The sequence below is a fragment of the Aulonocara sp. 'chitande type north' Nkhata Bay genome, linkage group LG17 (genome assembly GCF_057382095.1).
Source record: "Aulonocara sp. 'chitande type north' Nkhata Bay isolate Kocher_YH1m ecotype deep benthic linkage group LG17, A_spYH_male_GT1.1, whole genome shotgun sequence".
NCBI classification, from domain to species: domain Eukaryota; kingdom Metazoa; phylum Chordata; class Actinopteri; order Cichliformes; family Cichlidae; genus Aulonocara; species Aulonocara sp. 'chitande type north' Nkhata Bay.
This window is the reverse complement of record NC_141360.1, coordinates 19,870,346-19,972,516: the sequence shown is the minus strand read 5'-3', so window position 1 is coordinate 19,972,516 and position 102,171 is coordinate 19,870,346. Positions and strand designations below refer to the sequence as shown.

Genomic DNA, 102,171 nt, shown 5'->3' with positions numbered 1-102,171 from the left:
CTGTAACAACGCCAGAAGAAGAAGAAGACTGGAAGTAGTTTGAACGCGAGTGCAAATAACTAAACTGAACACATCAAGTACAAGTATCAGGATTACTGTAAGGTGACAGTAATTTGAATGTTGTGTATTAAGCAAGACTGAATTTAAATGACAAACACAAACTCATGAAACTCCAGCATCTCCTTTTGATTCAGTAAAAAGACTAGATGTTACAATCATTGATACTTTCAAAATGCCACAAAGGTCATAACCAACCAAATCCAGTGTGTGTGTGTGTTTGTCATGAGGCTATATTCTCCCTCTGTCTGCTGGCAAAGTGTTTACTTCTTCTTCTGCAGAACAAAGACGGTAGTGTGCGCGGTCAGCCCACCGCTGCTCTTTGCAGCTGCACACAGACACAGTGATGGTGAGGAAGATGGTGCTGATGGTGATAAAGGAGTACAGTACTGATCGGCTCACAAGGACCAGTAAACTAAAACTGCAAGCAGTGACAGCTGTAACCCAACAAGAGAAAGGGCATAATTTTTATGATTTAGTCTTTATAAACATTCACTTTTTTGTGGTGTTTTGGAGTCTATTCAGAGTTGAGGATGCTGAAAACACAAAATTTAGAATTTTTTTAAGACAGAATCAAACAGCAGATTAAGATGAATTTGAATCTTTACCAAACCTCTTTGAGTGAAAAAGATTGACTCTGAAACAACACTGCAAGAACAACAACCTTCATGTTGTGTGTGTGTGTGTGTGTGTGTGTGTGTGTGGTCCTCCGTTAACATTTTCATCCCGTTACAAAACTTCCCTTCAAACCGCCTTTGCGCTTGAAACGGTCATCCCGAGGAAGATGAGGAGGACAAGGAGGATGAAGGAGACAATGCCACATTTTCAGCATTTTTCATGCTTCACACAGACGCAATCTGTCAGCAGCAGCACAAAGATTTATTCTTCACTGAACCGTGTTAGAGAGACAGGAAGAAACTGTGATAATCTGCAGTCTGCCGTCTCTTAGTGGTAAGAGTCAGAAAGTGCAACAACATCGAAATTAAAAGAAAAAATATTTTATTATCATTCAAAAGGTTTAACGCAGACTGTATGTTTTTATAATGCTATTAAATTACAACAATCTAATTTATAGGCTAATATCCATCACAAGAAATTCATAAAACTGCAACCTGTAATCTATTTTAAGCAAATAAAATATGAGAAATTAACAAATATTCCCCCAAAATATTATGAATAAACAGAATCATTTAATTAATAACTAATGTTAAATATAAAATGAGGTTTAATTCCATATCAAACCATTATTTGTATAAAACATGTAAAAAGAGGTACAGTGAGCAGGTTCGAGCCCCAGTAAGTTTCCATCCCTTCACTGGGAGCGACACGCTTCATGTGCATCATTATTTATTCACTCAGACGGCTCAGTAAAACATATATATATATATATATATATATATATATATATATATATATATATATATATATATATATATATATATACTTATTTATTTAATCATGACATATATTATTTAAGTACAGTAATTACTACATAATTATTGCGTTTGGCCAATCAGCAATGTTCCGCTCCTCTTCGCTGACCAATCAGAGAGCAGACGCACTGACGGCTCGAGTCATTGGCGCTTTACCTACAGCTCACTGTCCAGAACCGGGACAGAACCAGCGGCGTGTGTTCATCTTAACTCGACTTTTCAAACGTACCGGATGGAGCTGGACCTGTGAGCACCTGCCTCGCGACAAAGCGGCGGTTGAAATCTCAGAGGCGTTACCGGCGGCTCCACGGAGCGGTCCCGTCATGGCCCACAGCGGCTCCGGGTCGCTGCTGTGCCGGCGGAACGCGCGGCTGGACTCGTTCCTGCAGCGGAAGCTGGAGCGGAGGGTGTACGAACGGATCCGGGCTTACGAGCCGTGCGTGGTGCTGTCCGAGTCCATCAACAAGGTGTACATGCACGTGGTGCTCAGCGACGAGTGCGTGTACCTCACCGAGTACTCGCCACGCACTCTCACGGCAGCCGTTAGCTTCAGGCGCGTGCGTTACATCGAGCTGGTGAGTTTGAACAGAAAAAGTGATTTAAAAAAGTATTTATTTTTGTTTCTACTGCATTAATCCCGCCCTAATTAACCGACACAAAATCCAAAAGCTGATTTTATTAAACGAAAAAACAAACAAAAAATCTGAACATGACCTGTTATAACCTGATTTTAATAAAGTAAGATACGATATTTTGAAAAAAAATTAGTATTTTGCCGATAGATATTTGTTATTATTGGAGAAAATAAGTGTAAATACTGTGAAGACCTAAGACGTCGGGTTTTTTCAATAAATGATAAAAAAATATATGTATTTTTAATATTGATATAAAATCAACAGAAAAACCTTCTACCATATTTATTGGATTTTCTATTAAATTGGCGTTTAAGGTAAGTTATTTTTAAGGTAAATAAAAGTAAACTTTTAAAAGAAACAGTACAGAGTTAAAGCACTCATTTCCAGTATTTTTATCTTAAATGATGACGTGACTGTTTTAATGTCTGTCATGGATATTGTTGTGCAGACCAAATATTTATCAATGAATCGAGAAAATAGGCATACTGTGAAGTGTTCATGTCTCGTTTGTTCAGTAAAGGCTCGAAAACTTTAATAGTTAAATCCTAACATTGCATTTGGAAGCTGTGTTGTAATGAGTCTACAGGATGTGTTCAGAAGGGATTTGTGTCAAAACTGCAACGTGTATCACATCAGGTGAAAGAGGACAAGACAAGGCCTACATTTTGAAGTGGCTGTAGAAGAAAATATCTGTATTTCTTTTACAAATATTCACCAGATCTCCAATGGTTGATTCTGCTCATCCAAGTGATTTCTTCAGTCGACTGAAGAAGTCACTTGGATGAGTGACGAAACGTTTCTCCCACTGAAAACGCTACATCCAGATGAACAGAATCAACCTTTGGAGATTAATTTACCTGGATGATTGAGAATGCATCAAGACGAAATAATCTCCAGACTGACATCACAGAGTGGATGTTGAGTCAAGGAAAATCTCAGTTATCTTTGAAACCTAAACTGTGAACAAACCAGAGAAGACAGCAAAACAAAGCCCAAAGGGTTGTGACCTGTTTGCACTTTGGTTGATATTCCTGCAGTGAAGTTCGGCTGAGAGCTAGGGCTGAAGAAGCATCACACACATTTAAATGGCTCTGGCCTTTCGTCTAGCTTTTTTCTGACCAGAGCCGTAAAGATGAGAATTTACAGTCAGACTTTAAATCTAAACTTGATATTGACGTTTAACTCTTCACGCTTAGGTTTAAAACCAAGCTCCAGATTTTTAAAGAACATTTAGAGATAAATATGGATGAAGTTTGCAGTTTATAATTAGGACCCCATAGATTTCTATTATTTTTGACTTGTGACATCTTTAAAGCTGAACCCAATGAGGTAATTAGTGGATCTTTAGAGCTAGTTCTATTAGCAGAATATGTTAAAGCTCAATTTTTTCTGTCTAATTTGACAGTAAACTGAATAAGTTTAGGTTTTTGGAGACTTAACTGACATAACCTTGAGTGACAGCCAAACCACGACTAAAGCACGTTAGATTACATGCATGTCACATGATGCGTTCACTGACTAACCGGCTTCTGCTGATTAATCCCTGTTAAACTCTTCAGATTACACACGAGTTAGTTCGATTTATAGGTTTCACTTCTCACCTTTACTGCTGATGGCGAGAACAAGAGCGTAACACCTGCTCTGGTTTGCATATTTCATGTCTGCTCATACTGAGCTGCACTGAGCCTCAGAGCACCTGAGTTGCAGGAAGCCTGGAAACCAATCACGGAGCAGGACTCAGGTATGATTAACAGCTGTCAGTAATGTTGGTATGTACTTATTGTTAGGGCTGCCCATGTGACCGTTTCAAGTACTTCATGTATATCAACCTGCCAAAGAGCAGCACAGACAAACCGTTAATGAGGAAGCTGTTATCCTCAGATTTTAATTAAACTTTAAAAGCTTAAAATAGTTCCAATGCCACATAATACAGAGCTGCAATACATGCAGCAAAAGTCACGCCGAGCCTCTAACTTCATCTCGTTATGTCAGAGGTTTAACTCGGCCCTAACAGAGTTAATCCCATCTGCATTAACTCTAAGATTACCACCTGATGACCTGTGCTGGCCTCTCCACGGTCTCAGCACCACCCTTTAGCCACTTTGTGGAGGATCTTCAGAGCACTGGGAGCTCATGGAAACTTACTGGGACTCGAACCTGCTCACTGTAACAAACAGAAATCAGGTCTTTTGTAACGCGATCTTTGGCAAACGCAAAATTAAAGCCTCTCAGAAGATGAGACGTGCTTTATTCAAGTTCCCGTGACAAAGCAGTCGCCAACATATTCAATGCAACATTGAAAAAGCAGTTAAATAAATTAGAGTCACTCAATAAAATAAAATCTGACAAAATACAATCCAGAAGTTTTTGATTTCTTTGTATTTTATAGATGTTTCTGCTGTTTTTTTAAGTGCTCTTTAGCAATACTTCTCCAGGCTTTCAAAGTAACTATGATCCAAGCATAAAAAAGGATCTTAACTCAGATGAACCAGTGTTGTCTCCACACATAACAGAATATTAGCAAAGAACCAGTTTACTATTTTATGACAACAGCAGTGTGTCATAAAAAACACAATCATTCTTTCTGTCATTAAGTTGCCAAAGATGACACAGTTTCACAGGCACAAAATAATATTTTTACAACAACAACATTATTCACAAAGATCTGTTAGCTGAAAACTTAGATTTAAAATCTATCTTTAGCAGATGATCAATATCCATGAAAAATATGGGAGGAGGACCTTCAGCTGATCAGCTGCTGATCACTGAAGCCTCATCAGAAAAGGTCTCAGTGGAAGAGCGGCTGTCAAGAAGCTGTTCTTAAGGAAGGGAAACAGAGAAAAGGTTGATTATTAAAATGACACAAGAACGACTGAAAATTGTTGAACCAGATCTGAGGGAGAGATGAGATGTTGTCAGGAGGGAAAAACACACAGTAGAGTGATATCAGTCATGGATCGGACCCCCCAGTGCCCGGACCTCAAGATTACTGAAGTAGTGTGGAATTATCCTACATCCTTTTATTACACACAGGATCAAAATCAGTCTACAGCAGATGATCAATATCCATGAAAGATGTGAGAATACCCACTATAAGTGCACAGTATATATGTTCAAAGGTTGTATATGGCACAAAATATAAACATTATCTTTATTTAATCTTGTTATTCTGTAAATATCCGATTTTATTTTAAGGGCTGAAACTCATGATAATGTATAGATTCATCTTTTTATTAATAGTTTGATTAATAGTTTCTACAAAACCAAAATTTGCTTGAAAAATAGTCAATCATTAGAATCGATGCGCTAATGTCAGTTTTCTGTCGACTCGTTTCTGCACCGCTTGGTTTTGTCTTATTTCTGATTCTGCTCCCTCATATTGTCACATTTTATAATCTTTACAGCATTGTCTTTTTTTACAGGTGAACGACATCCCAGATTTCCTCAGTGGGAAGCATCAGGAACACTGCCAACACATACGGATCGTCTACGTCACCAAAAAACCTGCAGCGAAGCAACGCAATTGGTTAAAGAGAGCCAAGAAAGAGGGCCTTCCTCCTGCAGCCCCGTCCTCTCGCCGAAACAGCCACTGTCCTGAAATAACAAGCACATTACAAGGTAACTGAGACAGTTTATGTAATTTGATGATGCTACGCAATGATATCAGACTGAAGTTTATGCTTTTTGTAAGACGAGTCAGAGACATGTGGAATGGTCTCTTCAGAGATTTGATCCTTTGGAAAGACACCAGTGAGGTTTATGTGTCGTCTTGTTTCTTTATCTGTAACTCTAGCCATCCTGTGTTTCCATTTCCTCCACAGGATTTTCCACAGAGAGGTGAGTAAAACACAGACACACTTCAGAAGCATGTTTTATTTGAGGATACTCACACATAAAGGCTTTTAAGTCCTCCCTGCAAACACATTACGTAATGCCAGTGTTGAATTTGGTTATAATCATTTTAGAAGCTGCAGAGTGTGCAGGAGTGAGGCAGACAGTGAAAGTTTATGTGTGGGATACTTCAACACTGTAATGTGGTTGCCTGTTGTGAACTTGTTAACAGCTGAGCCACTTTACCTGAGTATGTAATGACCACCCCAGTGTCTCAGGTAGCTCATGACTTATTTACTCCAGGGACTAGTTTACCTGCTGCTCATTAACATGTTCACAGAGTGACTCCAGTGTTGCTCCTCAATATCACACCTGCAGTGCTTCATCCACACACCAGGCAGCAGGTAACATCCACCTGGCACTGCTGGTCCATCATTTATCCTTTTTCAGCAGAATGTGCCCACTGATGATTGAAATGTAGAGATGTGTTTTCCAAACACGTTTTTATAAATTCCCACAGCAAGAGGACCTGCTGGTTCGCTGCTGGACAGTTTGCATTTTTACTTGGTTGCATGCGGGGCTCCGATCCTCCTTGAGTTCTTCTGTGAATGAGGCAGGAGATGGAGGGAGGAAGGAACAGATTTACTGTCATTGAACTGTTGCCTGGTAACGACGAAGCGCTGTAAAACAGACGCAAACAGCATAAAATGTAAAAGCTGTCTCACGCTAATGTTCCCTGCTGCTCAGCTGTGCTCACCCCCGGTAGGTCATTAAACGTACACACTTTTCTTTCACTGCCACTCCCAAACCTTAGACTGCTTGTAAAGTTGAACCTAAGGATGAGCTGACAGCGTGAAGTCTCAGGAGCACGACTATCATGACTGTGTGAATCTACCTGAGAGCTCTTTCTGTTTTTAAGCTGCAACATTTGTGCAGAAAAACAATAAAGAAGTTCTGAAAAGCAAAGCATATTTTAGAGGCTTATTTGGCTCTAGTGTGACGTTAATTTACTACATGAACCTTGTGTTGTGTTCAGGTAGACTTCAAACTAGCAACCGAGACCATTAGCTGATCAGGAAAGTGTTTTTAATTGTTTTGTGCAGCTGGAATACGACATGAAACTCACACAGTTGATGATGCAGACACTTCACAGAAACCTGATGTCTGCGCTGTTTCTTCTCTCCAGCAGCCAATGGAGGAAGGAGGAGCTCCCCCCAGTGTTAAAGCACACCCGCTCAGCCTCGTGCCCGAACCCAGAGACTCTCGGCCTCACGATAGTCCCGCAGCCTCCCCCCTTTTACTCCCCCTTAGTCTCACCTGCCTCATCGCCATTGCTCTCAGAGAAAAGCCTGAAGACCCTCGAGAGTGGTCAGGTATAAACGTGCGGCTGTTCCGATGAAGATCTACTCAAATTCAATTTGAAGTAACTTAGACAAGGGTCACACGTCTCTGTAAATTTGGTCGAGCTCTGTTGTGTGTGCTGTTACAGTTACAAAGGAGGATCGGTTCGGTCCTGTCACGTCTGCTGAGACGAGGCTGCGTGGACAGCGAGGAGGAGTGGGAGGCGGAGCTCCACCTGTACGCCGTCTCAGAGAAGTCCAGACTTTACCTCCACCTGCAGAGCTTGTGGAACAGCTTCAGTATTGTGAGTGAAGACTGTCTATGAATAGTATTTAACACATTGACTGTTAGCTTTAGAAATGTTGTGGTTATTTATATGAAAGTGGAGCTTAAAGGTGCCCTGTGGATTTTTGGAGTAGATAAGTAAATGTCACAGTGTGCAGGTTATACAGAGCGTGTCCTGTGTAATGATATGGACTTTAAATGCAGTCACAGAAAACAGGGATTAACTTTTGTATGTAACAAAAGGCAAGCTGTTTGTTACATACACACAGACACAGAAAGGTAATGAGGGAAGTGGAGATAGCTGGGAGAACAAAACACAGCTCAGCTAAATCACAGAGGATGAGACAAAAGAAGCAAAACTGAAAGCAAACACAAGGAACAACTATCAAAATGAAGCAGGAAGTGAGGCACAACTGAAAGGGGGGCGAGAAAGATAAAAGGACAGAATGGGAGCACTAAAGGGAACTAATCACCCTAAAGTAATCTGTAACTACACTGAGAACTAGTTTAGTTATAACGATAAAGAACTAATACCAAGAACCAGAAGATCAGAAAGGCTCATAAACACAAAGAAAATACAAAATAAGAAAAAACAGGAAGTATAAAATGAAAAAGTATAAAAGTATAAAACATGTGTCTGATGGTGTACTCGCTCAGATTTCTGAGGTGTGTGTGTGTGTGTGTGTGTTCAGAGGTCCACCCTTTTGTTAGATCCGCTCTACAGAAGGAGGAACTGCGTTTCATTGTCTGCTGCTGCCATCAGGTAATAAACTGTTCTGTGCAGACTGCAGACACACAACTTCCTGCTTGTCCAGTCAGAATAAAGGTCACAGGTCAGTTTGTTACTGTGGAAACAGAAATCATTCACTCATCGACTACACTGGACATAGCCACTGTGACGGCACCCACTGGTTTTGGACTCCACTCTACTGATTAGTGCTGTGGATACTCTCTGAGACTGAAGCCGAGGCGTCCTGGAGTAGCTGTAGATTACAGTATGGTAGCTCCCCACAAAGCTCCAGCTCAGTGACTGCAGTTAGCTGAGGTGAAGCCTATCAGACAGCTGGCAGCTACAGCCGCCTGCATCAGCCACGCATAATCATGCAGAAGTTCACATTCAGGAGAACTGCACCTCTTTTGCATCAGCTCCAGATGTTTCACTGCACATTTAATATTTGCAAACACGTACATTTGTTTAGTTTACATTTGAGTGGAGCTTAAATAATGAGACCATGAAATATTTTTAATGAACTGAAATATTATTTTATCTTGGCTGTGCTGAGCTGTAGCGCTCATATTCCAATATAAAGATTTATATAAAAACATTTCCAGAGATTTCGACCTGCTCTGAGAAACCTCATCTGAGCCCTGAAGGTTCATCACAGCGGACTGTGACGAGTTTAGGCTCATTTAAACTTGTTATTGCTAACAGGCTCAAACGTCGGTATTAATGTTGATGTTATATTTAAGCTGGGAGCGGACGGCTCACCTGTTTGGCCAGCTGAGCTCCGAGCTCCTGCAGGACGGGAGCAGCGTGGAGAGTATGTACCTGCTGCTGCAGGAGCTGAGGACCGCCGCGCACCGCAGCGTTACCCTGCGCCGGCTCTTCTGGAGGGTAAAGTTTATAAAACCTGCTCGGCACTGTGTGTTTGACGTACAGAACGTGCCTGTGAGTTGCAGTGAATGACTCATTTTCTGTTTTCCAGTCCAGTGAGGTGTGTACTTTCCTGCTCTGCACTCTGGAGGGATGTCTTCACGGCCGCCAGAGCCTCGGTGGACTCTACACAGCAGATCAGCTCCTGTAAGCCCCTTAGCAGGTGTTCATAGCTCCACAGAGGCGAGATTTCAGATTCATTAAGGTGTTTCTTTGACTGTATTCAGCGTGGCGATTACAGAGATGATGTGCATTATTTCACAGCTGTTTCCAGAAAGTGGGTTTTGTGAAAACTTCAGATTTTTGAAGCCTGAGATGAGGGAAACTGAGTTTTCTTTAAACAAGCTAACTTAAACTTAGTTTGCATTAACAGCATAACACACTGTGAACCTAACCTGCTCACTGGCAGGTTTCCTCTCTCTGCCTTCTCCTGTCGAGCCTGAAGCAGTTTCACCTCCTCATTCATAAAGTAGATAATAAAGAACATGTAAAGAGCTGAAGTTTACATTATAGTCCCATTAATGTTCGCACTTATCGGTACTGAGAACAGGTCCTGTTATTGTTGCGTGCGGTTATACCAACAACAGCAGTATTCACAGGATTCAGTTTGTTCAGGAACAAATCCAGAGTGAGTGGATGAAGACCGCAATATTACCTAAAACACTGAAAGAATCTGCGACTGTGATAATATTTATAGTAACAATATAATAACTAACTGCAGGTCATATCTTCCTTGCTGTGTGTTGCTATGACGATGATGATGAGCATGTGACTGAAGCTCTGCTGTTTGTGTTTCAGACTGAGCTCTCTGATCGTTGACACGCTCGCCATCATGTTCAGAGAGACGGAGGTCGAAGCTGCCAGACTCAGCCTGCTCTCTGCCAAAAAGTAAACAGAACACAGTGTATGTTTGTTCCTTTCATTAAACAGTCCTCATTTCAGGTATGTTGAAATATCTGTTGGCAGCTCCTGTAAAGGCCTAAAAGGAGCTTAGATTGGAATAAAGAGATTTTCTATGTATCTACAAGTGAGGGATCCACATCTAAGGAAGTCAATACACTAACTGACACAGTGATGATACACAATGACACAGAGGACTACAGAACTACTCGAAGGGTTTAGGATCAAAATGAAATGAATACTGGACACATTAAGTTAAATGGGAAGAGAACACTGGCATATCACACGAGGCTGAAGTTCAGGGTTGAGTTCATAACATCCACTAAAGAAGTGGCGAGTAAACATCAGTTGTTTTTTTTAATCATATATCAGGAGTAAATCGTCCGAGTCATTGGAGGCAGTGCAGAAACCAAAGTACCTGAGGAAAAGTTAAAATGCCGAGATATGAGATTCCCCGTACTGCTGAAGTTTAGGATTTCTGCCTTTTTGAAGAGGATGTGGTTACAAAAGAAGACTGGTGTCTTTGTGAAATATTGTAAAAGAAAAATTCTTGTAAAAACTGGTATAAATCTGAATCATACAGGCTTGAACGATAGATGGATAATGATGCCAGTGTGATGGCAAAAACTGAATTCAGTCTGAGCTCCAGAGGAGTCTTTACTTATTTTTTTTTCTGTATTAAAATGAGAGAAATGTACACAGATTCATGGCTTATAGACTGATGTGTCTCCAGTGTGTTTGTGAGGTTTATCTATTAACAATAGTAAATAAAAAGTGAGAAAATAATAAATGTGATTATTCTCAGGGAGATTTTCTATCATTTCTTTGGTTGCAGCTGGAGCTGCTTTCCTTTGTTGTAGTCTGGTGAAACCCAGAGAAGAGTTATAAAGCTCATTTCCAGATGTTAGCACACCTTCCCTTTTCTGCATTAACTGTTGTTTCCCTGCAGAGGTGCTCTGGCCTCCCGAATGCTGCTTGCCTTAATATGTGACCCTCAGCCACAAACTCACAGCGGAGGATTTCTGACGTACTCAGAGGTGAGCTGCTCTCTGCTCACATCAAGTGTCTTTCATGTGCCTTCGATGCATTAAACCTTGTGCCTCTTACAGCTTCAGGCCTTACTCCCTGAGTATCTGGACACCGCCGCCTCTCTGCTCTTTGAACTGCTGCTCGTAGGCCACGTGGTGAGTTTGATAAAGCGTACAACGGGGGCGCTTCTCAGCTGTGAGTAAAATGTGTTTATGCAACACCTCAGGCTCTCCTGGGAATTACAAAAACTAAACAACTGTAACACTGATGAAGCACTAATGAATTAATACACGTCAGGTATTAAGCAGAATATTATTAATCAGAAGATTAAAGAACTGCTACTGAAGCTGATGGTCAGTAATCAATAAATACACACAACACAGAACGCTATTGCAGGTACAATGTATTTAAACAAAACCAAGGAAAAATAACAAGGAAAGAAAAGGAAAAACTTAAATAATTACTCCTGGTGCAGTGGTGCCCGGTTTAAGGTGCACAAAGACAACTAAACAGTCTTGTAGCTTAGATCAAGCAATACAGTTTCTCAAGTTCAATAATATTCCCCATAAATAACACACCACCAATTCAAAAACACTGGTCCACACTGATGAGAGAAAGTCCATGATTTTTATCTGGGTGTCCATGAGAAATGTCCAAGCGCTATTGTCCATAAACGGGGGAAATGATGTGTTAAGAATCCTGCTCCCTGCCCTTTGTTGGCTCGCCATCCTTTTTAAACCAGAAAAGGGTCACCTGGCCTGCATTAAATAAACAGGGCCAATAAGAAATCACAAGAATAATATGAAAGTGTCAGCCAGTTTAGCTTAATACATTAAGTTATTCTTATTCTTGTGTACACAGTAGACTTATCTAAAAAGTTCAACTGCTATATACAGATTGCATAGCTTTAAAACATTTGTTATTTGCTATGATATGGTCCAAGAAAGCTCTGAATATCCACATAACAAGAAACAAACACAGTTTTTGTTCAACTCTTCGTGTTTCAGACCAGCAGGTGTGTCTCTGCTGAAAACTTCCTGTCTGTCGGTTGGATCCTCAGAGTCCTGCAGCCTCATCCCCACCTGGTAAAGGTCTCATCAGATTTAACTGTGATTTCTGTCAGAATGATAAGAATTACTCAAACGCTGACCCTCTCCGTCCCCGCAGCTCTCCTTCATTGGTTACCAGGTCCAGCAGGTGGTGTTGGTTCTGACGGGCCTGCAAGTGTCGGTCCCCAGTCCCGTTCAGTCCGTCCTGCTGTTCCAGCGCCTCCACCTCCTGCTGGCCTGTCTGCAGTACAACAGCCAGCTGGCTCAGCACCTGCGCTCGCATTTCAGAGAGGAGTTCAGGTATGCTCAAGACAGCCACAACAGTCACTAAGTACATACGTGCTCACGTTAACTTCTTATTATAAAGAAGAAATGTGTAAATGCTCCAAAGTCTGACAGCTCAGATCTGTTTTGGTCCTGCAGATACTCTGTGATGCCGTCGGGCTCTGAAGTGAAGCTGCCACCTCACTATCCTATCAGCCGACCCACTCTGAGACTTGTCGAGCACATTCGAACTCTTATGCTGCTCAGGTGACTGAACACCAGCGTGCTCCTAGCCTTCACTTTACACAAAGGCATCCTCAGGGAAGGAAGCAGGATTTGGAGTCCTCGGGATGCTCGGCTTAAAGTTTCTGGATTATTATATATCACAGACATCTTACTGTTAGACAGAGAGATGGAGATATATGCTTGGCCTGTAAAGACTGTTCAAATGATGTGCACTCCTAATAACCTGAAGCGGTTCTCTGACAGTCCATCAAGTGGTGCGGCTTCGTAGCTTAGCAAAGTCGGACTGAAACATTAGACAGATTTTCGAGCGCCATGTACCACATAAAATTGTTTCGAGGTCAGTAAATACAACCAGAATTAATAAATAAGGCGCACAGGATTATAAGGGACACTGTCGATTTTCAGATTTTAAGTGCGCCGTATTTTCCAAAAAACACGGTAATAACGACGGCCCGCTAGCATGCTCTACCAAAAATAGTGCTTTGTTGTGCATCTGACAGACGAAAGCTAAACCAGTTCCACACCACTGAAGTTGCAGCATTTTTACAAACCAATTCTGGTTCATCCGTTTCATTCAACAATCCGCTTTCGCCCTCCTCATTTTCCGTTGCCGCCATGCTTTTCCCGCCATGTGCGTATGAAAACAAAGGCACTGCGCATGCGCGTTTACCCATATTCTATCGCGATATTTCATTTTCTTATCGTTGCCCAACATTATACCGGTGTTACCATGAACGGTATGATATGCATAGGATCTTTTCCTTCCATATGCATGACTGTAATAATTGCATCCAGCCATGATTTTGGCGTCTCTTGAGTTTAGTGTAGAGTTATATACTTTGCATAATATGGGGGGTTATTTATTGTTTTTAAATTTAGCATTGACTCTTTTATTTTATTTCAGCTTCTGTGATAGGTACTACTAATTTAGTTTATTCCATCATTGATATTTTAGCCAATTTAAGGGGTTTAAGGAACTCAATTTTTTTTGTTTCCGAGGTTTTTGTGCTTCCTCCTTTACAACTGTCTGTAATATTTTACATAAGTATTGAATATTTCTTTAGTTTGAGTTTCATTTCTTGATTTCTGATCTTAGGAACTGTGCTTTTCTGAGCTGAAAGGCCAATAACAGTTTTTATTAATATCTGAGACCCTCTTCTGCCTTGTATGGTAGTAGCTCATCTAATTGTTGTCTAGCTTCTTTTAGCTTTTTAAATGTATATTGTTGATGTTCTCTCTCTAGTCTTTTTACTTTGTCTTTAAATTGTCATTTGATCTTATATTCATTTTCATAACAACTGGGCTATGGTCAGAAACAATGATTGATTCAATTGTCATCTGTTTTATCCTATACATGTCGATTTTTGACATGAAAAGTCTATTGTTGGGAAATCAGTTTTACCCAGGTTCTTTTTCATTCTTCGAGCATCCAGAGATGCACTGGACTCAGTAGTTATTTCACAAAACCTTTATTCATCTTCATTTAAGCATGCATTCTTCTAGAAGGGAAGACTTGCCAGGCCGGTGTCCCTCTGCAAAATCTTCACTCCTTTGTTATTTACTGCCAGCTTTATAGAAGTGACCCCATCATAACACCCCCACGGTGTGCTGCAAACTCTTTGTCTGTGTGCACGAGCACGTGAGTGCCTGTGTGTGCGCGTACCCGTATGTCTATGTGAGTGCCCGTGAGTGAGTGTATGTGCGTACCTGTGTGTATGTGTGAGTGCACGTGAGTGTGCGTGTGGATGTGTGTGCGTAACAGTTAAAACACTATAAGATAAGATAAGATAACCTTTATTAGTCCCACACGTGGGAAATTTGTTTTGTCACAGCAGGAAGTGGACAGTGTATGTGCGTATATCTCTATGTACGTGCCTTCCTGAGGGTCATAAAAGTCCATCTCCCTTCCAAATCAAAGTTATTTAGTTACAAACTTTGAGACTCCCACCCAGTCATGCCCTGAGGAATTTCCACTCAACATTAACCTCTCCTTATCTCACTTTCACAGTTCAAACTGGGGGAGGGTCTCCTAGAAATCTACTCCTAAGTTTATGACACACTCAGGCCTTTATTACATCGAGGGCAGTGTCAGTGTCTCTACAATAATTCTACATTCTAACACATTTCTAAACTCTAAAATAGATACGCATATCTTCACTATCCTTGTGTATCTTCCATGTATTTGGGACACGAATGTAAAATTTCTGTTGTTAGGATGAAAATGACACCAGACATCCACCAGTTCCAGTTCAGTCATCATGCCTAGTACGTCATTTTGGACTGAGGTTTTATTATTACCAGTAATATGTCTAGTTTAGTCTTCAGAGTACAAATTAAAATCTCCTCCCCTGAGTATAATTCCTCCTCCTTTATCTGCCACAAAAGGTGCAATCCCTTTTAAAAAGTGCAGTCTTCATTTTGGGCATACACATTTAAATTTTTTTTCTCTTGATTGGGTTAATGATTCTGCTTACATTATAATTTACAAAATGTAAATAAGTCATAATCTCTGTACAATAATATATGCTTCCCTTATTTAAACAATAAACATATTTAACTATCTAACAATGTGTTGACAGCTCCGTGCCCCTCTTTCTCTGCAGCGCATTTTGACTTCGAGCTCCTTCAGCAGCCTCTGTTAGTGTTGCAAAGGTCTTCTCTGTGGTATCCAATTTAATTTTCACTTCTGCCAGGTACAGACATTTCGCCTGCACTTTCTTTTTATTTTAGTTGTTTTATGATTTCGTGAACCTTAGCTCTTTTCTACATTGGGAGTGTAGTCTTGATTGAAGAAGATCCGTTTATCTTGGAAGAAGACCTGTCTCTGGCTCCATGCTTGCTCTATAATCTTATCTTTTATTGCTGCATTGAGGAACGTCACTATCATTCTTGAAGTAGCTGTTTCACAAACCTGACCGTATCCTTTCCTTCACTTCCTTTTGAGATCCATACATCTCAATCTGTTTTGGAGATCCTTGCACTTTGCTGAGAGATCCATATCGCGGTGAATCAAGTATTGCAAACCGCTTTTGTGTCACATGACTTTGAGCCATACTGACACTTTTCTTTTTATGTGTCTGGTTGGCTTGAGTTGCTAGCATTGGTGTTTAAGCTAGCTGGACTCTATGGTCTCTGTTTATCTTCTCTTCTTTTCCAGGTATCTTTAAGAGTTCTTTCTCTCACGGCTTTATGTATTTTGTTGTTTTCTTTATTTAACTGCCTATTACGTACAATAGCTACTTGTTTTCTCGTTGTCTGGCGGGCAACCATGGCTTCACCTGAGGTTAATTAGTCAAACAATTACATTAAGACAATAATACACTGTCTTAAATAGAATAAAATTACTGAAAATATCAGTGAAAGTATGTATGTAGTGTATATAATAATATTTCTTAGCATTGAAAGTACTGTGTATGGATGAAAGGTGTTTTTAGGGTCTTAAAGCAACAGTTTAGACTAATGATATGGGGGGAAAACACGTACTCACTATGAGCTTACATAATCAAGCAAGGTTCATAATAAGAAATATGGTTATAAAATTATTATGGCTTCATGCCTGCATTGAAACAACAACACACTTTGAGCTTTTTTGACACAGAATCCTAGTGTTAACAAATACCTGCGTACGTGTGGACATAGCCTGACTCATCTAAGTAAAGCAGTTGCAGAATGAAACCATGGTCAGTATATCACACCAGTGATTCGACATCATGTGACTCTCACAGTTTTGCTTTAACACTCGGGCTATGGTACAAGTGAAGCTGCAGAAAACTCAAGATCTTCCTCCAGGAGTCTTCCTGAGCATCTGAATGAGCTTTAGTGTGTCCTCCCCACAGTAATATCACTGAAAAACACACAGTTACAGAGCTAACTAATAAAGCACAAAGCAGAAGATTTTAGCAACCTGGTGTGTAAACATATTTTTAAGGGACCTCAAAATTCAAACCCTTGATTTTCAGGTGTACCTAATACAGGGAGTGCAGAACTATTAGGCAAATGAGTATTTTGTCCACATCATCCTCTTCATGCATGGTTCTTACTCCAAGCTGTATAGGCTCGAAAGCCTACTACCAATTAAGCATATTAGGTGATGTGCATCTCTGTAATGAGAAGGGGTGTGGTCTAATGACATCAACACCCTATATCACGTGTGCATAATTATTAGGCAACGTCCTTTCCTTTGGCAAAATGGGTCAAAAGAAGGACTTGACAGGCTCAGAAAAGTCAAAAATAGTGAGATATCTTGCAGAGGGATGCAGCAGTCTCAAAATTGCAAAGCTTCTGAAGCGTGATCATCGAACAATCAAGCGTTTCATTCAAAATAGTCAACAGGGTCACAAGAAGCGTGTGGAAAAACCAAGGCACAAAATAACTGCCCATGAACTGAGAAAAGTCAAGCGTGCAGCTGCCAAGATGCCACTTGCCACCAGTTTGGCCATATTTCAGAGCTGCAACATCACTGGAGTGCCCAAAAGCACAAGGTGTGCAATACTCAGAGACATGGCCAAGGTAAGAAAGGCTGAAAGACGACCACCACTGAACAAGACACACAAGCTGAAACGTCAAGACTGGGCCAAGAAATATCTCAAGACTGGTTTTTCTAAGATTTTATGGACTGATGAAATGAGAGTGAGTCTTGATGGGCCAGATGGATGGGCCCGTGGCTGGATTGGTAAAGGGCAGAGAGCTCCAGTCCGACTCAGACGCCAGCAAGGTGGAGGTGGAGTACTGGTTTGGGCTGGTATCATCAAAGATGAGCTTGTGGGGCCTTTTCGGGTTGAGGATGGAGTCAAGCTCAACTCCCAGTCCTACTGCCAGTTTCTGGAAGACACCTTCTTCAAGCAGTGGTACAGGAAGAAGTCTGCATCCTTCAAGAAAAACATGATTTTCATGCAGGACAATGCTCCATCACACGCGTCCAAGTACTCCACAGCGTGGCTGGCAAGAAAGGGTATAAAAGAAGAAAAACGAATGACATGGCCACCTTGTTCACCTGATCTGAACCCCATTGAGAACCTGTGGTCCATCATCAAATGTGAGATTTACAAGGAGGGAAAACAGTACACCTCTCTGAACAGTGTCTGGGAGGCTGTGGTTGCTGCTGCACGCAATGTTGATGGTGAACAGATCAAAACACTGACAGAATCCATGGATGGCAGGCTTTTGAGTGTCCTTGCAAAGAAAGGTGGCTATATTGGTCGCTGATTTGTTTTTGAATGTCAGAAATGTATATTTGTGAATGTGGAGATGTTATATTGGTTTCACTGGTAAAAATAAATAATTGAAATGGGTATATATTTGTTTTTTGTTAAGTTGCCTAATAATTATGCACAGTAATAGTCACCTGCACACACAGATATCCCCCTAAAATAGCTAAAACTAAAAACTACTTCCAAAAACATTCAGCTTTGATATTAATGAGTTTTTTGGGTTCATTGAGAACATGGTTGTTGTTCAATAATAAAATTATTCCTCAAAAATACAACTTGCCTAATAATTCTGCACTCCCTGTATAGTGGTTACAACCAGAAATTCTTCCTGGAAGTCAGGTTGAAGTGTGTGTGAGTATGTGAGAGAGAGAAAGAAACTGACCCTTCTTTTTACTGTTTAGTATGATAAACTTCGTAGCTCTAAAATGAGGAGAGAATGGCGGCTCAATCAGGTGTCCAGCACCCGGATACGCTAATCTGCTCAGCAGGTGTTCCTTTCCACCTTCACGCAACAACCTGGCCACCTGTGGGTCAGAGGTCAACTTTAATTTTATGCTGACATCATCATTTAACAAAGTTCATATTCTGAAATTTTTATTGTTTTTGGAGTGTGAATACATCTTTTAAACCAATGCTCTTAGAACAGGGGTCTCAAACTTAAATGAGCTGTGGTCCATTGCTGGCACTGTCATCTCATTGGAGGGCCACTTTGGTGTTCAAGTAGAAAACAAACTTAAAAAAAAAAACAAAAAAACAAGAAACCACGCACAAATTTTTTATTTTTTTTAAAATTTCAAATACTGTATAACAAACCATAAATTCGAATGTGAACGAAATATTCTTCCCCCCCCCTCACTCTTAACTAACTTTCATTAAACTACCAAATAAACAAACTGGTACTCTCTCTTAATGGCCAGACACGTGGCAGCACTTCTGCTATAATTTTGTTTGTATTTAACAAAATAAAAATGCGGAAATAAGTGTACGCATTAGTTTTGGACTACTAGTGAAAATAGTTTTCTTTACAAATAACTCTCTCACTGAACTAACACAGCCAGTCCCTCAACATGTTTGGGCTCTCTACTCATATTGCCTTTATATTAAATAATGTTTTGCTTTTTAAAGAACCTTTTTTAATATTGCTTTCAACAAAAAACAAATTCTCCCTAACAAAAAAAAAAAGTAACTTCAAAGGCCAAATTGCATTATATTTCTTCATGTCAATATACGGCCTGCAAGCAGGGATGACGTGGGCCATAAGTGGACCCCAGGCCACGGGTTTGAGACCCGTGTCTTAGAGCATCACTAACCTCCTCCGCTGTCTCCACTGTAGGCCAGTTCTGATCGTCACAGCCATTAACCAGCAGCATCGGGCAGTTAATTCTCCCCACCTGTCAACAAAGCAGATTTAAAAATCCCACAGGAACTAAGAGGTCCAACTCAGGTTTGGAGAGGTCATTAGGTCTACTGGTAGTATAATGCAGTATAATACAGCACTCACTTCCACGTTGTTTGAGGGGTCAGCGATAAGATCCAGAGCAAAACTTCTCCAGCTCATATAGTTGTTCTCATCGAAATGTGCCTTGTGAAAATGCCTATGATACATATTAGTAACAATAATTTGTATTATCATTAAATTTTCATGACAAACAGTCAACAGTACGTACTTGCTTAGTATTTTAAACCCGGCCTTCAGGGTCCCAGGTGGGTGATAGTGATTGCTGCTGATGCAAACAATGCAGCGAGGCTGGAACACAATGATAAAACATTTGATGTTGCACATTGAATTAAAAGACCCAAAGACCAGCTTCCAACTTAGTTTTCAACAAAACATGGAATGTTTAAACCTCCTGGAATTGCCATTTTGACCATCTGCATTGAAGGTCTCTTTTATGTGCTTATTTTTGTCATACTGAAAAATGTAAATGTACATCTTTTTTTCTCAATTGCACAAAGTTAGCAGAACCCATATAGACACATTAATGGAAAATACTAAGCTGCACTTCAACCAAAAACTTTTCCACTCTTTTCCAACTGGGAACACAGCTGTGAACGGTCCCAGTGCAAGCTGGAGGTCATCAGGTGATGAAGCCAGAAGAACCACGTCACCTGCAAAAACCAGATGTGATCCTGACACCACTAAAAGGGAGTATGCCTGCCACTTGGTTCCACCTAGAATTTCTGTCCCATAAATTGAGACCAGAATTTGTGATAAAAGGCAGACCTGACTGACTTCAGGTCAAACTCTGAGTGAGTCCAACTTATTGTTGGAAAAAAAAAACACCAAGCTCTCATTACAGTTGGGCAAGGACTGAACAGCCTGCAACAATCAGACAGAGATCCCAACCTCCTCAGGACATCCCAGGGCATATCCTCTCTAAGTCTACGAAACATGCAGACTGGTTGCGCAAACTCCCACAGACCCTCAAATGTCTTTAAGAGGATAAAGAGCTGGTCCACCCCAGGTTGACCTCTCCACGAGTTGTGAGCGAGTCGTCCCCCTCATTATCCGCCTCTGTTTTCTCTAAAGAAGGCGAGTAGGTGTGATTGAGATGACTGTTGAAATACTCCTTCGACTCCCGGACTGGGTCTCATGCATACTGTACACAGTGTGAGTACAGCATTGCTTCCCCTACTTGAGACACCTGATGGTTTTCTGGAACTGCTTCAAGACCAGTTGAAAGTTTTCCTCCATGGCTTCTAGGGCTGCACTCTGCTTGGCCTGCCAGCACTTGTCAGCTGCAGCAAGAGTTCTGGAAGATATCCAAGCTCGATAGCACTCTGTGGTGGTGCGTGGTCTGTGGTCCATGCGGATGGATGTAAAAATAAAGATGGCTCAAAACACGGATCTGTGGTCCTGTCGTGCCTTAACCCCACCACACTGGTGCCGAAACCCAGGATGCGGCATGACAGGCCCACAACAGAGCCAGGGAAGGGAGGAGCTGTCCCAGATGATCGCTGGCACGGCGGCTATCCAGCGGGAGCAGGCGGTGGAGGTGTGTCACCAGCAGGAAGAGCTGTGGGAACAGACCGAGCGCCACCTGAAAAGATGCCCCTGGGCACCACCTTGCGCAGAGCGGTGGAGCAGTGGAGCAGCTGCTCCAGCCAGAGACGATGGAGGAGCTGCGCGGGGAGACGGAGGTCCCCGTGTTAGGGGGACCTGCACGACCTGGGGCCGAGAGCGAGACACGGGCTGATGCCGGTCCAGCCGGCAGTGAGCAGGTGCTCACGGCTGTGCCCGCACGGTCATGCCAGTTCGCCAGGTGGCCGACCGCTGGGCCAGCGTTGCCGCTATAAGTGTGGCCGGCCTCCGGACCAGCATTGCCATCACCGCAGGAGACTTGGGCGGCCTCAGCAAAAGACACTGCCCTGTCGTTGGGTTGAGGCCGATGGGGCGGGGGAAGTAGGTAGGTTCAGCTGGATGGCTCCCTGGCCTCAGTCGAGCGATGGGGTGTGTGGTGGGGCGTGGTCTGTGGTGCCTTGTGGACGCACCTGCAGATCACGCCTGCGGTGTTAAATCACGGAGAAGCAGGATTGAGAGGGTTGTTGTGGTGGTGGGACAAATGTAAAAATAAACATGGCTCAAAACACGGATCTGTGGTCCCGTCATGCCTTAATTCCACCACATACTCGTTCTCCAGCTCAATGGATTCCTTCCTCTCTGGTGTAAATCTGGTTCTGAGGAAACCACTATGACTGGTGCCAATGATTTTATGGGCAAAACTCTGTACAAATATCTTGGCAGTGACAATAAATGGAACATGGTCCACTCAGACTCTCTCAGACTCTGTATCCCCAGCCTCCCTCTGGATGTTGTTTAAGTTCTATCAGAGGTAGAAATTCAAGATCTTGAAGACTAGGGCCTTAGCTACATGCTTGCAACACACATTCAATATACAGGGAGTGCAGAATTATTAGGCAAGTTGTATTTTTGAGGAATAATTTTATTATTGAACAACAACCATGTTCTCAATGAACCCAAAAAACTCATTAATATCAAAGCTGAATGTTTTTGGAAGTAGTTTTTAGTTTTAGCTATTTTAGGGGGATATCTGTGTGTGCAGGTGACTATTACTGTGCATAATTATTAGGCAACTCAACAAAAAACAAATATATACCCATTTCAATTATTTATTTTTACCAGTGAAACCAATATAACATCTCCACATTCACAAATATACATTTCTGACATTCAAAAACAAGTCAGCGACCAATATAGCCACCTTTCTTTGCAAGGACACTCAAAAGCCTGCCATCCATGGATTCTGTCAGTGTTTTGATCTGTTCACCATCAACATTGCGTGCAGCAGCAACCACAGCCTCCCAGACACTGTTCAGAGAGGTGTACTGTTTTCCCTCCTTGTAAATCTCACATTTGATGATGGACCACAGGTTCTCAATGGGGTTCAGATCAGGTGAACAAGGTGGCCATGTCATTAGTTTTTCTTCTTTTATACCCTTTCTTGCCAGCCACGCTGTGGAGTACTTGGACGCGTGTGATGGAGCATTGTCCTGCATGAAAATCATGTTTTTCTTGAAGGATGCAGACTTCTTCCTGTACCACTGCTTGAAGAAGGTGTCTTCCAGAAACTGGCAGTAGGACTGGGAGTTGAGCTTGACTCCATCCTCAACCCGAAAAGGCCCCACAAGCTCATTTTTGATGATACCAGCCCAAACCAGTACTCCACCTCCACCTTGCTGGCGTCTGAGTCGGACTGGAGCTCTCTGCCCTTTACCAATCCAGCCACGGGCCCATCCATCTGGCCCATCAAGACTCACTCTCATTTCATCAGTCCAAAAAACCTTAGAAAAACCAGTCTTGAGATATTTCTTGGCCCAGTCTTGACGTTTCAGCTTGTGTGTCTTGTTCAGTGGTGGTCGTCTTTCAGCCTTTCTTACCTTGGCCATGTCTCTGAGTATTGCACACCTTGTGCTTTTGGGCACTCCAGTGATGTTGCAGCTCTGAAATATGGCCAAACTGGTGGCAAGTGGCATCTTGGCAGCTGCACGCTTGACTTTTCTCAGTTCATGGGCAGTTATTTTGCGCCTTGGTTTTTCCACACGCTTCTTGCGACCCTGTTGACTATTTTGAACGAAACGCTTGATTGTTCGATGATCACGCTTCAGAAGCTTTGCAATTTTGAGACTGCTGCATTCCTCTGCAAGATATCTCACTATTTTTGACTTTTCAGAGCCTGTCAAGTCCTTCTTTTGACCCATTTTGCCAAAGGAAAGGACGTTGCCTAATAATTATGCACACCTGATATAGGGTGTTGATGTTATTAGACCACACCCCTTCTCATTACAGAGATGCACATCACTTAATATGCTTAATTGGTAGTAGGCTTTCGAGCCTATACAGCTTGGAGTAAGACAACATGCATGAAGAGGATGATGTGGACAAAATACTCATTTGCCTAATAATTCTGCACTCCCTGTATGTTTGGGCAGGCCAGGTCCATCAAGCATCGTCACTTTACACCTCATCTGCCCACATAAGTGCCAAATTCACCCAGTAGGACAATGGAGTGCCAAGATGGAGCACATTCCAGCACCTTATCCACCAGTCTAAGAAAAATTGTTATTAGGTGCAAACAGCAGTCAGGACCCACTAAACCGAGTAGAAAATAGTATACCCACACCTGCATGCTGCCTCTCACCAAGGGCAACTCCATAGTGAAAGAGTCGAGACCCTCTTCAGGATGCTAAAGACGGTCTCATTTCTGACTTTTCTGGTGGTTAAGAAGTTCAGGCTCCTTTCCTAACAGAGAAGCCACGTCCTAAGTACCTACAGCCAGACTTTTCAAGTGGCGATCAGACCACCGGGGCCCTCACGCCTGACAGCCACCAAATCCACAGGACACCAAACTGTTACGAGAGACTGACAATCAGTTTCATCACTGTCAATCCACAATATCACTGCATCAAGAAGGAAGGAAATCTTACCCACCACGTTTACCTTAATAATGGTGCTGTAGGCTGTTAAGTTGAAGGCCACCATGGAGCCCAGGGAAATACCAAGAATTCCAACTCTGTCTGGTATCACTTGAGGATGGTTCCTAATAATGTTAAATGCTGTCTAATAGGAGAGTGATACTGGAAATTAATGAGATATTAAAACAAGGTTTTAATATGTATAAATTTACATTGTTTTAAAAAGTGTTACATGTCTAAAACGATAACTCAATATGAAGAATATGAATGAAATTGGAGTTAATTGAAAAAGGATCCGTTATTTTTTGCCTCATTTTATTCTATTTACTTATCTTTTCTCCTTGTTACTATGTGAAGTGGTATATTGCTGATTGTAAATTTGTTGTTTGGTTTGCGTTAGAACCGGAGATAAATGTTAGTTTGTTCCTTGATTTTTGGTGCCCACTTGTAATATAAATTGGATTGCAGATAGGGGGCAGGGTTTAAAAAGAATATTTTCTTCTTCCTGCTCCTTTTCAGGCATAGTTGCAGTGCTATACCGAGAGAAATTGTGGTTGGTTTGTCTGAAAGAACTCTGTGGAAACTGTTGAACCAAGTGTGAAATAAATGAAATGTGTTAGATATTACGGCATTGAAGAAAAATTAGATTGAAAGATTTTTTTTTTATTATTATTTTTAATGATTTCACCCAGAGTTTAATTACTAATCATGTAAAACTGGAAGTGTAAGTAAAAAAAAAAAAAAAAAAAAAAAAAAGGAAAAGTATTATTTGTCCAAAAAGACAAAACAAAAAACCCCATAAAACACATTAGTATGTAAATCGCACAAACCTCGAAGTACTTAAACTCTACATCTGCTGACAGGTGTTCAGACCTTAGGTAATCCAGCGAGAAAGAAACGTAACCACGAGATGCCAATAAGGCAGAGCGATACTCCAGCAGCCCTACACCGCCTCCCCACATGTCTAGCAGCGTAGGGAAGGGTCCAGGACCTGAGGGGAAAAAACAGAATCAAACACAGTATTTTAGTCAGTTTTTTCTACTCTTAGTTCTGTTTGTGTCACGGCTGGGGCAGCAGTCGTGTTGTGGAGTGAAAGGAGGACCCAAAATGCAGGCAGCCGACTGATGATATGAGTGAGGGTTTATTTACAGGTGACAGTGGCAGAAGAGACAACGAAGCATGAGAAAACAACTGAAGAAACCTAAACTGGGAGAACTAAATGACAAACCTGAGAGCATACAAAAGGGGTGTGGGGCAGAGAGCCGCAGAGACGGGAACGGAACACCATAGAACGCAGACGAGCCGACAATGAACACAGACCGACACCCACTAAATACACACACACACACACACACACACACACACACACACACACACACACACACACACACTAGTCATGGTGTTAGTTAGTCATATGTCCTTCAATGCACAAAATTAAACAAATATCAATTACTCCTTTCTTTTCCCTGTACAGTGTTGCCAAGATGAGTATTGTAATTCCTTATTATGACATTACAGGCTGCTGTTTTTTTTTATGGAGACAGGATTTTTCTTAAACAAAGACTTTCACCGTTGGCTTTATGCAGCCTAATTATGTCTGTTGTTACCTCCCGAAAGGCGTACAAGTCAGTCCTTGTCATGCCGAAACTGGTATAATCGACATAAATATTGATGTGATAACTTAAGCTCCTTTACACGCCACGAGCTCGGCAAGATGACCACCGAATCCTTACCTGAGGCCTTCGCGGCTGCCTGGGACCGGCCGCATGCTCCACAGCAAGCCCGTGGGCTCTTTTCCCGTATACGTGCCTCCAAAACTCAAATCCTCGGTAACTATAAGAAAATAAAAACCATTTTATTCCATTTGACTTGGTTTCATTTTTATTTCATATCTTTTTACATTACCAGTCCATCTGATTAACTCTTTCTAGTGTTTTCTTTTACTGTTTTTCATTTAGAGTTTTACTTACTTACTTTACTGATTAATACCACAGTAAAAAGTCTGTGAGCAGAGCTCACACTGACAATAATCAGTTACCATCTTAATTTCTTTCCCACCCTTTTTTAAATTAACAAAACAGGACAGCATATCTGTGCCAAGGACACAGAAGACTGACAAGAACAACACAACCTGGAAAAAAATCACTGTAACAGGAGGATATCAACATATGGGATATAAGAATGAGTGTGCTGTGTGAGTGGGTTTAACTATATTCTGCCAGTGATCAAATGGGACAAACTAAAATCTCAGAATCGCTTCCAAACCATATCACAGAAATAGGATCCGGAAGATGGCCTTTACCAAAAATCAAAAATAGCCCCCATATCCTGAGAAAGACCCTGTTTATTAGGTGGCCATCGGTAAATTAATTTTCAGTGTTGTATATAATGTAAACGAAGTCAGTAGTTTGATCATCTGCCCATAGTCCTGCCCTTCCACCTCCTGGGATTCACGAATAGGACTTGATCAAGGTCACCCAGTGACACTTGTTAAGAGACTAGCAGGTGATACTCACCTTGAAGAGACACAGACACACACATACATCAATGTTGTGTGAAGGTACAATAAATGGATTTAAATATTCCCACAGCAATGAAAGCATCATAATTTCAGCAATTATTAATACAGCTACTACTACTACTAATAATAATAATAAACTTAGTATTTTAGTAGTACTCCCTAATTATGATACATGAGCATGATATTTTGAGTAATTGAAATCAAGCAATGTAACAAGTTAGTTTATTGATTATTAAGGTCCAGATGTGGTTCGGTTTTCAGTGGTTTTTATCTAAATCAAGGCAGACAGGGAAGGAATCTTCCAGGGTGCACAAGACTGTATTTGATGTTCTGTCACGGTGAATGTGCTGTGTGAAGGCAGGCAGGAAAGGACCCAAACGCATTACTCACAGACACGGTAACTTGAACAAACAAACAAACCAAAAAAAAAACCCCACAGCTCTATTTGCTGGCAGGGGAAAAGCATACAAAACAAAACTATACTGGGAGATCGAAGTTCAGGAGGAAACACCAGGAGTGTAACACAGCAATGAGGGATGACACAACGCTGAACACTGGAGGATACTGTAGGAATGTTTAGCTGATTTAGAGTTTAGAAATGTGTTAACATAGAATCTAGAATTATTGTAGAGACACTGACACTGCCCTCAATGTAATAAAGGCCTGATTGTGTCATGAACTTAGAAGTAGATTTCTAGGAGACCCTCCCCCACTTGAACTGTGAGATTAAGACAAAAAGGAGTTAATGTTGAGTGGAAATTCCTCAGGCCATGCCTGGGTGGGAGTCTCAAAGTTTGTAACTAAATATCTTTGGTTTGGGAGGGAGATGGACTTTTATGGCCCTCAAGAAGGCACATACATAGAAATATACGCACATAGTGTTTTAACTGTCACGCACACACATCCACACGCACACTCACTCACGTGCACTCACACATACACACAAGTACGCGCATACAATCACTCACATGCACTCACATAGACATACGGGTACGCACACACACAGGCACTCACAGGCTTGTGCATACACACAGACACAGAGTTTGCAGCTTACCATGGGGTATGCAATTTATCATGGGGTCACTTCTACAAAACTGAGGGAAACGGACAAAGGGGTTGAGATCTGCAGAGGAGTTCCGGGGTCCTGTACATCTCCCTTCTAGAAGGTGTAATCAATAAGTGTAACCAATGAGTGTGGATTAATAAAAGTGTTGTAGATTGACTACTGAGTCCCCGGTGTTCTTTCTGGAGGCCTGAGGAATCTACGAACCGGGTAAAACTGTATTAAGGTAACAATACACACTATAAATACACAGACAAGAACATGAGGGAATGAGAAACAGGTGGGAACACAGCCGGGAGAAATAAGACCTAACGAGACAGAAGAAGCGAAACGAGTAGCATTGCCATAAGACATGGACCTTCAAAATAAAACAGAGAACAAGAAACAATTTACAAAGATGCAGACTAGACACTGAACCTTACCTGCACTAAACACGAGGGCACAATAACAAAACCTAAGAAGTAGGAATACAACCCGTAATGCTAAATCAAACCAAAACATAAGAACTCAAAATGCTGAGTCACAATGAGACAGAACTGTGACATGTTCTTTAAACAGCAGACAATTCAAAGAATCTAAGTCACCTATCTCCGCATTGATCATTAATGTAAACAGACAATGAGTTACACATAAATTCAGAAAGCACACTCCAAATTCAACAGTGCCTTTTTTGTATTAAAGAAAATCTAATAAAGCAGTTTTAGTGAAGTCATCAGCATCAACCAAGAAACACAAACTGCCAAAACCCCAAACTAAAACATCAGGTAAGCGTTTTAAAGCTTACTGAGGTAAAAAGAGTGAGAATCTCTTTAACCCTTGTATGGTGTTCGGGTCTGTGAGACCCGTGTTCAGTTTTTTTCAAAAGAAAAATTAAACAATTAATTATTTTTTCACGTGTAAATGTGTTGTGTCTTTCCACTCACTCCACTTGATTATAACTGATTTATTTATAACATTTTATATAAAAGAAAAACGAGAAGCACATTAATTCATAAATGTGATCTAACAAAGGTAAAGGGAAAAAATTAACCATGTTTGCTGTTCATATGTCTTGTAATTGGGATGAAGTAAACATCTGTTGAGTAATTTAACATAAAATTGTTTGATAGTGTTAATTTGGAAAGCCAAAACTCTAGCGGGTCCACCAGACCCATGAACACTGGCTGAGTAACAAAAATACGAACACCACACAAGGGTTAAGCATGATGAGCAGGACAGGAAGTTGCTCACATAGGGAGTCGAGTTCACATTCCAATAAAAACTGTCCAACACAAACATTTTTAGCTTGTTCACCCTCCAAAGACCAGCTCTGAGACAGCATCCTAAGTCAGTGGTGACCCACCTGATACGACGCCTCTGTGGTCGCTGACGTAGTGACCATATGCCTCCCAGTCGTCCTTGTCCTCAGAGTGGTGGAGGGAGTGGAGGGTTACCGGACATCCTGGAGGAAGATTCTCCACCAACACTTGAAATTTCTCATCAACCAAAGCCCGACTCGGGGTGATGGAGAGGATCGGAGGAACCGCCTGTGTCATGGCTGAGAGCAGTCTGTGGAGAGAAACCGTGACAGGTGAGTAACAGTGACAGGTCGGTCCGTCAGTGACGTTCAGGTCTAAGCTGAATTAAAAGCACAGATTTAGATGCAAACACACAGACAAAAAAGCCGTTTTATTTGGTTTTTAATCAGATGTTAATTTTATTTCTAGTTGTTTTGCATCAACTCACAATAAAGGCGTGTGTGTGTGTGTGTGTGTTATGAACAAAGTTAACTTTCTGGGATTTCTTAACATGGATAATAAGGCATGTATCGAGCCATTACACCTTGTTGTTTTGGATTATTTTAGCTTTCGTTTATAAATCATATGGCACACATTAGCAACCTTTGCTGTCATTTATACATGTATTTAAGTATTTGTGTATGTAGTAACTGTATCTCAAAAGAAGAAAGGACAACCCCTGCGTCTGTCCAGGAAAATGATTATGAATCTATAATGGTTAGTGCCATGTGAGGATGCAGCTGAAAGAAATATCTGGCTCAGGAGGCGGTCTACCACGTCAAATTGAGCTACCTGTAGCAGGCGAGTGTACACTCCTGTAGCAGTGGCCTGGTCACACTCCACATAATCCCTCTGATAAACCTCTCATTCGTATTATCTCAGTTCCTGGCAGGCAAAAATAAAAATGTCCAAACTTCAGCTGCAGCTGGTACTCAAGGTCAGCAGCCTGGCTCTGCCGCTGATGCAGTTACCCCCTTTAATAAACAGACATGAAACCACGCCTCCTTTCAGCAACTCTGATGATTTGTGATCTGGTGCTGTCTAAAAACCTCAGTGTCACTATCCTGCGTTTTGACCCAGCATTTTGAGTTTTAGTGTATTTTGATGTTTATGGTTTATGTTTAAGTCCATTAAGGTTTTCTAAGTCCATTTCTATTATGCCTAGGTTGCTGTTATAGTTCTTTGTTATTAGATTCCCCTTGTGTCTTCAACCCCTGTGTTAAGTCTTCCTCGCCCTTCATGTGTTTCATGTCTGCATGTCTTGTGTTGTCAAGTTCTTGTTGTCATGTCTGCGTCTCATTATGTTTCCTGTTTTATTTTGATGAGATCTTGTGTTTCTACGCTCAAATGTGTTTAGTTTTACTCTCCCCCTGTTCATTCATATCAGGTTTTTTCCCCCATGTGTTTCCACTTCCGCTGATCACCTCATGTGTGCATTTAGTCTGTGTGTTTCCAGTCATTCGTCGTCAGGACGTCTGCCAAGTTCACGTCATGTTTCCAGTTTTTTTCCATGTATCCATGCCTGGTCCCATGTTCAAGGTTTCTTTGTTTTTCAGTCTTAGTTCACCCAGTTTAGGTTATTGTTTAGTTTGTCTTCTTTTTTAAATAAACGGCTCGTTTGCCACACTCAAGTTTTGTTTTGTCTCTTCGTGTGTTGCTGTTGGGTCCACCTCCTCAGTCCACACAGTCAGCTTTGCAGCTAGACTGTGACACAGAGGTCTCAGCCCCTCTGTGTACATGTATTCAGGATTCAGCTCATTTGCAGAATTTTGAATTTGTGTTCATGTTTGTTTTTTATTAATTTGTAGCCAAAAAAGACACATTTTGTGGATATTTATGGGCTCAAATTGCGGTCATAAATATTTTGTACTTCAGATGCATATTTGTGAACTGTGTTTTGTGACCTTGTAAACCAAAATATCTGAAAAAGTTATGTTTGTGCATTTATAGATGAGAATTGTGTGTGTGTGTGTGTGTGTGTGTGTGTGTGTGTGTGTGTGTGTGTGTGTGTGTGTGTGTGTGTGTGTGTAGAAAGATTTGTTTGTAAAAAGTATTTATACAAGTTACAATTTTTTTTTTGTTAAGGTCTGGTTACAGATACAAAGCAAAAAACTGTGTAAAACTCTGTGCTCAGGTTTCCTGGTTGTGTGTGGATTTCAACTTACACAGCAAATCTCTGGAGTTAAATATTTTGGAGTAAGGCATAAAAGTGCACAAGAGTTACATTCCAGGAGTTTATTTTTCACCTTATACTACAGTTAGTGTTGGGGAGTACTCTCAAGCGGTGTAATATTTAGGTGTTCATTCACTGAGTGCTAAGGAGTCTAATTCAACACATTGCTGGTGTTGTTTGTCTGTCGACCGTTACCCTGTCTATCTGTGCTTGTCTCTTGGACTCCGACATGTAGGAGGTAAAAATACTTTATTTATTTTGGAATTTTCTTTGAGTGTAGTAATGTTATTTATATATATATATATATTCAGTTACATGGATGCATAAGTAAAATATAAAGTTAACTAACTAGCACTACACGTGTTTTCTGCATGTTACGCTGATTCATTGATAGCAGCTAGGCTAACATTAGTCAAAAGTTAGCTAACTAACTTATCTTACTGTATTTGAAGATACACATTTCACGTTGTCAATGAAAACGTTCATTTGTATTTCTTTTTTTTTAACACTAATGTTTCATTTAACGTTAGCTAACTACAGTAATATTATGTTTAGACTCATGGTAATGGCCGTATTTAACCAAAGAGAGGTGCAGCCTGCATTAATGAGATATCAAGGTACCATTAACATAAGTTAGTTAGTCCTGCTTCACAGATATGCACACAACCCTGTCGCCACTCGCCACACCTGAAAAGACAAGGACGCGGCAAACATGCGGTCACATTGTCTGCTAAACCTAGCCTAGCTAAATAGATTTTAAGCAGTAGCTAGTGTGGACAGGCTAGCTCAATGTTAGAAAGTGTTTATGGATTACGTTATACACAGTTCACATAAAGTTATCATAAACAGCCTCTTCTTCTTCCACATGTTATGTTTCATATTAGTAAAGGTTTTTTCCATAGGTGGCCAAGATGTTGATAAAAGTAAAACACAGAGAGACAAAGAAATATGTCAAATTGGAAGAAGTCAGCTTCACAGATTTTATGAGTGCAGGTAAGTTATACATGGTTTGTACCAAGTCATTAAAGAGGAAATGATAATGTTGTTATTAACTAAGTGATGATTTTACTTCAGTGCAGCAGAAGTTTCTCATACCAGAAAATGCAGCACTGAAAGTCACAGATGAGCAGGGTATAGAGGTGGATGAGGATGTCTTTCCTGAACTTGCAGGAGTCAAAGAGGTGTGTTTTGTCATCTATACAGCTGAAGGTAAGTAAATATATGCTCTGATAGATTTTGTGGGATTTGATTTCTACAGTTACTCTTAAATAAACCTTTTTTAATTTGTCTAATATCCTGTGGTAACAATCACAAAATGCTGCTTTCATGGCTCAACAGTAAGTTGGATTTATCACATGCATTTCAGACATCCTGGAAACAGAATCATCCAAGAAGCTGCGTGACTGCTCAGACCTAACACACTATGTGACACTCACACCTTGTGGTATGTAAATTGTATATTACCATAATAAAATACAAAATAACCATCTGTTCTCCTGGGAGAAAGTATAATTTAATCAAAGCATACAATTTACGTATGTGCCTATGTGCGTAAATGGTAGCTTTGTTGTGGTTGATTTTTGATTGTATATGCCTTATATTGTAATATTTTTGTTTGTCACCCTCAGATTTGACTGTCCTGAAGCAACATGTGGAAGAGCCCTCCTCTCCAAGTCTAACAGATACATTGTCTGTCTCAACCACCAGCAGTCAGAGCAGTGACACAAGCGATGCCGGACTTCAAATGGTTCAGCCTCTATTGGACAGCATACATGCAAGAAATGTAGATACATTACTTAATAGACTTGTATTTGACTCTTTAGTTGTCATTACTTGAAAAAGCTTAAACACGAAGATAAAACAGATTAGAGAAAAATAATTTGATATAGTATTTCATGTAGTTCATATGTATAATCCACAGATTGAAATTGTTGTTTGGGTTAAAATAGTCTCATTTTTTGTCAATTTTTTTGTTCTTTGTATCAAATGTGTTTAGACAGTGGAGCAGATTCTGACTTCCAAACCAGCAGGGGTGACTGTCATCCATGAGTATGAAAAAACTGGGAGTTTGAAAGATTCCACCAGGCGATTAATGGTGAACATCATTGTAGCTCACATGCGTGAAAAGGAAGGGTAAGAGGAATGATGTTTATTCTATTCATTTTTAAAACTGGCAAGGATCTTATCAAAAAACACTTCTGCTTTTGCAGGAGAACTGTAAGTAAAGCAACGAAGGAGTTTCATGCACTTGGAATCGTGTCACTCTTCCCATCTTTGAAGGATCCGTACTCCAAAAAGGGATATGTGAGTTTGCTCTGCAACTGTAGTGTGTAATAAGACTTGCTCTCTTTCTCTCTCTCTCTCTCTCTCTCTCTGTCTCTCTCCCTACACATATATATAAATATATATACACACTCTACAATGTATGCAATTTCTTTCTTTCTGTAGGAGCATTTCTATGACATTCAGAGCAACAAAGGTTTTCTTGAGTGGCGTATCAAGACTGTGCAACGTCAATCCAAACCCCCCACTGCATCACAGAACAGGGTGGAACTGAAAGGAGGGCCCACATCACGAAGGAAGTTTGGTTTCACTAATGACCAGCAAACAAGAGATCAATGTATGGAAGCCATGTCTCTTCTTCATCACACCACTGACCAAGATATAGTCTTCCAGAAGATGAGAGAGACATTCTACTATCGTCAGCAGATACTCCATGACCCACAAGAATCAGCAAACATTCTTCAGATGTTTCCTCGGTTTTTGGACACTAAAGGACTGGTAGGTAAACAAATGGGGATCTGAAAAATACTTGACTTAAAAAAATTGATTTTAATGGACATACTTCTCCTTTGTTAGATTTTGCAGGACTTTGCAATGATGTTTGGAGTAGAGACTGCTTCCAGGTTCCTGGAAAAATGGAACACCAGTTTTAAAGACAAGGTTGCCAGGGAAGCCAGAGACCTTAAAGAGACTTGTCTTCTGAAAAGATTGCTGAAATCTGCTTTGAACGAAGAAATGGATGATGCTGATGAGCCAGGTAGTGTCCTAAAGTAACACTTTATTAGTGTAGTAATTTTAGTTTTCATTTTTAAAAGTTATCAAAAAAGCAGCAGTGTGGATAATGTGTGTATGGATCACTTATTTTCTGCTCATACCCTCAACCAGTTTTTATATGTTAGTGAAGTTCAGTTCTGTCTCCCCTTTCCAGCATTAGTATTTAACTCCTTAACACTGTCTGCAGAGTGGGACAGCGACATGGCTTCTCTTCTTGTTCTGCTGCACCTTCTCACGCCACAACCAGCTGGAAGGAAACAGCCAAAGAAGATGAGTGTTGGAGAGGCAATAGATCATCTGGTTAAATTTCACAAGGTTTGTCAAGATAATGTGATCCAGTTCCAGATACTGTGGTTCATGGAACACTTTTTCTTAACCTAAGGGTTTATAAAGTGATGCTTTTTATTGTGTTTCAGTCTTGCCAGAGCCTTGAGGATCACCTCATGAACAATGAAGGAAACCCTCAGCCATATCTCCTGGCCACAGGGACTTCAAAAGCACAGGTTTTCAGCTTCTACATAGTCTTGGATCGAAAGCTTCTTCCATGTCAGTCAGGCACATCACTGGGTGCATTTGATGAGCTGTTCAAGTGCCACTTTGTTTTCAGTGTGAAATATGAAGACGCTCTGTCCAGCCTGTACACATTTTTGCAGACCACTGTGTACAATATTGATGTAGGCACAACAGTGGAAAGTCCAAGAGTCAAAGAGTTGCGAGCAAAGCTGTTGAATAAGTAGTAACCAGGTTATGCATTCAAAATGTTGACCTGCTTTCTCTGTGCTTTATCCTTTGCTACAGCTTTACTTTTGTTCAGACATTTAAAACTAGTTCATGGAATGTATCCTGGCAAAAATTTGAAACTAAAATGTGGTCAGATAGGATGTTGTTTACAATTCTCAAGTTATTCTGGATTTAGAAGACATCTGAATAAGATACATGCTACTGTTAGCACATGTGTTCCTCATGAGACCCCTTCTGACCATGATACCCAACAGTTTAGTAGTTCTCAGTGCTTAAATGATGAAACACCATCCACATCATCTCAGTGCCAAAATTCTGAAGCAGGCCCTTCATTCTCAAATCAGAGCAAGGACATGTCTGCCTCCATTATTGCCAGACTTTTAGGAAGTGGTGTACCAAATACTGTAGTTCTTTCTACAGTTCAGAACTTAGAGGAATTTGTGGGAGATTGGCAATCTAATATTCAGGAACAATTATTGACCCTATTACCAAATGACAGTCCCTCCAGATCAGCCATTGCAGATTTATTTAAAAATTTGGACAATCCGTTTAGTCACTTGAATTCTGAAAGCAAATGTAAAAAATATTTTAGAGATAAGTGGGAAATGGTACAGCCAGTTGAATTGCACCTAGGAGTAAGATACGATACTAGACGATGTACCAAAACTAGAACCTATGAGCAAGTCCCAGTAAATGACAAATTCATATATATTCCCATATTGAAAACACTCCAGTTCATTTTTAAGAATGAAAGTATTTGTGAGATGATGCAAATATGCACCCAGTCTGACACATATCAGGACTTCTGTGATGGAAGCTACTTCAAAAGTCATCCTTTGTTTTCAGGTAGCAAGTTTGCTATCCAAGTCCAATTGTACTATGACGAATTTGAGTGTGCAAATCCTTTAGGTTCAAAAAAGGGTATACACAAAGTTGGCTGCCTTTACTTCATCCTTAGAAATCTTCCTCCCAGTCTGAATTCGGCTTTAATGAACATTCATCTGGTATCATTATTTTATGCACAAGACGCAAAAAAAATATGGAATTGATGAAATCCTGAAGCCCCTAGTAAAGGACCTGAAAATATTAGAGACGAGTGGGATTGCTGTTCCATTTGCTAAATTTCCTGTATTTGGTACTCTGGCACAAATTACAGGTGATAACTTGGGGATGCATAGCATTCTTGGATTTTTGGAATCGTTTAGAGCTAATTATTTTTGTAGATTTTGCTTAATTGATCAGTCTTCAGCTCAATTAGTTTTCTCAGAGGACGACCCATGTTTAACTCTTAGATCACCAATTCTGAATAACCAACATTATAATAATTTGGTAGATGATCCAACATTAACATCTTCATTCGGCATAAAAAGAAAGAGCATACTTAATTCATTAAAATATTTCAATATTGCGGAAAATTATGCCGTTGACATCATGCATGATATTTTGGAAGGGGTTGGTCAATATGAAGTCAAGTTGCTATTTCAATATTTAATCGAATACTTCATCTCTAAAGATAGCTTGTTAAATAGGATATATGCTTTTAATTACGGCTATATGGAAAAGAAAAATAAACCAACGAATATTAACCTGGATCGTGCAGGGCATGGAATAGGTTTAAATGCATCACAAACACTTTGTTTGATCACAAACATACCTTTGATATTTGGTGACCTGGTACCAGAGGATGATTTGCACTGGCATTTGTTGCTTTTGTTGTTGCACATTCTAAACATAGTTTTCTCATACTCTATCACTGAAGGAATGACTGTGTATTTAAAGCACCTGATTATTGAACACCATAGACTCTTTAAGGAACTATACCCATCAAACAACTTAATTCCAAAACATCATTTCATGGTCCACTATCCAAGGTGCATTCGAAAGATTGGTCCTCTCATTCATATCTGGACCATGAGATTTGAAGCCAAACACAAATTTTTCAAAGACTGTGTTAAGAACTTTAAGAATTTGACTGTATCACTTGCAAGGAAACATCAGTTTGCATTAGCTTATCATTGGGAATGTATGAGTTTAAAAGAAGTTGAGTCTGGTCCAGTTAAAATGCGTTCACTTGAAACACAAGAATACTCAGAAATTATATCTCCATATCTTCATGTTGATTTACAGAACACTGTCAAACTCACAAACTGGGTAAAGTGTAGTGGAGTTGAATATCGTGTTGGGCTTTTTGTTTGCACAGGCACTTATGAAAACATGCCGGTTTTCAGCAAGATAACTTCAATCATTTTACATGATGGTAAAGCTGTTTTTGTTATGGTTGAGCATGAAACGTGTTTCCATTATCATTTTCATGCTTATCAGGTAAATGAAACCATTCCTAAGAAGATACTGGTCCTAGAAAGGGAGAAGTTAAGACATTTCAAAAGTTTTGATGGCCAAATGTCATATGGGTGTGATTCACAATTGTATGTCGTGTCAGACAGTTGCATTATTTAATTTGTTGGCTTAATGGAGACCTTATAGAGTCTTTTTCATGTTAACACTGCATTACAATAAGTGCTTATTCTGTAGTCTTTTTTTTTTCTTTAATTCGTTTTTTCCCCCCAATATTAGGCCTATCTGACCACACAATGTCTCAACTGTTTAGCTGCCATAATTGTTGCTGTTTTAATGTCGAATGTTACACTATTATAGTGCTGTTACACAGAATGTATGTTAGTCCATTGAATTTTGAATATGATACTGTGGCGGACCACCAGGTGGCTCCACTCACACACAAGTTGAAGGGAAGTGTGGGGGTGGAGATTTTGGCACTGACTATATGTGAAGTTCTGTCAGTTAATAAAGTTGTTGGAGTGAGACACTGAGACCTCTCCTGTCGTTGTTACATACCTCCACATTGGTGACCCCTGTAGTGAACATGCTAAGGCTCGACGACGAAGCCAGCTCTGGCCTGGAAGCATCGGCGGCCGCCGGACCTTCACCTCTGCCGATGGCTGCGTTTGCTGTGGCGCTTAAATTGCCGGATTTTTGGCTTCACGATCCTCCTTCATGGTTCATGCACGTAGAAGCTCAGTTTGCTCTTCGTGGAGTTTCAGCCGACGACACTAAATACCACCATGTGGTGGCCTCACTTGACCCGCTGTCAACCCGCCGTGTGATGACTCTCCTCCGGGATCCCCCAGCCCAGGGCAAGTACGCCGCCCTCAAGGGGCTGCTGCGGCGTTACTCCCTCTCTGATGCTGAGCGGGCCGAGAAACTCCTTTCCATCGCGGGCCTGGGCGACGGCACCGCCCTCGAGCTCATGGAGAGCATGCTGTCCTTGCTGGGCGCGGAGGACGGAGGATTTCTCTTCACCCACCTCTTTCTTCGACAGCTGCCGGCTCCAGTGCGCGCTGGCCTTGCCAACTCCCCGCTATTGGCCACGAAGGATTACCGCTCCCTTGCGGAAGAGGCGGATCGCATCCTCCTGGCTACCAGGACTTTCGGCGTCCAGACGGTTATTCAGGACCCACCAGCGTTTTCCCCCTCCCCCTCACCGATGCTCCACGGGCCCTCCGACTCGTCCACTGTGGCCGGAATCGCTGCACGGCGGCACCGCGGAAAGGGGCTTTGTTTTTATCACCAGCGTTTTGGAGCGAAGGCACGGCGCTGCCTCCCGCCTTGCAGTTTCCAGACCCAGGGAAACGGGCATGTCAGCGCTCTGTAGCAGCCGCGACCGCTGACAACAAGGAAAGGCTGCTTTTCTTAGAGGACTCACGCTCGGGGAGGCGTTTCCTGGTGGACTCCGGCTCACAGAAGAGCCTTCTTCCCCCGGCTGGCTCGGACAGGCTAGCTGAGGGTTGCGGGCCATTGCTAACAGCGGCTAATGGCTCTCCCATCAAAACCTTCGGTGAAAGGTTGGTGACTGTTTGCTTTCACGACCGTGACTTTCAGTGGAACTTTGTTGCTGCTGCTAGCTCTGTGCCTATAATAGGCGCTGATTTTCTTTGTGCTCACGGACTACTGGTTGATGTGGCTAACAGACGTTTAATTGATGCTGTGTCCTTTTCCTCATTACCCTGTTTGACTCGGGGTGCTCAGCCCGTGGTGCATGCTAACTCAGTAGATTCGGGTGACGTTTTTCAGTGTTTGCTTTCTGAGTTTCCCTCACTCACTGTCCCCACTTTCTCGAGCACGGTGACGAAGCATGGGGTAGAGCATTACATAACTACAGTAGGGCCCCCGGTGTTCGCGCGCGCGCGCCGCCTCGACCCCGCCAAACTGGCTGTCGCTAGGGAAGAATTTGCCACCATGGAGCGTCTGGGCATCGTGCAGCGTTCGAACAGTGCCTGGGCTTCTCCGTTACACGTGGTGCCTAAATCTGATGGTCGGTGGCGACCTTGTGGGGATTTCCGCCGTCTTAATAATGTCACGGAGAACGATCGTTATCCCATTCCCCACATCCAAGATTTTTCCGCCCATCTTGCGGGGACCTCGGTTTTTTCTAAGATCGATTTGGTACGGGGATATCACCAGGTTCCCGTGCGCGCGGAGGATGTCCCCAAAACCGCCGTAATTACACCTTTCGGCTTTTTCAAGTTTCTGCGCATGCCGTTTGGCCTGAAAGGTGCCGCCCAAACCTTCCAGCGGTTGATGGACTCGGTCTTGCGCGGGCTGCCCTTTGTTTTTGTATATCTTGATGATATACTGGTGGCCAGCAGCTCGAAAGAGCAGCACATGTTCCATCTGCGTCAGGTTTTTCAGCGTTTGGCGGAGCATGGACTGATTATTAATCCGTCTAAATGCCAGTTTGGGTTGCCCGTTCTCGATTTCCTTGGGCACCGTGTTTCCGCCGAGGGCGCGGTTCCGTTGCCTGACAAAGTCCGAGCTGTTTCGGAATTTCCGCGTCCCACGACTGTTAAGGCACTGCAGGAATTTTTGGGGATGGTGAATTTTTACAACCGTTTTCTCCCCAGAGCGGCACATCTGCTGAAGCCCCTTTATGGGGCGTTAAAGGGTAAAAAAGCTAATGACCCCGTTGACTGGTTTCCGGACAGCATCCAAGCGTTTTCTGATGCTAAGTCAGCGTTAGCTAATGCTGCCCTTCTGGCCCACCCATCCCCCTCAGCGCCGATTGCGTTGACCACTGATGCGTCGGACATAGCGGTGGGTGCGGTGCTGGAACAGCGAATCTCGGGTGTCTGGCAACCGCTCGCCTTTTTCAGCCGTACGCTACGTGACAGCGAACGCAATTACAGCGTTTTTGACAGGGAGCTACTGGCGCTCCACCTGGCGTCTCGTCATTTCCGGTTTTTTCTCGAGGGTCGTCACTTTACCGCATACGTGGACCACAAACCCTTGACGTTTGCCATGTCCAAGGTTTCCGATCCATGGAGTGCACGCCAGCAGCGCCAGTTGGCAGCCATTTCTGAGTTTACCACGGACATTCGGCACGTGGCTGGTAAATCCAATCATGTGGCTGACTGTTTGTCCCGTGCGCTGGTTTCTCCCGTCTTTCTCGGCATAGACTACTCCGCCATGGCTGCCGATCAGAGCGGTGACCCTGACATCCTCGCGCTTAAATCCACCCAGACGGGCCTCATACTGGAGGACAGACCCGTGCAGGACGGTGGTCCCCTCCTCGTCTGTGACGTTTCCACCGGCCGCCCTCGCCCTGTGGTTCCCGCTTCCTGGCGTCGTCAAGTTTTTGACTCGGTACATGCTCTCTCTCATCCAGGGGTCCGGGCCTCTGTTAAACTGGTCAGCTCTAAATTTGTTTGGCCAGGCCTTCGCAAATCTGTTAAGGAATGGGCGTCGGCGTGCATTCGCTGCCAGCGCGCGAAGGTTCATAAACACACCAAGGCGCCCCTGGAGCCGTTCTTCATACCCGGCAAACGTTTCGATCATGTGCATGTCGATCTGGTGGGTCCCTTGCCGCAGTCACAAGGTTTTACGCACCTTTTGACTGTTGTTGACCGGACCACCAGGTGGCCGGAGGCGGTCCCCCTGGCGTCCACTACCGCAGCAGTGGTGGCCAAGGCGTTTTTGTCGACCTGGGTCTCGCGTTTCGGCCCACCCGCGGACATTACGTCAGACAGAGGCCCCCAGTTCATTTCCGAGCTTTGGTCGGCCATGGCTGATGGACTGGGGGCTAAAGTCCACCGCACAACCGCATACAACCCGCAGGCTAATGGGATGTGTGAACGGTTCCACCGGTCGCTGAAGGCTGCCTTTCGCGCCTCCTTAAAGGATGGCAATTGGGTTGACCGCCTCCCGTGGGTTTTGCTTGGGCTGCGCTCTGCGGTTAAGGAGGATCTCGGCGCTTCCCCAGCTGAGCTAGTGTTTGGTCAGCCCCTCCGCGTGCCTGGAGAATTCTTGCCTGAAAATCCTCCTCCCTGCTTCGATCCATCGGTGCTCTCTCTCACCCCGCTTTTGCACTCGCTTCGGGTTCCTGGTCCGGTGCACCATTGCGTGCCTGACACCTTTGTTCCAAAGACTTTAGAGACTGCTAAGTTTGTTTTTGTCAGGCACGATGCCCACAGGACACCGCTGCGGCCGCTGTATGACGGCCCGTTCAGGGTTATTGAACCGGGCCAGAAACATTTTGTTTTGGATTTTGGGGGTCGAAGGGAGACTGTGTGTGTTGACAGACTTAAACCAGCACATGTTCTTCCGGACAGTGATGTAGTGCCGGCCCAGGCCCCTCGCCGTGGCAGACCTCCTGTGCTGGGGTTGACAGTCTCTGGTTTTCCCCCCAGGACTACCCCCGGACCACCAACGTTTGAGCCTCCTCCTGCCTTTCCTGCTCGCCTTCACCAGCCTCGTTCACAGGATGGACCTTCCTCTGCCTGTTCTCTCCCTCCCAGGTTCAGTCGTGCGGGTCGTTTGCTTAGACCCAGGGTCCTGGACTGAATGGAGACCTGACTGTGTGTTCTAGGGGGGGTATGTGTGGCAGACCACCAGGTGGCTCCACTCACACACAAGTTGAAGGGAAGTGTGGGGGTGGAGATTTTGGCGCTGACTATATGTGAAGTTCTGTCAGTTAATAAAGTTGTTGGAGTGAGACACTGAGACCTCTCCTGTCGTTGTTACATACCTCCACAATACTTTTGATAAATAAAATTCATACATTCATAATAATCAGTATTGTGTTTTTGTAGTAATTGTCACCCAAAACCTTTTTTCATTTGATGAGTAACACTATAAAAGAGTTAATATCAAAATGAACTCTAGTTATGAGTTACATTTTACTCTTTATGGTAGTAGAAATTTTACTCCATGAGAGTTTAGTTTTAACTCCTATAAAGAGTTGAAAAATCAACTCCCAGAAAAGAGTTACTCTAACTCTGCACTAGAGTTTATTCGATGGTCACGCATGTACACTCAAATGTAGTTAATCTGAACTCCCAGAGAGTTTATTCCAAAGACCAGAATTTGCTGTGTATGAGTACGAATTTTGACCTAATTGTGTGGATGCCCTCAAAGGCATCCACACAACTAGAAGTTAAGACATGAGGCTTGTGCCAATATATCTTCAGACACTCCTGATGCTCACAATTCAAGAATATATTTCTCACCTATTACCGTTCTGAGATGAGTTACACTTGTTTGAGGGTAGGAAATTTGTTCTTCGCTCAGATTTCATCAGATTTAAAACTCTGGAAATGAGGCACTTTTTTCTCTCATCATATCTTTTTGATGGATTTCCACAGAGCCCTGAAAATTTCCATGACTGTTTACCAAAGCCTGCTGTTTCTTACGGTGAAAGAATGATTTTGATGCTCCATAGAGATTTAGAGTTACAAAACATTGTTTGAGGGCATGTCAAGGCAGTTTTTGCTTCACCTCTACTTAGTTACAGTGTTTTACAAGTCATATATCTTTAACAATTTATATTTTATCTCTGAATTATGAAGACCTGAAGATTCCCCCCATCTCTTCTGAACAAAACGATGTCTAAATGTCCATTCTAGCCCCTACGGTTAGGAAATTATGGCCATTTGTTCGAGGGGAATCCTGAATGTCAGAAATACACTGAAGAAAACTCATACCTCTCTCTGTGTCTGTGTGTGTAAGGGCTGACTACAGCAGGTGCAGCTAATTCAACTGACCTACATATACCAAGCCCAGACTCTCAACAGCTCCTGTTCACTTTACGCTCTGTGTATGTGTGTCTGTGTATCAATATTTCTCCCATGTTAAAGTATTACTTCTCCATAATAGTATTTCTGCTAAATCAAAGTACTTCTACTACATTTTAGTACTTCTGCTCAATCATAGTATTTTTGCTAAATCATAGTATTTCCAGAAGAATTCTGGTAGCAGATCTAAGTGCTCGGACAGGAGTGTGTAACTTGAGAAGCTCATTGAGGTAGCTTGGTGCCAAGTTATTAATGGTTTTGTAGGTGAAAAGTAACATTTTAAATTGAATGCGGTATTTAATTGGAAGTCAGTGCAAGCCAGCGAGAACAGGAGTGATGGAAGAAAACTTCCTGCTATCTGTCAAAAGGCGTGCCGCCGCATTCTGGACAGTCTGCAATCTAACGAGAAGGGTGGAGGAAAGGCCAATGTAAAGAGAGTTGCAGTAGTCCAACCTGGAAGTCACGAATGCGTGAATGAGTTTTTCCAAGTCAGTGTGCGGAATATAGCGCTTAGCCTTAGAAATGAGGCGCAGCTGATTAAAACTAGACCTCACAACAGCAGACACTTGCTTGTCAAATTTAAGCGAGCTATCCAGTAGTATGCCCAAATTACTGGCATAATCAGAAGGAGAGCTAGCAAAAGGCATCAGAGCAGCGCACAGTTGGTCGCAGGGGATTTTACTATCAAACACCACGATCTCCGTTTTCTTTTCGTTCAGGACAAGAGAATTACTCTTGAACCAACCTTTAACCTCACGCATGCATTCATGAAAATAGTGAAAAGACATAGCAAGATCGTCAGTAATCTCAAAATAAATCTGTATATCATCAGCATAGCAATGAAAGGCAATATTATACTTCTCAAAAATTGCTCCAAGAGGGAGCAGATATAGCGAAAAGAGAATAGGGCCTAATACAGATCCTTGAGGCACACCACAGTGTACAGGTACCGAGGAAGATGAGAAGTTGCCCAAATTAACCGAAAAAGACCTGTCAGCAAGATAGGATTTAAACCAGTTGAGGGCAGTGCCTCTTATACCCACAGTATGCTCAAGTCTTAGTAGAAGAATGTTATGATCAACCATATATAAAGCAGAGGAAAGGTCCAATAAAACCAGGACCACAGAGCGTCCAGAGTCAGTGCTTACAAATAGGTCATTGAGAACTCTAAGCAAGGCCGTTTCAGTGCTGTGCCGTGGCTTAAAGGCAGACTGAAATTTCTCTGCAATGTTGTTCGCGTCTAAGTATGCCTGAAGCTGAGAAAGAACTAGTCGCTCCAGGATCTTGGACAGAAACGGAAGCTTAGAGATTGGTCGATAGTTCAAAAGATCATAACAATCAAGATTCTTCTTTTTCAGAATAGGCTGGACTACAGCATGCTTAAAGGCCAGTGGGACAGATCCAGAGAGTAGAGAAAAATTCATTAAGAACAGAATGCTCGGTCCATTTACATCAAAGCAGCCCTTAACAATGCGTGATGGGAGAATATCAAACACAGCATCGGTGTTTTTTAGTTGATCAACCAGCTGCTTCAGAGTCGAAAGCGACACGGGCTCAAATTGATGAAAAGTTGAATTACACTCAGAGGAAAAGACAGGATAAGATGTAGACGAAGAGGAAAGCTTAAGGGATGAAACCTTATCTAAAAAAAAGAATTTGAAAATGCTCACAAAGAGCTTGTGAATACAGTAAAGGCATATCAGGACCGGGATTAACAACAGAATTAAAAATTTTAAATAGCATACGGGGGTTGTGACAATTAGCCAAAATGACTTTGGAAAGAAAAGATGCCTTAGCCATTCTAGCAGCAGTTTGAAACTGTGAGCAGCTGGTCCGTAACATATCATAAGAAACCTGAAGTTTATCTTTTTTCCACCTCCTCTCATCACGGCGACAGACACGTCGTAAGGCACGTGTAGTATCGTTTAGCCAGCAATGAGAGTAGGTTCTAGGGCGCTTCATTTTGATGGGAGCAACAGAATCAAGAATAAAAGAACAAACAGATAACAGGATATTAGCACAACCATCAACCGAACAGAGAGAACAGTCGTCAGGTACAGTCAAATCAGAGGTAGATGAAAATAATGATAGCAAAATATCAGCATAACCATCAGATGAGCGAACTGAGCAGCAGTCAGGAATTATAGGCGCCAAATCTAAAAAGGACACAGCAAACTTTGACAAAGCTTCAGAGCTGAGTACGCGTTTATTTACCTCTTTTCAGCACATAGTTTTACTTCTTCTGCTCTTTTCAGCAGATTCCACTACAAGGCATCCACAGCATTTTCGCAGGAAATGCAAATTTTTCTAGTTTTTATTCCTTTCAGCTGATTGACCAATGTCATGTCAATCACAAATTTAACCGTCCAATCAGAGAACAGATGGGTTTGACTGTCGGAGGGGTGATTTTTCTGTCACACTTCACAGATTGTGTTGATTGCTGCACATCAACAGCTAAGCTGTGTGTCTCTGTGTTAATTTTGTTTCTCTTTATGGTATGTATTTTGCACTTTACTTTTGTTGCACTCTGGTACTCTGGCCGCGGCGCGGCAGTAGCACGCAGCGGCCACTCCGGAGCCAAAGTGGTGCTGCATTGTTTACGTTTTTGTGTGTAGCGTGTTTATTTTGCACTATGTATGGATATCGTCGCAATTGGTGTCGGTGTCCGTGCATACAACAGCCAGACACTTTTCAACCTAAATAACCCGGTTGACGACATCCAGGATGGGCTGCGGGAAACGCTGCGTGAACTCTGCTTGCTCCGCGAACCAGGCCTCGAAGCCTCGGCGTTGCCTGATGTCGGTGGCCGGAGGTGGGGACATCGGAAGCGTTGCGCGAGGAAGCGGAAGCGCGGCAAGCGGGCGGGAGTCTGTGATAGGCTAAAAACAAACCCTAGCCGGTGTTCCAGATCTACTGGCGTTTAGATCAACTGGCGTTGGTCGAACAGATGTGTGGCAGTCTTGCGTTTCAGGAGCTGCTACCGACAAACCAGCAAAAAAACGCCAAATGTGGCATCTGTGACACTTGTGAGGTTATGTCAAACACACTCCGTCAGTCTTGATGCTGTTGAACAACAAAATGTTTAAAAATGTTGCGAGTTTACCTGGTGATATCCTCATGCGCGACGCGATCGCGAAAACAGCAAACAATTAACACCACGCCGATGTTGTTCACAGGACAGCAAGAGTAAACGATCGGGAGACTCTTGTCGTCGTTATCGTTCCCCTCGCACGGTTTATTTCTCCGAATTCAGCGTTTTTGCTTCACAACTACAGCGAGCAGTTTACTTTGTGCACTAACATGGACTCGAGTCAACCAGCGCCACCTCTGGCCAAGTGCCACAGCCTACAGCCAGATCAACCTGTGACACACATCTGCACCACGTTTGAATTCGTGTCATGCACATTTGTACCTTTCAATTGTGTCTGTTTGTGCGTCATGCAAATAAACCTTTGAAAAGAATGAAATGACACTAATATTTCACTAGTGTTGTAACATCACATGTTGTTAGTGTAGTCTGCCTGTGTCTTTTCTCTGCGAACAAACATTGTAGAGTTGGTTGTTATATACAGTATGGTTACTCCTAATGATCATTTGTAAGGAGATGGCAGTTACTGTGAATGTACAGCGGGTGATTAGTAATAAACAGTCAGACAATGACTCTGAAAATCTCATTCAGTCTTGCAGATTGAATGCACCTTCTGTGGAAAGTGGTACCACACAGTGTGTGTGGACTTCCCCTGTGCAGAAGGCGACTACAAATGTTGTGGGTGCTACATAAACAGAAACAAATGATCCCTGTTGTCTTTGCTTACTGATTGTTTTCAGTGTTGACAATCCACATTGCCGGGATTGTATCTGTCAACATGTTTGTGGGTAGATCTGGATGTACCAGGGGTTAGTGCAGCCACTCAGCCTCTACTCAATGTGATCATAGCAGCAGGTGCAGATGTGTCACAAATTAATCTAGTAGTAGGCTATGGTACTTGGCCACAGGTGGCAGCAGTGGACTCCATTGGAGACTGCTCCAGCTGCTGTGTGATAGTGGATCTGCTACAAATTGAAGATCATAAGCAAGTTTTGGAAATTAACCCTTGTATTAAGTTGAAGAACAAACAATTGACATTGATTTTGTTGCAGGTCATTTTGACCCGTACTGTGTAAATCCACTCAGAATTATCCAAAAACTGCAATAAAACAATAGCAACTTTATTTTCCATTAGATAAACATGTAGAACACAGACATACAACAGTTAGACTTTCCATAACTATTTTAGGAACAATTTGGTTTTTCGTTCTTACAAACACATTTCTTTTGAACTTGCCCAACGTTCTCAGTTTCTCAATGCTCAACATTTTCTATTTTGTCCACATGATGGACAGAATGTAACTGTGTGCTTTCTGCAGATGTACTTCTTGCATTTCTCACAAAAAGTGCTTGTTTTCAAACAGGAACCTTCCTAACTAAGATTTAAAACAAAGGATTTCTACGTCTCCTCCAGTCTCACAAACAGATGACAAACCAAGCGACACACCTGAGTCACTGACTTTCTTAAATCCACTCACTCTCACTGGCTGTTTATTACTAATGACCTGCGGTAGCGCTCTTTCCTAAACTGTGGGTGTAAAAGTCTATTGCGGAATGAGCTGCTCAGTACTCATACAGTGTCATGCAGGGGGTGGATGGTGTTGTCCATGATGGATGTTAGCTTAGATAACATGCTCTCCTCCCCAACCCGCTCAATGGACTTCAGCGGACAGTCCAGGACAGACTTAGCCCTCTTGACCAGTTTATTAAGTTTCCCCCTGTCCCTCTCTGCCATTCCAACACTCCAGCAGACCACAGCAGAAAAAATAAGAGATGCCACCACAGTGTCGTGAAACGTCCTTAGAAGAGTCCTGGATCTCAGCCGCCGTAGCAGGTGGAGACAACTTAGACCCTTACATCAAGAACATCTCTTTAAACAATGAAGCTTTAGTACTGCCTATAGGACACAATGCTGTTTGTGTCTCTTACAACACATAAAAACTGTAAAATAACTGTCCTATAAAATAGTAATTGTTTTTACTACACTGTAAAATGTAATATTGTGTTTAATTAAAAATATTAAATAGGCTGAACTCAATTTTTATCAATTTGTTATTAGAACTCGATTTAAATAAGTTACCAGTACTTTTTATGCAAAAATGCTGATAAACTCAATTTATTTGAGTTGTCTTAACTTAGAAAAACTAAGTAAGCTGGAAGTTTACTTTTAAGATATTTTCAGGCAAGAATGTAGCTGTGTAAAGTTCAAATATCTCCTTGATTTATCAAGACATCACATATTTGCAAAAATGCTCCGACGTTTTCAGAGACGTCCATTTTTTTCATGCTTTGTGGCAGCTTTTGAACATCTGTGGCATCTATTAATGCCAAATCTAGCCTTTATTTAACAACATAAGCAAACTCTATGTTACAATAATTGCACAGCCATTAAGGATCAAATCGGTTTCTGAAAAATGTTCTGTTTTTTCTCCTTCTGCTTGCTTCTTACTGTCTTTGAGGCTCGGGACCAGCACTCCTGTTGTTGGACAGAAAGACATCAACTCAGTGGTAAGTATTTTTGTTTTCCAATATATTAGCAACTGTCAGTGACATTTATATTAATCAGGCTGGACTTTAATCATACTTTAGATCAGCCTGTTTTACTTATTGTTTTATTTGTGCTTTGGTTTGGGGAAGTTGTTTCTTTACTGATCTTTTCCTGTCTTCTGTTATTAGACTTGAGATATGACTGCACTAGGCTGTTGCTGGTGACTCCAGTTAATTCTACAAGACATGCTGTGTAAGTAAACAAACAACAACAGTTTGGTCTGCATTTCTTGAAAGATCACATCCCCCAAACTTAGTTTAGAGGGTCAATCATTTTGCACATCATTAGAATGAAAGTTATTGGCCATGTTTGCATAGCCCTTTTTAAAATGATGCTTTCATGACATTATTGTTTGTTGGGTGGTGGTCACGGCTATCCAGACTGACAATTGGGACATTGAATGTCACCTCGCCGGTGGGGAGGGAGCCTGAGATTGTGTAAATTGGAGTCTGTTTTATACCAAATGCAGAAAAAAATGTTTTAAGAAAGCAATTAAGTTCATGTTCCAAAAAATATGATGGCTTGCTTGCAGGACAACAGGAGAGATGAGACCTCCGTCACAGATGGTGTGGTCACCATCTGTGACCTGTGCTGCAGGTTCAAGCTCATTGCATCTCCAACCCACATCCACTGCCACTGTACTTAAGGGAAGTTAAAGACTTTCTTCTGCACCTACATTTGGATCACCTCGATCCATGACAGTCATTCAGGCAGTAATGCCTGAACTGGAAACAAGCCATCCTTAAAATATTACAACATTCCAGCTCATGTGTTGGAATGAAAAACAAATGTGTTGTTTAAATCAGAGACTGCACTTGTGACAGAACAACAAATATTTTATTTTGATTATATAAGTAATGTAAGCACAAAACAAACTTGTGGTAGGCCTAAACTTATTTTCAGAATAATTACACCTGAGACTTTGTTCATTGTAAGATTATAACAGTGATGGCAATATAATTGTTTGTTGTTCAGCAGAACAGTGTCCAGTATGTTGGCTGTTATACTTTGTTGTGCTTGAAAATAAAAGTTGGGCTGATTTTAACATCATTACAAAAAGTTTTGTTAATTATTTTTAATCATATTCAGGTTACCACAAATTGTTTTTTCATTTAGTTGAACTTGAAATGTTTGTCAGTAGGTAAACAATTAGTATTGTACAGCCAGAAATATCAAGTTATTCTTAATACTGCAGACTTGCAATGTGTAAGTTGTTCTAACAGTCATCTTAAGTAAGCTTTACTTAGTTTTTTTGAGGCAACGAATTTCCTTAATTTTTTTGAGTTCTGGGAACTAACAAGGCTGTACAGTGTACTCAAAATGAGTAAGTTGCCCTAACTTGGTCATCTTACGTAACCTTGATCCAATTTTCTTGAGTTCTGGGAACAAATGAGCTTGTACAGAGTACTCAAATAAGTTGTCCTAATTTAGTCATTTTTAGCTAAGCTTTACTCAATTTTTTTGAGGCAACGAGTTTCCTCAATTTTTTTGAGTTCTGGGAACTAATTAGACACTCGAAAGAGTGACCTTTATCCTTAAGATGCAGATGGACTGCTGAGTCTTGTCCTGTGGAGGTGGCTCTTCTATGTTGTGCCATGCGCTTGTGAACCAGTTTTTGTCTGAGCGTGTTGCAGCGACGAATGCCCAGACCTCTACATTGGAGAGACCAAACAGCCACTTCACAAGCGCATGGCACAACATAGAAGAGCCACCTCCACAGGACAAGACTCTGCAGTCCATCTGCATCTTAAGGATAAAGGACACTCTTTCTAGGATGCCAATGTTCACATTTTGGACAGAGAGGACAGATGGTTTGAAAGAGGAGTGAAAGAAGCCATCTATGTCCACTGTGAGCGACCATCTTTGAACAGAGGCGGTGGTTTACGACACCAACTCTCTTCCATCTATAATCCAGTTTTGAGATCCCTTCCCAGATGCCTTAACTCACATCCTGGGCCATCTGATCTCAGGAATTCGCATGATAAGGTGAGGCCAGGTTTCACAATGAACACACCCGAAACTCTGGCTGATTGGGCCCCACACCCAGTTTCACACCTTGACTCAGGCGATTAGAGGATCATCAGGGGGTCCTTTTGTCCCTCTGTGGGGGGAAACTCCCACTAGGTTTATATCTGGAACTCTCCACCATTTGACCTTAGAACTGAAGAAGCTTCTCAGATGAGAGGTGAAACGTCTTCAAGTAACTTAAAGAAGTCCAGACGCTTTTCTTTGCAAGCTCCTTTGACTACGATGACCTGGATGACTGAGAACCTTCACAGACATATACAATAGGATAAAAATAGAATACAAATGCTATATACAACTGAGTAAAAATACAACTTTGTCAAAAAAGAGTATTGCACTTAGTCTTATTGCACATGTGTGGGTTTGTGTGTGTTTGATCAGCAGCAAAAGTCTTTGTTGTGGAGTCTGACAGCAGTGGGGAGGAAAGACCTGCAAAATCTCTCCGTCCCACACCGTGGGTGCAGCAGCCTGCCACTGAAGGAGCTCCTCAGTACTGTCAGAGTCTCCAGCATGGGGTGGGAGAGGTTGTCCAACAGGAATGACAGCTTAGCCACCATTCTCCTGTCACTCACCACCTCCACTGGGTCCAGAGCGCATCCTAGAACAGAGCTGGCCCTGCAGATCAGCCAGTTCAGTCTCTTCCTATCCCAGCAGAGATGTTGCCACCCCAGCAGACCACACCATAAAAGATGGCTGAGGCCACCACAGAGTCATAGAAGGTCTTCAGGAGTGGGCTCTTCACTCCAAAAGACCTGAGTCTCCGCAGCAGGTACAGCCTGCTCTGCCCTTACCTGTAGAGGGCGTCTGAATTATGAGTCCAGTCCAGTTTGTTGTTCAGATGAACACCAAGGTACCTGTAGCTGTCCACAGCCTCAATGTCCATACCTTAAAAGCCTAGATAAAAGCCTCTTATTCCCGTCATAGGGGGACACAAATATAACCCTGTCCTGATTAAAGAATGGTCATTGCGCATGGAGAGTGCCCGCATGAGATATAAATTGAACATTAACTGCAGTTCTCAATCATTCCACAGGGTGACATTACAACATAAAGAAACAGTGATAAGCAGACACTTTGCAAGGGTTGACAGCCAACTAAGCTGCCTCTGCACTGTATACATGGTTGTAAATGCTGTTCTGTAAATGTCCTAAGCAGACATGATCTGTAGTTTAATTCTGGCTGCAGAATATCCGTGAATAAAAAGATGAAATAAAATACAGATTGAGTAGGTGCGTGAGTGTGAAACAGAAGGGGTGGAGGACTCTCTGTGTGTACAAGGACAGAACAGTTCAAATACACTAATGATCCAGAGGGACACACAGGGGTGATGCTGGACTCTACATCATGTCTGACAGTGGAGTTGTTCACAGAGCAGTTCACTCTGCAGCACTGAAAATCATCTGCACATCGTCCCATTCATCTGTCAGACACTGAAGAATGAGTCCTTCCACTATAACAGAATTGATATGTGAATCAAGTGTTTCCATAGGGACTCTTCATCAGCCGTCAGTCAGTAAGACAGCACATCCAGTGCAGAAAGCAGGAGAGGAGTCGGGGAGGAGCTGTGTAGTGTAGCCAGCTTCCTTTTCAGCTCTGAATGTTAAAAGGAAGTTCAGTCATGTTGGACTGAACTTAGTAAGCTAAATGCTCACACTTGCAGAGATTTTTAGCATCAAATCTGCAGATGTCATTCAAGTCCACAGTGGAAATAAATCACGAGACTCCTGAAACACTTTAGTGATGGATTATCTATGTTCACCTGAAAGAAACAGCTTCTGTGAGGTGATGACTCCTCTGTCAGTCACTTCTGGATGAAGCTCTGCTCTCCACTCAACCTCCCAGTAACATGGCCCAGTCAGAGCAATGCTACTTCAACATCATCAAGACACAGCTTATCCTCTCTTGGCACACACGCTGTCTTGTTTACCAAAATGACTTCACTCTGCAGAAAAAAACAACATATTTTCTAACTGATTGTTTACAGATATTGACAGTCATCACCATCTCCTGTCTGTCAGTAATGCAGAATGTCCAATATGAAGCAGGGACCTGATTAATGTTCAGAGCAAGAGTGGACCATTTCCTGTTGTTCCACTAAAACAGAGTCTTCATGTGTTCATAATAGGGCTGTCAACATTAATGCGGATTAATCCGTCATCACAATTAACGTGATTAAAATATTTAACACAATTAACCCATCTGGAATAACTCAAAATCCCTGAAATGTCTCTGTCAATGCATTTCGGGCAGTTTCTCCAAAGTTTGTCCATTCTGCACTCCAGATAGGTTAAACATGTTAAAATTTTAAGCTCATTAACCGTGATGATGCGTTAACGTTGACAGCCCTAGTTTATAAACATATCTGATTCTGAAATATCAGCTGACTAATAAACATGGATGCTGTTACTGAACTGAAAGCACTGACAAGACAGATGTATAAATATGTTTCCTGGAACTTGGCAGAACTTGTGCTCTCTATGAGTATTAAATGGTTACTAAATGCAATTTTGGTTCTCTGAAATAAGAGCCACTGATTTGCAGGCTTTAGTCAGAGTGATTCCAGAACTGTGACAGAGATGAAACTGACAAGTTGTATAGTGTTGAAAAAACAAGCAATGGCTTGGACATGTGCAGAGGATAGTGGATATATTGGAGGCTTCAGGTTTGCTCCTGCAAACCTGAAGCCTCCAATATATCCACTATCCTCTGCACATGTCCTAAACAGAGTTTTATGAAAGCAAAGACCCAGTGTTTCCTAACACTGGGTCTTTGCTTTCATAAAACTCTGTTTAGGAAAATATCACTGGAGCACCACTCCAACCTTCTACTGACCTCAGATCCTAAGATCCAGTCTACACTGTGGACTCTTCAGAAGCCCCAACAGCTGCTGCACATCTAAATTCTGCAACTTGTTGTAGCTCAGGTCAAGATGTTTCATATGAGAGGGGTTGGACTTGAGAGCAGAGACCAGAGCAGCACAGCTGATCACTGACAAACCGCAACGATACAATCTGAATAAAAAGTAAAACATATAAATAAAATCATTTATAATCTAATCAGATCTCCTGAGTCAACCTATAACCTGTATGCCCAGTTGTAAGTGGCTATTGTATAAGAATCCTCCCAAAACTCTGTAATTATTAAATTACCAAATGTATGGTGCATAGATGTGAAAACACTCTAAGTATGTTATCACTGCTGACGAAAAATTGAAGAGGGTGAGCAGAAGTCACATGCTTCTAATCAAATACGTTTGATTAACTGATTATCAGTTTGTGGTGTCATGAAGTACTGTGCTTCAAATTTTGGACCCAGTATATAGGACACAGGGGACACGGTTCAAATACATAGGCAGCTGTATTGCTGGAACTCAAAGGAACAAAATACCAAAATACAAAACTGGGGCAAGGCAAGAGCCGAGGAAATTCGAACACACAAGGCACACAGCATGAAGGAGGACACGACAATAAACTGAGGGAGACACGAGATAATGAGGGAGGATGAAATAGGTGGCAGGACAATTGGGATCAATCAGAAGACACTGGAAGTAAAACTGAATTTTAAAAAAGGGACAAAAAAAACTGTCAAAATAAAACAGGAAATAACTAACATGGAGACACAGACACAACCCTACAAACTTGACACAAGAACAGAAAGGTAAACAAGCATGGACCAGACCAGACCGACTTTACAAATGAGATACTAAGGACAAAACACAGAGACAAGACTAAGACAGAAAAGACACGTAAGGGAACAAACACCATAAAGCTAGCAAAAAAAATAAAAAAATAAAAATAAAAATGGTCAACTCAGCTTTTACAGGTCAGTGTGTGTGTGTGTGTGTGTGTGTGTGTGTGTGTGTGTGTGTGTGTGTGTGCTGATCAATCAGTGTTAATGGGGGATGTGTTTTAAGATGGCGCCTGTGTGTTTGGCATGCCGTCAACCGCTCCTTTTTATTTGTTTGATTGTATTGTTTTTAGCTAATGTTGTGCAACATGTCAGTTCAACACTGTCGTATGATCGCCAGACTTTATTGGAAAGCGGCTTATCCACCAAAGTTTCAGTTTGGTTTGGTAAAGATAGCCAGGGTTTTCTGCCTCCCTACCTGGAAGCAGTACCATTGCGCTGGCATCCCCTACCACTGCCACCAGATATGCGGAAATGACGCAGGAGACGGGGTACCCGTGGAGGTCGCCTCGTTAAGCTGAGAATCCAGATTTCTTAGCTTCCTCACGATCTACGCTCTGTTCGTCAATCTTTTCCACGACTCTTGGTACCATCGCGTACACTGGATCCTGTGGATTCCTGGTTGGTCTCCGTTGTCGGCTCTATCGGGAGCAGCCCTGTTAAATCATTCCCTCTTCGGCATCTGTGTTGGAGGGGAATGGACCGATCAAACCTTTGATTGGTGGATCTGGTTGTCACTGCCGCGGAGGTCTCCGAACCAGCTCCCCTCAGGTTGGGTTTAATAAATGCCAGATCGGTGGCGAATAAAACCTTCATCCTGAAGGATTTCTTTTCTTCCCATGCATTGGATTTCCTCTGTTTGACTGAAACCTGGAGTTCACCCGGTGAGTTAAGCATTTTTTCTGAACTGCTGCCCGCCAGCTGTGCTTATTTTAGCGCTCCGAGAGCTTCTGGTCATGGCGGGGGGTTAGCTGTTGTTTTTAAATCACACTTTGAGTTTAAGCAACTATCCTCATGGACACGCCACACCAGCTTTGAACTTTGCCTGTGTGAACTTGGCCACTCGCCTTCATTGCTGTGTGCAATAGTTTATCGGCCTCCTAAATATAACAAGGAGTTTTTATCTGAGTTTTCGGAGTTTCTCGCTGACTGTGCATCCCGGTATGACCAGGTCCTGCTACTCGGTGATTTTAATATACACGTCTGTTGCCCAGGGAAGCCCCTGGCTAAGGAATTCATGGACCTGGTGAATTCTTTTAATCTTGTTCAATCTGTTAAAGGTGCCACTCAAGAACGTGGTCACACATTGGATTTGGTGTTATCATATGGGTTATCTGTCTGTAACTTACATGTGGAGGATGCTGTATTCTCTGACCATATGCCCATTTTATTTGACGTTGTTCCTCTTAGTCCTGTTGTTAAACGGGTTGCACCTATGCAATGCTATCGTACCTTTCAACACTATTTGAACAACTTGTGTCCAGTCCCTCTGAGTCGTCCTCCGTAGATGGATTACTCTCTCATCTGGGCTCTGTTTGTAAATCTGCCCTTGATGTTGTTGCACCTCTAAGACTCAGGCAGTGTAAACCCAAGGCCAGCCCTTGGCTAACCGATTTTACTCGAGCCATTAGAAGAGAATGTAGGAGATGTGAAAGACGATGGAAAAAGGACAGGCTGTGCGTTTCTCTGGAAGCTCTTAAGACGAGTTGGAAAGCTTATCAGAGGGCAGTAAAGACCGCCAAAAACTCCTATTTTTCACAACTTATTGCTGTTAATTCACATAACCCTTGTGTTCTGTATAATACCATTAATTCTGTACTGAATGCAGAGGATCATGTTCTTTTGCAATCTTCAGAGGTTACGTGTAATAGGTTTCTTAATTTCTTTGTGGATAAGGTTGCCAGTTTGAGACCCTCCACTTTATCTTCTGTTGGCCCGGCTGTGCATGTTCCCTGTTTAAATTTGCTTATTGCTTTCCAACCGATTGTTCTACCTGAACTAGAGAAGCTTGTGTTAAGTGCTAAACCATGTGGTTCTCCGAATGATGTCGTTCCACCGCGTTTTCTGAAAGAGGTGTTTCCTACTGTTGGACCACATATTTTAAACATAATCAATACCAGCCTCTTGTCAGGTCAAGTACCAAGTGAGTTTAAGCATGCAGTTATTCATCCCTTACTTAAGAAGCCAGGCTCAGATATTTCAGTAATGTCAAATTTTAAACCCATCTCTAAACTTCCTTTTCTGAGTAAGATCTTGGAAAAGGTTGTTCACACTCAGCTGATGGATTATCCAAACAACTCTCATATGTTTGAAGTTTTTCAGTCCGGCTTTAGGACGTTTCATAGCACAGAGACAGCTCTCATAAAGGTTATGAACGATATTCTGGTAGCGACGGACTGTGGTAAACACGTAGTGCTTATACTACTAGATATGACTGCTGCATTTGACACAGTGGATCATGACCTGCTGATCTCTCGTTTACAGCATTGTGTGGGCATTTCTGGCTTTGCACTCCTGTGGATAAAATCATACCTCTCAAACAGGAGCTTCTGTGTTAAGTTGGGCTCGTCATCATCCTCTGTGGCCCCTCTACCATGGGGTGTACCACAGGGATCTATTCTTGGGCCATTACTGTTTTCATTGTATCTCCTGCCACTGGGTGCGATCTTTCGTAAACATAAAGTTTCATTTCATCTATATGCTGATGATTGCCAGCTTTATTTTCCTTTCAGTCATTCTGATAGCTCCCAAATTAGACTCCTGCTTGATTGCCTTAGTGATGTTAAGTCATGGATGGCTCAAAACTTTTTAAATTTTAACGAACGTAAAACGGAAGTAATTCTGTTTGGCCCGAATCGTTCCTCTGATATCCCTGATGTTGACCTTGCTGCTCTGACCCCTCACCTGAAGAGCTCAATTACCAATCTTGGGTTAAAAATCGACTCTGCACTTACCCTTGATGGCCACATGAATGGGGTGGTGAAATCGTCATTCTATCAACTCAGGCGTCTGTCGAAGGTTAAACCTTTTCTTTCAAGGCGTGACTTGGAGACTGTTATCCACGCTTTTATAACCTCATGCTTGGATTATTGTAACTCCCTTTTAATAGGGGTTGGACCGGGCACTCTGACATGCCTGCAACTAGTACAGAATGCTGCGGCACGGTTTTTATCTGGTAAAAGGAAATTTGAGCACATTACTCCGGTTCTGGCCTCCCTGCACTGGCTTCCAATTGAATTTAGGATTCATTTTAAAGTTCTTTTATTGGTTTTTAAATCTTTAAATGGTCTGGCAATCTGTCTGATTTGCTGAAGCCCTATGTCCCCACTCGTTCGCTCCGGTCAGCTGAGCAGCTGTTGCTCTCAGTCCCCAAACCACGGTTGAAACTGAGAGGAGACCGAGCGTTCTCTATTGTGGCTCCTAAGCTTTGGAATAATCTTCCTCTTCACATTAGGCAATCGACATCAGTGATGGCTTTTAAATCCAGATTGAAAACGCATTTTCATTCACTGGCTTTTGATTCAGTGGTTGACTGACTTGTATCTTATTGTTTTTGCTATGTTTATTATTTTATCGTATTTATTATTCTTATGGTATCTATTATGTTTCTGTTGTTCAGCACTTTGGTCAGCCTTGTGTGTTTTAAAAGTGCTATATAAATAAACGATGATGATGATGATGATGATGATGATGATGATGATGATGATGATGAAATTATCAGACACTACTGTGATGTTGCACTGAATTAAATAAAATAAATGCTAGCATTTCACCGGACATCCTCAAAATATATTAGAATACATTGTGAAAAGAAAATTTTTTCAGATCATATATTGGGAGCGAAAGGGTGAGTGAGAGAGAGGTAAGTAAACTGACCTCAGAGTCTCCAATCTGCAGTGTGGACTCTGAAGAAAATCACATAAGTGTTTCACTCCTGAATCTTGCAGCTTGTTGAGACTCAAGTCCAAATATTTCAGATGGGAGTGGTTGGACTTGAGAGCGGACACCAAAGCAGCACAGCTGACGTCTGACAAACTGCAATCCCATAAACTGAATAAAGAATTATTTATAATCCAATCAGATGTGTTTAAGTGTTAAATGTGCATCTCAACATTAGTACGTGCTGATGAACAAACCTATCTCTAAAACGAGTAGTGACTTGGTCTGTGTTGTTAGTTCTATCATTGTGTATAATTATCGTCATGTCAGACTTCTACACACATCATCTAAATGTCAGTATAGTATTCAATAACCTGTTCATATCAACACAGTTACTATGCCTCCACTGCAGCTCAGAAGCAAAACGCTGTGTAAACACTAGGGATGGGTACCGGTGTCCGGTGCCATGATGGCACCGGTTCTGACATAAACGGTAGCAACCAGACCGAAAAGCAGCGCACATTTTGGTGCTTTATTTCGGTGCTTTTTTTTCCTGAGCTGTGATACACTTCTAGCCAATCATTTTACGTTTCCGAGGATAGTAGGCGGGCCCAGGTACGTACGTTCTTTTAGAGCAGAGCTACAGATTAAAAATGTCCAAGGCGAAGCGGTCAAAAGTCTGGCTGTACTTCACAGCAAAATATGCAAACTCAGCAGCCTGCAACAAGTGCAACAAGTGCTTTAAGGCCTCGTCCCAGTGGCCCCCAGGATTACAGGCCCGTGGCACTGACCTCCCACATCATGAAGACCCTGGAAAGGCTCATCCTGGACCAGCTGCGACCCATAGTAAGACCACATCTGGATCCCCTTCAGTTCGCTTATCAGCCTCGTCTCGGAACAGAGGACACCATCATCTACCTGCTCAATCGTGTCTACACCCATCTGGACCAGCCGGCGAGCACTGTGAGGGTCATGTTTTTTGACTTTTCCAGTGCTTTCAACACCATCAGGCCGACCCTCCTGGGTGATAAGTTAGCAGCGATGCAGGTGGATGCTTCTCTGGTGTCCTGGATTGTTGATTACCTGACAGGAAGACCACAATATGTACGTCTCCCACAGTGTGTGTCTGACAAGGTGATTAGCAACACAGGGGCACCACAGGGGACTGTCCTCTCCCCCTTCCTCTTCACCCTCTACACCACAGACTTCAGCCACTGCACAGAGACCTGCCATCTTCAGAAGTTTTCTGATGACTCTGCGGTGGTTGGATGCATCAGCAGGGATGATGAGACAGAGTACCGGGCTGTGGTCGACTCCTTTGTCACGTGGTGTGAGCAGAATCATCTGCAGCTCAACGTGGCAAAGACCAAGGAACTGATCGTGGACTTCAGGAAGACCAGGAAACACTTGACCCCTGTTTCAATCCAGGGGGTCAGTGTTGACATTGTGGAGGACTATAAATACCTTGGAGTACACATTGACAATAAACTGGACTGGGCTAAAAACACCACAGCACTTTACAGGAAGGGCCAGAGTCGTCTCTATTTTTTGAGGCGACTGAGGTCCTTCAACATCTGCCAGAAAATGCTGAGGATTTTCTATGAGTCTGTGGTGGCCAGTGCGATCCTCTATGCTGTTGCATGCTGGGGGAGCAGGCTGAGGGTCGCAGATGCCAACAGACTTAATAAACTGATCCGTAAGGCCAGCAATGTTGTGGGGATGGAGCTGGACTCCCTCAAGGTGGTGTCGGAGAGGCGGATGCTGTCCAAGATAAAGACAATGTTGGATAACACCTCCCACCCACTCCATGACATGTTGGTCAGTCACAGGAGCTCGTTCAGTGAGAGACTGAGATTACCGAAAAGCACCACTGAACGACACAGGAAATCATTCCTGCCTGTGGCCATCTCCCTGTACAACGCATCCACTTAACACACTGTTTGCTGCTACAACTACACATGTTTCTTTTCCAAATATTTATTTATAAGTGACTTATGTATGTATGTATGTATGTATATATATGTATATATTGTACTATTCTTAGTTAGCGTATTGTCTGTCTTGTCTTAATGTTGGTTTAAAATGGAGCACTGTAACAAAAAATAATTTCCCCCAGGGATCAATAAAGTATTCTGATTCTGATTCTGATACTGTGATACTGTCAAAGGAGGTAACACCTCAAATCCGATGAAACACCTGGCGACGCATAGCGTTTTTTTTTAAAAGCCCAGAAATGCGCCGTATTTGATAGCTTGCTGCGAGACCTCACACTGAGCACATCTACTGTGGGTGGGTTGCCTGTTATGCAACATCCCCCAAAAACACGAAGAGGAGAGTCCTGGCCCCTAGCCCTGCCAGTGTAGCAGAAATGATGACGGATGATGATGGCAGCAGCCGTTCTTCTCTGCATGAGTAGCTTAATGTTGTTCGTGTGTAATTTACATTGAGTAGGCTAACCACGTTATTACATTAATGCATGTAAGGTGAACTAGCAAACATCATCATAGCTACATGCGGCTGTCCTCTTGTTTGATGGCAGATATTCCCTTCACCCTGGCCAAAAAGGCTAAAATGACCAAAGAAAAAGTGGAAAACAGTTAAACATGAGAGGTTTAGGACAAAGTTTGTGTTTTTTCCATTGTTTAAGCACTGCTTCCAGCCAAGAGCGATACCATATATGCCCTATAGCTGCAGAAAAAGCTAACATTGTTATCTTTTTACAAAAAACAGCTGAAAATGAGAGGTTTATGGACCAATTTTGTGTTCTCCATTCTTTAAGCACCGGTTTGAGCACCGGCACCGTTTCAAAAGTACCGATTTGGCACCGGTATCGGATAAAACCTAAACGATACCCATCCCTAGTAAACACCAAGAAAAAAAACACACATGATGAGCCAATTTTGAAGGTATTTCACATCTGCTACAGGAACAAGTGGTCTTCAGCTGTCTCTTGTCATTTTTTGTGTGTGTATGTGTGTGTGTGTCCTGGAATTGCAAAACTCAATTCAATTATGCACCTATGCACCTACATCCACTAAAATTCAAGTCCTGGACACCCAAACCTCAAGGCTCATATAATTGGCATTAATTATGGAGCTCCTCCTGGTTCTGTGATGGGACCAAATGTATTTGCATTATGCATTCTTCCCTTAGGCAGTATTATTAGAAGGCATAGAATACATTTGCATTGCTATGTTGGGGTGATACTCAACTTTATCTGTCTATCTGTCAACAAAAACAGACAAACACACCAATTAATTAAACTGAAGAAATGTAAAGGTATAAGGACCTGGATCACCTCCAATTTACTGCTTCTAAATTAAGATAAAACTGTAGTTATTGTATGTGGGCCTAAAAATCATAGGAACATGTTTTCAAGTTTTTCATTCAGTGGGAATGAAACACATATTGTGATGACTCTATGGGTCTTCATATTTTAATGTAAAGCAGCTTGAGTTCACTATTGTTGTGATCTGGCACTATGTGAATAAAACAGAATTGAAATTAAATTGAATATTGACATTCAAATTATTACAATATGTTCAAAATAAAAAACAGTCTTGATGAACTGACCTTAGAGTCTCCAGCCTACAGTTTGCACTCTCTAGGCCAGTAAACAGCTGCTTCAAAGCTGAATCAGGGAGTTTGGCTCCACTCAGGTCCAGCCCTGTTAGATGGGAGGGACTGGACTTCAGAGCTGATGCGACAATTTCACAGTGACTTTCTGAGAGTTCACAGCTAGAAAGCCTGTGATGGAAAATATATCACCACACATGTTATAAAGTGGACAAATGAGTTTTCCTCCATTTGATGAGAAACACTTGAAAAATTTCCAGCTTCATCTACATAAGTGGAACATTTAGAGTCTGTTGTCCAAACAGTATAGAAATTAAACTAAAATTAAACTAACTGAACATCATCAGATTCAATATTAGCACAATTTAAAATTGCTGTAACTGAACCATTACTTAAAATCAGTTACTTATTCCGCTTGTGGTAGCTAACTATAATTTGAATTTGAAAGACAGAGATCCTCTCTACTTTTAAGACTAGCCTTTAAAATGTACTTTTTGTATTGCAAGGGCTGGATGAGGTGGCCCTGAACCATCACTTTGTTATTCTTCTATCATCTCATGCTGGGAATTTTCCATAATGAACTCTTTTGCAAGCGCCTGGGTATGAGATAGGCCACCATGAACTACTCAAAGATGCAAGTAGGTCAGACAATGTAAGACTGACAGTGGCAATGTGGCTATTCTAGCAGGCAGGAAATCAGACAGAATGACCATGAGAAGCTAGAAAAGTACTGTCAAAAGATCTTGTCAATTTCTGCAGGATGAGTCTTTCTCTCATGTAATCGGTACTTTAGAACATAGATTTGAGCACAAATTATTTTTTGATGATAACTATATCTGGTCTTACCGTGCCTTTCTGCAGTTTCTTATAGCTGGAATAAGTCTTCGTTGTCCCTCCTTTGATGTATTATACTTATTCAGGTCCAGGTCATCCAGAACCTCCTCTGACATCTGGAGCATGTAGGCCAGAGCTGAGCAATGGATGTCAGATAGTTCCTTCTCTGATCTGTTTTCTGATTTCAGGAACTCTTGGATCTCCTGATGTACTGAGAAGTCATTCATCTCCATCAAACAATGAAAGATGTTGATACTTCTATCAGGAGAGATTTTATCACTCTTCATCTTCTTCAGATTATTGATGACTCTCTGGATAATTTCTGGACTGTACTCCATCTTATTGAGCAGACCTCCTAAGAGTCTCTGGTTGTAGTCTAGTGACAGGCCATGAAGAAAGCGGACAAATAGATCCAGTTGGCCATTCTTACTTTGGAGAGATTTCTGCATGACAGTGGAAAGAAAGTCCTCTTGAAAATAGATGGGCATACCATCATCAAAATCATCAGTAAATAAATCTGGAAAATCATTCCTCAGAAACTTCTCCAGCACCTCTTCCTTCCTGTTGCTGTAACAGTGGAACATGTAGACAGCAGCCAGAAACTCCTGAATGCTCAGATGAACAAAGCAGTAGACTGGTTTCTTGAAGATCGCACACTCTCTTTTTAAGATCTCTGTACAAATGCCTGAGTACACTGAGGCCTCTGTGACATTCAGACCACACTGCTCCAGGTCTTCTTGGTAAAATAGGATGTTTCCTTTCTCCAGATGTTCAAAGGCCAGCCGCCCCAGCTTCAGGAGAACATCCCTGTCAGCCTGCATCAGCTCCTGTGGACTCGTCTCATGTCCCTCGTGGTATTTGTGCTTCTTTCTCTTTGTCTGAACGAGTAGGAAGTGTGAGTACATGTCAGTCAGGGTCTTGGGCAGCTCTCCTCTCTCCTCTGTAGTCAACATGTGCTCCAGAACCGTAGCAGTGATCCAGCAGAACACAGGGATTCTACACATGATGTGGAGGCTCCTGGATGTCTTCATGTGGGAGATGATTCTGCTGGACAGCTCTTCATCACTGAATCTGCTCGTGAAGTACTCCTCCTTCTGGGCGTCAGTGAAACCTCGTACTTCTGTTACCCTGTCAACACATATAGTAGGGATCTGACTGGATGCTGCAGGTCGGGAAGTTATCCAGACGAGAGCCAAGGGAAGCAGATTCCCCTCGATGAGGTTTGTCAGCAGCTCGCTGACTGATGACTTCTGTGTGACATTAGACACAAGCTTCCTGTTGGTGAAATCCAATGAAAGTCTGGTTTCATCCAGGCCGTCAAATATGAACAAAAGTTTACAGACAGCGAGCTTCTCTGCTGTGACCTTCTGTAATGCTGGATGGAAAACATGGAGCAGCTCTAGAAGACTGTACTGCTCATCTGTGATCACGTTCAGCTCCCTGAATGAAAGCAGAATCACCACACTGATGTCTTGGTTCTCCAAACCTTCTCCCCAGTCCAGAGTGAACTTCTGTACTGAGAAGGTTTTTCCAATGCCGGCAATGCCATTTGTTAGAACAACTCTAATGGGTCTCTGTTGGTCAGCCAAAGCTTTAAAGATGTCCTGGCACCTGATTGGAGTGTCATTGATGGTCTTGGAAGCTGTCTCCAGCTGCCTCACCTCATGTTGGGTATGAACTTCTTCACTCTGTCCCTCTGTGATGTAAAGTTCAGTGTAGATCCTGTTGAGCAGAGTCCCACTTCCTGTTTCATCACTTCCTTCAGTCACATGTTCACATCTCCTCCTTAGACTGATTTTATGTTCATCTAATACCTCCTGCAGACCAACATCTGCTAAAAGAAAGAAAAACAATGATGCTAAATAGATAGAAAACTCTTTAATACCCATCACAATAAGAAGTCCAGGCTTTAGATGTTCAGTCGTACTTTGAGCACAACCTCTCTGACTGGCGGTCTGCAGTCTGGACCTGCATCCAAACTGTGGACACAAGGAGTCTCTCCCTTGTCTGCAGAACCAGTGTCTACAATTGGTAGAGACTGGATCCTTCAGGATGTCCTGACACAAAGCACAGTAGGACAGCTGCTCCTCCACACTAACATGACTCTTCTCTCTGTGGACATGAAGGAAAAAATATTCTGACCAGAAAAATACACAGTAAAGTCAGAAATATAAATATAATTAAAATATAAATATAATTATATAAATATAATTACTCAGTTCAGCAGAAACAGTCTCTTACTTTTTGTCTAAGGTTGCGGGTTCATCACTGAAGTCTGGATTATGCTCTTTGGACCAATCACTCTTCGCAGACACACAGCTAGATTCTGCAGATGATGTGATGTGTATGTGGTGTTGATCTCTGGAAACACAAACAAAGCATAAACAAACTAAAACACCCCCCCCCCCCCAAAACCCTTGTCATTCATGGACATAAAATGTTTTTTGTTGTTTGTTTTTTTTCATGGCAGCTTTTGAGACAGTTTTGGGTTTTGCCATGAAACTAGGCTGAGCAGTCAGGCCACTGTGATTAAGAGAGGATTTAAGAAGTGCTCACTTGTAACTTCCTGATTGCATCACATTCAAAAGCACAGACTATTGACTCAAACATGGGCTGCAGGTAGTCCAACTTTTCCAAAATGGCACATTATTACATCCCATTGCCATAAGGGTTGCTTAGTCTCCCAGCACAGTCTCAAGTGTATGAAGGTCCAGCAGACAGGCAATTAATCTAGGAGTAAGTTAAACAGAGCCGTAGAATTTCCTTACCAAACAATTGTCTCTAACCAAAAAATTAGAAACAGACTTTATGAGGGTGACCTGACGGCCTGACATCCTCTAGTGGGATCTGTGCTTCTTGCCCAGCACCATGAATGATGCTGGTGCAATGGCTGCTGGGTTCCTCCTGGTCTACAACAATGTCCAACCGCATGTGCCCAGGGTATGCAGCTATTACTGGAGGAACTGGCTGACCCCCACGGTTGCCTGACCTGAATCTAATAAAATATCTCCTGGACATTGTCAGGGTTCCTGGGTCGGTGACCCAGTGTTTTCAGTTTTGTTCATGTTCAGTTTATTTTGCCACTTCCATGTGCTCACTTCCTGCTTTTCCTGCTCGTCTTGTGTCATTAGCCAGATTATGTTCAGCTGTGTACTCACCGGTCTCTCATTATCATCCTCATCAGTCTGTGTATTTAAGCCCTCTGTTTCTACTCGTTCACTGTCGTGTCATTGATGTTATGTTGTCCTTCCCGTGTGTTCCCTCAGTTCAGTCCGCCATTCAGTTGTCCAGCCAGTCAGTGTCCGTTCACCCACTCCTTATAATAAACCTCACCTACCTGCCAGTCCTGCGTTTGGGTTCTTTCTTCCTCGCCTCCACACAACGCCTGACAGAATGACACGACCCGTCCCACGAAGACACAATTGGAACCCAGCGGACTCGGACCTCTACGAGCGGCAGGAGGTAGCGCTCTCCTTGTGGGCGGAAAAGCTCAAGGAGAGACAGCGGCTCTTCGTGGAGCGAGAGCACATCTTCGAGGGTACTCGCTTGGCTCTGGGCGGGCCTTGGAGACACCGCGTTCACCCACCTGCTACCTCCCATGCACCGGAGCATCTGCCGCGGAGTGTGGGCGTTTCACGCCGTGCTTCGGCCGCTCCCTCTCTCGCCACTTCGCTCCTCGCTCACACACCCGCCGCCTCATTCGCCGGACCTCCACCATCGCCACGGCACAGCGGCTACGCCTCACACCTCGGCTCAACGGAGGCTACCGCACCAGAGGCTCTGCTGTTTACCCCGGCCGCTTCCTCTTCCCGGAGAAAGCGGCGCACACGCCGCCATAAAACGGACTACTTTCAGCCACTCCCGATGGTGAGCTCCAGTGACTGTTTTTCGCACTCGCCATCTGATTATTCACTTAAAACGCACAATAGACTCACTTCTGATTCATGGGGAGTCTCCCTCCTAGACGAGGACGTGGACTGGGAAGAGTTTTTCTGCTCTGCTCCAAAGACTGTAAATAGTGGTGGCAGAAAAACCAGAACAATCCCCAATTAACCTGCCAGTAACACACACACCGTCACTATTTCCACACCCGTTACTCAGCCATTTCCCACCAGCACGGCGGCCCAGATTCGGCCTTCCCCTTCAGCCGTTTCACCTCCTCTGATGGCTAGGGCCCAGTCTACACCCACACCAGTGCCAGCTCCCAGGAGGAGGGCAGCTGCGACCCAGTCTACCTCCACACCCGCTTCTGTTTCTCAGGTGGGGGTGACTGGTGTCCAGCCACCTCCCGTGCCTGTCCCAGCACCCAGGCTGAGGGCAGCCCGAATCCAACCTGACCATCCCAGAGGCCTAGCTGAGGCTCTCCAGCCAGTGCCCTCATGCTCCAGAGGCTCGGAAGAGCTAGCCTGCTTACTCATCAGCCCACCACTTCATCCACCACCTGATCCAGCCTTTCACGCACTAGCTTTATCCCTGGTTAGGCTGGCTGAAGTGTCCCCTGCTCAGGCACCAGCTTTACTAGCCCAGGCTGTAGCTTTATCTCCCTCATTTGTCATGGTCCTGGGCCATGTTGGCCCAGTGTTCTTAGTTTTCTTGTATGTTTGTATTTTGTTCCTTATTTAGGCCATGTTTTCTGAGTTGCCCTGTTGTGTTGTTCCCTAAGTGTTTTCCCTTCATGGCTTTTACCCCCTGTGTGCCCCTCTGTGTATCTGTGAGCCCTCGTCTCTCCTTATGTTTTATTCCATGTTTCCCCTGCCCATTATGTCTAAGTTCTCCCCGTGCTCTCTCTCCCCCCCGTGTGCCCTCTGTGTATTTATGAGCCCTCGTCTCCCTTTGTGGTTGTTTCATGTTTCCCCAGCCCGTTATGTCTGTGTTTTCCCCGTGCTCTCTCTCCTCCTGTCTGAACCTCTGTGCACTTCCTGTTTACTTTGTGACTCTCACGCCTGTACATGTCATGTTCAGTTCACCCCGCCCTGTCTCGTTATGATTATCAGTGTCACCTGTGTTCCCCATGTGTTCCCACTTTCCTCGTTAACCCTCTGTGTATTTCTGTCTGCGTCTCCCTCTGTTCGGCGTCGCGTTCTCCCTCATGTTGTGTGTTATTCTCCCCGTGGTTCGGTTCCTTGTACATCTCATGCTTTAGTTTTCCCAGTTTTAGTTTATTTTGTATTGCTTCTCGTGGCCAGCAATAAAGCTGTGTTTTTTGAGTTTATCCCCGTGTCTGTGAATCTGCATCTTGGGTCCTTCTCCTGCCTGCCACACAACGAACCATGACAGAAGAACGCGACCGCGACATGGACCCAGCAGTTCACAACCCCTCCGCGGACCTCCAGGACGACTTGGTCTACACGGTGGAATACCACTGTGAGGAATGGGCGACGCTACCTAGAGGCGAATACCGGGAGACCGTAGCCGTCCGTCTTCAGCGGATGGTGTCCGGGCTCCCGTGGCTATTCGGCGCGCTGCGCCCCCACATCCGGGACTTTCTTGTGTCCGCCGTGGGCATCCGTCCGGGGCAGCTGTCCCAGAAAGAACCGGAAACGGTCAAGATCGGGACCATGGGGCTCACCACCGTTACGCCGCCTGTTCGCTTCTCATCGGCTTCTACATCTTCGCCACCGCCTGTCTACACTACGTGGCGCACGGAGATGCCGGAGGCCAGCGACTTCGGTGAAGAGGAGCGGCAGCAGGTGTTACGGGCGTATCGGGAGGACGAGCTCCGTTGGAAGCCCTGGCTTATCACCGAGGAGGATTCGCGGCCCGGCTCAGCTCCTCCCCCATCCCGGAGAAAACGGCGTTCACGCCGCCGACACCCACCGCCACAGCCAGACACCGAGACTTCTGAGTTGCCAGCTGTGGTGAGTGGAAGGGACAAACAGGAGTTTCCTGACTCTGGGACTGTTTATTCCGGAGCTGTGTTTTTTTCGCTTAGCTGCCCAGCCAGAAGCGCTAGCTCTGTCTCCTGTATCCTCGCTAGCACAGTCGTTGACTCCACCACAAGCTCCGTTTTCACCCCTACCACCACTTCAGTCTCCTTCAGTTCAGTCTGCCACTCAGCTACCTCCTCAGTTAGCCTTAGCTCGGTTTTCCCCAGCGCAGCCTCCCTTAGCACAGTCATCCACTCAATCACCAGTTCCACTTTCCCCCCAACTATCGCAGCTACTCCCAGCTCAGTCAGCTCCCTCGCAGCCCTTCACAGCTCAGTCAGCTCCCTCGCAGCCCTTCACAGCTCAGTCAGCTCCCTCGCAGCCCTTCACAGCTCAGTTAGCTCCCTCGCAGCCCTTCACAGCTCAGTTAGCTCCCTCGCAGCCCTTCAGAGCTCAGTCAGCTCCCTCGCAGCCCTTCACAGCTCAGTCAGCTCCCTCGCAGCCCTTCACAGCTCAGTCAGCTCCCTCGCAGCCCTTCACAGCTCAGTTTCCAGTGTCCCCCTCAGTTCAGTGTCCAGTGTCCCCCTCAGTTCAGTGTCCAGTGTCCCCCTCAGTTCAGTTTCCAGTGTCCCCCTCAGTTCAGTTTCCAGTGTCCCCCTCAGTTCAGTTTCCAGTATCCCCAGTGCCACTTTCAGTTCAGGCCCCCATAGCTCCAGAGTCACCTTCAGCGCAGGCCCCAGTAGCTCCAGTGCCGCCTGTAGCGCAGGCCCCAGTAGCTCCAGTGCCGCCTGTAGCGCAGGCGCCAGTAGCTCCAGTAGCCCAGTCCCCGATAGCAGCACGGTCAGCTTAACATTCAGCCAGGGGTCCCAAATCTCCCTGGCTCTGCATCAGCTCCTGCTGGGAGCTCGGATGAGCTCATCCAGGACTCCGCGGCTCCCACGCCGCCATCTACCTCATCAGCTGGGGGGCCCGAGGAGCCCGTTCAGCCTCCCGTCTCCGCTGGAGGGTCCGAGGGGCCCGTTCAGCCTCCCGTCTCCGCTGGAGGGTCCGAGGGGCCCATTCAGCCTCCCGTCTCCGCTGGAGGGCCCGAGGAGCCCGTCCAGCAACCTTCCACGTCAGCTGGGGGTTCAGGAGAACCGCACCAGCCTCATGCCACGTCTGCTGGGGGGCCCGAGCCGCCCGTCCAGCACCATGCCACATCAGCTGGCGGGCCCGAGGAGCCCATCCAGCCACCTTCTGCTTCTGCTCCTCCTGGTCCAGCTCCAGCCCGTGCTTCGTCAGCTGCAGCTCCAGCCCGTGCTTCGTCAGCTGCAGCTCCAGCCCGTGCTTCGTCTGCTGCAGCTCCAGCCTGTGCTTCGTCTGCTGCAGCTCCAGCCTGTGCTTCGTCTGCTGCAGCTCCAGCCTGTGCTTCGTCTGCTGCAGCTCCAGCCTGTGCTTCGTCTGCTGCAGCTCCAGCCTGTGCTTCGTCTGCTGCAGCTCCAGCCTCCGAGTCTTCGTCTGGCGCAGCTCCAGCCTCCGAGTCTTCGTCTGGCGCAGCTCCAGCCTCCGAGTCTTCGTCTGGTTCAGCTTCAGCCTCCGAGTCTTCGTCTGGTTCAGCTTCAGCCTGTGCTTCGCCTGGTCCGGCCCCCGCATCGCCACCTTCTGGTCCTGCCTCGTCTGGTCCTGCCTCGACTGGTCCTGCCTCGACTGGTCCTGTGCCCACCAGGCCATGGCCAGCACGCCTGAGACTGGAGAGCCGCCGCCGCTGCCTTCCGCGCGGTCGGCCCCCTGAACTGCTCCGTCGTCGTCTCCTTCGCCGCCGCCGCTGCCTTCCACGCGGTCATCCCCCTGAACTGCTCCGTCGTCGTCTCCTTCGCCGTCGCCGCTGCCTTCCGCACGGCCGGCCTCCGGACCAGCTCTGTCACCTGTGCCACCCACCTGGTCGGCCCCCCGACCGTGTGACCCGTGAACTCTTGTGCCTGTGGGCTCTGGGTCGGCCCCCTGAACTTTATTTGGACTGTGGTCATGTGCTCCTGTGTCTTCTGTTGTTTGCTCAGGCACCAGCTTTACTAGCCCAGGCTGTAGCTTTATCTCCCTCATTTGTCATGGTCCTGGGCCATGTTGGCCCAGTGTTCTTAGTTTTCTTGTATGTTTGTATTTTGTTCCTTATTTAGGCCATGTTTTCTGAGTTGCCCTGTTGTGTTGTTCCCTAAGTGTTTTCCCTTCATGGCTTTTACCCCCTGTGTGCCCCTCTGTGTATCTGTGAGCCCTCGTCTCTCCTTATGTTTTATTCCATGTTTCCCCTGCCCATTATGTCTAAGTTCTCCCCGTGCTCTCTCTCTCCCCCTGTGTGCCCTCTGTGTATTTATGAGCCCTCGTCTCCCTTTGTGGTTGTTTCATGTTTCCCCAGCCCGTTATGTCTGTGTTTTCCCCGTGCTCTCTCTCCTCCTGTCTGAACCTCTGTGCACTTCCTGTTTACTTTGTGACTCTCACGCCTGTACATGTCATGTTCAGTTCACCCCGCCCTGTCTCGTTATGATTATCAGTGTCACCTGTGTTCCCCATGTGTTCCCACTTTCCTCGTTAACCCTCTGTGTATTTCTGTCTGCGTCTCCCTCTGTTCGGCGTCGCGTTCTCCCTCATGTTGTGTGTTATTCTCCCTGTGGTTCGGTTCCTTGTACATCTCATGCTTTAGTTTTCCCAGTTTTAGTTTATTTTGTATTGCTTCTCGTGGCCAGCAATAAAGCTGTGTTTTTTGAGTTTATCCCCGTGTCTGTGAATCTGCATCTTGGGTCCTTCTCCTGCCTGCCACACAACGAACCATGACATCATTAGCTCAGTCTATAGCTCAGCCATCAGCTGTACCAACCTCAGCTCAGCCATTAGCCTCACCGACCTCTGTTTATCCGTTAGTCTCCTCAGTCCAGGCAGTTCACTCACCTGCCCTCCAGTCCCAAGTGGTTCAGTCTCCTCCTGCCCTCCAGTCTGCTCCTGTCCAGTCTGTAGTCCAGTCAGTCCAGTCTGTAGTCCAGTCAGTCCAGTCTGCCCCTGTCCAGTCTGTAGTCCAGTCAGTCCAGTCTGCTCCTGTCCAGTTTGTAGTCCGTTCTGCTCCTGTCCAGTTTGTAGTCCATTCTGCCCCTGTCCAGTCTGTAGTCCAGTCAGTCCAGTCTGCTCCTGTTCAGTCTGTAGTCCAGTCGCCTCCTGTCTCCCAGTCGCCCGTCCACCATCCCGTTCAGTTCCCGGACCTGCAGCCACAGCACCCAGAGCCAGCTGTGAGCTCTCCTGCTCCTCAGCCAGGGGTTTCCGCACCCGCTGGCCCGGCCGCTCTTCAGCCAGGGGTTTCCGCACCCGCTGGCCCGGCCGCTCTTCAGCCAGGGGTTCCTGCACCCGCTGGCCCGGCCGCTCCTCAGCCAGGGGTTCCTGCACCCGCTGGCCCGGCCGCTCCTCAGCCAGAGGCTTCCGCGCCTACTGGCCCTGCCTGTCTCCAGCCAGAGGCTTCCGCACCGCCTGGTCCGGCATCAGACTCAGCCGCTGCCTCGCCTGGTCCAGCCTCAGCCTCTGCTTCGCCTGGTCCAGCCTCAGCCTCAGCTTCAGCTTCGCCTGGTCCGGCCTCGGCTTCTGCTTCGCCTGGTCCAGCCTCAGCTTCACCTGGTCCAGCCTCAGCTTTGCCTTTTCCTGTGTCAGCTCATCTTGTGTCATTAGCCAGATTATGTTCAGCTGTGTACTCACCGGTCTCTCATTATCATCCTCATCAGTCTGTGTATTTAAGCCCTCTGTTTCTACTCGTTCACTGTCATGTCATTGATGTTATGTTGTCCTTCCCGTGTGTTCCCTCAGTTCAGTCCGCCATTCAGTTGTCCAGCCAGTCAGTGCCCTTTCACCCACTCCTTATAATAAACCTCACCTACCTGCCAGTCCTGCGTTTGGGTTCCTTCTTCCTCGCCTCCATACAACGCCTGACAGACATTATGTTTTGGTTCATCTTGGATCACCAGGTTGCACCTCAGACTGTCCAGGAGCTTAGTGATGCCCCAGTCTAAATCTGGGACCAGATTCTCAATGACAACATACATCATCTCATTAGGAGCATGCCCTTACGTTGGTATTTGGCCTGCATGAAGCACATGGGAGCCACATAAACTATTTAGTACCAGTTTTAGTTGCAGCAATGACATTTTGGTGAAATAAACAAGCCTGCCACAAAACATTTCACTTTAAATTTCAGGGTGTCTTTGAATTCAGCCCTCTGTATGTTGATCATTTCCATTTCCATCAAACAATGTTTCATTCCTAACATATTACCCAGTCCATAACAGTATACTGTAGATATCCAGCATCATTCTTTCCCTATTGAGATCTAATGTGTTTTCCAAGTGTTACTTTTATTGAGCAGTGAGCAGTGTGTACTTCTAACATCAGCATCTGTTTATCTAAAGTTCAGCTTTTGCCATTATATTGTGACCAGTTCTTTTCAGGGAGATGACTTCATGGTCTTTGGTGGGTAAACACATTAGAAAGCAGTTGGATATAGTAAAGAGCATCAGTAGGTTTGAATGACTTTGTTTGTTCAATAGAAAAAGGTTAAAAATCAGAAAGTGGGTTAATCTGACACAATTAAACAGCATTTAGTTTTGTCTTCCTATGAAATGAATTATCTTCAGTTTGATCTACAGACAGAAAGTATCTCTTACTTAGTGTCTGAGGGTCTAGGTTCAGTGTTGAACACTGGAGGCTGAGCTTTGGACCAGTCACTCTTTATAGATAGACAGCTGGATCCTGGATACTCTGCTCTGTAATCCTCTTGATGCAGATCCCTCATTTTCAGTGCATCTGAGAGAACCCGGCAACACTGAAAGACAAAAACTTCACACCTAGAACAGGAAGTAACACACACATACACACTGCAGACAGGAGTCTAGAGTGTAATAAACCAAGCTGACAATTCTCATAAATGAGCAGATCCTTATTTTCTCTTGCAGTCCACGGAGAAACAGCAGACTCCACGTTTATTTTCCTCCACCATGCTCCTGTGTATGTTATGTCACAAGCGTGTGTACCAAATGTGCTACAGGTACAAAGATGTTCAGAATTGAGGCACATCTTTTCATTCAAAAACAATTGTTTATGATTATTCTTACACCATATAAATGCACAATAACAATTACCTTCTTTCCCTCCTTGAGCTCCATTTCTGTAAAATGAAGTTTGAACTCTAAATACTTTCACTATTGAGCAGAAAACCACTTCCTGCCATCTCAATTTTCAGGAAATCACATGCATGCATTACTGTACACGAGAACTGTTTATTACCGAACAAAGCCACGCAGTTACAGCAAGTCTGCCACACAGAAAATGGATGAATATTTTTCTTGGTTTTATGGAAACTCAGAACCTGTAGAGTTACTTGGAGATCCTGTGATACACCACCTAAATGGTTTTCTCACTTATCATTTGGAGATTTTCTTTGATCCCTCACTGACACTGAATCTTTTGTAAAAACAAACAAACAAACAAACAAACAAACAAACAAACAAACAAACAAACAAACAAAAAAAGCAATAATTGAAAAAAAATAGGAGTAGAAATGACATACACTATAGGTAAAATGTCAGCTATTCTGGTGGTTAACATGGAATAAGGTCAGTAAAGTGAAAACTGTTGCAGTTTTTAGCGCTACAGTCGTGGATGTTTATGCTGCTAGCAGTGTTGGGAAGGTTACTTTTAAAATGTATTCCATTACAGAATACAGAATACATGCCCCAAAATGTATTCTGTAACGTATTCCGTTACGTTACTCAATGACAGTAACGTATTCTGAATACTTTGGATTACTTAATATATTATCATGCTTTTTACAACAACGTGAATGTGCTATTGCTGTGTGATTTATTACTATTACTGAAGGTCCGCGACTCCGAACTGTAGTAAAGGGACCTCTGACTAATACGGCGGGGTCCCTGTCGGCTCGTAGCCGAAAAATAGCTTTACTTTGTTGGGGGGGTCAACTTTTCTTGCGAGAGACAGAGAGAGGCGTTGAAAGGCTGCTCCAACGGAACTTATTGTTTTCGGAGGAAAACACGAACACGGTGTACAGTCGAGTCTTAATAGCTTACTTACAACTGGGCTCGTGAGACACTCTTCTTGGCTGAAGTGGTTATTATTATATTTACATGCTTCCAGCTCCCATTTTTCCTCGATGACAACGCCAACCTTTCCACTCCCCTTTTTCTCTCTCCCTCCTCGCGCTCACAGACCCATAACGTGTATGGCAGTCCATTCTCCCTGCAACACGGACTACACTGCCCATGATGCTACATTCTTTAGAGCTATGCTTGTAGCATTCTGCCTGTTAGCTTAGCACAACAACAACAACAACAACAACGAAAAGGCGCTCTCTCACCCAGGAAACACACAGTCGCAGAGAGAGAGAGAGCGTCGCCCTGTAACCATGGCAACCGTAGCGCTGCCGCCTGGAACAACAGAACATAGCTGTCAAACAAAACCCAAACAGTCCTGACCCGCGACAAAATGGAACATGAAAGTACCGCAGTGTAATCCATTTATTTCAACAAAGTAACTATATTCTGAATACCACCTTTTTAAACGGTAACTGTAACGGAATACAGTTATTCATATTTTGTATTTTAAATACGTAACGGCGGTACATGTATTCCGTTACTCCCCAACACTGGCTGCTAGCCTGCTAGCCTAAAGTTCACATGAAGACTACACCTTTGAGTTGAGGGATAGTGGTGGGGCACCAATGTTAGCAATACCTGAGTGCGCTTAGAAGAAAGTTACCTGCTCTCTGTGAATCTAATGTGACTAAAAATTTACCTGTTTGGGGATTACATTCAACAATTTCCTAACATGTACAGTTCAGAGACTTGTTCAGAGAATGATACTTTTTATAAATGTTGTTATAAGTTTACAGTCCTAAACAGCCTGTCACTTATGGAATCTGAGCTGTCTGGGTTAGACGTTAACAACTTGATCAGTGATTGTTCTCCTGTCATGGTGATCTGTCCTCTAAGGCTGAAATGGTTCTGATTCTGGACTGAACTAAAAGCCTTTGAGGTCTTCCAGTGGCTTCGGGAAGTTGTGGTTCCTCTTCCCTTTTCTGCATCTGTGGCCACAGCAGCTGAGGGTTGAAGGTTTCCCGGAGAGTTTGAAATCTGCCCTGACAAGCTGGAAATTTATTCCCCTTCGGCGTTTTTGCAGTAAGGCTGAAGCAGCTGAAGGAGCATGTGAGACAGTATACATTCTCTCTGTATGGTGGCTAGATCATTCGGATCTCGTATTGTCTGAATATTTTTGTCATTTTCTTGTTCTGGCTCGACTGCATGAACTGTCCTATCTTGCGGACTGAGATAGGTCTAAATAAGGCTTAAGGAGACAGCTTGACCTATCACAGTCCCCCGCTCAGGGAGTGCCCCTTTCCCTCTGAAAGAGCAGGAAATTTCAGGCCAGGGCTTGGAGCTCTGAGCAGTTTGACATGCACACTTCCCTCTTCTCGTAAGAGTCAGCTGGGCACTTGTTAAACAGTGCTCTCTGGTGGCCAACTGCCTGCAGTACAAAGATATTCAATGAGAGTGGTTAAGAAAGGACACACATTTAAAGCTTATTTCCTTTTTGTTCCTCAGGCTGTGTAAAGAGTGACTGTTAACCATCAAAATGTTAGACCTAAAAAATTTATCAATTTGATGAAGTCATGGCTCAGACATCATAACAGGCCTCTGGATACTTACATGGAAATCTATCTACACATGAGCTTAAGCAGCCAGAAAGAAATAGAAATGACTGTGAACTCTACTTCTGTTTGTAGCTCGTCTTCTGTCTCGATATTTGCATGTTTCTGTCACTGAATGACAGACAATTAATCACAAAAACTGTCATCTCAAGGCACTTTATATTCTAAGCTGGAGACCTTACAATAATACAGAGAAAGCCCCAACAATCAGATGACCTCCTATGAACAAGCACTCGGTGACAGTGGGAAGTAAAAACCTTTAACCTTTTAACAGGAAGAAACCTCGGGCAGAAGCAGGCTCAGGGAGGGGCAACCATCTGAACAACCGGTTGGGCTTTAAGACAAGCAGAGACAGGACAAAAACACACTTTGGGAGAAAGAGCCAGCGATGATTAATTATTATTTATGATTAATAATTAAATGCAGAAATGGTGGGAAAGAGCTGAGTGTCTGTGAAAACCAGGGGTGTCTGTGCTGCTCTTTTATTTTTGTAAGTCATTGATGTTTACATCAGAAAAATCAAACATGACAAAAACAAGAGACCCACAAGAAAATGTAGAATAAAAAAAATTCTCTTTCTAAATATTTAAAATGCTGTTTTATTTATTTGTGTGTGTGTGTGTGTGTGTGTGTGTGTGTGTGTGTGTGTGTGTGTGTGTGTGTGTGTGTGTGTGTGTGTGTGTGTGTGTGTGTGTACAAAAACACTGAGTGGAGTAAGATAAATGAGTCCACATTGTTTTAAAAAAAAAATAATTGCTTTACGAAAAAAACCAAAATGATTGCTGCAGCTTTTTTCAAGGCGACTTCAGGCTAAAATGAGTTGTTGGCATGTGTGAGTTTTCTTTTGAGTCCATGCTTGAATGCCACTGACTGCATAACCCTCATTTCTTTTCTTGAAAATGGGAGGAGCTTTTTTTCCTTAAAACATTTTTATAAAAGTTCTAAAAGTTTAGCGGGACTTTTAAAAATAAAAATAAGATAAAAGTGTTGGAAATATATATAGAAAACACATTTAAAACTCAAAATGTAAACTTTGAATTCAAATAATTAAACTTTTAATTTTTAGTAGTCCTGGCTGCACCAGTTCTCTTTTGGAGAGATTTGAGCTTCACTTTCACATCCCTTATCTTTTGTATGTAATGAACATGAACTTCTGCATTCTTAACATGTGACAAAAATAATGATTTCTGATAAAAGTTGATTCTAAATGAAAGCCACAAGTCAAATCTTGGAAAACTGAAAACATTTCTTAACTTCAAAGCAAGAACAACTAAGATAAATAAACAGTAGCATAAGAACAATGTTTATGTATCAGAAAAGCTGTGGCATTTTTCGGGTTTTCACTGATCTTAAAGGAACAAGTCAGAACTCCTTACAGAGCTGTAAGGCACTTTGGACACAAACCTCAAACTCACGTTAAAATTCAAGAAAAACAAAACTAACAGGACTCCTGGAACTTCCACGCAAAGCCAGCAATAAAGGAACAGTGCATCTTTCTGTGTCTAATATGGTGGAGGGTTGTACAGCTCCTCGTATTTTGGTGGCGATGTGGAGAGGACAGTGGGAACTGTGAGCAGGATGGGGGGTCTGTTGGGGTAACGCATCTGGTGGATCATTGCCGAGGACAGAATTGTGCCGAGCAGCTGCAGGGGACACAGAAAGGAGAGTTAAAAATCAGCTGCTCTGCAGGCTTAAAAATCTTAAATTGATAACATGGAAATTCAACTCAGTTTTCTTTATATAGCACCAAATCACAACAACAGTCTCCTCAGGGTGTTTCATGTTGTCAGCTAAAGGCCCAACAATAATACAAAAAAATCAGATCATTCTGTACGAGCAAGAACTTCGAGACTGTAGAAAGGAAAAGGTCTCGAATTTAAAGAGAAATGAGAACTGAACTCAGAGTCAAGATTTTCAGCTAAAATAGATTCTGGCTCTGAGAAATATCAGATTTAGATTTATGGCGCTGGCACGGCTGGCAGCCTTAACCCAATTTCCCTCGGGATGAATAAAGTATTATCAATCAATCAATCAACACGTGCGCGCGCACACACAATGAAACAATTCTATTTTTATATCAAAATAATCATATTTATCTTTTTCTGGGACTTGGTGAAAGTTCATTCTCCAACTAACACAAACATTTCCTTCTGGTTTCTCGTTGCTTTTATTTGATTGGCTCCCCACCCACTCGTTCTTCAAACAGAAGCTTTGATGAACAACTTGGTTTGGCTTCTCTGCCTGAGATAATGATACAATATTTTATGTTATTATTTTATTGTTTCCTGCAAAGACCTGGATTGGTACACATGATTATAGGCTACTTGTGGCTTAGTCATGGGTCCTACAGTGTTTTATTGTTTCGCGTATCTTTCAGGTGACTCCATAATATGACTCGCATTCCAGAAAGTACAGAGTACTTACTGTGTACTTGCCTCATTGTTTCCTGCAAAACCTGACTTGTTGCCTGCAAATTGCATGCAAGTACAGGGTACTTGAGCCGTATTTGCAGGTTGTGTTATAAAGTGCTACCAAAAACTGAACAACTAGATGTATTATACACGCAATGACCTCATTATTTGAAACTTTTCCATGTTTACTATGAGCGGCCACCTCAGGAACAGGAATTCCAGGTGTATTTGGTTAGAATGAAACCGAACTGAGAACATTTTACTGAACTCACTTAAACTAAAAAATAGTTTTGACTGAAATTTCATCACAGAAATGTTTCTTTTTATTGTCACAGATCAAATGCTGATCTTCTGGAGCATGTGGCATTTTCAAGTATTTGAAACATGATTTTAGGACTTCATGATCATTTTTAAAGAGAAACAGTTTCGGTTATTATTTTGTAAATCAAAAATAACAGTGACTGATGTAAACGTGACACTCCCCATCAAGACAAAAGCTAAATGACTGGCCATTTGTTTTTTCAGTTTTAAAGGATCATTACAGATCACATGGTAAATAATAATGGATTGGATTTATATAGCGCTTTTCAAGGCACCCAAAGCACTTTACAATACCACTATTCATTCACTCTAACATTCACACACTGGTGGAGGCAGCTACAGTTGTAGCCACAGCTGCCCTCGGGCAGACTGACAGAAGCGAGGCTGCCATATTGGGCCATCGGCCCCTCTGGCCAACACCAGTAGGCAAGTAGGGTAAAGTGTCTTGCCCAAGGACACAACGACCAGGACAGAGAGCCCAGGGATCGAACCGGCGACCTTCCGGTTACAGATGCGATTCCCAACCCCCTGAGACACGGTCGCCCTATATAATGCATCATAAGTCTTACCTAAAGATCAAACCACTTTAGACAAACCACATCCTGCAATTTCACCATATTTAAAATCTAAAAAAATCCCCATCCACTACTCTGAATACTTTACTGCTATATTAAACTACTTTCTTAAAAAATGATATTGAATCAGATTTTTTTTTTGAGTGCTGCCATTAGTAACTGAAACAGGACATTTACTCTGTGGAAACCTTGTCTTTAAATAGCTAACAATACTCACTGCCAGAATAGCCAGAGTGAAGAAGACTCCGAGTACGATGTCAAAACCCAGCAGGAAGTAGTGCATTATTATGGGGAAGCAGGTCTAAACACAGACAAAAAATAAAGTTAGGGTTATAGTTTCTGTAAATCAGCTGATGAAATCAAGAAACATTTTTCAAAATAAAGCCGAGTCACTCACTTGGGTGTAGATGGATGTTGATCTCTCCATTAAAGACTGGAAAGATAGAAAAATTAAAAGATATGACTAACCGAGTTACATTTAATAGAAGTGAAGCTGTGTGTGTTGATACTCACTCTGTAGCCAACAGTCTGACACTTGCCCTCTTCCTCCTCCTCCATGTTGCATTTACAGGATTCAGGAATGTTGTTCCAGTCTTTGTAGCTGAACAGACCACAGCAGTGAAACTAAAATAAACCAGAAGAAACAGGAGGGTTATAGTTGACTGGCACAGATGAGATGGAGAACGATTCTTTTAAAAGTGTGAGAGAGTGTTAAAAGACACTGTCCAGGACATTTCCATCTCCTGCTGTTATGATTAACTGTAATCTATACAACCCATATAATCCAGTCTATGTAATCTGGTCTGTTGGACAGCTCTGGAAAAAGTGAAGGGGGCAGAAATTCTGGACTTTTAATTGTCTCCTCCGTGGTCGTTCATATTTTTCAGCATCTACAGAAATCTCAGTTAAAACAGAAAATATATAAATCTATAACCAGTCGAGATGCGTTCATGAAACCGCACATCTTACAGTGAGACAGAGATGAAATGTGTCATTAAACTTCTTTACACTGACAGAAAGGATAGTTTCTTCAGACCAAAGCTTGCTGTATGTTGACCTCAATGCAAAAATATGTTTGGCACCTCTGATTTACATTGTGCCGCAAGAGAGGAAGTTGAAACTTCTGCTTTTTACCGAGATTCAAAGTAGAGCTATGGTTTTGATTCTAAAGGGAAGTCAGATACACATATCATTGTCACGGTCCTGGGTCTGTGACCCAGTGTTTTCTGTTTTGTATGGTTAATCTTTGATTTCATGATGTACAGTGGGGCAAAAAAGTATTTAGTCAGCCACCAATTTGTTCAAGTTCCCCCGCTTAAAATGACGACAGAGGTCAGTAATTTGCACCAGAGGTACACTTCAACTGTGAGAGACAGAATGTGGGAAAAAAAAAAAAAAAAAAATCCATGAATCCACATGGTAGGATTTGTAAAGAATTTATTCGTAAATCAGGGTGGAAAATAAGTATTTGGTCAATAACAAAAATACAACTCAATACTTTGTAACATAACCTTTGTTGGCAATAACAGAGGTCAAATGTTTACTATAGGTCTTTACCAGGTTTGCACACACAGTAGCTGGTATTTTGGCCCATTCCTCCATGCAGATCTTCTCGAGAGCAGTGATGTTTTGGGGCTGTCGCCGAGCAACACGGACTTTCAACTCCCGCCACAGATTTTCTATGGGGTTGAGGTCTGGAGACTGGCTAGGCCACTCCAGGACTTTCAAATGCTTCTTACGGAGCCACTCCTTTGTTGCCCGGGCGGTGTGTTTTGGATCATTGTCATGTTGGAAGACCCAGCCTCGTTTCATCTTCAAAGGTCTCACTGATGGAAGGAGGTTTTGGCTCAAAAGCTCACGATACATGGCCCCATTCATTCTGTCCTTAACACGGATCAGTCGTCCTGTCCCCTTGGCAGAAAAACAGCCCCATAGCATGATGTTTCCACCCCCATGCTTCACAGTAGGTATGGTGTTCTTGGGATGCAACTCAGTATTCTTCTTCCTCCAAACACGACGAGTTGAGTTTATACCAAAAAGTTCAACTTTGGTTTCATCTGACCACATGACATTCTCCCAATCCTCTGCTGTATCATCCATGTGCTCTCTGGCAAACTTCAGACGGGCCTGGACATGCACTGGCTTCAGCAGCGGAACACGTCTGGCACTGCGGGATTTGATTCCCTGCCGTTGTAGTGTGTTACTGATGGTGACCTTTGTTACTTTGGTCCCAGCTCTCTGCAGGTCATTCACCAGGTCCACCCGTGTGGTTCTGGGATCTTTGCTCACCGTTCTCATGATCATTTTGACCCCACGGGATGAGATCTTGCGTGGAGCCCCAGATCGAGGGAGATTATCAGTGGTCTTGTATGTCTTCCATTTTCTGATGATTGCTCCCACAGTTGATTTTTTCACACCAAGCTGCTTGCCTATTGTAGATTCACTCTTCCCAGTCTGGTGCAGGTCTACAATACTTTTCCTGGTGTCCTTCGAAAGCTCTTTGGTCTTGGCCATGGCGGAGTTTGGAGTCTGACTGTTTGAGGCTGTGGACAGGTGTCTTTTATACAGATGATGAGTTCAAACAGGTGCCATTCATACAGGTAACGAGTGGGGGACAGAAAAGCTTCTTACAGAAGACGTTACAGGTCTGTGAGAGCCAGAGATTTTCCTTGTTTGAGGTGACCAAATACTTATTTTCCACCCTGATTTACGAATAAATTCTTTACAAATCCTACCATGTGAATTCATGGATTTTTTTTTTTTTTTCACATTCTGTCTCTCACAGTTGAAGTGTACCTCTGGTGCAAATTACTGACCTCTGTCATCATTTTAAGTGGGGGAACTTGCACAATCGGTGGCTGACTAAATACTTTTTTGCCCCACTGTATCTTTGTTTATTCCTACGTTTTGGTTCTGTGTTATATTATACCTCTTAGTTCAGTCTATGTATTTCCTGTTTTGTTGTGAAGGTCCGTGTCTCATGTCAGTGTGTTTAGTTTTGTTTCCTCTGTCTAGTCATGTCCGATTACTCCCAGCTGTGTCCTCCTTCTGTGTCTCATTCTCTTGTTATCCTTGTGTCTGCCTCTGTTAGTTGCAGGTTCGTCTGTGTAAAAGCCATCCGTCATTCTGTGTATTTCCCTGCGTTGCTGTTTCTGTTAGTTTTTACCAGTTTAGGTTATTCTTAGGTTTTGTTTCATGCCTGTTACATTCCTGTCTGTTTTACCTACCATGTCAATAAAGCTCGCTCACATCAGAAGCTGCCTGCATCTGGGGTCCTACTTTCAACCTCACCTCACTGCAGACGTGACAATCATAGTCCTACTAGTGTAAAAAGTTTAAAGATTCAGTTACACCATTTCATGTGTTGCTTGCTTTTTTTTTTTTTTTTTTTTTTTTTAAATATAAAAACAGGACAGTAAAATAAAGGAACACAGTTTACTGTCTTGGTAAAAGCATTTCCTGGCTCTTCACTTTGCATATCTTGAGTTGCACTTCTCTTTGAGAATGCATCTGACAGCCAATAAGCAGCCTAAACTCAACCGGATGCCCTGTGTGGAATTACGGGAATGGAAAAACAGGTCTGACAACAAATGTTTGTGAGCTGGAAAGTCAACGGCTGCAATCTGAATGTAGCGAGCAGGAGGAAGCTCTTTTGTCAAAGCAACCAACCATGACTTTTCATACTTGGCAGTTAGTGCGTGGCTGCACGGTGTCTTCATGAGTAACACTGTCACGTAAAAAGAATTTCAGGCTCGATACTGATACTCAAGAAAATACACAACATGAGGACAAAATGACAGAATGAAAGGACACAGTTCTTATTTTATGTTTTAAATAAATGTTCAAACACTTCTGACTCTTTGACTCCTTATCAAACAGAGCTGGTATGTTAGGCTGTCACAGTTTCTGGTTGCTGGTACTTACTTTACTTCCTTTTGCTTCAATATAGGAAAAAAACTTTATAATTATGCTTTGCTATTAAATTAACACTATTTATCTATCAAAACTGAACAGACCACAGGAGTGAAACTAAAAAACCCCAGAAGAAACAGGAGGGTTATTGTTGACTGGCACAGATGAGATGGAGAACAGGATTGACAGTCCTGACTGATGACAATGCCCCACAGTCAAACGATAACCTTTTATTATTTGCCATCACTTCTACACACTACCTTAACGATAACCTAATAGATAGCTAATGCGGCTAACTGCTAATAGCTAAAGTAGTTAAAGCTAATGCTAATGTTTAATAGCCGCTACAATGAGTCTTCAACCTCAGTCTGCGACTGGGGAGAGTGCCCGCCCTATGGAAGACATCCTGCATCATCCCGGTCCCCAAAAAGAACCGGCCCAATGAGCTGAATGACTTCCGACTGGTGGCACTGACGTCACATCTTATGAAGACTCTAGAGCGGCTCTTCCTCAACCTCCTCCGACCACAGGTACAACATGCCCAGGACCCACTACAGTTTGCATACAAGGCGGGTGTCGGAGTGGAGGATGCCATCCTGTACCTCCTACACAGAGCCCACTCACACCTGGATGGGGGAAAAGGCACGGTCAGGATCCTGTTTCTTGACTTTTCCAGTGCCTTTAATACCATCCGGCCCTGTATGCTTCAAGAAAAACTGAACAGGATGGAGGTGGACCCCTGCCTGGTGGCTTGGATCTCCGACTACCTCACCGACAGACCACAGTACGTCAGGCTGAAGGACATCACGTCTGACACAGTGGTCAGCAGCACAGGAGCACCACAGGGAACTGTGCTGTCCCCTCTTCTCTTCACCCTGTACACCTCTGACTTCTGCTACAACTCTGAATTATGCCACATTCAGAAGTTTGCAGACGACACAGCCATCATGGGGTGTATCTGGGATGATCAGGAAGAGGAGTACAGAAGTCTGGTGAGGAACTTTGTCGCATGGAGTCACACAAACCACCTGCAACTCAACACCTCAAAGACTAAGGAACTGGTTGTGGACTTCGGGAGGTCTAGAGCAGGTCCACTGCCGGTTCAGATAGAGGGGGAGGAGGTGGAGGTGGTCAACAAGTACAAGTACCTCGGGCTGTGGGTGGACAATAAACTGGACTGGTCATGCAACACAGAGCACCTGTATAAAAAAGCCCAAAGCCGACTGTACTTCCTCAGGAGGCTGAGGTCTTTTAACATCATAAATAATCAGGCCCCATCTTATCTTAATGACCTTGTAGTACCATATCACCCTATTAGAGCGCTCCGCTCTCGCTCTGCAGGCCTACTTGTTGTTCCTAGAGTATTTAAAAGTAGAATGGGAGGGAGAGCCTTCAGTTTTCAGGCCCCTCTTCTGTGGAACCAGCTTCCAGTTTGGATTCGGGAGACAGACACTATCTCTACTTTTAAGATTAGGCTTAAAACTTTCCTTTTTTCTAAAGCATATAGTTAGGGCTGGACCAGGTGACCCTGAATCCTCCCTTTGTTATGCTGCAATAGATGTAGGCTGCCGGGGGATTCCCATGATGCATTGAGTTTTTCCTTTCCAGTCACCTTTCTCACTCACTATGTATTAATAGACCTCTCTGCATTGAATCATATCTGTTATTAACCTCTGTCTCTCTTCCACAGGATGTCTTTATCCTGTCTTCCTTCTCTCACCCCAACCGGTCGCAGCAGATGGCCGCCCCTCCCTGAGCCTGGTTCTGCCGGAGGTTTCTTCCTGTTAAAAGGGAGTTTTTCCTTCCCACTGTCGCCAAAGTGCTTGCTCATAGGGGGTCATATGATTGTTGGGTTTTTCTCTGTATCTATGAAGCGCCTTGAGGAGACTTTTGTTGTGATTTGGCGCTATATAAATAAAATTGAATTGAATTGAATTGAACATCTGCAGGAAGCTCCTGAGGATGTTTTACCAGTCGGTGGTTGCTGGAGTACTTTTCTATGCTGTGGTGTGCTGGGGGAGCAGCACAGCAAAGAAGGACTCATCCAGGCTGGAGAAACTGATCAGGAGGGCTAGCTCTGTGGTCGGCATGAAGCTGGACACTCTGGTGACAGTGGCAGAGAAAAGGACATTAAAGAAACTGATGGACATTATGGACAATGCTGGGCATCCTCTGCACACGGCCATTAACAACCAGAAGAGTCTGTTCAGTGACAGGTTGCTTCTCCCAAAGACAAGAACTAACAGACTTAAAAACTCCTTTGTCCCACACGCCATCAAACTGTTTAACTCCTCTCTGGAGGGGAGAGGGAGGGGAAACAGGAGGACAAAGGAGGGGGGAACAACTAAGCTGTAGTGCCTCTTCACCTCACTGTGCAATACCTTTGTAAATAGTCAACGGTGCAATAGACTCAATACTTGAAATGTGCAATTCACTTGTATTTTTATTTTTATTCCTATTTATTCTATTTATCCCCTTCGTATATTTTATTTATATTGTCTCTGCATTTATATATATGTGTGTGTGTATAACTCTGTAACTTCTGTCGGTGCTGTGCTTTTTTGGAAATCGAATTTCCCAGAGGAACCCACCCGAGGGATTAATAAAGTTCTATCTAATCTAATCTAATCTAATCTAATCTAATCTAATACTTCAGCTTAAAAATGCTGACCTGACAAAATTCCTCAGAAACACCGGGTTGTCAGCTTCACCAAGTTGGTTGTGTTGCTGTTATTTTTTTAATTTTAGTACCATTTAGTATTCACGATTTGGATTGTTTTCCCTTCTCAACAACCCTACTAGCATTTTCACAATTTTGGCATTGAAGGGTACCATTAAGTTTTAGTTTCATGGAAATCCCAACCCAGCCTTTAATGGCACTCAGCTGGTTTGGATGTAAGAATAAAACATTAAATTGAACAAAAGAGAAATCCACAAAGTACATGAAGTATAAAACACAAGGCAGAGCTGAATATCTCACAATTTTCTGGATGTTGTCAGCCATGTTCTTCATATCCCTTGAGTTTTCATCCAAAGGCAGAAACATCCGAAACTTGTTCTCCATTATACCTTCAATCTGCAAACAAAATCGTCATCCATATTAGATATCACTTTTTGAAAATAACGTTGTTCTACCATTTTTTTTAGCCAGTGATTATTTATCTTGGTGATTATTTTGATACATAAAGTGACTAAAAGGGTTTCCAGCAGAGATATTTGTGCAAAAAGAATTGAAGTAATAACTGAAATATTTTAATATTACAGTTTAGACCTTATTAAATTCTTTAAGGAACAGTTTAAATAAGATGAAAACCCTCCAAAGCTTGAGAGGATTAAACTGATGAAACTCAGCTTTACGTCACTTTTAGGCCTCATTTATAGTAATTTCACTAAAAACTATGTTGACATTTGGATTATTAAACGATGTTATTTGTCACTGCTGTTGTAACGCTGTAGTTTGCAAGTACTTTTCCTTGAAAAACAAAGCTAAACACTCTGTAGAGCTGATGTGGCAACCAGACACTCATGCGGTTGCAGGCTGTGAAAATGTGGTTATTTCAACTTTTTCAGAGGAAGCTTTAGCCACAGTGAACTCTTACACTTTCAACTGATGAAGTTGTTAGTTAGGTTATCATCTACAGTATTTTACTGAAGTTAAACACTGTCATTAAATATATGTTTATTTTAACAACCTTCCACCTTAGCTACATATACCAGGTACAACAAAACCATGTACAATAAAAATGAAAACCGAATACCTGATTAAACTTCTCTGCTGCTGTCAGCTCATGTAAACCTCTTTACATGTACCAGACACTGGTGAATCTCTTTAGGGCTGGGGGCAAGCTTAGTGTTCAGTTCTATCAACCCCTTTGCATCAAATGTTTATCTATTTGGCACAACATATGGGGAATTTTTGCATGGAAAGCACTCTGAAAATGCTCTACTTTCTGAAACTACGCAACACAACAACTGCCAATAAATGAATTATTGGAAATTTGATGGCTTTTAATTGTGTTTACTGGTGAATTTAGCTTCATCATGTTCACAGCATAAATAAAGGAGTGCCTGTATTTACATTTCCTATCATTAGACTCCAAAGCAGTGACAGGTGGGCCTTTACCTGTGGACGCATGATGGCAACCGGGACTGCATATTTGAACATCACCAGACATCCAAGGACCATACACACCAGGAACTGTGGGGAAGAACATGAAAACACTTAATCTGATGTATTTGGGGATTACTGACATTTCTCAACCCTGACCAGTTTCACTGTGAGGAAGAAGAAAAAAGATCATTTGACTCTCCAGGTTAAATCATAGAATATTTCTAAGATGGTTAATTTTGTAACATGTAAAAAGGAAGTAATTTTTATTCTTTCACAACTGTGCATGTGATCTACTTCAAGCTTTTCAACTGTTCTCATTTTACCTAAAAGCAGTTTTGCACTTTAACAGCAGTGCCTCCAGAACATGCTTTCAGCTCCAGTGTGCTCTGCACAGCAAGTCTATACTCACAGGGGGACGCTTTCTGAAACAGTGATCTGTGTGTGTGTTAGTTACTCCTTGGGGTCATATTGGGTACAAACAGCAGTCTTTGGGGCTTAAAAATTAAGGGCTGAAGTATCAAAAGTTACAGTACTTCCGATGCCCACCTAAGGCTCCAGCAGTAAGTCGACATTTGGAGTTTTTATTTTGAAGTTAGAGTATCCCAGAAGATCAGGTAATCTTTGTACTCACCACAATCAGGGCAACTCTGCTCTCTTTGTGAGCTCCATAGGCTCCCAGGATAGCCAGCACCATGATGATGGCGCCCATGATATAGAGGCTGAACAGACCACTGTCCCGACCCTCCAGCTACGGCCAAAAGCAGTAAATAAAAGTCAGATATGGCTTCAGAGTCACACCCATGAGTTAAACCTGTGTTTCAACAGCTTTGTTCTCACATTTCCTCCTTCTTGAATGCTGGTGGAGAACTGAGCCAGCAGAGCGAGGCTGATGATGACGCCGCCAACAATCTAAATACAAAATAAAACTGATTGGTTAGAACTTTATGGACCACGACAACCGAAACAGCTGTGAACCAAAACTTTAGACAATAAAACTGCAGTTAGAACAGCAGTTCAGCAGTTTAGCTTTTCAAAAGTCTAAGTACAGCATTAAATTATTGATTATTTGATGAATAAAAAGACACCGATTCATTATTTTTGATTTATTTATGAATCACTGTTGTGCTGAGGTTCAGGTTCAGCCTCGGGCTTGGGTTCATTCTTTGTGCAGGTATGAACAGGTATGTACAATCTGTTTGGATCAAGTCATCCAGTGCATTCCACAGATGTGTTGTAATACAGCGACATGAACAAAAAGATAAAAACCAAAGAATTCACAAAGCTTAAAAACCGCCCAGAAAAACGGGAAACTAGGTCATAGCTTAGAATTACTCGAATATGAGCAGCTATTTTGAAATACAGGTAACCACAGCCTAGCTAACGATCAGCTGGCCTACTTCCAAACAAATAAAGACTAAAGTAACAGAACTAAACAGAACTGAAACCAGTAAAACAAAGTCCACCAACCACCAACCCCAAGTGAAACAGTGACGCCTTCGAAGCTTATGTTGTGAGATGTGACGGTGTTGTGCCAAAAAGTGATTGTCTGCCAAAAACTGATTTCTGGCATTTGCCAAAAACTGATTGGTTGTATTTAAACTGCTATAAATAACTTGTTGATCTACAATATGTGAAACATATGTCAAATATATCCCTCATGAATTATATCAAGTCATCTTGACCAACAAACAACATTCCTGTAACAAGGTAGAAGCACAATCACTTTTTGGCAGTGACTTTTATGTATCCTTTATTTATGCCGTTTAAAAAAAAAATCTTGTTTGCTTTAAAAATGTCTCTTTTAAGAGTATTCTGGCCAAGAGGACAGCTGAAATCGCAACAAATACAAAAATAGTTCTGTAAACATATTTTACGTGGACAAAAGGAAGCTGATTGATTATAATTAAGTACAATAACACAGCTACAAAGATAATTGAGAAACAGGTAATTTTTTTAAATTGTGTATTTAACCCCTTTGCAATACCTGTTCACCGAAGTCTATTTAGCAACATACGTAACGATATTACACATAAAAAACACACGGAAACGTTTTTGGCACAACAACCCGGCACTGCGCACTTTAAATTACTGCTGGGACCAAACACGTTTTAGCTGCTGTTTGAAAATGAAGCTCAACTCACCGCGAAGAAGATGTTGAAGATGATGAAGGTGCGTTTAAGGCAGGTGTTGATCTGAGCCATATTTGCAGCTTGAGAGGGAAGAACACTTCTGAAGAAAACAGTTCTGTTTGTGGAGTCCACAGGAGCACCGACTGCTGCGGAGGAAGTGAGAGGAGATGGGCGGGTTGAGTTGCTTTTACCCCAGACGACAGCGGGCGGGAGTTCCAGTAAACCACGGAGCAGCAAGATGATACTTAACAGGAAGAGTCCGGGGCATTCCGGTGTTTGCCAAGACGGATCGGATTTAAACTGCTGTAAAGATTTGATAAGAATCGAAGAACAAATATATCCCTCATAAATGATAGCAAGTTATATTGGGCCACAGAGCCAGCAGAGCTGTGTTGATCTGGGACTGTAGACATTAAAAAAGTCCCCATAGGAGAGATGGTAGCTCATGAGATGATACTAAAATGCAAAGATTGGTGACAGCGCTTGGAACCGTAAGGCAACAGGTTAAAAAGAACTGCGAGAAATAAACTATTTAATTATCCACACTTAACAACTCTTGCACCTAATCCTTAATAAAGTAATGATAGAAAATGGGGGACACTAGCATAGGGCTCCAAATCTGGGACTCTCCACCATTTGCTCTTGGAACTGAAGAAGCTTCTCGGATGAGAGTCGAAACGTCTTCAAGAAAACTAACGAAGTCCAGATGCTTTCTAAGCTCATTAGACGATAGAAAATGTTAGAATGAAAAGATTGCATTTCTTAAATAAAAATTTGCCTCAAGAAAAGGGCACTTGGGGCACCCATCAGGAAAGGGGCAGGCGCTCAAGCCCCTTCCGCCCCCCACCAGCACGTGCCTGATGTGGAACACAGGTTATGTACGACCGCAACCATCCCCTCGTGATTATAACTTGCGCACCTACAAGGTTTTTTACGGTTCAATATGCGTTCGCAGTTCGTCATGGTGCCTTTAGGTGAACCTCTTAAATTCTGTAATCCAAACTGCAAGATCGCTTACAAGGCTTTTCTGGGGGGTTTATTTCCCTTTGCTGGGAGTAGTAATACGATGGCACCTGTCCAATATGGCGGCCAACCAAACCGGTTTGAGAACCGGTTTGACCGGTTTCGTGCGTGTGCGCATGCGCGTTCAGTAATTCGATGGCACTAGTCCAAGATGGCGGCCAACCAAACCGATTTGACCAGTTTCGTGTGTGTGTGTGCGCATGCGTGTTCAGGTGTGGAAATACCACAGGGTATCAGAGGGGTTATATGAGTTTATGTGTTTTTAATGGGGTTTTAATTTAATCAAACCATAGGGTTTTTAATTAAACTATTTTTTCACTTAGGTGTATCGCAACATTCAGTTATGCATGTGTTCTTAAAAGCAATTCTTTGTTTCTTGTTTCATTCTTGGCGGAGTGGAAGCTGTTTTGGTTCACAGTGCGCCTTAACAAAGAGGGTGTGCTCTAGTCAAAAGTGTTGGTAATAGTGTTTTAATCACACTAATTTTCTAAATCTGACAATGTCTCAGCTTGCGGTGAGGCATGCATTTTATTTTATAAATGGCACAAATGGGAATTTCTTCTGAATGGGTGATGTCAGCATGTTCACAAGCGTTTCATTTAATCAAACCCCTAGTTTTAATTTAACTAGTTTTTACACATCTACTGGGGTTTCTTTCCAGGGTTGATGCGATCATTTTATTTAAAAATCGGGATTTCGGAATGTTGAACTAAGAGTGAGACAAAGCCAGCCAGCTAGTTTTTAACACAGTAAATGTCACAAATAGCATTCAGTCCTTTAGAAAATAAATGCTATAAGCAGCCAGTATCGCTCTTTTCAAACTAATCGTCTTTTAAATACACTCATTTTGTGATTCCGGTGTCAACACCTTGCACCGATGCAAGCATTTTATTTATTTAAAAACGGATCAAACGGGCCATTTCTTCTGTAAGTGGTTTCATGGTTTCAGAGTAGTTTTTAACACAACAGATAGTCGCAAATAACATTCAGCCCTTTAGAAAATAAACGCTACAGTGATACTTCTAAAACACGCTGCACACAATGTCACCTTTTCCCCCAAAGCAGCCAGTATCGCTCTTTTCAAACTAATCGTCTTTTAAATACACTCATTTTGTGATTCTGGTGTCACACCTTGCACCGATGCAAGCATTTTATTTATTTAAAAACGGATCAAACGGGCCATTTCTTCTGTAAGTGGTTTCATGGTTTCAGAGTAGTTTTTAACACAACAGATAGTCGCAAATAACATTCAGCCCTTTAGAAAATAAACGCTACAGTGATACTTCTAAAACCAGTCGCCCAGACCCGCTCCAACTTTTCAACAGCTGGCTAATTGTTTGAATTTGTTCAGGATTGTAAAAGCCCACCGCGGGTATCACTTAGTTGTTGAGAGTACCATGCGAACAAGGGCCCAGCCTATTGTTTAAAGTGGCCAGTATTGGCTCTTTTTGTAATTCCTCGACAAGGTAAATGGGGCAGGTGGTACCAGTCGGGTGGCGACCCCGCCTATTGTCTGAAGTATCGGCTCCTTTGTAATTCCTTGAGAAGACAAAAGCCCTGTAGGGCCTCATTTAAATTGATTGGAGACATACCTTTCTTTTTGGAAACACCCACCCTATATAAAAAAACACGCTCAGAGCCCGATACCCTGAGCCATTTACGCCTCAAGATTCGCTGCAGAGCACACCATTTTCTTTGCGATCATCAACACTAACATCGTTCTTTATAACATGGACATCGTAAACGGTAAGTAAAACAAAACCTATTATTGGATTTTTAAAAAGTGTTATGTTAACATATTATAGGATATTCAAACTATCTTTTTTCCTAAAACAAAAGCTTAATTTTTAGGAGTTCGGGAGAACGGCCCAGGACCCTTTTCTTTAGAAACGGGCGCTTTTACAGCTGGAACTAGTTCTCTAACAGGCACAAGGTGTGTACAGCATTACTGGATTTTTAAACGTATGTATCTTTTAAACTAGCGATTGTTTTAAATTATGTAATAACGTTTTTGTTTGTTCCAGGGTTAACAAACTGAGCAGGAAAACATTCAGACACCGCTACCACAGAGCCCTACCTTACATCAGGTGTGTATACAACGGGATGTATAGTTGTGTATTTTTTTTTAAAGGGGTTTAAACAATTACAAATGTTCTAAACTGACCGTTTTACACCTACAGAGCCACGCCAGAGAACCGGGTGTGTGGAGAAGCAGGACCATCCCGAATAACGCACACTACAAGGTAAGCATAGGCATATATAAATTAGATAAAAAGAGAGAGAGGGAGACACGCTTATTCAGTTTGAAATGGGTACATGTATAATATGTTTTAACACATGTCTATCTATCTTCACAGACTGCAGAACAGCACCCCTCCTCATAATGATCAGGACACCATACGATTCCAGACGTTTTTGGAATGTTTAAGCAGTATCGACCTCCCAGAACAACAAAAACCTGGAGCTTTGTGCAACAGTGGAGAGTCAGAACCGATCTTCATCAGCGAACCTGCAACACCCCCGAGTGAGTGGCTACCTCGCGATTTCTCTGATGTTTTTGAGTACAGCATGTCAGATTTTGATCTAGTTCATATACCCACCACCCCAGAATGTGTCAGAAATAGCGTTGATTCACACATAGATTTCGAAGAAGGCGGCATAACAGACTCTCAAATATCAGCGGCGTATGATGCTTACATAAAGCTTCCAGACGCTCAGCCTGCTGAACAAAGTCATATAGCCTCAATAGCTGATAAATTATGTTTGATTGAAGCTAGACTCAATCAATACCACCAAGAAGCACAGGTACAAAGGCAACAGTTTACCAAACTCATAAACAAAGTGTGTAGTACATTAGACAACATCTGCAGCAAAATTTCAAGTCCCTGACTTTTAAAATCCAGACCATGGACCCTCCAAATAAATTATTTAAACATAATAACGGAACCTCCACTCCTGTTAGATGTTTTGACTTAGAGACTTTTATGCAGTGGGCTGAAGAAACAGATAAAAAATTAGACGATATTATAGCTAGACTTAATAGGGTGCCTGCATCAGCCTCATCCGATACACATCCTTGTCAGACTGTTCCTACGTCTGCTATTGCTGATGGGGCTATTGTTGCTAATAATAGTGATAGTACAGCAGGTGTTGCTCGGGCCGTTGCTGTTACTGATGCTAACCATATAGCTTGTGTTGCTGGTGATTTTGCGTCTGATGCACAATCTAGCCGGGTCACCTCTGCTGCAGCTACTGCAGTTGTTATTGAGCCCGTTGTGCAGTCTGGGTCCGGCAGCCGCTCTCAGTCACACATTAGAGAGATACCTAATTTTAATGCTCGCGAATTGCGTGAACGCCTTGATTTTAGGGGTATAAGTCTCGATCATCCAGAACAAGTGCCGGCGCGAGTGCGCGAGTGCTTAGCCAATGTGATAGACAGAGCTGTGGCGGGATCCCAACAGGGCAGTGTTCTAAACGTGGTCCTGCGTGGCCCCTCGCTGGCTTCAGATGTTCAGGCTGTTTTAAACGCTGATGATCGGTATGATCCGGAGCTGTTTCTCGATCAAATTGCACAAGTTATGCAGAGTAATGATGAATCTATCGGTGATGATGAATTAGAGTTTATTGTCACGGTAGCTCAGAACAGTAGTGGCGGGTCTCGCTTAAGACTGGCGCACATACCTTATGATGAGATTCTCTCAAAGAAAGGCAGACATTTATACACACCAAACAACACAAACAACAATTTGTGCTTCTCCCTATGCATAGCACATTCATTAAACTCATCATCCTCTGAGCATGAAAAACTTGCTACAGCTAAACAGATGCATGCTGAAGTAGGTCTATGCGACACACAGCAAGTATCATTCTCTGATGTCGGTAAATTTGAGAAGCACTTCAACATTAAGATTGTAATCTATTACCACACAGAAGGGCGTAAACGCCTGGAATGTTTTTACACACATGAAGAGCCAAACCCTAACACGTTGATGATGTATCTCCATAATCAACATTACCACCTGATTTTAAACCCGACCGCTTTTTTGGGGGGATCCTATGTGTGTAATTTCTGTTACAGTATATATAATACACCATTACAGCACAGCTGTAAACATAGATGTAACACATGTTACACACTCTGTCAACATCACAGGGGACCCACAGTGAAATGCAGCGACTGTAACCGCATCTGCAAATCACAACACTGTTACCAACAACACAAATTACCTGAATTAAAACACAACATGATCCCCTGTGATAATATGAAACATTGCATGCACTGTGGCACCACATATAGAGAATCCAAGAAATTGCCACACAAATGTGCGCAGCCTAGATGCGAGCACTGCCGCGAGCCTAAATTAGCAGGAGACTCTGACCATCAGTGTTTCATACAGCCTGTTGAAAAACAGAAGCCTAACGATAAATACATTTTATATGATTTTGAGACGCGGTACCACAACGGTAAACACGAGGCTAACTTTGTGTGTGCGTCTGATCTGAAGGGCAATAAGTTCACATTTAATACATTAAAGTGTGTGGAGGCGTTTGTGCAGCATTACAGACGCCCAAGGTTTCGTGGGTACACTTTCATAGCACATAATGCATCTGGCTTTGATAACTACATACTCCTCGAGTACTTTGTCAGACAGAGCATAACACCTAGTGTCATAATGAGCGGCAGCCGTGTGATTTTAATGCATGACAGGGACTATGACCAGCGGTGGATTGATTCGTTCAGCTTTTTGCCCATGGGCCTTGCCAAAATACCCTCTGCTTTAGGTTTTCAAGACCTGCAGAAGGGCCATTTCCCACACAGGTTTAATACGAGGGATAATGAGCGTTATGTGGGCCCGTACCCAGACCCCTCCTTCTACGGCTATGAGCACATGTCTGAAAGCGATAAGGTGCGATTCATGGAATGGTACCAGGTTGCCTCACAGAATCCCTTTGATTTTCAGGCTGAACTCAGGCGTTACTGTGTTAACGATGTTGATGTCCTGCGTAAAGCATGCATCATTTATCGTGACACGCTACTGGGTTGTACTCAAGTTGATCCATTCATGTATACCACCCTGGCTGCATTTAGTATGGGTGTGTATAAAACGCTGTTTCTGCCTAGAGACGCGCTCGCTCTCACGTATGAAGGGGCATACGTTGAGCAGAACAAGACGTTTTCTAACGTCTCTATTGAATGGCTTCAATATGTGTCCCACACCACCAACAAAGTGGTAAAACATGCTCTCAGAGGAGGCGAACAGAGGGTTGGACCGTATTTTGTGGACGGTTTTGACCCCACAAGTAATACAGCTTATGAATTTGCAGGATGTTTTCACCACGGTTGTGTTAAATGCTACCCCGAGAGTGAAGTTAATCCTGTCAGCAAAGCATCCTATGGACTGCTGCATCGCATGTTTTGTGACAAAGTTGATGCACTGAGATCACAACACAGTGTGAGCGTAATAGTGATGTGGGAGTGTGAATGGGCTGCCTTGAAGCAGACAGACCCTGCAGTTGTGGCTTTCATGCATACGTACAGAAAGCCAGAACGCCTGAATCCCCGAGACGCCCTTTTTGGCGGTCGCACAAATGCTCTAAAGCTGTACCACAAGACTGCTTGTGATGAAAAAATATTTTACTACGACTTCACCAGTCTCTATCCCACAGTGCAGTCTAAAAAAGACTATCCTGTAGGACACCCTCAAGTCATTTACACCAACTTTGACAAGCTAGAAAATTATTTCGGCTTTGTTAAATGCACAGTGCTCCCACCTAAGGGTCTTTTTCACCCCGTCCTACCCTACAGATGCCTTGGAAAACTGATGTTTCCACTCTGCAGCATGTGTGCTGAAGACCAGAACCAGCATACTGCATGCGGGCACAGTGACAGTGAGCGGGTGTTGAAAGGCACATGGGTCTCATTTGAGCTTGAAAAAGCTGTTGAGAAGGGATACAGGGTTCTTGCTGTTGATGAGGTGTGGCATTTCCCCAATAAGACCGACACATTGTTTAAAGACTATGTGAAAGCCTTCCTAAAACTCAAACAGGAGGCCTCGGGGTATCCTGATCATGTGAACACACCTGACGAACAGCTGAAGTACATAGACGAGTATTATGAGAAGGAGGGAATAATGCTAGACCCATCCAAGATTTGTGTAAATAAAGCTGTTCGTAACTGTAACAAGCTGTTGTTAAACTCGTTATGGGGTCGTTTCAGCATGAGGTCAAACATGGCATCATCTGAGCTCATTACAGACCCTTCCAGATTTAGCCAGCTAATGTTTAGCGACCAGTACGACGTGCGTCAGTTTTGTTTCATCTCTGACGACGTCGCAATGGTGCAGTGGCGCCACGCTGATGGTAGAGCTTCCCGTGTGAAGGACGTTAATGTCTTTGTCGGGGCCATGACCACTGCACACGCCAGACTCATGCTGTATGATTTGCTAGACAACTTGCAGCAGCGCGTGCTGTATTGTGACACGGACAGTGTCATTTTCACGGCACGCCCTGGCGAGTGGATGCCTCCTCTAGGTCCGTTTCTGGGGGATCTCACAAGTGAATTAGATTGTGGAGAGGATGGTGTGGAGGATTACATAGCGGAATTTGTTTCCGGTGGGCCAAAATGTTACGCGTATCACACATCGCTGGGCAAGACCCAGGTCAAATGTAAAGGCGTCACACTGAATGCATTAAACTCGAAAGTTGTCACCCACGACTCCTTGAAAGGTTTAGTCCGCAAGTTTGTAGCCAATCAGACATCAGACGCACACCTAGTTGCCGTGTCTGATAGCATCAGACGCGATAAAAAGAAGCTTCATTTGAAGAATGAAACCATTGTGAAAAAAGTTAAAGTTGTTTACAATAAGCGCCGTGTGCTCCCAGACTTCACAACCCTTCCTTATGGATTTTAAATTAGAACAGCGGTTTGACGCCCGATTGCAGCATCCGTTCAGCATGGTGGTCAGCGGTCCCAGTAACTGTGGCAAGACTTTTTTTGTTAAAAACATAATTGAAAACTCTTCCAGGATTATATCATGCAGCATTGATAACATTGTGTATATATACTCATGCTGGCAGACACTATATGACCAGCTTCTTAAGATAAGAAACATAAACTTTGTTAACGGTATACCCGAATCTCTTGCTGATGACACCCTTCTGCCTGCAGAAAAGAACAATTTGTTAATTATAGACGATGTAATGAACGATGCAGCTAACAATTTAGAAGTACAAAATGTGTTCACAAAGTATGTGCATCATAGGAATTTGAGTTGTATATATCTAGTTCAGAATTTGTTTATTCAGGGAAAATCCAGTAGAACCATTTCCTTGAACACTAATTACCTAATATTGTTTAAAAATCCGAGAGATAAATATCAGGTTATGCTTTTAGCCAGGCAAATGTTTCCGGGTAATACTAAATATTTTATAGAAGCGTTTAATGATGCCACATCGACAACATACGGGTATCTTTTAATAGACTATAAAGCTAAGACCCCGGACTATTTAAGACTCAGAACAAATTTACTGTCAGACCGTCCGGTTGTTTACATTCCAAAACAAAAATCAGCAAAGAGGTGAGAGGATGTCATCACGCATGCGGAGGAATCTGTCTCTGTTGGAGATGATATACAGGGCTCCTCCTACTCTACGCAGAGTTATTATTAGTAATTCAAACTTAGATTTTATCAATGCATTGTGTGAGATAGCCTTTAATGTATTGCATGGTAACATTCCACTGACCAATCAGCAGTACAAACAGCTAAAAAAGAAAAAAACAATAATCAGACTGATTGCAGACAAAAAAATAAAATCTTTGAAAAAGAGAAAGACAATCAACCAATCTGGAGGGTTTTTACTGCCGTTATTAGGGGCTGCAATCCCTTTCATAACCAGTCTGATAGCAAACAGGTGAAAATGGAACATGTGCAAAAGATGTTTTTGGTACCCCAACACCAGTTGGACTTAATAAAGCAACAGCAGCAGCAGCAGCAAACAGGCACCATCAGACAACAGTCTCAGAACGAGTTGGACAAGGAGATGTTACAAGTGTTACAAGATTCTGACATAGATGTGTATGAGAAGGCTAAAAAATACAGCGATATTCTCCAAAGATACCTCACCCTTGTGAGACAAGGTGCCCGTGAAAAGAATGTATTGTCTTTATCATTACCTGAACAATTTAACAGGGATGTGCAACCCCAGTCGGCGGACACATTGCCTGTTCATGGTGATGCCGGGGTGCGGGATCTTGTTGCGGAGAATGTTTTAACACACATACCTAAAAGGAGTAGGAGGAATGCAGAACTTATTCTATCAGCGGTGAACCGTTCGCCACACTTGATCTCTTACAATGACAAAGGCGAAATTGTTGTTGATAAACAAACCATCCCTGGTTCACACATTTATGATCTAATTAAAGCCGTCACAACCACACACACACCTTCTGAGGGTTTGAGACCTATCGGCTGGACAGAGTTTTTAAAAGCTTTCTCAGATTTAAACATACCGTTATCAGCCATATCTAACACAGGCATACGTAAGACCGTCGCCTTGTATAAAACCGATCACACACTGTCTGAAGACCGTGGTTTGTTAAAACACACACCAAAAAAGAACACCCCCGGTGGACCGCTGCGACATAGTACACTAAAAAAAATAAAGAATAAAAAAAACAAATTAAAGGGGGGTCCTGTAGAGTGGTTGGATTTTTGAATTCAGTTTTTTTTTCTTATTGCAGAAATTGTTTTTCTGCTAAAAATATTTGCTGTTTGGTGTTTTTCTACTGTTATGTTTTTTTTTCACTTATTGCTGCTAAATTGTTTTGTTTTATTTTCTTTTATTACTGTTAAATATTTTATGTCTTTTATTACTGGTTAATGTTTGATTTCTTTTATGTTTAAACAAAGTATGTTATGAATCTATATATATATATATATATATGAGATTTGATAATAAATACCATTGACTCGATTAAATCATGCTCTCATGTTGTTTTTATTATTATTCTCATTAGTACATATCAGTATCCACATTGCACACACACATAATCACTGCATACAGCAACAGGTTGTATGTTGTTGACAAATCGACACACCATAGCATCATTACAAATTAAATCAGACCCATACATGTTAAGCAGGCGGGCATAAGATACACCATTTTGCATATGATATAAAAAAAATACACAATGTTGACCGCATGTGATGGAGAAGTCGTTCTGCACTTGTTTTCCTGAATATAAAACAGTGGAGCAGTTTTTTAGAAGAAACATCTTTATTGCTGGGGGAAAACTGTCTAACGAGTGACCAAAACTATCAAAAAAATAACCGCGTCTGTCTCTCGAAATATAAACAGCAAGCCAATGTTCCCCTGGCATCGTAGAAGGGTGGGTGTTTACAATACACATAGCAGGGAGTCTTTGAAGCCGTTCAGTGGTTAGTTGATCATAGGCTAACACGCCTAGGAAATGTGTGTTTTTATTGATAATGCCGCCGACCACGGCTGATAGTTCTATAGTGTTCATGACCGTTTTTGTCTCAATAGTAGTCCAAGAGCACCTGTCTCATGTTAGATATTTCAATGACTGAATCAAATACAGAATAACACAAGAGGTTCACTGTACGGGGTAGTGGATTTCTGAAACGGGTTTCCAATCTCACGTTCCCAGTTTTAATTAACGACACATTCCCTGAATGTCCTTCGTCAGCTTCCAGATTGAAACAGAATAAAGTGTAGCCGTTACCAAAGTCGTCACGTGTTATGGCCAACGATCTGTCCTTTAAATGTCTTCCTGTGGTTTGTATCAGCTGGTAAAATTCTCTGATATAGTGTTTTCTCTGGAAATTTGGCTGGAATGGTTTAGCAGGATAAGCCTGACTATCAGCATATAAAGACATAAATTCTATATCGCAGTTTTCAAAATGAAATGGATTACGCTGGTAGGAGCCTGTGTATGCTTCATTGTCTATGAATGCAATGATGACAAATTTAGGTATCCTACCCATAAATAAATTGTCATTTGTTGATATTCTAGCCCCTGCAGGTATGGAGAAGGTCTTTAAAGATACTCTGTCTACCGTGTATTTTGCGTTTGCATGGTGCAATGCCTTGCTGTGTGCAAGTCTGACGCTAGGTGATACACTAACTTTCTTGACAAAGAGACTGGCTGAGACAATTTTAACTCTGTATGCATTGGCATCCGCTGTCATGAGAGCAAATTCGTCTTTAGAGCGCACAAATTTCAGCGACAGGTCGATTCCATTAAGTAACAGTTTTTCTTGAAAAAACAGGTCTGCATGTACTGGTGCAATCAATTCAACAATACTACTATTTGCTGTGTAGCCACCTCTGGTCATCAGACCCTGGTTCTCTCCTTCTATAGATGTGTCATTCATGTGTGATGCTGTATCCTTACAGAATAACCCGGTGCTGAACTGTGTGTCTAAAGTGTCCTTATTATAATTGATAAGACATTCTATCACACCTCTGTATGGATATGTATTGGATGATTGACTAATGAGCCGGTCTCCCAAATTAATATCGACTTGACTAAATATGCTGCATCCAGGATAATTAATAAATCCTACATTAGCGTCCCTAGCCAGGTTTGAGCCATCAGCGTTTGTGATTCTCACCCGTGTGTAGATATATGAGTCATTTAGATCCAGGTAATCTTCACCCGACGATGAGATGTAAAACTCGATCGGCCCTCCATCAGTGATTGCAGATACAGGTGGGATTTCAATAAATGTACTTTTCTCAATGCTAGTCTGTGTGTATGGGACAGTAAAAAGATCGAGCTCTGTTTTTACACATTCTCCAGAATGACTGTGTAACAGTGCCATTTAGAATATGTCAAGCGCTGCAGTTTTTGAACGAGTGGTTCTGGGTCTCTTCACTCTGCGTGACGGTGTCCGTTTGGTGGCTCTCCTGCTAGGTTTTGTGGTTTTACGCTTTTTAGACAACGGCTGCCCTGGGGGTGGGGTCTTAGATGGTTTGGGCGTATACACATACAAGCCGTTACCGTCCTGCTTAGTGGTTGAGGGTCTGGTTATGTTGGTTATGACATCAGACACTATGCCCGATGCGGCTGTTTTTAGGTGTGGTTTGACTATGCTGACTCCTTTTTTAAACAGCGGTACTGCAAATCTAAACAAGCTACGGAACAACCCACCCAGACCTGTCCCATATTGTGTACTGGTCCCAACATACCCTCCGAGCTCTCCACCAGCCTGTGATAAGTAGTATTTTACATATTTTGAGTCATCAGTGTTGTAGACGGCCATCCTTTTTTTTCAAAAATGCTGTGTTATCGGTCGGAAGTGTAACTTGACAAACACTTTGCCGTATAAAAAGGGTATGTGTTGATTTCGATCGTCTTTCAAATCAATTTCTATGTCGTCGATTAATGTCTTTGACACAGGTGTGTAGTGTGGGCTGTCAAATTGTAGAATAGGCAACAGGCGGTCATCGTCTGTAATATTTATAGCTCTTAATAGCCTCGCGTGGGCGTCACCCACAAGCTGGTAATCAACGATATCTGCATAAATAAAGATGTTATATTTTCCCCCGTATATGTCTGCGGGGTGCGGGGCATATGTGTTTTTATAATGAAGTGCAAACGGTTCTCCTGTTTTGAATCCTAGGATTTCCGCCAGTCTCCCTCTAAA

The 102,171-nt window shown here is 42.9% G+C and overlaps 7 protein-coding genes and 1 long non-coding RNA gene across 13 annotated transcripts; 5 read left to right on the top strand and 3 right to left on the bottom strand.

The window, feature by feature from the left end:
* Positions 1 to 1,639: 1,639 nt before the first annotated feature.
* Positions 1,640 to 15,277, top strand: lg17h12orf56 (linkage group 17 C12orf56 homolog). 2 transcript variants are annotated; one of them, XM_086270427.1, is made up of 14 exons: positions 1,640 to 2,065; positions 5,548 to 5,743; positions 5,947 to 5,962; positions 7,143 to 7,329; positions 7,446 to 7,601; positions 8,275 to 8,345; positions 9,053 to 9,197; positions 9,289 to 9,383; positions 10,035 to 10,124; positions 11,086 to 11,173; positions 11,246 to 11,320; positions 12,173 to 12,250; positions 12,333 to 12,514; positions 12,638 to 15,277. In XM_086270427.1, the coding sequence occupies exons 1-14, from the start codon at positions 1,814 to 1,816 to the stop codon at positions 12,747 to 12,749; spliced, it is 1,743 nt and encodes a 580-aa protein (XP_086126553.1). In that variant the 5' UTR covers positions 1,640 to 1,813; the 3' UTR covers positions 12,750 to 15,277. The 2 variants fall into 2 exon arrangements, with proteins under 2 accessions (XP_086126553.1, XP_086126552.1); XM_086270426.1 differs by lacking the exon at positions 12,638 to 15,277 and having other exon boundaries at positions 12,173 to 12,623.
* Positions 11,487 to 46,125, bottom strand: LOC147309991 (peroxisomal succinyl-coenzyme A thioesterase-like). Of its 5 annotated transcripts, none has more exons than XM_086270442.1 (10): positions 29,522 to 29,665; positions 28,795 to 29,000; positions 25,602 to 25,701; positions 24,742 to 24,859; positions 23,885 to 24,013; positions 19,602 to 19,681; positions 19,436 to 19,529; positions 19,245 to 19,325; positions 18,317 to 18,458; positions 11,487 to 16,568 (listed from the first exon to the last, which is right to left on the bottom strand). In XM_086270442.1, the coding sequence occupies exons 1-10, from the start codon at positions 29,572 to 29,574 to the stop codon at positions 16,444 to 16,446; spliced, it is 1,128 nt and encodes a 375-aa protein (XP_086126568.1). In that variant the 5' UTR covers positions 29,575 to 29,665; the 3' UTR covers positions 11,487 to 16,443. The 5 variants fall into 5 exon arrangements, with proteins under 5 accessions (XP_086126568.1, XP_086126569.1, XP_086126567.1 ...); XM_086270443.1 differs by having other exon boundaries at positions 23,894 to 24,013; XM_086270441.1 differs by lacking the exon at positions 29,522 to 29,665 and adding an exon at positions 45,888 to 46,125 and having other exon boundaries at positions 19,436 to 19,681.
* On the top strand, positions 30,969 to 35,648 carry LOC147309993 (uncharacterized). The gene is made up of 11 exons (XM_086270431.1): positions 30,969 to 31,140; positions 31,805 to 31,895; positions 31,977 to 32,111; positions 32,269 to 32,346; positions 32,531 to 32,685; positions 32,899 to 33,035; positions 33,113 to 33,206; positions 33,351 to 33,683; positions 33,762 to 33,942; positions 34,147 to 34,274; positions 34,376 to 35,648. Exons 2-11 carry the CDS (start codon positions 31,814 to 31,816, stop codon positions 34,694 to 34,696), a joined length of 1,644 nt encoding a protein of 547 aa, XP_086126557.1. The 5' UTR covers positions 30,969 to 31,140; positions 31,805 to 31,813; the 3' UTR covers positions 34,697 to 35,648.
* On the top strand, positions 37,582 to 38,462 carry LOC147309992 (uncharacterized). Its single transcript, XM_086270452.1, has one exon. It carries the CDS (start codon positions 37,582 to 37,584, stop codon positions 38,368 to 38,370), a length of 789 nt encoding a protein of 262 aa, XP_086126578.1. The 3' UTR covers positions 38,371 to 38,462.
* LOC147309990 (uncharacterized) lies at positions 45,148 to 49,479 on the top strand. Its single transcript, XR_015125905.1, has 4 exons — positions 45,148 to 45,279; positions 48,332 to 48,380; positions 48,549 to 48,612; positions 48,953 to 49,479. It is a non-coding gene; the product is annotated as an uncharacterized LOC147309990 (long non-coding RNA).
* Positions 49,480 to 50,028: 549 nt separating this feature from the next.
* LOC147309989 (protein NLRC3-like) lies at positions 50,029 to 73,471 on the bottom strand. Its single transcript, XM_086270416.1, has 8 exons — positions 73,433 to 73,471; positions 72,959 to 73,116; positions 64,663 to 64,782; positions 62,434 to 64,533; positions 61,585 to 61,758; positions 58,009 to 58,182; positions 53,278 to 53,456; positions 50,029 to 52,387 (listed from the first exon to the last, which is right to left on the bottom strand). The coding sequence occupies exons 1-7, from the start codon at positions 73,454 to 73,456 to the stop codon at positions 53,279 to 53,281; spliced, it is 2,928 nt and encodes a 975-aa protein (XP_086126542.1). The 5' UTR covers positions 73,457 to 73,471; the 3' UTR covers positions 50,029 to 52,387; position 53,278.
* A 3,204-nt stretch (positions 73,472 to 76,675) lies between these two features.
* On the bottom strand, positions 76,676 to 89,648 carry LOC147309988 (tetraspanin-8-like). The gene is made up of 9 exons (XM_086270451.1): positions 89,489 to 89,648; positions 88,185 to 88,256; positions 87,979 to 88,095; positions 87,360 to 87,434; positions 86,217 to 86,312; positions 79,838 to 79,948; positions 79,722 to 79,757; positions 79,542 to 79,625; positions 76,676 to 77,660 (listed from the first exon to the last, which is right to left on the bottom strand). The coding sequence occupies exons 1-9, from the start codon at positions 89,546 to 89,548 to the stop codon at positions 77,520 to 77,522; spliced, it is 792 nt and encodes a 263-aa protein (XP_086126577.1). The 5' UTR covers positions 89,549 to 89,648; the 3' UTR covers positions 76,676 to 77,519.
* A 2,581-nt stretch (positions 89,649 to 92,229) lies between these two features.
* Positions 92,230 to 93,653, top strand: LOC147309987 (uncharacterized). Its single transcript, XM_086268272.1, has 5 exons — positions 92,230 to 92,245; positions 92,351 to 92,432; positions 92,524 to 92,586; positions 92,680 to 92,742; positions 92,857 to 93,653. Exons 1-5 carry the CDS (start codon positions 92,230 to 92,232, stop codon positions 93,386 to 93,388), a joined length of 756 nt encoding a protein of 251 aa, XP_086124398.1. The 3' UTR covers positions 93,389 to 93,653.
* The last annotated feature ends 8,518 nt before the right edge of the window (positions 93,654 to 102,171 follow it).

Excerpts from the sequence above, each read along its gene's own strand:
- lg17h12orf56 (XM_086270426.1), top strand. The coding sequence starts at position 1,814 with ATGGCCCACAGCGGCTCCGGGTCGCTGCTGTGCCGGCGGAACGCGCGG. Across the intron at positions 7,330-7,445 it reads AGACCCTCGAGAGTGGTCAG|TTACAAAGGAGGATCGGTTC; the intron begins GTATAAACGTGC and ends GTGCTGTTACAG. Across the intron at positions 9,198-9,288 it reads TGCGCCGGCTCTTCTGGAGG|TCCAGTGAGGTGTGTACTTT; the intron begins GTAAAGTTTATA and ends TCTGTTTTCCAG.
- LOC147309991 (XM_086270439.1), bottom strand. The coding sequence starts at position 29,574 with ATGTGGAGTGTGACCAGGCCACTGCTACAGGAGTGTACACTCGCCTGC. Across the intron at positions 25,702-28,794 it reads CCACAGAGGCGTCGTATCAG|TTACCGAGGATTTGAGTTTT; the intron begins GTGGGTCACCAC and ends ATTTTCTTATAG. Across the intron at positions 19,326-19,435 it reads ACCCCTCAAACAACGTGGAA|GTGGGGAGAATTAACTGCCC; the intron begins GTGAGTGCTGTA and ends CTTTGTTGACAG.
- LOC147309993 (XM_086270431.1), top strand. The coding sequence starts at position 31,814 with ATGTTGATAAAAGTAAAACACAGAGAGACAAAGAAATATGTCAAATTG. Across the intron at positions 32,112-32,268 it reads TGTCATCTATACAGCTGAAG|ACATCCTGGAAACAGAATCA; the intron begins GTAAGTAAATAT and ends CATGCATTTCAG. Across the intron at positions 33,943-34,146 it reads GGATGATGCTGATGAGCCAG|AGTGGGACAGCGACATGGCT; the intron begins GTAGTGTCCTAA and ends CACTGTCTGCAG.
- LOC147309992 (XM_086270452.1), top strand. The coding sequence starts at position 37,582 with ATGCTAAGGCTCGACGACGAAGCCAGCTCTGGCCTGGAAGCATCGGCG.
- LOC147309989 (XM_086270416.1), bottom strand. The coding sequence starts at position 73,456 with ATGGAGCTCAAGGAGGGAAAGAAG. Across the intron at positions 58,183-61,584 it reads TGTAGGCTGGAGACTCTAAG|TTTATGGGATTGCAGTTTGT; the intron begins GTCAGTTCATCA and ends TTCTTTATTCAG. Across the intron at positions 53,457-58,008 it reads TGCAGATTGGAGACTCTGAG|ATTGTATCGTTGCGGTTTGT; the intron begins GTCAGTTTACTT and ends CTTTTTATTCAG.
- LOC147309988 (XM_086270451.1), bottom strand. The coding sequence starts at position 89,548 with ATGGCTCAGATCAACACCTGCCTTAAACGCACCTTCATCATCTTCAAC. Across the intron at positions 79,758-79,837 it reads GTCAGACTGTTGGCTACAGA|TCTTTAATGGAGAGATCAAC; the intron begins GTGAGTATCAAC and ends CTATCTTTCCAG. Across the intron at positions 77,661-79,541 it reads TCACTCTGGCTATTCTGGCA|CTGCTCGGCACAATTCTGTC; the intron begins GTGAGTATTGTT and ends TGTCCCCTGCAG.
- LOC147309987 (XM_086268272.1), top strand. Across the intron at positions 92,433-92,523 it reads AGTTCTCTAACAGGCACAAG|GGTTAACAAACTGAGCAGGA; the intron begins GTGTGTACAGCA and ends TGTTTGTTCCAG. Across the intron at positions 92,743-92,856 it reads CGAATAACGCACACTACAAG|ACTGCAGAACAGCACCCCTC; the intron begins GTAAGCATAGGC and ends CTATCTTCACAG.